Below are 144,179 nucleotides of genomic sequence, written 5' to 3' on the forward strand. Positions count from 1 at the left end.
TTTCTCTTTGCTTCATGCAAAAAATATTAAAAATTCTACGAAATTTTTCTGTGAAAATAACAATGTATTACGTATTTGGGTAGTAGGAATGGGCGATGGGAAGTGAAGGAGACTTGAATGACTTGAAATTGGTTTGATTTGCAGTTGGGGATTTTAATTTGGAAAGTTTGGCATTTTGGAAAGAGTTTTTTGATTAAGAAATTATGATTTCTGCGAATAGGACTGTAAAGTTTGTTGTAAAATTATAAATAGTCGGAGCCAAGAAAGCATACGGAGTAGAAATAGCCAAATATCAAGCTAAATGTCTGACTTCACTCAGCTTTTGGCCGAATTTCATCTAATTTGGTCTGGGGCAATAGTCAAGCTGGTCTGGTGCCTGATTTTCGCCGTGTGCTTTCTGGGTGAGTCATTAAAGCCAAACGGATAAACTAGCTTAGACCTTGACCATAACGATATGTTTAACAGTCTCTTCTAGTTCCTCAGTCAGATATTAGATTGTTACTTCCTTTTTTCGGTGGCTGTGCAGCTCAATTTTGATCCAATGCTTCCCTTAGTTGGAGTCAGAAGCAGTGGCAAAACAGATAGTTTGACAATAAAGCTTATAGGATCTTCTGATAACCCCAAATGGATAAATGCTCGAATTGACACATTTGACTGTTTTATTTGCATCTATAACTGCTTTGATAGATTCTAAAAATAGTCACTTTAAATCCACATTTAAAAATATAACAAAAAAATTACAAGCAGTCTCAAGGCTGATAAGAAAAGTAAACAAAAATTCATTCCCTTTAATTTATTTCCTACTTAATAATAAAAAGTAGCGATAATGCCAGAACTCATGCCTCCAATAAACAGACTGAATTTAATCTTATCAAAATTTTTCTTTTTGCAACTTTGTCAGCAGATAATTCAAAAGATTTTTCGAGTGACTTCAAGGCGAGATGACTAATGAAATATGAGAATGCTCGCTTGAATCATGCAATTGATTAAAAGAAATGTGTAAAATTTCATCATATGACTATGGAATTGAGTAATGAATGTTGAAGATAAGAAGTTTGAAATTTAATATCAATTAGCTGTCTTTTTTGCAAAATAATTAAGTTTAAAGGAGATTAAATGGAGGTTGAAAAGAGTTTTGTGTTGGAAATTTAAGTTTGAAATTTGAGTTTTTTAAAAAATTTAAATTTTGAAAATTGGAAATTTGGATATTTGGAAGTTAAAAATTAAAGTTTAAAATAATTAAATTCAAGCCTTAATTTCAAATTTAAATTCAAAATATTTCATTTTTTAAACATTTGAATATCTTTTAGTATTTAATAAAGTTTTTGAAAGCTTAAAATTTGGTTTTTTAAAATGTTTGAAACATTAAAATTCAAAAAAATTCGAAATTTATAATTCTTTAAAATTTGAAATTCTTTAAACTTTAAATCTTTTGAATTAAAAATGTTGAAGTTTTTTATTTTTTTAAAATTCAATATTTTTAAATTTTAAAATTTGTAAAATTTCAAACTTTTTAAATCCAGCATTTAAATTCATTCCTTGCCCATCCTCAAAAAAGCTTCTTATTTTATTGTTTTCTTCTGGCTTCAGGTCCATAACAATATTTTTTTGTGCTTATTTCTCTTTCTCTCTTTTTTCCAGTTCTTCCACCAGAACGATTCTATATTATTTAGTGGCCTGATTCTACTGTTATTGCTTTTATTCTCGTTCTTATTATTAAAATTCTGTTTTTTTTTTGTTGTTGCTGCTATTATTTAATCATATCATGTGAATAATTTTTCTCTTCCTATGAGGTGCTGAAGATTGTATTTTGAAGGCTCTTACTAATGTGTATATTTAGTTACTTGGATGAATTTAATTCCACATTAAGAACTTTAGATATATCTCGCTATTTTTGGCGGAATAATTAATTCTGAAAAGATTTTTTTTATTATTTTTATTGTTGGAGATTCCCGTGTGCTGATTTGCAGGTGTAGAATATTTTTTTGTTTAGGTCAAGATTGAAAGAGATTAGAATTGAATGCTATGGTTGAATTAAAGGGGGTAGTGGACATGGTAGAATGAGAATTATGATAAGTGATGACCTGTTGTGGTCTTCAATATTTCCAAATATTTAGAATAATTCGTCATTTCTGGTCACAAAAGCTAACTAATGCTCTATGATGGTACCTATAATAAGCCCTGTTCAACGACCTGCCAGATATCCAGCACCATGCCATAGTCTCAGATGCGACTGATGATCATATTAGTTACAATATCAGCAACAATGTTTGATTAATTAAACTTTATCGACTAACAGGATCGCAATACCTCCAATATGATCGCATCACATTACAGCTTACATTGTATCTAGACCTTATTTAAACACTATCATCAATAATAAACTCACTAATCTACTAAACTAATGACTAAACCATCCAATAAGCCAGATATTTATCTAAACCTACAAAAAAATCAGTCAAATTAATTTATTATCCAATTTATAATCCACAAAACAGTCTCATTTGATGCTCATAACTTCAATTAATTATTAAATCGATTTATCAGTCACTAATCTACTTCACTAATTACAAACCTAATTCATCATTCATCAACAATCATCTAAAGCTTCAAAATTCTGACAAAATATCCGCAATACCTGCACGATAGATGAACAATAACAAAGAAGCACCAAAGAAGAATCCATAAGAACTATTTGAGAATTTTGCGTGACTGTGTCTGTATTTATTTCTTTCAAGAATCAAAATTTTGCGTTAATTATGAATAGCTTAAAAATATCTATGAATTATTGCGGCTTCAATTCATGCCCTACATTTGATATTCCATGGTTTATTTAATGGATGCGTAGCAGGAATGGATACTTAGTTTTCTGTTAATGATGAATTATTAATTTATGATTATGATATTTTGGTCTGTAAATGAACAGTAAATGGCATATGTGTGTTATGTGTCGCATGTGTAGTATCGTTCATAATTTGAATGGCTAATGATTGTGGTCTGTGTCGTTAGTTTTCCTTTTCTGCAGATGAATTTGAGGGTCTGTTGAATGTTATTGGAAAATGTGCCATCATGCGCTGTTTTTTGGTCGTTTCATCACCTGCCATGGTTTGATGGGATGTTTGGATATTGCGGGACTTGACAAATTGGCAATTTCTACATCATTATGTGGTTTAATTTGGACAGAACACGACACACATTTTGTCAAATTTTTGATTTTGGACCCCCTCATCAGGTACCATCACAAAACATCCAAATGACCACAAAATTGATTAAATATGCCGTTCTTAACAGTGTTGAAGCGAAAACATTCAAAATTATAATTCTTATCCATAGTTCCTCCTCATCAACTTACAATCTGTCTGTTTATTATCCAAACAACATTTCAGCTGATCCATCAGCACATTAAATTTACATATTTTCTTCAGTGCCCAAGCCTATAAGCTATAATATCATTTGTTGTTCTCATTATTTTTGTCTCTATCTATCCGCACACATTCAGCTAGACATCTCATTTTTTATGGCCCGCGACAGTGATGAAAAGCTATAAGACTGTTCAAACATATAAAAAAAAAATTAAAGTTTTTTCTTCCACTAATTTTTGATGATGGACTTACCTCATTTTTGGAGTGAAGATTTGGAACTGGAATTGAGAATTAGACTGTTTTTGGAATGTCTGATTAGTCCAAATTTGGAGGGGATTTTTAAATTGAATTCTTGAGGAAGACTAGGGTATGATTGGAGATGAATAAGAATATGACCCTATCAAGCAAGTATTATGCACTCTTAAGCAGAGTAAGCTAAAAATGATCTTATTGAGCTTGTCAAACTAACATATTCTAGCAGACCAAGCTCTTGAGGAAGAACTGAGGTTCTGCTCAATTAAAAAAAATCTTTAAATCTGATTTTGTAGATCGTAAAAGAGCTTGTAGACTACCAAAGATGGAAGCTCTAGATAGAGAAAGTATTAAGGGACCATCTAGCGTAGCCAGGGATCACAATTGATCCGTAGGGTTAGTGAAGTAAGCATGCTCATTGTCAGTTAGACAATCCTAAAAGCCACAATGTCTAGAACACAAAACTTTTAAATTTGCAACATTAAAGCCTATCAAGCCTAACAAAAAATCCAAATAACAACATTCATCGATAAAAAATGCGCCATCGAGTCTCACCCACCAGAGACTCTAGTCAAACTATTTTTTGTTATTCATAATAGACAACAGAAAGACATAAGAATAATAAAAATAATAAAAAAGTCAAGAAGAAGAACTAAAAACAAATTTTCAATTTCATTTTAGAAGACACACAGAAAAGGCACAAAAACTAAAAAGATGAGAATCATTTTCGTTGTTTATGATGGACACAAATGAATAGACTTGTATAGAAGAAACTCTATAAAAATAAAAATAATTTATAAATTAAGGCAGCAGAACGAAAATCAAAAAATCTGTTTTTATTTCTATTTGTGAGTGTGTGTAGATGTGCAGAGTTCCCAAAAACCCATATAGCGAAAAAAAAGTATATATGCTAAATTTTAACATAAATCCTCCATTAAATTACCATAATAATGTTCAAGTCAATATGCTGGCTATAAGCGAGACAGAGAAGAAACAAAACAAAATCGACATAATACACACATCCATGTCTATAGAATAGTAGAAACAGCATAGAGACCTTGAAACTTTGAATATACAAAAAAATACTTTTGTTTTCTATGCTGCTCAACTCTTTCTGCCGTGGTCGCACAAATACAGACATAGGTTAAGCCACACGGCTTTTTTTACAATATTTTGTAATCTGCTCTGCGAATTGCGAAGAAGTAAGAATAGAATGAACAACAAAAAAAAATATCTTCTTTATGCTTCAATTAAACTTCAAACTGCCAGTTGCTAGTTGCTGGTGGATTTTTATTATTCACATTTACCTGCTTCTCATGTTTTTCACGTTTTTATTTCTTTTTGTTTTAAATTTTTTTTTTGTATTTTTTGCTTGATGTTGGTGGTGTTGACAAGGTGTGGAGGGTTCCTGGAAATTATTTTGCATACTTTAAATTCAGTGACTGATAAAGTTTGACGAGAGTCCCCAAAAAACCCTTAATTTGCTTACTTACTTTGCTGAGATGCCACCTGAATCTGATCCTATCGCTGGCTACCGCTTTTCAATTTCCAATACCAAATGCAACACTAAGTCTGCCAACAGCTTCCTTCCATTTATTCATTGCCCGTCCTCGTGATCTTTTGTCATTTAAAAACCTTTAAAAACCCCAAAAATTCCCATCACTGCTAAAGGTTTGAGTTCAATAATAAATTCACAATTTTCATCAATTTCGTGACGGTCAGAGAGGGAGGCACAACTTCATCGTCATCATCGGATGCTCTCTTTTGATGCTTTCATTCTATCGCTATTCTTTTTTTGAATATGAAAAAATTTATTGTGGCAGAATGAAATTTAAATAAATTTAAATTGAAATAAAAACAGTTTTTATAGTTTGAATGGAGATTTTGAGGCGCATTTTGATGGGGCAATTGAGAGATAAGAATCTAATGTTGAATTGGGCAAGGTTTTAGTAAATTAGATCAGATTAGTTTGGAATTAATTTACACTTAGAGATTCGTTGGGGATTTTTTACAATTTTTAGTTCTTTTTAAATGTTTTCAAAATTTTAAAAAATTAAATTCTTTAAATTTTTACAATTTGAAATTTTGAAAAATTTAAAATAAAATTTAAAAGAATTTTAAAAAATGTTAAAACAATTCAAAAAACTGTAAAAAAATTTCAAAAATTTTTAAAATTTTAATAAATTTAAAGAAATTTAAAAAAAAAGAGTTGAAAATAATTTTATAAATTGAAGAAAAATCAAAAAATAAAGAAAATTTTAAAAACAAATTTTTCAGATTTTATCAAATTTTAACAGACAAAACAAAGATTATCAACTCATAAATTTTAATCTACAATTTCAAAATCATTCACTTTTGATTGCTAGAACAGAAAAATTTCTTTTCAACTGCTGTTCTTTTTTTTTGTCGTCATTCAAAACTCTTCATCTTATTCTTTATCTCATATTTCTTCAACAAAAAAAAAAATGTACACAAATTTATTCAAGATGCGCTGCTTTTGAAATTATGCCAAGTTTAATTTTTGCTAAAGTATGAGCGCACATATGAAATAAAATTAAAGAAGAAAAATATGAAAGGAGATTAAAATTTGTCATGACTAATAATTTCTTTTGAAAAAAAAAAGAATTTTTTTCGCTCATTTGAATTAAAAAAATGAAATTAAAGTGAAGAATAAGAACTGAAAAATTATTAAAAATGAGCAAGTTTTATTACCGGAAATTTTGTAAATAAACAGTGGATTTGATTGAGAATTTAAAAGAGATTTAAGAATTATGACAGATTTTGAAAACTAAAAATAAAAGTTAGAAATTTTAAATAAAAAACTCAATTTAAATTTGAAAAAATTTATTTTGAAATTTAAAATTTTAAAAAAATAATTTTTGAATTGAATTGAATTTTATTAAATTTTAAAACTGTGAAAAAATTCAAATTGAATTTTAAAAACTTAAAAAAAAATAATTTTAAATTTTTTTAAAAAAAGCACCATTTTCAATTTTCACAACTTCCGACTCCATAATTCCACACTACCCATTAATCACCGACCAACTCGTAACCCCCAACCAAGAGTCCCATCAATATTAATTCATTCCCAAAATAAACTCTTACTCAAACCTCATCATCAGCATTATTTCTTTCCTCCCAACTTCACCATGACTCACATTTTCCTTTAAAAACTAATTTTAATGAACAAATAAAAAAAAATTTCAATTTCACTTTTCATACAATATCTATATAAACTGCAGAAAGAAAGAAAATATTCCGACTACACATGCACTTAGATATATGCACGAGCATGCACATAAAGTAATGAATAGAAAAGTTCTAAAAGAGTGAAGAAAAAAGAATTCTAGCATTGAAATTTTTTCATGTCTTCTTTATGTTTTTGCTCTTTCCGTTTTACAATAAATGAACATATTTTTATAGCAATTATAATTTATGATGATGGGAAGAATTTGTGAGGAATTATTTGCGGGAATATTGCATGAAATTATTAAATGTTAGAGGAAATTTGACAAAATTTGAAGGTTAATATTTCAAAATTAATGAATTTAAAAATAAGAATAATTCAAAATTAACTTGAGCAAATTCAAAATTTTCAAATTTTTTATTTTCTAAAAATAAACCGAAACTTAAAAATTTTGAATTTTAAGAAAATTTATTTCAATCTTTATGTCCTTTTTCATGTTTACACCAAATTTTCATTTTAATTCGTGTTTAATTTAATTATGAATTTTTCACAATTTGTCAATTTATTTCATTTAATCTTTTAATTTCATAAAATCAATTTTTTAAAATTTTAACAATTTTTTTTCATTTTTCAATTTTTTTTTCAGTAAATTTTGTACTTTTTAAACTTTTCTTTTAATTTTTTAAAATGTTTTTTTAAATTTTTTGATTCTTTAAAAATTCTAAAATTTTTAATTTCTTAACATTTTAAAATTTTTTCCTGAATTTATCAAACTCTTTTTCAAACTTCCAAATTTGAGTATTTCAAATTTTTTTTTCTATTTCTCGTATTTTTTGATTTTTATAAACTCCTTCAATTCCTATTTTTAAACTTTTTTTAAAATCCTTTTTTTTAAATTTTTGCTTTTTAAAAATTTATTAATTTGCTTAAAATTAAATTAAGTTTTTCAAGACCTAAATAATTAAAGACTAAATTATCAATTAATTTAAGATTTTCAAATCTGATTTTAAAAATCGTCAAAAAAAAATTTTCCTAATAAAAAATTCTTGGAAAATACAATTTAAAAATATCAAAAAATGTTCATTAATAAATCAGAATATTTCCAGAAAATCTGGCAAATCCACAGCACTAAACTAGCTTCAATAGCAAAAATAAAATAAAAAAAACTACCATAAATTCCACACCAAAACACACACTTACTGCAGCAACATCACTCATCAGTAGCATGAGAATCGAGCAGAAAGTGTAAAAAAAAACCATGCGAAATAAAAAGAAAGAAAAAAAAAAAAGAATTTCGATCAATAAAATGAAGACATAATAAAAATTCTACGCTAAAATACGGAAAGAAATGAAAAAAATTCTGAGTATGAAATGAAAGCAGCAATAGCAGCGGCAGTGCAGAACAAGAAGAATTCTCATTCTTACAAGGAAGGAAGAGACAGAAAAAGGCAGCAGGCAAAGCTTTACGAGAATGGATGAGGAGGAATTGTAAGGAGGTGGCAGAGTAAGAAGAAGATGGAAGCAAAGGGCGGAAAAACAAGAAGAAAAAGGAAAATTTTCAAGGAAGAACATTCATTGACCAGGAAAAAGGAATCGAAAACTTCGCGTACGTTCGGTACTTTTTTTTCATTGTCGCGAGACGATAGTAGACAACTCGAACGCATGTGCTTTAAAAAGCATCATACAGGAAAAATCCATGAAAAAAGGAAAAGTCTGGGGAGAAGTTCGCCTCCATCTGAATCTGTATTGCAATTTTCCTTTCATTGTTGCGATTGCATCTGTGATTGTAGAAAACAATTGTGTCAATGTATTAGTAACCGGCATCTATGACTGTATACAGACGTACGACACAAGTAGTTCGTAGTAGGGAAACTCATGAAAGTGAAAATGTTTCGCTTTAACATTGAAACTGAAGGGGAAATCCAAAAACATTCTCGTTTTCAATTTCAAGGTAGTTGTGACTGTATGTGTGATTGTTCATCTCCCTCTTATACACAACATGCTAGTAGCTTCGTAGTTTGAAATAGGAAAGAAAAAGGTAAATAGCAGAAACATTTTCATGCGGATTTCCATGTACGATAGATTTTTCCTCAATAAATTTTCACACATACATCCATACAAAAAAAGTTGTTCTGCACAGACAAGCCACCCGAGATGAGAAATTGAATGTCATTGTAGTTGCACTTTCTATGTACACGATTTGTGAAGGAATAGTCAATGGGAAAATATTTTTCTGGAGACGAGAAAGCCTTTCGATTTCTAAATAGAAAAAAAAGGGAAAATTTTTTCAGGGACACACTTGGTCGTGTTGAAGGTGAGGGTCTTTGATGAATAATTAGGAAAATTAATGGAAATTCTATGTGCTTCTGTGATGTCTGAGAGTGATTGAGAAAATTTTTTTTATTGAACATTGAATTGACATTGAAGGAAAATTTTGTGATGTGGATGGAAATGTTCCGGAAGTGCTGTATGGAATAGATGGTATTTTTTGAGGATGTATAAGTGGGTTTGGGTATTTTTAGGTTCTAAAAATAATTGAAATATTTTGAAATATTTCATAGTTTGGTCTTAATTTTTAATGTGCTCTGTAGTGTCCAATCCAAGCCCATTTGACCAATTTAGGAGATTGATGACTTCAAATCTTGGTGAATTTTAGTAACTAAGCTAAAATATAAATCATATAGATTCAATTCTAATAGAAGAATAGCACAAATAGGTTTGTCGATCAAAAGTCCAGCTAATGGCTGACATGACTCCGACTTGAAGTCGGATTCGGTTTAAATCGGAAATATGAGCTAGAAAGTTCAATCTGATTAAAGCCTATTATTGAATCTTTCTCTATGGGTATTCTAGACTTAAACCACGATCATTTCTACCAAAAACTTGAGATTTACAAAATGACTCTATACTTAGAGAAGACTTCGTAAGTTAAGAATATTATTGACTCTAAGGCTCTGTTTCTTCATTCAATCAAGGAACTTTTAGATCTTTCTTGGCATTTCTTGATCGAAAACCCTTAAGATTAAAGTCATATTGAACTGACGTTTTCTAAAGCCGACTGATATCTAAAATATGTTTATGGCTAATTTAATGACAAATTAGACTTCTGACTCTAATCTTCAAATTTTAAATTGTAATTTAAAATCGTAACTTTATTAAATTTAAAAAACTTTTAAAGCTCTTTCTAGGTTGAATTTGCTCTTCTATGACAGTTATACATAAATGATAATCTTGCAAAACTAAGTCAAGTGAAACACAAAGGAAATTTTTCAATTTATTAACTATTTCTAAAAATATTTTGAAATCAATTTTCAATAAAATTTAAAAATTCATTTTTTGAATATTTTAAAACTTAATTTGCATTTTAAAATCATTTTAAATTTTTTTTAAATTTGTTTCAAAATGATTTTTAAAATTTGCTTGTGAAAACTTTTCAAAATTCAATTAAAAATTAATTATGAAATTTAAATTTTGAAAAATTAAAAAATTCTTGAAAAGAAATTAAGAATTTGTAATAAATCAACATCAACCAAAATTCCCATCTAGTTCCTTCAACAACACATTTCGTAATGCACAAAATTCCCTCAAAACAAAAACAAAACAGAGCACAAAAAAAAATTAAATTTTTTTGCAAAGCTTACGAGCAAAAAAAAGAAGAATTCTTGAAACCCAAGAACGAAACCCAATACATATCCCATTACGTAATATCCACATATAGTGAAATTATATAATAATCCATCCATTCCAACATAATCAAATTAAAGTGTTTCCATTTATTTCATATAGTATATAAAGGCCAGAAAATCCAGAAGAATAAACAGGCACAGAATAAATAAAAAAAAAAAGTTGCAGCATTCGCGGTTGTTTTTGCACTGCACACACCAAGACATAGTACGCATCTGTGTGTGCGCGCGCGATACACAAACACAACTACAGATGCAGAATAATTCTGAAGCAGCAAGCAAAAAGGGAAAAGAAGAAAAAAAAATATTTTTTACTCTTCTCTTTTATTCTGTGTTACTATTATGTGTAGCAGTTAGTCAAAAAACAATCGTCAACGAGTGAATACACGAAAATTTACAACACAAACCGGTCTTATAGCCGTGAATAAAATAAAATATTACAAAAAAAGTATGTAAAAGTTGGATTTTTTTTATCACGATAAATTTGAAAGAAAATAATTTAAATGGAAGAAATTGCTGCAAATTTCATCACGTAAATTTAATTAAAATAGTAAAAAAAAAATATTAAGTCAAGACAGTCGAGTCAGCAATAATAATAATAGTCGTGTGTGCAGATGAAAGAAGAGGAAAAAAAATCTGCCGGAGAATTGAAAGTGAAAACACAGCCGATGAAAAGTGAAGTTCTGCCGACTTTTTTCGCATTGGCAGGAATTTTTTTACTTTCCTGAAACTGAAAAAAAACTTTTTTTTTTATTTTCAATTTGTTGTTGCAAATTTTTTTTTAAAAAAAAACTCTATTTTTAAAAAAAGCAAAAAAGATAATTTTTTGTGAAATTTAAAAAAAATTGTGACGATTTTGCAAAGTTATAAAAAAACAATAAAAGTGAAAAATAATTTCAGTGAATGTGTGTGAATGAATGTGAAAAAATATATAAATTTAAAGTAAATAAATAAACTCAACTGTTTGTGGCTCGTTATCAATGCAGATAAATGAAAAACACAACAAATTGTGAAGAATTTTATTAAAAGTAAACTTTTTTTTGTTTTGAATTTTGATGTGAATTTTTTAAGTTTTGTGGGATTTATTTTTAGTTTTTTTTTTTTGGAAATTTTTTGTGTGATTTTCTTAATTTAAATTTTTTTAAAGTTGGAAAACGATTTAAAATTTGAAACAGAATTTGAAATTTGAAAAAGAATTTCAATTCTTAAAACTAAGTTTTTCTGTTCTAAATTTGAATTTTACATTGAAAAGTGTTTTTATGAGTTCAAAAATTTTAAGAAAATTCAATTTTGAAAATTTTCAAATTCTTTGAATTTTCAAGCATTTTCAAAAATATTTCAAATATCATTTAAATTTCAAATTTAATAAATTCTCAAATTTGCATAAATAACAATTTAATTCTTCAAATATTCAGCCTAATAAACTCAAATCAAAACAAATTTTCAAAATAAATTCAATTTTTTTATTCAAAAAATTTCGTGAATGAAAAAAGATTAATTTTTCCAGATTTATTTTTGGTGAATATCAAGAGTAGAAAATAGTCTGAAGAATTTTATTATGAATAAATACTTAAATGAAGATATCATGAATTATTAACTGTCTTAGTCTGAGCTGTTAAGAGAAATATTTCCTCTCAATTTCCATGAAGTTGTTTACTTTTCAGAATTGAGTTTAGTGAGAGGAAATTTTTTGAGATATTGGAATGTGAATTTTTGAATTTTTTTTTGGTGAATTTGAGTTGCTTAATGGATTTTTAAAATTTGAAATTTAAGAACTTGAAATTTGTTTTTTTCATAAATTAAAAGCAAAAGAATTTAAGCAAAACAAATTTCGAAAAACATTCACGAAAAATATACAAAAAATTATTCTCAAGGTTGTAAACACAAAAATTGTATTAGATTGTGCAGCACGAACGTGACATTCTGATGAATTATATCAAAATATTTCCTTATCTTTGACTTGTTATTTAAATAATAATGTAGGTTCTTTCATTGAATTTTTTTAAGAATTTTTAAAAATTATTTTCTTGATTTTCGATCAATTTTGACACAAATAATTCAAAAATTTAATTTTTAATCCAAAAAATTCAATTTTTTTAATTCAAATTTTCAATTTCAATTCGAAAATTCCATAAAAATATTAAATCTCAACGGAAATATCTCCAGAAAGTGGCAATCGACATAAAAATTAAAATATAATTCCTTGAATGTGCCGCAGTGAGAAACTATAACGAAAAAACTTGAAATTTCTCCCCAAATAAATCTTAAAATACTCTTTAAATACAATAAATTATAATCATAATAGCTCTACATACATAAATGAATGAATGCACGTATGTAACGGAGGGAAGCACATCGCGAAGTTGAGAATGAATAGTTTTTTTTGTGAATGTTATAACATTGTTCGATTTCAATAGTTAATGAAATTAGATTCTTATAAGTGATGGGAATTGTTCTGATAGGAAATGGGAAGTTTTGGAAGGGATTGAAGGAATTTTTGTGTGAATTTTAGTTTTTTAGTTATGAAATTCCATGATTTTAGAATTTTACAATTTTTAAAATATTTTTAAAAAAATTTAAATTTCAAAATAAAGTTGAAGAAGTTTTAATTTATCAGAAAAAGTTAAAAAATTGAATTTAAAAAATTAAATTTTGACCATAAATTTGAAAACTTAAATTCAAAACATTTTAAGAATTTCAAGTTTTAAAAAAACTAACAAATTTACGAATTTAATTTTATAATTGTTTAGTAAAATTCAAATTTAAAAATTTTCATTCATACAAAAAACAAATTTGTATTTTTAATTTGTTTTAAATTTTCCTTGTTGAAAAGTTTACAACAAATTTACGACAAATTTACGAATTTAATTTTATAATTGTTTAGTAAAATTCAAATTTAAAAATTTTCATTCATTCAAAGAACAAATTTGTATTTTTAATTTGTTTTAAATTTTCCTTGTTGAAAAGTAAAACAAACTCGAAATATGTCAAGTAATTCTGCAATAAATCTTCAGTGCACAGCATGCTTTGAAAATTAAGTCGACAAAGAATTTTTCAAAAATATTTCATTCAAAATCCCACAAAAGAAAATAAATTACTTTAAATTTAAAATTCAATCAAAATTCAAAAAAAATTAAACTTTCAATTTTTTTTGCAGATCTAAAAAAGTTTATCTAAAATTGAAAGAAAGTCATCAATATTTAAAAACTAATTTAAAAACAATAATTAATCAAATTTGACAAAAATTTAAATCAAAGTAATCTACGAAAAAGAACTAATCACCTCAAAATAAAAATTTTAATAGTCTGAAAAATAAACCCAAAAATAAGTGAAAAATACAAATTTTGAAATAACCTCAAAAAGTGCGACAAAAATACAAATTTTAATAACAATTCATCGAATAATTTGAAAAAAGAATTTCAAATTCCGCAAAAATATATTTCTACAAATCATCAATATATAAAAAGTTCAAATAATAATTTCAAATGTATCAACATCCATTATTGCTAATGGCACCTCGTCGTGATAGCACCGATACAATAATGTCAGCAACAATGCAGCCATCATTTCAATGCTGTTTACCAGCTGGTGAATGCTTAAAGAGCAATTCATTAGATTTTGGTCTCATCTCGATGGATAATCTACATGATTCAGTCAAAATAATCTGTACAAATGAGAACTGTGCAGCTGGACAGTATATGCATGCAGAATGTTTCGAGCAGTGGGAACAGAGTGTTCTTAACTATCTCAAGTCAATTGGACGTGCACGATCATGGTCAGATAAGCAACGACAACAGAACTTGTGGACAAAGAAGGGTTACGATTTGGTCTATAAAGTATGCGGTTGCAGATGTGGTCGTGGACATATTAAGAAGGATCTCGATTGGTCACCACCAATAACAGCTACACTATTTGGTGTCAGTAAAATGGAAGATGAATGTAACAAGAAAAAGAAGAAGAAGAACCGAAATAATCAGAAGCCATCATTGGCCATAACATCAACACCAAATGCTGCTCCACAATCAAAATTCGGTTCCAGTATTGTCGATAAAGTATGTAGCATATTGGATCAACAATTGTCGGTCACAACACCACCACAATCAACAATTCGTGGACGCGCTGGAAGTCTCACATCAAGCAATGGCTCATCCTCGCCAGCTTCATCCGGAAATGATGATTTGAGTGCCATTTCAGTTTCACCAATTCAGAATCATCGAGCTATTATCAAGCGCAGATATGTCGAGAATGCTGAACTATACTCTGAACGTATCCGGTGAGTGACTTGCTATTTTTATTTACGTACATTGAATTAGGCATCCGTCAAATAAGGATGCTGTGGAATTATGCTTTTATTGAATATTTTTGGGATGGGAAAATTGAGGAAATTTTATGTCCGGTGAATATATTGAGGGATATAGACAGGATAAAGGTCATGAGTTCATGTATAACTTCCAATCCACAAGCAACGACACTCCAACCTTGAATGTCAACTAAACATCCAAAAGTCTCACTGAACTACTTACTTAATTCCCCCGAATTGCATTCAATTACGTAAGTAAATATTTCTTCAAACTCATTTCTTGTTGCTAATCCTCAATATTCCTTCCTTCACTCTTATTTTTACCTACTTTTAATTATGAATTCTTTTATTTACACTACCTGTTAGTGACTTAATACTTTGCTATGGCAACCTAAAGAAGAAAACTTTCGGAATGAATAAGAAACATTCTTTTTTTTTGCAAGCTTCATGGCACAACCGTCTTTTGCAGATCTTCTTTTTTTGGAGAAACTTTTTATCACCTTTACGAGATTTTTTTGCTTTTTTGTGCTTTTCTCAAGAGAAATGGCTGAAATTGTAGAACTATTTTTAGTAATGTCGCTGGGTGAGGAGATACATAGGCATTCTTGGATGGGGTCTGAGCCTAGGAGGTGCTTGTCAATTGTCTGGCGTATGCCAAGCGCCATTCTGGGTAAAATTGCTTAAATTTGTACCTTTTTAGAGTCCGGACCCCAAAAGTCCTGCCAACTCTGCCAAACATCTTCTTGTACATACTTCAACTCTTCAATATTAAAGCATTCTCCTCTCATTCAGCAAAATCCCCAAAAGGCTCATCCTTCCCCCAAAAAAAAGTGAACATCACGAATCAAAAAAGATTCTTCTTCACTTGACTTCTTTTATTCACTTCCATTTTCGGCTTGTGGAGAATTCTTTTCCTCTACCATTCAATTTCGTCAATATTTGCTACGATCAAATATAAGTCTCAAACGAAAGAAAATATATTTACGTGGTGAGAAAGATGGAATATTTTTGCATAATATTGAGTATTGACTGGCTCAATTGGATGTGCTTGTGAATGGGAATATAAAGAAAATTAGAAAGAGATTTGATTTGTGCAGTGTTTTGGTGGGTATACAGGGGGTTTGTGGATGGGTTCTTGTAGATCTAGATAGCAACGGGTCTAGTAGTGGCTACATGTAGCTGCACATCGCATTGCTGAAGCTCCTTTCTCATTTTTCCAAGTCTTATCCTCGAAAATCTTTAGTATTGAAAGATATTTCGACTTGATGATCATATTCAAGTTCCAGCAAGTCTATAGAAGTGGATGCACTGCCATAAATTATAAGAATATCCCCAAGTCATTCAAAATTGCCATAACTATCTCAAAACCCTCTTCAATCCCTAAAATATTTCTGAAAAATTCTTAACAAAACAGCAATAAAAACTACGTCAATAAACTTCAATTGTCTCCACAATTTATTTCCATCCGATGACGTTATTCATCAACCGAATACAAAATTTTTCAATTCATCGCTAACGAATGCAAATAAAATTCAGCACTAACATCCCATCCGACTAAGTTTAATTAGCGTATTTGAGAGTTAAACACAACTTTGAGTATATTTTTTTTTATATTTTCTCGATACTCAAGACATGATGAAAGTTGAATATCTAATGAAAGCAGGAATTTCCTCTTGAAATTCAAGTACACAGCATATCCACCCTCATAAAGTTTTTCTCTCTTTTTGGTGCGTGTATTTGTGAGTCGGCAGCACAAAAAAAAAGTTTCATTCTCGCAACGATGAATTTTTCCTTATCACTTGCTTCTTTTTTTGTGTGTCTTGTCTTCATCTTATTCTGTACATTTTTATATCCCCCTTAAAAAAATATGTATATGTTCATAAAAAAAAAGGAAAGAAACAAGAGAACTTAGAAAGCCGGCTGTGCTAGAGTGAAAGAAATGTTCTTTTCAAGGATAAAAGATTGTTGAATATCCAAGAAGGAAAAACACGCGCAATTTTTAACTTTTTTTACTACTACTTCTCATTCTTTTCGGCTTTTTGTCTGTCAACGGCATGAAAATTTTCGTAGCAATAAGAATGAAATATCAAGTCGTGTGAGACTTTTCCATACGATATTATTTTTTCTTTTCTTGATAGTTGAATGAAGATTGAAAAAATGTTAGGAAAGTAGACGAGAGATGAAAAATCAATGAAGAAATAAGAGACTGAGGAGGATGTGATGTGATGATATTTTTGGTATGAATGAATTGGCGATGATAAATTAATTATGTGATGTATGAGGTTTTTGGGGGTCATTTGTGGATAGGGTGAGTGACTTAATGCGGTGAGCTGTCTTTTCTTGGCTTTAGTATTGACAGTAGTGCTTTAAAGGCTTTAGTATGGTTGCCGTCAGAAAAAATATGAAATATTTCCGTTAATATGGCAATTTTGTAGTGCTCTGACGGATATTGTGTACTGTTCTGATAAAGTATGACCTGATCAGGACAGTAGAGTCACTAGGGTACCGCTAAGTAGTCGCGTTGACGGCAAGACTTGAAAATGCCTCAATACCACCTTTATTGCTGATTTGGACTGAAAACAATTAAATATTCTGATAGGATTTCTATGAATTTTCAAGATATCCTTGGATTGTCTCATAAACTCACAATACAGAAGTAGACCTGGCAATAATCTAGAATTGCCACGAACAATATTAAATTTAATCCTCTAAAAGTACATCCCATCAAATGCACATCACAAAACTTGCATAAAACTTAAATTCCACACACAAAAAAAAAGCCTTAAATTTCTTACAATTTTAATAATCTACCACCATTAATCTACAACCCAAGACAGCCTTAAAAATATATTTCATATCTTTCGAAAAAAAGCAAACCGACTTCATAACATTAAAGGCACAAAAGACCTTAAATCTCATAAAAGAGAATTTTTCTTCATCAATCTTCCTTTTCCATCATCATTTATGAATGCCTCACGCTTCTTATTCCTTCATCATATCTCGCGAGCAAAACATAAAAGCCAAAAAAACAGGCAGCTGATCTTCTTTACACCTTACCGTGAGTTGTAAACTTTTGCTTACTTACTTACTTACACAGAAATGCGCGTTAGGAATAAGAAAAAAAAATAATGTTATTTTCTGTATCAAAGCGTGGAAATCTTATATCCATATACATACATAGGACAGAAAGGAACAGAAAGAAAGGCGCAAATGAAAATTGTAGCATATAAAGTAAATGATGCGATGAGATAAGAGCTAGTCTTGAAATGAACAACAAGTTGAAAGACTATTTTTATAATTTTATATGCATGGCAAATTTTAACTATGCCAATCAGGGGGCAATCAGGGGGGTTGTACATTAGTGATGTCCATTATGACTGATGCAATTCCTATAATAATCAGAAATTGTTATAGCAACTCTACATCGTCATATTAACTGACAGACCCAAAAATTGTTCCGACAGCGACTTAACGGCGGAATTCAGCCACATTGTGCTACTCGGGGGCATTCTCATCCCTTAACCATAACCATCATTTATGAACAAACCCGCAATTCTTCTCTAAATATCAAGCACTATCACCATTCCAACCCCCTCAAAAAACAAGCAAATATGAACAAAAGAAAAAAAAAATAATAATTTCTTCTAGAAGGCAAAAGCAAGTAAGCAGCAGTGACATGAGAAAAAAAGGCAATAATAAGAAGAAAATTTTTTTTTTCGTTCATAATAAATTTCACCTTGACCTACCCGCAAAGAGAAAGAAAAATATAAACATTCATACGCACAGAGAAAATGAAAATGCGAGAGTGAGAGAGGATGGCAGTAAGAAGGAAATAGATGTGCGGCACACGAGTTAGAAGGCATATTTTGGGGAATTAAAAAGAAGAAAAATTATTTTTCTCGGAAGTAAATTTTTCTTGGCTTTTGTGGGAAGCAATAAGAGAGTGGATATTTCAGTTAGTCCAAATTGATTCAGATTCTGATAAAATTTCCATATGCAACAACTTCTTTTGATCCACTCACTCTTGGAATGGACGAAGAATGTATTTTTATTAGCACAGAAAATTTTCGTTTTGCGTGCTCATGGCCATCATTTCCATTTTCATTAAAGATTTAGGGTTCCTTTTTAGATATCAGAATGAGAGAAGTTTTGGGGGTCGTGAGGCAGTTATGTCTGTTGATTCTTGGATTTTCTGATTGGGGGTCATTAGACAGACATGTCAATTGGTTCCAAAACACCCAGACTAGTGCTGATTCGTCAATAATGTCAATTTATCCTTAGATTCCCATACTAATTAGCAAAAAAATCAGGTTAAGACTTCATTGAGCCTCAAGACCACTCCAACCCAGAAGACAAGCATACCTAATAGGGGTTTCAATCCCGGGATCCCGCATCCCGGGATCCCGGGATCCCGGACGTTTTTCCGGTCCCGAAATCCCGGGATTGATTCCCGGGATTACGGGATTGAGAATTCATTTGATGTTGATACAAAAACTTCAAGTTTAAAGTCTAAAATTTTAAAAAAATTAAGAACCACACGTTTGAAAATCATGTCTAATAATATAATATAGTAATTTCATCCACAATTTTTGAACTTAAAGTTAAAAATGAGGCTTTACAGTATCAAATAACAAAAATTGATTGAAACTTTTTTTAAAAATTCATATTAAATTTTTAATATTTTGAAAGGCCAGAAATTAAATTTATTTGTTTGTAATTTCTTAAAATTCTGTTAAGGCGTACCAAAGATCTCAAAAATTTAGGCAAATTCTGAGTTAATTATGCTTTCTTGATATCTGGATTTCCCGGAGAATCCCGAAAAATCCCGAGATCCCGAAATTTCTATTCCCGATCCCAAAAATCTATCGAAATTGGGATTTTGAGAAAGCATGAAATTGACATCTTGATTTCGGCTTTGAAATCTCAAATCTTGGCAATTTTTTGTCATTAATTTGTTTTGTTAACTATTTAGTACACATTTTTGTGTACTGGAAATGATTTTTTTCATCCTCAAAATTTCTAATAAAACTATTAGTATTACATTTGCACTTGAATTCGACTAAAAACTTGATATTTTTTTAATCATCCAATCCCGGGATTAATCCCGGGATCCCGGGAATGAGATTTCAAATCCCGTAATCCCGGGATTGAGATTTTGTCCCGGGATTGAAACCCCTAATACCTAATGATCAACCCCAGTCAGAAAAAAGACAGAACAAGTAAACTCAATACAAATAACTGAACAAAAAGATAAGGGGAGAAATTGTTCTCTTTTCTTATTCCAATTTCGAGGAAAAAAGAGACGCAAAAATTTCACTGTTTCATCGCACACGGGACATGGCTAGAGATGATAATATATTTGATGACGGTATGCCACACAATCTTTGCCATTGCTCGTCCTTGAACTTTTCTTTTCTTGTGCTGTGCTGTGCCTCTCTCTCATCTCATTCTCATCATTATGGTCGACTAGATTTGACTTTACATTGTATGTGCCTTTCAACTTCCTTTGTTATAATCATCATTATCATTGTCATCATCATGTTAGCTCAATATTGAATGGATATGATTGAGACATCAAGTGGTCAATTATCTTTACATTTTTTTCTTTTTTTGAGGATGAAAAATTTTGTCTCATTTTTTTCATCTCCGAGAAAAATGGTCAGCAATAATACACAAAAAAAAGGAAAATGATAAGACATGCAATATAAGAGAGAAAGAGACATTTAATGAGATTTTAAGGAGATTTCCTTCTTATTTTCATCTTTTGGTTGTATGACAAGATATTCATTTAAGATTTGTGTCGAGCTTGTTTGTAGGATGAGGATGAGGATGACAAAGTTTTGTTGATGTAAAATGGGCACTTGTGGAAATTTGAATGGAATTATTGAGGATGAAAAATTATGTAATTTTTGTTGTATTAAAGATTAAAGATGTAATGTTGGACATCAGCATCAAATTGATGGCAATTTTTGGGGGTTTGAGGACAAATTTGATTGGAATTTGACATTTATGTGGCCAAAATGTTTTGAGGATTTATTCAAATGAATTTGCTGGGCTGGGTTTTGATTGACTTATTGTATGTTTAGTTCTAAGAATGACAAGTCACATCTAGAAGACATTAGTTGTCCTTAGAAACAGACAAGCAAAGAATCAAATGAACTTCGACGAATTTAGATAATCATGACTGTCAGTTGATGATTTTGAGCTCAATTCTGACTAAAATCTGAGCAGACAAAGAACATGATTGAGTATACTCAGTAACAAGCTCATTTAAGTGACTATACTCATTGTATGTCAGAGACCTTCACCCTCATCATTCATAAAACTTTACATTAACATGCACATTAAATCAGACTACAAGTTATACAATTTACCTTTAAAATATTGATCTTTCCCACGCTTGTTTCTACATAATTTTGCACATCCTTTACTTGCTATGCTCTGTTCCAAATGGTCCCTTTTTTGATATTCTTAATTACCAAATATTTAATTTCACTATCCGTCTCTTGACTCCTTTTCTAGTGGAATTAGACAGGGTTGGTGGTTTGCGGGTTTTTTAGTTTTGAGTGTTTTTGATGTGTAAGTCAATTTTTGACTATGTTTTGTGCATGCTGAGGTCCTCTAAAGCAATATTGATACGTATGCGAGTTTAACTTAGCTTCAGTTCAATTTAGACCCAACACAACCTATCAGAGGCAATCAAGTTTCTAAAACTCTCCCAAAACATCACCTCTGCATTTCCAACATCCACCTTTACTCGAATTTCAACTCATTCAGAATCTTTTTTCTATTTTTTCTACCCATAAAATTGTCTTAAAGGTGTAATTAGATGTAATTAATTGTAAAGGTAAATGAGAGAAGTTTTTTCATGCAATGCGTTTAGTTGAGAATTGCTAAAAATTATGAAAAAAAGGTAAATTAAAGAAGTTTTTTTAAGAGAAAACTTAACAAGCTTAATGAATGATTATGGAGTGAAAAATTTCCATAAATCTTATCATGCAATTTAAGATTTTGATTGTTGAATTGGGGAGTTTTTGAGTAAGAAATGGAATTGTGGGGTTTGGGAGTCGTTCATTTGTTAAGTAAGGCTCTTATAGAAGGTAGTGGGGGAAGGAGGGGGATGGTGATGAGGTTCGAGATTAAAATAGTCGATTTTTGACGTTACTAAGTGAGCAAATCCTCAGAAAAAATCTTATTTAAAGCTGTAAAGTTTGAAATTCCTGAAGTTATGCTCAATAGCAATCATAAACTATGTTCTAGTTGCATTCCATCCATATCTACATCTCACAGATTCCAAAACATTCATAATAATAAAAATGCATCAAATTTCCATAACACACCAAAAACATTCCAAACTAACATAATAAATTTCTGATGGAATCAACTCGAGAGAGAGTCAAAAAAATATGAAGGAAAAGTGTTTTTGAAAGAAAATATTTCAAATTTTTCGTGTAAAAAAATTTTCTTTTTTCTTCTTTCAAGTTTGAAAAAATATTTTTATTCCTGAGTGCTTCACGCGTTCCATGAAAATTGGCTCCAACTTTTTATTTATTTCATAATATTAATTTTTTATTTTCTTCATCATCATCATCATCGGGGTTATTTAAGCTATTTGCATTAACATATTGAATTTCATAAAGTGTTATGTGCTCTCCACAAAATGTGTGTTTTCATTTTCTTTTTTTGCTCTTTGTTTAATGAAATAAATCTATATTTAAGAACATGTGAAAATGTTTGTAAGTCGTATGGTAATTGTTGTGTGACGAAAGGAACTTTTGACTTAAATTTTTTAATTTTAGACAGAAGGAAATTTGAAAAATGCTCGTCATTTTCAATTAATTACTCAACTCGACACGTTTTGCTGAGTTTATTAATCTTTTTTGAAGAAAATAATTGTTTATCTTGTTTGCGGCGAGAGGTTTTCTTGATTTTCGGATGGATTAAAGAAGAGTTTTGTATATAAGGAACATTTTAGTTGATATGAGTGGATTTAGTGGACTTTTAGGCCTGTGATAAATTGCACGAAAGTATGGACATGCTTAGCAGCACGTGTGGTTGATAAGATTTAGGGAATTTACAGTTTTGATCGATAAAAAATTATTCAATTTGATGAAAAATTAATAAATTCCAAAAAATCTCGGAATCTTCCATTATTCCAAAAATAATCCATCTACAACTTCCATCCAGTCATCATCTCATCTCTCCAGATCTTCAAAAATTCATGTGGATTTGATAATTTATGTCGTTTCATTTTTTCTCATCTTAATTTCTCAATTATGGCATAGCCGTAAACATAGAGAAATGCTTCTTTTTATTAATTATGTTATATTATAAGCTGCCCTCTGATGTCGCTCTAATAACATGCTTTAATGGATGGCAATTATGTAACGTTTACATTTTAAAAATGTTTGGTTAAAATTAACAGAAAAAAGAAGTAAAATGTAAACATTTGACCGCATTTTACGACATGGCATTGAATTGGGTCCTTGAAGCACAAATTGAGAGAGAGAGAGAGCAATGCTGTCCTGAACAAACAGAACAGAGGACGGAAAATAACTAAATTTTCACCTGTAAATTTTCCTCATTATCTCGTCTCACTCCACATCCACTTAGACTTCCCATTCATAGCTGTAAAAAAATGTCATAAAAATTTTCTTTTATCACTTTATCTAATTTTCAGTAAATTTACTAGAAACATGAGCATGAATGGTCAGTAGCTATGAGGATAGGAGGAAAAAATATGTTTATCGCAATAGCTAATAATCATAAAAAAAATATTAATAAATTCCATTGCATATTCACTTACTATAGCATATTCACTCACTATAGCATATTCATGTACCAACGTGTGTCTAGAAATAGCATCGTCATGGCTAGTCGTCATGATAGCACAAAGAAATTTTCTCATCTCTGTCGTCTCCCTTTTTTCATGGGTGAATGGTTATTATTGCTTTAAAGTTGTTCCTTATATCTTTGTAGCTATTAACGTTATCTTTGTGAAAATTTATGGAGTTTAAATGGATGTATAGGAGGTGCAATGGAAGCAAAAATCTTATTTAGTGTGAATTATTTGGGTATAGTCATGAGTTTGAGGGGAATTTAAGCTTGTCTGGGTATATTCTGGTTCTGGGAGGTTGTTTTGTTAATGATTAGAGTTTTGGGTACATGCATAAACAGCACAACTTGTTTTTTAAGTCGTCATATTAACGACAAACCTCGAAATAGCCCTGTCGGTACCCTGACAGATGATTCCGGGTTGAGAAGCCATCAAACCCTTTTTTAGGACTGAAATAGTCAAATTCATCCCCAGACTGACCTCATATTCCCTAAAAATAGTTGTCTCGCCCCACCAAAAAATCCATCCCATTCCATTCCTTCTATCTGCAACCAACAAAAGTCTGACGACGATGACGATACTCAACAAAGAAAAGTTTGCGCTGTGCTTATAATTTATAACATTTCATTAAATTATGCTCTCACTTTTTCCTTCATATTCTTTTTAGTTCTTACATCAGGGTAAATTTATCATGCAATATCCAGTTGTGAGGACGCTTTTAAGTTTTTTTTTCTCGTCTTTTATTATCGTAGAAAGTGAAAAATTAATTTTGCCATTTAATGACGCTAATTTTTAATGTCTTTGATGGAAGTTCTCTCGTATTTTTTGTTTAAAAAATGCATTTTAATGGAAAAAAATAGGAAAAAAAAGATGTTGCGCTGAGATTTATAATGTAAATTCAACTAGACAGTGCGAGGGTCATTTAAGGTTGTTATGCTGACTTTGTAGCTAAGATTTTGATTATTTTGTGGAAATTGGAATAGATTTAATGTTGCTATCCTCAAAAACCTAATTTATTAATCTAAAAACCTCTCCAAAAGAAGTCATCAAATGTCACAGTCACTTGAAACATTTTCAAAATAAATACATAATATCATTCCGTGTTTAGAACAATCCAGTGTCTTTGTCAGTGGCATTAATGTCACCAAAAGTTCTCATTTTGATTTAAACAGATTAGTTCATTTTGTTCATCTTCTTGAAAATTGAGTAACTTGAAAATGAACGAAATGTGATTGTTTGTGTATTACGTTGTATATTTATATTAAAGTATGAAGGAAGCATTAGTAAAATTGGAGTAAGAAATTTACATAGTAGATAATCAGGAGGTTGTGATAATGTCAAAAATTAAATTGTAATACATTATTGTACTCAAGTCAGTTAAAATATCAATAATCCGTCTACTGGCTAGAGTCAGGCCAGCTTATCTACCTCCCTGACTCTCAGCAGTCACCTCTGCCTTAAGCATATCAAAAGACTCCAAAATCTTCATCCAATCAGAATATTATGACAGTAAATCAACACTTTTAATGATCATCTAACATATTAACTCAAAATAAACTTCCATTTCCACAAAACATGCTCATTCTCTAATCCACATTCACTTTCTACATCACAGATTATTAAAAGACATAAAAGAGCAAGATCCGGTGCTCATGAATTGATTTATTTAAATTCCATTTGAGAATGAAAATAAATCATTTAGTTGGAATTAAGATTGTCAAAACAAACTATTTTGGATGTACACGTGCAGTGTCATTTTAAAGCAGCTAGTTCTCCTCTGGCAATTGACAAATAAGTTGAATAAATATTTTTTTGAGAAATTGCATGGAAAATGTTGTGAAATACGCAATTAGAAAATAGATAAGAATTGCGTTGGTAGAAAGTAAATAAATAAAAATAAAATGTTATCAAATTCTAGCACGATAATGTCAGCGTGACTTTGTTGCCTTGTTTATATTTTGTGAAATTGAAGAGAATTACTTGAAATTTTACTGTATTACGTTTTGTGAATTTTATTAAAATTAGGTTAAGTTAATTTGTTGATTTGAAAATTGAAATTGACTTAATTTTTAGGCAGAGATTAGCCATTTGAGAAAATGTGAGTCAGTTTGACTCAAGACACTTGTTCAAGGAAGTCAGAACAAGCATCAGAAATAATAATAAGTCTCGGACAAAATCAAATTAGTTCTAGCATATAACTCAAAAAATATCAGAATCGAAATAAATTAATTTAAAAATTATAGTCATGAATCTCATTTCATTTCATATTCAATGAACATTTAGTCTTTTATTTGAAAAGCTAGAATTAAAAGAATCGAGAATTATTGTTCGAGTAGATTTTGGAGCCGTTGTTGCTGGCTAATGGGATTGAAAGAGAATAGAATTGAGTGAATATATACAATGGAAGTGTATCAGCTTGAAGCGTGAGTTAGGAACACGGCAATTATAATTTGAATGGATTTTGAAATGGTTTTTTGGGGGTTTACTGTTGTTAGGCATTGTATCCCTAGCAGACAATGAGTATACTCACTTATATGAGTGCCATCATGAGTATACTCAATCAATATAACTGAAAATGCCCAAAATTCTAGTCAAGCTGGGTTTCTGTCTAATAATTGCTCTACAATCTTTCATAAATGTTGTATATTGTCAATACCAGCTGAAATCATATCATCTCTCCCTAATTTGTCCCTTACATTCTTAGAGTCACAATCTAATACACTAAACTACATTTCTCAATCTCCAGTCCATGACTAGTGTTTCATATAGCACCATAATACTCCATAATAGCCCCCAATACTCATATTTCATCACATTTGACACTAATTTCATGTCACTAAACTACAACTTTACTAAAAACGTCTCTATTATTTACAAAAAAAAGAATCGAGAATGCATGAAAGCAAAACTTCAAACAATATTTATGATTTTCTAAATGAAAATATGAAAAATTTCTAATAATAAGGTCAGAAAACAATATTATTTCAAAATCATAAACAGAGTCCGAATTTGAACATTAAGCACACAAAAGCAATTTAATTGTTATGGAATACACACGACGCATAATTAATGCTTAATGTGCTGTTACGTATTAAACTCCCTGTGCGTTTACATATATTGTATGTGACTTCCACATCATCTCGTCTCATTTCGACAGAAAATTTCAAATAAAAATGTGTATATTGAAATGTGAGCTCTTCTCTTAATAATAATAATAATTTTCCATTTTATGAGTTCTCATTTTCCTTCTTCTTTTCATGCAAAATAAACATATTATTTAATAGCTTCCAGAACTAGAAAGAAAATATATTTAAATGAATTATATTTCGACTATAACAAAATTATATATGTGTGTGAATGTCTAATAGATGAAAATATGGTTTATGCATCATAAAGCGCCTGTTCATCCAAATGTTTTTTTTTTTTTCTCTCTTTTTTAGCGTCGATTCTGTGATTTTTAGAACTTATTTGACTTGATAGTTTGACTGGGAAATTGAGTTTCTGACTATTTTGGTTAATAATCTTGATAATTTGATGATTCAGTAATGGATTAAATTGCTAGGTTGGTGATTTATAGCAATTATTGCAATTAATGATGATTTGTTCTGTTTTTATGGATTCTGGGAATTTTTAATGGGTTGTGACTTAATAGAATGAATGAAATTGAATTCTACGAATTTTTTGGGATAGTTCTCATGAGTTGGTTGCTTCCGTGAAGCTTAGTAGCTACCTTTATGCTCAATCTAACTCAAAATTACATTTTAAGCTGTAAAAATGCGTCATATGCATTCTACAACACACCAAACTCATCCACAATCTCCCTCAACTCACAAACTAACGAAAATCTCTCCATCCATACCCGGAGTCCCTCAATCATTAATTTTTTTTAATAGCATTAATTGGTTGTCGAATAAATTCACTCTCCATTTGAGAAAATGAAATGAGTTGAAAACAAAAAATCTATTTTTAGTAATTTAAATTACTTTTTCAGTAAAAAAAAAGCGAACTTAATTGCCTTATTGTTGAATTAAATGAGTTAGCCAGGCTGAACGAGGAGAGAATTTGTGTTGCGGCAAGCCAGCAATTTATTGTCACTTCACCCACTAGACTTAATAATCGTATTTTTTATAAATACTACAATGAAATAGTTTTTAATTGTTGTTGGAGATTCGATTGAGAGAACTGCAATTGAGGGAAAATTTGTGGTGGATATGCAAGGTCTGGAAATTGAATTTTGAGATTTTTGAGTTTTTTGAGCATTTTTAATTCTGATTTTTTTATTTAAAACTCCTTCAACTTTGAATAATCTATTAGAGATGAGACTCTACATCATTAGCCTCACGTGCCATACTCTATAGGTTCAGATCCAACTCAAACCTCCCGTATCCAATCCCCAGAATCAACCGCAACTCGACAGCAACAAAATCAAATCAAATTAACATAAAAACTAACTTAATTTTGTATTATGACTCAAAAATATATTGAAAAATTCTGAGATCAGCGATCAGGTTTAATGCGATTTATTAGCCTGACATGTATCACGTCTCAAAAATAGACCTTAATGTCGTTGTCTAGATTAACAGCTAGATAATTGGATTTATATTGTATTAATTTTTATACTGCACGATGCAATTCATTTTAGTATGAAGTTGTATGCAAATTAAATTGAGTTGGGTATGGAGCTAATGGTGTGATGTTGTTGGGGAGTTGGAAAGTTGTAATGTGTATCAAGTGGGGGGAATTCGAAAATGATGTAAATTGTGGCTAGTTAGTGTTGCCTGAGCTCATAATATAAGCAATAAACTCAACTCCGTCCCAATTTGAGTTGCTTTAGTCCCCTTTAGACAATTGACAGCATAACTCAACAAACCCAAACGACTAAAATAATGAAAACGCGATTTTATCAAGGAAATACCATTAATCAAAAGAGCCAATCTAAATAATCTCGAAAATTTTTCATTCTGAAGGGTCATATATACACAAAAAATAATATTAAGCACGAATCTCAGATTTCTAATACATTTTAAGTTACAAATTACAACTTTTTTAAAGAACAATCGATTACAAAATTCTTGAAAAATAAACAATATGAAAAATGTTGCACGATTAATTTTGAAATTACGAGCTTTTTTGTATAATTTGTAGTGTGTTTAGTAGTTTAATACATTGTAAGGTATGTGATAGAGTCTTACTAAGTATCTAAATTTTGATCTCAAAATATCACATGATTTTCAATTTTTAACGAACAATCTGAGTCATAACGACTGATTATGCCCCAAAAAATCACAATTTCGCGCCTCATTATGCTTATCACAAATGAATACATATAAAAAGAACAAAATTTACGATCATGGCAATTAAAAATACATAATATTAAGTATGAGACCGATAAACTATAACGTCTGTTGTTTACCATAAATTTCATTTACTGTAATGTCCATGTCTATCTCCATCACTTTTGTTTTCAACCAAAAAAAAATTCTACTTTGTAATTCAAATGAAATTCTCTCTTTTTTTTGTTGGAATTCGTCAATTCCGTTTGGAATCAAAACAACTTTGCTGTCTTGTGTGGCATGTGAAAATGTAAATTTTTTTTTATTTTCAAATCTGAGAATTGATTGCAAATGGAATTGTATGTACTTAAATGTGTGGATTTTTTAAGTGCTCTTTGGAATTAAAATAACATTGGCACTTATCTCATTACGGCAATCGAGGAAATCATGCATGCAAAGAAATCGATCACGATTAAGTACTTTTTGTGTTGTCTCGGTAGATTACAATCCAGAATTGATCGCGGTGTTAATATTTTGAAATCGGAATGTAATGCAGTAGAAATGATCATGTTGCTGCGGATTTGCATTGATTTGATGTATTCAATGCAATTGACTGCTTAGGATTTTAATAATATTCAAAAGATTTGAATTTTTTGAGGCGCAGTTGTCAATTTGATTTGATTTTTAGCTGGAGAATGGATGATGTAATGCTGCAGAGGTCAACTGGTTGACTTGTAGTGGAATTTGAGTTGGTAGTGTTGGATTCTTGGGTACATTCTTTAACAGAGCTCTCGTATGGAGTCGGGTTCATTTGAGTTGACTTTTAAATACGAAATTCGAGTCAACTGCGAGCTCTGAATTTAAGGAAGACTTAAAAAAGTAATTTACAGCCATTTAAATGACGAGACAAGATGAAATTCAATATTTCTACCCCAGAATCGACCCCTAGCAACTCCATCAATTTTACGACCCCATAACTCATTTCATCTTACAAATTAATCACCATCCACTCTCAATTCCCCTCAAAAATATCAATCATAAATCATTTTTCAAGCGAAAATCGCGCTATAAATCAAAAAAATGATCAACAACTTCTTATTTCCATCAGAAAATTTGCATCATTCAATCCAAGAGAATATTCAAAAAAAACGAGATTCAAGTGTATGTTATTCTCATTCCCAAAATTTATTTTTAGCAATCGATGTTTTTCTTCCGTTTTCGCACAAAAATAACAGCAACAAAAAAATAGCCAGTGACCTTGAACTTCAATATAAAGATAATTAAGTCTTTTTTTTTAAATTCGGCACACAAAAAAAGGAAAGAAAAATGAGTCGGCGGAAATCTTTGAAATTGACATTATGTGACTCACAATACAGAATTTTGTGGTCATCAATGTACAGACATCACGTCACCGGACCTACAGATTACATTTAATCGTGCAACGTATTGCATTCCGTCACGAAAATAAAAAAATTAAATAATATCGTGTAATGTGTGACTAAAAATAAACATTTTTGCGCAAAATGTGCAGAGGCAGAATGAAAAGAAGAAGAGAGAGAAAAAAAAAAAGCCGGTTGATACATTCATACACATACAGAATATTATTATCTTTATATACAAACAATAATGCCTTTATGTATAAATATGTAATAAATGACGCTTAAGTGTGCAAACAGTCAATTTTCAACGCATTTATTGGAAAAACGTTTGGAATAATTGATTGAGTTTTGGGTGTGCTGGGTGCTGAGTCTCGTCATTTAGAGGGTCTGAAGGCTCCCTATTTAAATAAGCAGAGGTTCTCCTGCCTCCAAGCAAGTTTAAAATTCAATTCCAACATTCAAATGCTGCAATATTTAATGTCCATCATTCCACGCGACTCCATCACAGCTAGACCATTCAAAACACATTCAGCCTCGGCCATTGACCCCACATTTTGCCATAACAATCAAAACTTAATGTCGCCATAAAATGCGCTTTAATCACCAATTCCCTCAATTAACATCAATAATATTTCTTCTTTTAAATGTGTTTATAATTCACATTTGTTGAATATATATATACGATGGATGAGTGATGAAGAAGAAGAACGAAAAACACACGACATGAAAAAAAAAAACTTCAAAACAATCTGACAGCATTTATCAAAATTGTTTACATTTTTCTTTACTTTATTTTAAGTACTCGAAGAAGAAAAAAATTTCATTATTTACACATATTGAGTTTAAATTTACATTTGTGGATGAATATTTGCATTATGTGAGTGAGGAACTGAGGGAAAGGTTTGTAAGAATAAATATTGATTGAGTCAATTTGGATAGTGACATAATGCAAGCATTTTGCATGCAAGTTTGTTGCTGTGATGAGTTATTGATGGAGGCTTGAAGGCTGTGACTGTAAAGGCTATTTTAATCATTTTTATTGCTTTTTCTGAGAATCTATAAGAATAAATTGGATGGGATGGATTTGCATTTAGAGCACTTAAGCAATTGATGGCGAAATTCAGTTCCATAAATGTGTCAATTTTGAGTTATTCAAATTCAGCATTGATCTTTAAATTTCCCCATTTCCTCCACATTCCACCTAAAATCATTAATTTGCATACCTAGAATCATTTGCCATAAAATACCCAAAACAAACCTTGACATTGCCTCATATTCAACCTCTATAATTTCATACCGGCAGCCACAAAATGTGCAGCCTAAAATTAACTCACAACAAAATGTCTGTCCATAATAATTTTATCGCCATCCCCTCCTAATTGCGGGTATAAATAATTCATAAAATTGACCTTCAAAAAAAATCAAATACAGCAAAAAAATTCAAATTTTTATTCAACTCTAAAAGAAGTTCTGAATGGAAATTTATACTTTTTTTATTCTTAATTAAAATTCTTATGTTTCATGATAATTTCATAATTATTTTTGCCACGCTCATTTTACTTCTATAATATAGAAGCACAGAGAGAAGAAGGAATAAGAAATTGAAAGGAAGAAGAGAATTCTTGTGAATGGAATTTGGTTTTATGAGGGTATAGAGGGGGCTAGGGAGGGTATAAAGCGCATTTTTTGAAGATGCAACTTAAGGACATTACATAAAGCTAAGTAGCATTTTAAAAAGCCGTCCTCAACCCCTCTCCATCCAATTTATTACTTTATAACATCAATTGTGATCCAAGACCCCCTTATACAGCACCTGAAGCTGTTAGCTTTCACCTACCATCGCCAATACCCCACCAACACTTAATAAGCTTGAAAATATTACAAAATTCATGTCCAACCAATCCTTACCCATAAGCTCATTTAAATATGTTTAAAATTCCTTACTGACAACCTTTCAACTACTCTCCGTGACAGTATGACAATTTACAGACCCAATCACCTTATTTCACAACATAAGCATTAAACATACAAGCTGAAAAAATGTGACTCTACGCAATCCGTAAGTGGCGGAGGAGTAAATGAACACGAACATTGCCTAGAAATTAACTCATTACTTAACAAGCACACACTATTTTTTTTTGTGATGTTTTCATTCCTCTTCTTTACCCTTTTTTCTCTTAATTGAAGTATAAAAAGAAATATTTTCATTGTAAATGGTTTTCAACACATAGAGCGAAGCAACAGCAGAAGGCTTCAAGTGTGCTACATGCGAACAAGTAAATGTCTAAAAAGCGACAATCACAACAGTAAGAAAGAGAGGAAAAAATGGTTACATTTATAATGTCACATCAAGTGTTCCAGTCACGTCTGTATAATGTGTATGTTGGTTACATTTCGAGTCAAATCGTAAAGCCTTGTTCGTATCGCTCCCAGTAGATATTTGACTGAGTCAAAAGACATTCGAAGGGCGAAATGAAATGAAAGTTTTGAGGGGGTGGGAATTTGCATGGATGGGAGGGAGTTGGATAGATTTTGAGGATATTGAGGTTATGTCTACCTTGAGAACAGCCAAAATTCCATCGAATAGTCCAAAATGTCCAACTGCTCATAAACCGCGCTAACCCCAAAAGAACCTCACTCAATACCATCGAAATCGAAAGAAATTTATAAAGTTCAAAGGATAGATAAGAACATGAACAAGTCATGACTTGTAAAACATTGTTTACCCAAGCCTAGACATGTCTTAATTCTCCATGCACATACATTCTTCTCATCTTCACTAGACAGAGTATTTTCTCAGAGTATATATATTCAGCCACAGCTACAGATGAGAGAATATTAGAGAAATATAAGCAATAAAAAAAAAAATATTTAAATTAAAACAAATGTTGATTGGTGTTTGTTTTCAAATGTGCGCTCCGTTCTGTGCCTCTGAAGGTCACCAAAATGACAAATTCTTTTTTATATTCGTATTTTTCGCGCTGCTAATATTTACAAAACAAGCTAGCGGTGAGTGAGTGAGAGAATGAGAGAAAAGAAGAAGGCAGATAGTGAGAAATAAATACACAAAATATTATTGGGTTTGCGTGTGTGACTAATGGATGCATATGAGGCTTGTCACAAACTTTTGTTTTGATAAGAAACATTTCTTTTTTGATTGTGGATTGTGGATGGGGTGGATGCAGGGGGAGTGACGAGATTGGGAGCTTTTTGAGGTAGAATTGAAATTGAGGAAGCTTAGGATCATGTAAATCTTGAATATTAGTCAAATTTGAGACATAAGGTGCATCAAATTGAGATCTTCAAGATTTGAAAGCTAGTTTACTGACTAGATCATCCTAATCAACTAATAATCACGTCCAATCCCTCAATCTCATCCACTACAGAACCACAAACTCCAATATAGACTCAGTTCCGTTCAATTTCGATCAAATCCCATAATTCACTTCGCTTCTAAATACAAAGAAAATGAAAACATTAAAAAATGCTCAAGTCGTCACGATATTTTTCTTACTTTGTGCTCTATAACGTGCCTGTATGTATAATATTGATGTAATTTGCCGGCTCTAACAACAAACATTGTTTATTGTTAATTTTTACACGCTGAGAAAATTTTAAAGTTTGTTTTTTTGGATTATTGTGGCATTGAAGATGACTGCAGAAGGTGGTCTGAGATGTTTTGGACTTTTTGTCGTGCAAGAATTTTTTTTTTTTTTTTTTTGGAATTTTCAAGTTTGAGTCAAGGTGGATTTTTGGATTGTTGAGATATTGTTGTGGGTGATCTTGAGTGGTTTTTGTGTATGGGAATTGGAATTTTAAAATTTTTGAATAAATTTAAAAATTTCAATTTTTTTGAAAATTGTCAAATTTTTTAAATTTTAATTTTTTTAAATTTTAATTTTTTTTCAAATCTTAATTATTTTAAATTTTATTTATTTTTTTTGATTTTCAATTGTTTTTTAATTTTTTTTTAAATTTAAATTTTTAAAAATTAAACTTTTAAATTCCAAATCTTCAACCTTGTCCCTTCAGTGCCTCAAATAAAATTATTTTAAATCACAAAGTCATCTAACCATCAAAATAGTCTATTAAAATTTAATTTTCGCATATAATTCGCGACTCACTGTGAACTTGAAGCTCAGTGCGTATCATTTATGTAGATCAGATTTCATCAAGCGACACAGCTTCATCTTTCTTGACAGAATCAACGATCTGTCCATGAGCTGCGACTGACAAATGGCTTAACATTAAGCAGCTTGCCACCACTAACCCATTTATTATTTTAACATTGCACGCATACTTGACAAAAAAACATTCTTATGCTGGTCGAGTACAAAATTTATTCTTTTGTCTTGTGTGCTACTGTGTGAGCTTCAAATGTCTGCTTCGTTGTTGTGCGTCTTCAAAGTTAAATTTTTTGGTTTCCAAGTTTGTGACTGTAATAGATAATTAACGGAAATATTTCTTTATTTATTTCAAGGTTCCTCTTGTCACACTGTTGCTCAAAATGCTAATTTTTATTCAGAAAGGTTAATGTTGTTTTAGATCTGAAATATACACAAGAATTTATAGCTCATTAACGAGGGGTTATTAATTGGGTTGAATATTTTTTTTATTATTGCTGATTTTCGGTGAGAAAATTCAATTAACACATTTCTTATTGATAATTTCGTATCCGTTTTGAAGGTCAAAATTGTTTAGAATTTTTTTATTAATACTTTTTTTTTCATGTTTATTGAGAGTTTTTTACTTCGCTATAAATAGATGAAGTATTACTGGATGGGATTGAGATTTTTGTTTATTTATAATTTTTTTTAAGAGAGATTTTTATTTATTTGATTGTTGAGATTTGAACGCTGATTTTTAATTTATTTAAAATTTTTCGATTTTTAAAACAATTTAAAATTTTGAAATTTTGAAATTTTAAAAGAATTTGAAATGTTAAAAGAATTTGGAATTTTAAAAGAATTTGAAATTTTGAAAGAATTTGAAATTTTAAAAGAATTCTTCGATTAATAAAATCCCTAAAAATTCTAATTTCCTGATCCACAATACTTAGTATCCCAACCTGTGACCTCACTAGAAATCAATCAAAATCTCATGCCTCTATCCACTCAAGCAATTCATTTAAAAATGCTTATTTCATTCAACAAAAAAAAAGAAATATTCACAAAAAAATAACATTCACTAAATCATCATCAAGAAGACACTTGAATGAATACGAAATACAGCAAAATGTGTTTACTATATCAGTCATAGACATTTCTGTTTGTGATAAAAAAGAAATAATATTTAAACATTTTTATCAGTGAAGTCATTGCTGTGACTTTGAAAAAAAAAAATACTCTTTAAGTTGCTATGAATTTAAATGGAATTGCTTTGATCCATTTTTCTAGGAAGATCTTTTCTGTTTTACATGAAAGTCTCATTATTGAGTCAACCTTCGTGCTGTGCAAATATTGTGGGGTTAGAAATAATTGAAATAAAGGGATGGACATTTGGGTTTGGAGAGGAAATTGTCAAAAATTCAACTATTTTTCAAGTTTTAATTTTTAAAAATTTTACCTTTTTTTATAAATTTCACATTTTTTTAAAATTTAAAATTGATTTTTTTTGAACATTTGTTTAACTTAAGCATCTTTAAACCACAATCTAATCCTCAAAATGCTCACCTTTATACTCAAATAAAAATCTAATAAAACCCACAAACCGAGACGCATAAAAAACAAAAGAAAGAATTTTCCAATTAGGATTAAGTTCGATGAGCACAATTCGTCTTTTCGACAACAGAAAATCTCGCTCCTTTTTGTCTATTTCACCAATTTCACCTTGTGAATTTCACTGACAATCGAAAGGAATTGAAAAAAATGAGAATATAAAAAAAGCTCATACTGAATTCATTATCAAAACGCAATAGACTTTTATTAATGCTTTGTTGGAGGATCCTTGGAAGATGTGAATGGAATGGGAGATATTTGTGAGTTTTGGGATGGTTTTGTGGACTTTTGGGGCTCAGTTTAAATTCTTGATGCATTTTATAGCAACTTTTTTGACACTTCATGCATATTTTGACTTAAGAATCTAAAAATCATCAATCCAGACGTCACCAAACCCCAAAACTAACCCAAAGTGTGAGCTTTTGAGCAACTCGAATGGAAATGAAACGAATTTGTTTCATAAATTTTGAGGGAAATGCGATAGAGGAAGGAAAAAAGACAATTGAATGAGTTTGGATAAAAGGATTGTTATCGATTTTGCTTATCTTTTATTCTCGCTTTAGAAGGGATTAGTCAAATATTTTGTGGGATTCCTTAAAGTTTTTTGAATTAGGAATTTTAAGCGAAAATTGTGAATGAACAGATTCAAAAAATTCAAATGAAAACCTTCAGAATTTTGAACGAAAAATCTCCAAAATTATGAATGAAAATTATCAGAAAATTTGTAATCTGATTAAAATTCATTTAAATTTCATTCAATAATTCTGACAAAATTTATTAAAATTAATTCACAAATTGTAGTGAATTTTACATCAATATAATTCTATATACATTTAAAATATGAATGGATTGTTTTAAATCGTTGATTAATTTATGAAATTCTGTTTAAATGTTTGTTCAGATTGAAGCTTTTTCGAAACAATTCGAAGAATTTTGAGGTTTAATTCTTGGTAAATCCGCTCATTTCTGAATATTGTATATAAAGAAGTTGTTTGGTTGGACATTTCATGTTCTGTAGTTGAAATGAGGGCTGATATTAGGCTCAAATAAGTTTTCATCAATATTACCTATTAATAGACAAATATAGACCCATATAGATATCAATTTAGGTTTTCAAATGACCAATAATTCCTACAAACCATTCATTCCAAAATAAAATATTCCATAGCCATTCAATTCATTCAATAAATACTTCTTTTATGATAACTTTGTCAATGTAAATCACCAGAACCAAACAGAATCTTTAGTAAGCTTTATGCAAGTCAATTGATGAGTCCAAAGAAGAATTGAATGAAAAATTGAATCAAAATGAAAATGAAGGTTGAATCATACAATGTATGTGAGGTTATAGGCTTGTGTGATGCATATTTGCATGTAAAGTTTGAGAATTTTTTTTATTGAAGGTCGATTGAGAATTTTAAACTTTGATTTTGCTGAATATTTTATACGATGAGAAGATTGAGGTTATAAAAAAACTCACAGTTTGATTTCCTTTCCAACCTCATACCTTCGTCTGCCACCTACAACCAATCTTTTTCATCTTTCAAATTTTATTCAACCATAAAAAAATCCTTTATTCCCCTAATTCATTCAATTTCAATTCACGCTCAATGCAATCCATTCTGATATCAGCATAAAAATTGCTTCATTTCCTTTTTACTCTATCCTTCGATTTTTTATTGTTTAAAGCTCCTCCGCTGTCTCGAGCAGATTGGCAAGATTGAAGAATTGAAAAGGTGATGGTTTGGTTTAAACTTTTTTTTTTTCATTTCTTTCTTTTTTCTCGTCTCCATCGATATAAAAAGTTGTTTTCTTTTCAATTTCCATATCAGCTCTCGTTCTTGTCATTAATTTTCAAAATATAAAGAAACTTTTTTTTTTGGTGCGTCTGAAGATCAATTCTTTATTATATACATTGATTGTCAATGTAATTTTTTTTAAATGATCAATTTTGTCCCATCTCAAAAGATGCTTATTGGTGTCTCAAAGTGAGAATGGTGGGTGGAAATAGGGTAGGCACCTCAATTTGGTGTTTAAGATCGACTGTTTGTTCTTCAGCATGTCTTTAACTGACAATGAGCATTGCTCAACTCCACCATGTACCAAACTCACATTCTTGCGTTGGTCTACTAAGCTACCATCCTTAAACACTTGCTACTTGCTGATATGGGTTCTTAAGGCGTCAATTCCGTCTAGAACGAGACTAGTCCCATTTCAACCTTATCTCAATTCACTATTGACTGGCTGCCGAATATTATATGGAGTAAAGTTGACCTTACCAATCCAAAACCCAAGTCAACTCCAACCTCTGCTAGCCACACCTCTGTCAAAACCACTTCTTATGCTTCATACTAGTTTTAAATGGTCAATAAACTTTGTGTCTCTTTTTTCCATGCTTTCAAATTGCATCAACTTTTCCTACTCTATATAAAGTTATCTTCTTGTCAGTCCGGAACAAGAAGAATAGGAGAGAATGGGAAGGAAATGAAGAACAAAAAAAAATTTTGTTTGAAACAAAGAGAAAGTTGGAAATTGATATGAAAGCTTGATCCTCGTTTGAACATGGATACTCTTAGTTCTATGTGAATAGTTTGGGAATTGCTAGTTGTAAATGCTTTTTTCGGGTAACTTCCCAAAATGCACTTTATTCCCATCAAGTCAACGAAATTAAAAAGCTCTTCTCTTTTGTTCCATCTCCATCCACAACAAAAGCCATTTTAAAAATGATAATTGCTTTGTAAAAAAAAACTGAGAATCGCTTTCAAAGGAAGACCATCACGGGTCAAGAGAATCCATTCAATCGAGAGGAAAAGCAAAGCAAAAAAAAAAAGAATTTCCACAAGCAGCATGTCGTGTTGCCGGGGCTTCTTTTTATATCCTTTTTCCCTTTTGACTCACTACGTCCAACAATATCACATCACCAACTCTTGTGTGTGCATCGACGAAATGAAATGAGAAAGAATTAAATTGTGTATATAAATCAGACAATTGTTGGGAAACGAAATCGTTTATGGTTGAATTCCTTACTCTTTATGCTGCTACCTCTTCTTATTTAACTTCTTTTTCATAGGAATAAGAAGTGAAAAACACAAAAAAAGTTATAGAAATAGAAATTTTTTTCTTATTCGGTGACATGACGTAGATTGCAATGGAATTGATACTTAGATACTTATATCTCTTGGCGAATGGTCTCTCCCCTTTTGTTGAAGCTTGTAAAAATGTCTTTTATTGCTAGTTCAGCAAATGGATTTGTTGAATTGTAGCAGATGCTACACTGTCTCCCACCTTATATTCAATTCTGTCTTGTTTCTCAATCAATTCTTATCAGATTGAAGCTTCTTTTTTTTCATCAACAGTTCGCATTTTTACCATTACAGACTATTATCAATCAGTTGATGATGAATTCAGCTTTGATATTAAAGTTGATTATGGTGCTGATTTTTATGGAGCTTTACAGGGGTCATTAACTTGTGAGGTTGAAGATTATGTTGAGGTTTATTGTAGAATGACTAGGTTTATGCATGACTAGTTGTGAGGATGCCTATGTCGCTATTCGGAACTGTTTGTCATTACCACGACATCACCAAGCCACCCTTAATTTTTGCCCTAAAATTTAAATTTAGAAAAATTCTTGTTTTGTCTTCTACACATCCAAAATTGTTTGTCGTGAACTTCTGAGCTGTTTTAATAAGGCATGTAAATATTCAATTTTGTATACGGCTGTTTTTATTAATTTTTGGATAATTTAATTTTCATGTGCTCATGTCGAATTAAAATTTGCACAAAAACAAGAGTTAAAGCAACAAATTTTTGTTGCATACTTTTTAAAGTAATCTGCTTCAAGGCAGGTGGGAATTTGTATAAATTTCATAAAAATTTAATGAATTTTTTGAAGGATAATGCATTAAATTGAGGTTAAATTGTGGATTGAGGGATTGAATGGCTTTAATATTGGGTAGTATGGAGAGTTGCTAGTACTTAGTCTGTATAAGCCATATTGTTGAGTTATAGGGCTAATTGTAATTACACCGTATCGACTCCATATCACATCTACACCCCCCAAATTCATCAAAAAATCTCAGTAGAAATCCAAACCTTAAACAAACTTCCCCAAAAAAACAAAAAAAATCTTAAAGCTACTAATTCAACCTTCAATACTTATCTCTTTCACATTCAAATGCCAGCAACAGTCTTCGAACATTTAAAAAATGTCCTTTTTATCTCTCCAATTTAGTGTCGACTCTCGTAGACGACACACACAAGAAAAATAGACTGCCGGCTGTCGGAATAGATACAAAGGAAATGAAAATTGAATAAAAAATAAATAACGTTTACGTTTTTTTTTTCCTTTTCCTTTCCTCATCATCCCTTCTTTTTTTGTGTGTGTAAAAGCTCTCTCGAATATTTTTTTGTGTAAGCAAAGATAGAAAAAAATAAATTTTCTCATTTAAAGAACGTTTGACACTATTTGCTTTGCCCTTTTTTTCCCTACGATCTGTATTGAAATCGTCTGTACGTTTTGTATTTATACACATCACAAGAGAGACATCGAGAAATTCAAAAGAAATAGAGAATAAAAAGCTGAATTGCTTTATATCAATACCATTGAGACTTTCGAGTGCTTAATTTACTTTCCTTTTTCTTTTACTTTTACTTAAAGGATGGACTGATAAGTTGGGATGCTGGTTTGGTGTATTGTGCGATGTTGGGGGATGTGATAAGGGATCTTGACATGTATAGCCTGACTTTTGACTATATGAATAGGTCTAGAATGTTAAAATATTCAAGAATCTCGTATAAAGTGTCCACAGTCACCTCCTTAAATCACCCAAAGTCCTCATACTCTCCAAAAATCCAGCCAGACACCGAAAAATACACAGCGACAACTTTTCTTTCGCCTTACTTAAAAAATATTCTCCAACAAGAAGATAAAATGAAAGCAAATAAATCCATTAAATGAGGGAAAAAAAACTCATAGTCCTCCATTCTATTTATGCTTCATTGAGTTAAAAGCTATTTGAGTTAAAGGATATTGACATGCAAATTTTACTCAACATGCGATCCACCGCTCATAAGAAACGCACCAATGAACTTTAATGATAATGAAAAATTCAATTTAATTCATTATTAATGCGACCTCAATTGACCTTCAAACAATAGATTCATAAATGGTCTCATCCATAATCATCTTCAGTTGTAGTCAATTATTGTCAGCTGAACTCATTTCGGTCATATTGCAATAATCTTCAGTCAGTGTGATCTAATGAGCTTAATACAATTAATTATATATGCATTAGAAGTAGTGCAAAAGTTCAGTGAGACGTGCTTGCTCTTGTGGGAATTTTGAGGAAGTGAGGTGGAAAATTGGGGGGTAATGAGGGTGAGGTTCTGGACTTCCTCATGTAATACATCAAAAAATTGAAATTTTGACGAATTCTTCAAATTAGACCAGTGCTGCCCAAACTGTGTGCCATGCCACATGTAAGCAGCATCAAGAAGCTCACAACTAAGTTGTGCAGTGACTCACACCCTGGACAACACTGCATCAGACCCCCCGCATCCATAAACACCCCCAATGCATAACAATTCCATTTTATATCCTCACTGCACTTAATTGTTCTTCACTGTTGCTGCACTATGTGAAAAAAAAAAAAATTGTTTCATTGTTCTCAAAATGTCACATCTGATACTTTCCGATGTGCTTAACGAGCTTTAAAGATTCATTCTCTATCACAATGAATTTGTGTTAAAAGGGATTTTAATTAATCGTATCATTCACATTATGTGCATATCTCTCATTTTATATATTTGTGCATGTGCTGATGGATATTTATAGATAATTGAAATTTTGTCTCTGTCTATCGATTTAGATGAGTTTGGGGTTTGATGTTATGTGAATATGTGTGTGATTATTGGATTTTTGCATGGATGAGTGTTGTTTTGTCAGATGTGGGCGATTGCTGGGTGCATTAGGAAGTTATGGCTGTGAATTAATTATGCTGATAATAATGGACATGTTGGGATGGGGAATTGGTGTCCTTATCAATTAATTCCATATAAAAATCCTCAAATTTTGGAAAAAATCACCAAAAAATTCTAAAATTAGCAATAAATCTAAAACAACCCAGACTCATCCATCCAGCGCTAGACATCTGCAAATAATATTCATTACATTGTATCACACGACCAAGAACACACACAAAATGAGTTCATAGATGACTGAATATTGTGAAAAAAAGAATTCCTTGAATATTTTAATAACACTTTATGAAATGAAATCATGAACATAAAATTAATGCAAAATTACTTCAAATAAATACACAAACACACTGTACAGAATACACAGTACAGCGTATGTATTGCAAAAATGTGCAATAAATTTAATTGTGAATTAATGAAGGAATTTATTTAATAAAAAAAGTTGAATAATGGGTTGTAAATATGCACGTTGTTCCTTGTAAGGAATTTATGTAAAATTATTTATTAAATTTGAATTTTTAAGATTTAAAAATTTGAAAAATTTGAATTTTTCAAAAATTTTTAATTAGAAAATTTAGTTTTAAAAATTCAAAAATTCAAAAAATTTAAAATGTCAAAATTTGTAAAAAAGAAAATTCTTAAAAATTGATTCAAAATTTGCAATTTTTCAATTCTTTCCCAAGTGTCTCTCCCCCATAAAACACGACTATACAGCAATTTACTTTTATCATCACCATCATCACCATCTCTCTTTTTTCTATTTCTGTTTCCTTTCATGTCCATAAACAATTTTTCGCTTGCATAGAAAATTTATTCTTTGAAAGTTTACTTTTCTCTCTCTCTCAACCATGAATGATGGACGAGAAAATCAAGAGAAAGGAATAAAAATAAGAAGAAGCACAGAAAATGGCAAGCAGTGAACAGTTAAATTACCCCATGGGACAATTTTAGCGAAAGAATAAGTAGAAATAATATTCATAAGCAAGCTATAAAAATAATCGTAAATTTTCACTAACTATGAAAACAAATCATCGCAAAATTTCAACATCTTTTTTCAAGCACCGGGGATGTTTAAGTAGAAGTAATGAGCACTTGCTAGTGAAAATCTTATTGTCTGCTATTTTTCATAACAACTTTTGTGATGGGAAAATTTATGGAGTCGCTAACTATTTTTTGTAGTAAAATTTGTGAGATTTTTCGGTGATTTTTTTCGGGGTGGTGATGGTTTATGGGAACTGATGTCGAGCAGTGCAATTTAGTCTCATGTGCAATGGTGTAAAGGCATCTTGGCAGGTGATTTCGGTCTATTTTTATGAAATTAAATGCGCTATTAAGGACAAAGACAAAGAAATGAGAAAAAAACCCATGAAAAATTTAAAAAATTCCTAACTGCATCCTAGTGCGCTTCCTTCCTCAACAACCCATTTCAACCATACCCAGATCCTCCCAAAAAATCCCCTTTCCAACTACTTTCTAATTCTCATTTGCATTTTCCATAATTAAAAATAAATTCTTAATTCCACCGACTCGAGTACATGATGCACCTCATTCTACATGCTTTGCATATTGTGAGGAAATAAATTTAAAGTAATGAAATACAAAAAAAGGTAAACATTCTTATAAAAAAGTTTCTATTACAAGGTGAAATATTTTACGTACTCAAGTGGATCACAACAACGGAAAATAAAGTTTACTTTTTAAATAAAGTGAGATGAAGGGGAGGGGATTGCTGCAGGGTTTGGGAAGCTCATTTGGTATAGTTTATTAAGGTACGAATTGGATTTAAAGCTTCATTCTCAACTTCCTAAATTCAACCAAGCCAGAATCTGATTGTTTCAAAAATTTACATCTTTTCCTTTAAATATGCAGCATATCCGACTGTTCTCCATTCCAACTTCCTCAAAAGCACAAAACTCTCATCAAATCCTACCCGTCAGGCACTTCTCATCCTCTTACAACCATTAAAAACTTCCAAAAAGTTGACAAAAGTCAAAAACACACGACAAAAAAGACATTCTCAAACCCTGCCTGCAGTATTAGCAACAGCAATAAGCAGGAACACATAATAACTCGAGGAGTAATAAAATTGTGCACATAAAAAACTTTGTGTATATCTCTTACAATGCTGAAAAATAAGTATAGAAAATCCAACAACATTGTACGATGCACTAAAATTGGATTAAAAGTCAATGTGATGTGAATTGCATGCTTTGTTTACCATTTTCATAATGTATGCATATGTGAGAGTTTTCTCGAGCTGATACTACCTTCCTATTTTTTTCTAGCACATCACATTTTAATGATAATTCAGGAAATTGTATGCAGAGTAAATATGCTCAAAAAAAAACTTATTTTTTTAGTGCATGCATGAAAAATTTTATATAGTTTTGATTAATATCGAGGGAATATGCATTGACAATGTCTATATGAGTTGGGGGATTATGGGAGATTTGTGAATCGTTTGGAAGTTTGGAAATTATGACAGGAAAATGTGAAAATAGAGGAAATGTATGAAAAATCGGATGTTGAGGACGATACATGAATTAATGAAAAGTTTACTGATAGTTTTAGATGAGATAATAGTTTTGGGAGTTTAATGATGATTTTTGATGGTTGTTTGGATTTTTTGGGATGGATATCAACGATTTTCTGTCGTCTAAGCATGATTTGGCTCCCAGGATGGCTCATTGGTTCAAATACAGATATTTTGAATTTATGCTGATTTTTGATGATTATTTGGGTGCTTTTTATGCTAGAAATGGCACAGGCAGCCTTCAAAGTAGGAATGTCCCTCCTTCTGGCTAAGTCTCTGCTTCATAGTACTGCTGAAGACCTTCAGGACTTCTAAGATGTAATACCAATTTTTGAGGATTCTGAATTCATCATTCTGATCACCTTGACCTTCTTAATGCATTTCATGCACCCTTACCTCATATGCAGACCCCCTTCTAGCTATCAATCCCCAAAAAACAATCCATCATATCTTACTTCAATTCAATAAAACCACACACATAAGAAAAATAGACACAGCAGCAATGATTGTTCGAATTGGAAATGACAAACACACGATATCCATTATCATAAACATGCACAAATAATACACACAATGTGAGCTCTTTTATTGATATTATTTTGCCGTTTTTTTCTTCTTCTTATTCCTTATCACATTCACTTTCATATCAATGTCATTAAGATTTAGGTCATTCACATAAATATGCCTAAAATATTGGCTTATTTTTTCCGGTTTCTTATTCCTCAATTCCTCCCCCCAATCTCTTTTTCATATTTTTTCAAGAAACTTCTTGTCATGTATGTATCATATTAGACATGGCCCAATGGCAATAAAAATACGAATGTAAATAAGTGAATAAATAATATAAAGTCTCTATGTTGTTATTATCATCCCACAATAACTACTTCAATGTATCGCTATTTTGGATGTCGACAGAGATGAAAATAGTTGAATTAATGGAGTTAATGGAGACAGCATAAGAAAATAGGCAGCAGCAACAGAGTGAAATGTAAATATTTATTTTGTTGGATGGGAATTTTTTTGGCTTGAAATGAAAAAATAATAATAATTTTTTTGTTAAATGCTTAATGAAAAGTTTTCGACAGGATGTCGCTGCCTATGAGAAGTATTTTTGTGATGGGATGATAAATTCTTGTTTTGTTGATAATTTTGGAAAGTTTTTTGGTCCTGGGGATGGGATGGGGAGGTGTAGGAGGAGAGTATACAGGGTTGTTGATTAATTTGGAAATTTGTAGCTGATAACAGCTTTTATTGGACTTTTAGAAGTTATTCTGGGTAATTGTGATGAAATTGTTCATCCTTGGGGTCATTCATAAGTGATGTCAACTGGAAATCACTCATTTAATTGCATTAGCAACTGTTTGCTAATTTCAACAAAAACATCGACTCAAGACATTCAATAAGACCCCCCAATACCCCCTGATTCACTCAAGCATTATCCATCTTCCTTAATGCAAACCTAAATGAAACCAATTCAATGATTATGATAATAATGTTGATGATTATATTCGCATCAGATGATGAGATAAATAAGATTTCTCATCATTTATGAATTTAGCTGATGGCTCAGTGAATGTTAATCAAAAAGCTGAAGCATAAATAACACTGAATACGGAATTGAAAATGATTTTTTTTTTGAAGTGACTTGCTAGAGCTTCTGAAAAGTTCTTTTTTTGTTCTTTGTATTGTGTTCAGTTTGAATGGTAAACAACAAAAGATTGGAGAGGATGAAATGATTTTATGCAGTATATGGGAAGCATTTTAAGAGATTGGGATGAATGGAAGCTTTGAAGAAGGATTTTGGGACTTTAGACTGTTCCTGAATATTTTGAAATTTCCTCAATTTTAAAAACATTAATTCCACAACTTTTTGAACATTTTTTACACTTTTTTACTTAACAAACTCTAACTAACCCCCATAAATTTCCATTTTCTCTCATTACAGCACAACATGTGGCTCAAATGGTATTTTCTCTCGCCGATTGGACTTTTCATTGTACAATATTTTGCCGAAAGCACGAATAAATTCAATTGAAGTTAAGGTGAGTAATTATGAAAAATTTTTTAACACCCTCGGTTCTTCTATGCGACTACAAATTGCAATTATTGTCGAAAAAAAATAAGCAATTTAAGTTTTTCGAGCGCAAAACTTTTTTTAAGTTCTTCTTATTTTTGTGAGAATTTTTCACATTTAGACAACAAAAAAAAGAAATTTTTCCTTAAATAAAATTCGCCAGAAACGATATTTACAGATGGTCTGATGAACTGTCTGTTTCGTCTGTCTAACCAGTGCTGAATAATAAAATTTAATCAGCTCCATTTTTGAGCCATGCGGAAAAAAGCTTTTCAAGCTTTTTTGTCACGCCAATTTGACCGATGAAACCGTCATTAATTAATTTAACATTTTTTCTCTCCCATGTTGTTGATGATGTCTGCGGATGTTTGGGTGTCATTGAGATGAAATAAATTTAATGTTAAATTGTTGGAAATTTCATTTTCGATTCGGGTCATGCATGTAAATGGTGAATTAAGATTTTGACTTCTTGAGTGGGTGTTTGAGATTTATTGAGTTAAGCACAGAATTGGAGGAATTAGATTAGGATTTTGGGTTGTTTTTGGTGGAACAGCTGTGATTTTTGGAGGTTGTTTATCTATTATTCTAGTGTTCTGTGAGTCTAGACAGCTGTAGAGGTATACCAATCATATCGAGCCTTTATCATCAATTCTAACTTGGTATATTAATAGATTCTGAATATATCCAGCAATATTGAGTCATATCCTACAATTATCACGACCCAATACCCTTCCAACACTCAGCAACTTCCACATCGTCGCCATAAAAATAAACAGCCAGCACAGTTTCTGTCAAATCAGATATTTTCGAGACAGTAACCAGACACCCACCCATATAATACTGAATATCGATAACAAGCAAAAAGTGTTCTGAATATATAGACATATAATTTAAAATTCATTTGACCATTAACGACTGAAACAAAGAAAATAAAAATGTTGAGAGACATGAGAGATATTGTCTCAATAAATATAAACACTTTAATTTCATGCTTCGTTAAATTTCCTCCATCATGTTCCTTCTTCAAATTTTCATTTTTTTTTTCTGTGCAAGCGATATTAAAAGAAGAAGATAGGAAGGAAAAAAAGGCGATATTAACGATTTCCAATGGCAAAATAAATTGTTCAATGCTTTCGCATTATTCTGCTGTATCTATTCTTATATTTTTTGCTTGCTTGAACGCGGTGGGTTATGGTGTGCGAGTCAGGGTTGTAGATTATGTGGGAAATTGAGGTTGTTTGTGAGTTAATGGAGATTATTTGGGTTTGACTTACTTATATGAACTTAATATCACATAATAGACAGTTAAGGCCTTCAAATGGGTCGATATAGACACTATAAAGGAGTTTACAGCTCCTGACTCATAGTCCATCCCTCAACCAGCCCCGAAACTCTTACACACACGATAAAAGAATCATTTCTGATAAACTAAGCATTTTTCTATAAACCGTCTACAACAGATAACATTTATAAATCCAGGAAAAAAGAAACAATAATAAAATATCGAGCAGATTGAGATCATCAGCAGAAACAGAAATAATAATATTTTATATACTTTTTTTTGTGTATTGTGTATTCTCTGTCAATTGTGAAAAATGTGGAAAAGCTGAAGTGGAAAATTATTAATGAAAAAGGTTCCGACCAAGAAAAAAAGAAAGTGTAAGTGGAGCTTTCTTTTGGCTATGCTGATGAAAAATTATGTACATAAAAATAAGCGCTTGTTTCCACAAAAAGGTGTAAATTTTTACCCGCAGCGCTTTTTTCTCCAGCAACAGAACAAGCACCAAATTTTCCATCATCACCTTCATTACTGATGTATAATATTTCGAATTCACTAGCAATTGAGATGTGGGAAGAAGAAAGATGAAAATTTAATTTTTGTAAACTCGCGAATTGAACATTTGATACTGTGAGGTGTGAAAAGCGGATTGAGTTTCGTGGGTGTATCAAAGGATGCAGCTTTATGAATGGAAAATTACTTTATGATGCTGGGAAAATTTATTAAATGGGTTGAAGAGTTCGAAATTGATATTTTGTTGAGTATGGCTTGTTTGTGATGATTTAAAATTACTAAATTGTGTCCTAGATGATCAAATTTAAACCTAGATGACTAAATCTAGTCCTAGAAGATGAAATCTTAGCCTAGATGCTCAAATATTATCCATGACAATCTAATCTCAACCTAGATGCCCAAATCTTGTCTTAAAAGGTCACATGTTAACCTAGAGGACTAAATCTTGTCTCAAATGACTAAATCTTAACCAAAATAACTAAATTGTATTCAAAACTACCAAAATCCATCCACATCATCCCGAATCCCACCCTCAGGGTGGTTGACGTTGAACATTCACGAAAATAACGACCCACCCACCCAATTACCTCCAATAAAATAAGACATTTTGTGCATTATGCATCCATAACTAACAGAACTAATAACATAAAGCACCAAGCAAGGATGTAAAATCATTTCGTGTAAACGAGAGAGAAAGTTTAATTTATTAGATTTGCACTTTATAATGTAAATTCTGTCGCCTTTTTCTTCCCCTTCACGTAAAGTGAGACTTTTATGTTTTTTTTCATTCTGCTTCTTTTAAACAGCGAAGAGGAAAAAAACTCCTCAGTTCACTTTACCATGAATGTTTGAGTAAAATTTATAGCTTTAAATTGCTTCTTTATGTGTATCTTTACTATAATCGTTCATCGGACGTTGAGCTCCGTTTTGTTTGTGCAATAAAAGTTTTTTTTTACGGAAAGATGCACAAAAACAGTTGCAAAGTTGATTCATTTTTATGATAGATAACCGTCTGTGTGGGTGTTGCTGGAGAGAATGGTAACAAAAAAAAATTGCACATTGAGTGATTTATTTATGTGAAAATAAATTCTTAAGGAAGCAAATTATGGATTAATTATGGTACTTATGATGAACTTTGTGAACGAGTGTTTTGTTTATTGAAATATCAATTTTGAGAGTTTAGTGAACGGAGGTAGATGTGGGAAGTTTTGTGAGGGTTTTTTGATGATGCTGTTGATCTGAAGTCGGCTTCTCTGGTGTTGTTAAGGGATCATCTAGGTTAACCACTAGTATGGCTTAAGTAAAGCACTTTATGAGGTGTGGCATCATCCTAAACCAGGATTGAAGGCATTTCTCGCTTTATTATGAGGCAGAGACTCTGAAACGCTTGATTAAGCCCTAAAACTACAACTTTACATCCTTAAAAGCATTTTAGATTATGGAAACAGATAGCAAGGCCTTGCATCTAGCTAATATGGCCTAGTAATGCCTTACATCAAGCCATCCAAGATTCAGTCCTTAATCAGTATCTCTTCAGCCATTCTTCAGACGTCTCTACCTCAAATGATCCCCAAATACCCATTAAACTCGACTTTAAGCACCTTAAACTCATCTCATAAAATAAAAAAACAAATTAAATTTCCCTTAAATCAAGCGAAAAACAAACTCAAAATGCAGAAAATGAGCAACGTTTCATGTTTTAATATCTTTTTTAAAAAAAATTCTAAAGCTCACCAGACCCACACAAATATATAGCTAAAAAAAATCAAGCAATGAAGACGTCAAACTTTTAAATTAAAAGAAAACATTTCAAGTCACAACATGATAAAATTTTTTAATGTTTTTAAAATGATAAACTTTCAATAAATTATTTTATATTTTTTCTTCCTTGCTATCATTGCATCTTAAAAGTCACAATCATGAAAGTTTATTTTGAGAGTGACTTGGGGTTGGTGGGAGATGGCAAAAGAAAAGAAATTATTTGAAAGGAAGTGAGCAGAAGTGAAGAAGAAAATCCAATCAAAATATTAAAAAGGAAGAAATTTTATTGAACTTTTTTTTGAATTAAAAAATCCGTCGAGTGTGATGCGATGGAAGCAACAACAAGCTACAGCGTCAAGTGAACTTCTCTATTTTTATTATATATACTTTTTTTTTTTGAGGACGTTTACCTTTTATTCAGTGAAATGAGAAGATGTTATGATGTTGTGGAATATTAGAAAATGTAATGATAAGGAGGACTTGAATATACAATTGGCTGGCAAAGTCTTTTCCTGTTATTTGATTCGGAGGAGGAGTGGCTGTCTGAGAACAATTGGAATTTAAATGCTTTTTGGTGCCAATTTCTGCATTTTCACATTTTCAGGTTAAGTGCTAAGATCAGATGATATCAAAATTCTCTCAAACAGTCACAATGTCTTAAAGCTCATCCAAATCACTTGTACATCCATAAAATTTCAATTTTCATCTTGGGGATCGTCCCCTTATTACGTCTTAATCGACCAGCATCCCTCCATCGTCCTTAATTGCTTGAGATACAACGAAATTTATTCCTCGGTAGTCTCCGTCCTTCTATCCCTTAAGAACATCACGTAACATGTGAACGACCCCTTTAACATCGCGACTAAACTCATAGAGACGACTTTAACGTCAGAGGAAGCGACAATTGAGTCTATTTTGAGGGAAATGATGACGAAAATTTCCTCATTTACAAAACTTTTCTTCCTCATTCTCTCTCTCGTTTTTTCTCATGACGGAAGCGTCAAATGGATTTCTTTTTTCGTTAATGCTTGAGAGTAGCTTGAACCTTTTTGGCTGATAAGGAAATGAGTTTGTGAGGATGATGGAAGTAGATTTAAATTTTTGTGGGTTTTTAAGACAATTTTTATTGATTTTTATTCTAAAAATATTTCAAGCCATAGAACTGGCTGTATTGCAGTCATGGGAAAAACCCACTCGACTGTTGCCTCATTTGACCTTTAAAAAATTATCAAATTCAGTTCCTTCTTATCAGATAAATGAAAAATTCTGTCTGGCAAGAAATCTTTTGATCCAAAATAAGTCAGCATGTATCAATAAATTTCAATATCACCAAACACAACATGATACCATTTGAGAAAAAAAAATCAATCCAGCATGAATATTCACATCTCAATTTCCTATTCTAAAACCTTAATATCAAGAAAAAATCATTGAATCCCTGTAGACACCTTTTCTACATAAATCACTTCCCATATCCGATTTTTTTCTTTTTTATACAAAAATCTTCTATAGACTGATTTGATCCTCTATACACAATAGACACCTGTCATCGACTTTGACTGCTTAATATTGAAATTCAATGTATTGAAAAATTATTCAACTAAAGCTTCTTGTCCGAATACCTTTTTTTGACTACGGATACATATTTGGATTTCCGTTTTATGTAAATGTGTGAAGTTGCAGGAATGGTTTGGGTTTGACTTTGTTGGGATAGGCAGAGCGGGGATATGGTTGATTTCTAATGTCTAAAGAGTCTCTTGAGAGTGTTTATAGGTCTAGATGCATCATTGAGTATCTTGGGTGGGGAATTTATTGAATGACAATTCGTGAATCTGTTCAGAGTAGCTTATAGCTTTAATGACTGATTCCTATTGATCCACAGTGCTTAATAGGCTATAATTAAGCAATTTATCAGGTTTCTGTCCCTAAATCCTTCTACTAATCACTGTTTTTGCTCTAATCATCAACAATTTTCACCAGACAACTGTCCGATCCAAACCCTTTCCAACCCTGTCCAAATTTTCCATTCACGACTTCCTTTTACACACAAAATAAAAATAAAAATTCATATATTCAAAACTCTTTTTATCGCAATTCAAATTTTTTATTTTAAGTTTGTTAGCTGAAGTCAAAAAGAAAAACGAATCGAAAAATGGAATAAAAAGAAAAGTCAAGAAGCAGCAAAGCCAAATTGCTTTTTAAAAGCTTTTGACTGCACGAGAGGAACGAGGAGGGGAGCGAGGAACGAAATGGAGATGAAAAAAATTATTTATAATCAAATATCCTCACAAATATACATTAAATTGCTTTTTAGCGTTCCAATTGAAGTTTGTTGGTGATGTGAGGATGGGGTGGGGTGGAAGATGGGGGTATGAAGCTGCTAGAGTCTATACATGATGTGTAATGAAGGATTAAGTCTTAGAATTTGATTTTTTGATGGAAAATCTATGAGAATGCCTAAAAATAAAGGAATTTAATTCATGCCTGAAGATTTCATAAATTTTTAAATATTTCCTTAATTTTCCCACACAATTCTTAAGCCTTCCTTCTAGTTCGATAGAATTTAGTCCATTGAACCTTCTCAGAAGCTTCTCACCGTATAAATTGTAACAAAAAATTTCCAATTAAGACTTTCACCCTAAAATTTTCATTAAATTCTCTCTAATTTCCTCATTCAGCCTACCGCAATCTTTAATTATTCATCCAAAAATCACCTTTCATTGCCACACGATCCTTGCATAAAATTTAATTAATTTCTTAATTTAACGAACGGCCAAAAATTGCCTCCGATATCATAACTCAAGAAAGTAAAAAAAAAAATTCTCAAATTAATTTTAATTAACATCCATAACAAGCCCCGTAAAGTTTAAAGTAAGAAAATCCACTTGACTACCTTTCGGCTTCATCAAAAAAAAATGTCGAAATTTCCCTTTTTCCATCTTCATTGAGAAACTTTTTTTTTTTTATTCTTTATTACAAAAAATTTCAACTTTTTTTTGGTTCTCCCTCGCAAGGCTGCATGAAAAAAGCGTGGGAAAAATAATCGGAGGTAGAAGAAGAATGATAGCGGAATTTATGAAGGAAGGAAAAATTTCGGACGATAAAAAATGCTTCAAGATTATGCTAATTTCTCCTTCATTCTCTGTGTCTCTTCATTCTCTTATTGAGCAGGAATTATTCAAGTTTTGAGACTTTTGCGCTTAGCAGATTTGAATAATTGAATGCTATTATGTATTGTCGCGGATGTAGAGGGGTTTAGGAAAGGGATGGGAAGATTGAGAATTTGTTTTTGAGGGGTTGATGTGGATAAGGGTAGTCAGGATCAGTGAGAGTTCCCATATATGGTTTATATTGTCGCTGGGTCCAATCCAAGGTATAATTTAGCCTTGGACGGAAAATTTCCACCTTCCAATCCTACCTTATGTTGAGCTCCATCCCCCAATTCCAGCTACACATCCCATAACATTCGGAATTCAAAACATTTCCTTCCTTTCAATTTCATCAAAAATTCTCGCAATTTCTCATTTCTTTTATTTCCATTTCCTCCAAAAGTCAAGCCCAAAATGGTGTGTCATGCTTTAAGAAAAAAAAAATAAATACGTACACTGACGTATCATTGATAAAATAATTTCGCTAGATGGCAATTCCAAATTTCAATTTTCATCCGAAAAAAAATAATCAGAAGCTGCTTATCATTTTTTTTATGCTGGGGGGGTTGATTTGTGCCTTATTTTTGGTGAGGCTTTAATATTTATTTAGGGACGACTTTTAAAGCTTTAAATCAGATTTGACGTAGCTGAGACATGAACGAAGCTATCATTGTAGACATGCACGATAGAAATTGAAAAATCTCCAAGGTCACAAGGGGATGAAAATTTTTTTTTAAGGCTTAACAGATTTTGATTGAAAATTACTTTTTTTTCGTGCGTGCGAAACATCAGAAAATGAGAAAAATTTATTAAGTAGAAGAAGATTGAATGAGATTGATGGGGTTGAAGAAGACTGACTGACTTGAAAGTTCTATTTTTTAAAGTGAAAATGTAAATATTTTATTATTTAAAAAAAATGCTATAAATGTTCAAGCTCGATAGACCCAACTCAGGGAAAGAAAGAAATCTAATTAAAAGTCCTCCACGTGTATCATAAAATCTCACCTAAGTTTTCAGAATTCCTCATTAATGCCTCAACGATATTTTCATCACGAATAATTTTTCAGCTATAGCTTAGAAGAAGTTTTTTTTTTTTTTAAGTAAAGACAAACATTTTGTTAATTTGTGATTTAATTTAAGGCAATAATTGTGTAGATTTTATGGATGGAGGGTTTTTTCGGCATAGATTTATTTTTGGATACCAATTTGGGGTGGATTTGAATTGAATATTTTGAGGGTATGAGGTCATAAGAATTGAGGAAATTCCTTTAAAATCACTTTATTTGGTTGTATGTCATGCATAGCTGTGAATATGTGAGGATATGAATTTTAGGAGATGGTATAGCGACTATAGAAGACTTCCTTGTCGTTGGGAAAGATATTTTATCCTTCCAGATCAAAAAACACCTCAAACAGCCGAGAAATTTAAGAAAAAAGACTTCCTTGTCATTTAAAAATGCATTACAAGCTTCTTAACCTCAAAACACACCTAAAGACCGCCTAACCCACTACACATCTCCTCAGCACACACATCACTACCTCAATCACCTAATAAAATAACAAATTTACTAAATTACACACCAAAAATTCAATAATCGACCACCCAACTATCCAATTTATCCCTTCATACATCGTCACTTCCGCAGTTTAAATAACATTTTTCCATCAAATATTTTCGTTTATTCAATTTTCATCTCATCCAACCCCATTTTTTCTCATTTATATTTCAATAGGTTTTTGAAATGTTGGGCAATTTATTGATTTTTATTAAAGGCAGTGGCATGTATGTCTCTGCTTATCTTTATGATGTTGATGAAGAAGATGACGAGAAATCGAGAAAATTTATACTTTTATGTCTACGTGTGCTGACATGATTTTTTTTTGTGACTTTTGTTATCAAATGCTCAATATTTTGAGGTATGCGCCCTCAATTGTCAATTTTACTAGAAATTGCAAATCAATTAATGTGAAAAATGAGAAAATTGACATTTTTATGCCTTATTAAGTCTCAAGTACCTCTTTGAATCAACAATTTTCTAGCCGACTAAATTAAAGTTGAAAAATTCCTCAACAAACTGCCTAAATTTGCCAATTAAACTCAAAAATAGACCAAAAATTGTTTAATGACGTAAAAAATTAACACTTGACAGTTGGCGTGCGAAAGGTTACTAAATAGATTACTCATGCCGTTCTTCCAACAGTGGATGACTCATCGGTATTTTCTTGATGATAACGAATAAAATATTTTTGTGTGTAGGCCTGTTGTGAAGAGGAACAAAAATAGTAGCTAAGGAATGTCCTTGTTTATGAGTATTTTGAGTATATTTTTATATTTTGTCAGCATATTTTGTGCTGGGTTTATTAATAGACTTGTTTGTTTGATTAAAATTAAATGCAGGCGTTGATAATTTAATGAATTTTTTTACGTCGCTTTCTGACAAAACCTTGAATCAGCCATGAACGATGGCTTTGAATTAGGAATATAGCCATCCAACACACTGCAAGCTTCATTGAGCATTTGCCATTCTGAACTCCCACAAGTCACTTCTTTATTCTTATCATAGATATAAATATTGCATGCATATCAATTTCCAATTTCCAATTGACAACAAAAGAGAATCGGAACTGTATTTTCCCATGGATAAAATCCATTTCCATCTATAACTTACAAAAAAAAGAAGCATGCATTCATGTTCCATATAAAATCCATTCAAATTTATTGTATATGCAATGTATTATTATTATATAAATGTAAATGTCTACATCTCTCCACTCCGTTCGATACATTCATTGATTTTATTGCTATTTTATTAAATGTAAATACACATGGAAGGCAAAAAAGGATGAGATAGTATGGTGAATTGGGTTTGTGGAGACAGAAAGGATCGCTTTTGTGTTGAAAACTTCAAAAAATATATTTTTATATTCACAAAATTCTTCTTCCTGCTCCTCCTCATCCACCGACACTCAATTCATTTCATTCATGCTATTCTGAAGGATTTTAATGTTGTTATCAATTTTTTGATGGTATTTAGAGCTTTTCTGGTCTGAGTTTATGGATGTTTGAGAGATTTTTGGGTGGCATGAACTCAGGGGTGTATTTAGGGGGTCTATGCTCCCTTGAGATGATCAGATTGCGTCTCTAGCCGTAATAGACATGAATTGAAAGTTTAAGCTTCAAAAAATTTTAACGACACAACTTTTTATGACAAAAGTCAAACTTTTCCTATACTAAGCACATTTTCATCCCCCAAAAATCACAAAGTATGTCCGACAGCACATTATGACGTTAAAAAAATCCCCTTCTTTGCCTTCTTATTTGTTAAGGTATTTAACTCAAAAAAAGTATAGACAAGATGATGGTGCCGAAAAGAGTAGGAGGTCACGCTTATCTGATGAACTTTTTTTTTTTTGATGAACAAAAACTTTTCACCATCAATTTTCCTATAGCTGCTGCTGTTGCTGCTTTTCGATGATGAATTAATCTCACTTGCTTTGTTTTTCTGGCTGTTTATCATGCGATCCATCTTTGTATGTACATAAACTATGGAAAAAGTTCTTTACAGTATTAAATATAAAGAAAAATTTCCTTATCGACTTAATTCTTTTTCAAGCGAATAATTAAAAGAAGCAGCAACAAACAGCTTCTTTTTAGCATCTCCGACATAAGTAAATAAATGAGCAGTTTGTAAATCATAATATTAAAATATAAAATTCTTTGTCGAATTTTTTATGCAATAAGAAGGAAAAATTTCTTAATGAAAATCAATGACTGTAAGACATTGCTTTTTAATAATTAGAATAGATGAATATCGTAACAGCTTGTGAATTCTGCAGATGCTCAATAATGATAATGGAAGTTTCTTATTTTGCAGAATTTGTTCAACACTCTTTTTTTTGCTTGTGCTGAACGAAACTTTGTTGAATGAGATTAAAAATTTAGATTGGGATGGGAGTTTTTTTGGAAGGGCTGGATGTGATGTATCTTGTGGATGGTCTTTAAATCTGACAATTCTGAATCATATTATGCCTCAAAAATAAAGATTTCTACTTTTGCCAGTTCAGAAATTGAGATATGTAGCTTTGCGTTCCGTCCCCATCAGAGTTGAGGACAGTTGATTGATTGAGGGTCCACTAGACCTTCTACTCGAGCTGAGGCCTCAGATATCTTCATACTCAGTCAAAATGATGCAAAATTCTTGAAGCTTGCATCCAACCCCTCAACCTTCTTCCCTAAGTCTAGTAAACCCCAACTATAGCTTCAAAATTCAAGCCAGTCCTAACTTCCCACCCCCAAATCATCCAACCCCGACAACTGATACGATTAAATCAGATTTCCATCAAAAACACCCAGCAACAAACAAAAATTCTTCCACACTATAAGAACAAGCGAAAAAAAAAGTATAAAATGAGTATATCCACCCATCCCACGCTCCATTTAACATCCAAAAAAAGCAAAATATGCGAGCAGTAAAATACAACATTGTTGTCGTTTTCTACGAAAAGAATGAACAAAAAAAAAATAACATCCAAAATAACATCATTTCCACATTTCAACTCGAAGAAATCGAAATAGAATTTATATCCGCGTGAAAAAATCCACATGCTATATACATTTTGACATGCCATATGTGTTGTGTAAATGCTCTTCTATCGTCGCGTCTTATTTTTTTGTTCTGTTCTGTTAAAAACAGCGAGGCTAAGAATGGAAATAAATTTTTTTATTCTTTTCTCTCTGCTTCCTTCCTATTTTTTTTTTCGCTGATACTGTTGCTGACATACTCTTAACATTGTTGTTGCAACTAATAGAATAGCGAGAAAATAGTATAAAACTGTTGTAGATGGAAGATGACATGGGGGTTGGTAGGAAGTAATGTTAATCATTTTTTGAGATTTTTTGGGGCTATTTCAGTCTTAAAGACTTGAGGATGCAGTATAGTATGCCAAATCAAGCTTATATGTCTTATACTTCCTCACCTACTTCACTGGATGTAAGGATCTACTGTGATCTAGATAACACCTGAAACTAGCTCTATAGCTGGCTTATGCTTGTCAATTAACCTAATTAAGACAATCCCTAGTAATGCCTTAATACCTAGTTAATCGCAAGTTGATGTACATCCAGCTAAGTATGACATCACATCCAAACATCCCCCCAAACAAGAAGAATGAATTTTATGAGATGAAATGAAAACTTTATGATTATTATTCTGTAGATGAAAAAATTTACATGAATCAGTTGAATGACTTACCTGATGCTGATGCTGATTCTCATTTCAAAACTTATTAAATTTAGATTCTGTTGGATAGATAAGATTTATTGGATTAATCGTGATGAATATGATTGAAATTTATTTATCTCCATCGTCTCTTCTTTAGCACTTCTTATAAAGTTTGAGTTGATAGATTTAAATGAAGAAATTTGTAAGTTGATGATGATTTTTTTTTGTATGTTTTGGTGCTGAAGGGGTTGAAATTTTAATGGAATTTTGAGTTTGATTGGAATATAAAGAGACGAATTTTATTGAATTTTGTCTGGATGGTCGAATGAGATGAGCTGTGCTTGTTGTCATGTAAATTTGAGTTTTTGGAAGTAACAGACTTCATTTTAAGTGGATAATTAAGTAAGCAAGCCTAAAGGTCACTTGATGGAGTTCATGAATCGCAAATGATCTATAGAGTAGCCTGAAAGGGTGCTGATGACCCCTTTGAATACCCACGCAACCAAAATCAAGCTCTTCTTGAATAATTCATTCAATTCTTATCTGCAAAATCTTCACAATAACAACCACTTCGTGAATAAGAGAAGCATCAAGTTCATGCACACATACACACACATAATACAATAATTTCAAATAACATATGAAACCCAGATGCAAAATCAAAGGTATTTTATTCATCTCCCTCCAATTTTTTCCAATTTCAAAATCTCATATCATCTGCCATTCAGCTTGTTTCTTCTCATACGACGTTTAGAATCATCATCATCGTCATCATACATGCTTAGTATTGTGAATGAAAATTTCTTATTTTTTTGACGAAAAAGAGACTTCTGTTTTGTTATTTTAGTCGAAAATGGAAATAACGTGTATCATGTATTTATTTCATTTCACTTCACATACATGCGATAATCTTCCTTAAAAATATATATGCGAACATACATTACATTACTTACAATTTTTTTTCTTGATTTTCTATTTCTTTTCTTATTCGTGGGAAGGAATTTTGGTAAGGAAAAATTGAGTTGAATTTATAGATTACAGTTTGGAGTGGTTTGGAGGGATTGGCGGTTGATGAAGTGGATTCTAGTTTATGAGGAAGGTGTCTAGGGGTTATTGAGTGCTTCGACTAATTTAAGCTGAAATATCAGTGTATATTGAGAATTCTCAAGCATTTAACAAGCTCATAATCAAGCTGAGTTCACATAGACCACCTTGGAGCTTGTTTATGACTATTTTCTGATTACTAGGGACTGCCTTGTGATTGTTTAGTCATCATTGTCTTCATAAGTACCGAATACTACTCTAAAACTCAATATTGACCTCAAAATTCAAGTATTCCCACCAAAATAAGGAATTTTTCTCCCAAAATCCAACAACTCTAGTCAAGTCCCACCTATCCATCCCCAACTCTACTCTAACTCCACACAAGAAGCACCCAAAAAGTACACAATAAATAGAAATATCAATTGATATGAAAGCAAATTCTTCCCCCGAAAAAAATACGAAACTTCAGCTGTTCCTTATGCAGCAAGATAAACAGATGAAAAAAGGATGTTCAAGTCAAAAATGCAAAAGAAGCTACGCTCGATAATCCCATTTATTTCTTCCAAAAAAAAAAAAGTTTTTTGCTCCCTTTACATGAGATTGGAAAATAAAATAAATTTAATGGTTGTGCAAACAAAATGCTATAAATTTTATTGCGACTCAAACTCTCATCTGCAGCTGTTTGAGTCATGCATGATAGTTCTGGTTTTGTGACTGGGTGTCAACGCCCTTCCACCCGGTAGTTTAATGTTGCATTAAACTTTTACTTTTTTTAATGGATTTTAAAGCTTTTTTAATGGGTTGAGAGATACTTTCTGTTCTGTTGGGGACCAGACATTCACAATTGCCACATTGAGCCATAATTCATGCAATTTATGATTATTTTTAATTACATTTTCATCTCTTACATTGTGTTATTTACTCTTTTAATTAAAAATACTTTTTTTTGTGGTCTCGGTCGTATCCACCCGAAAAAAAAAGCTTCTCTAGATTCTTTATTAATTAATTTATGACAATTTCTTCCCTATCAAAGTTAATACGATATTATGGTGAAAGTACAATTCACTCGATTCCAATAAATTCCATACGTGTACTTCAGACTATATTGAAATTGTATGGAGACGCTTACAATTAGCATCGACGATAATTCTCATTTTCATTAGTTTGCTTCTTGATGTTGAGAATGTATTGGGGGTTGGTCAGAGAGTTTTGTAGCTTGAGCAGTCACTAGGGAAGAGCTGGGTCAAACAAAACTGTTTTCAGTAGAATTTGGACCTCAAACACCTCTTTGGTGACCTTCTTAGCCCAAAACGACCTTCAGCATCAATGTATCTCACAAATTCTCAAACTTAGTCTCCCCAACCCTCACAAATCTCCCTTCCAATACCCATAAAAAGAAAAACCATTAATGTGTCATGTAATTTTCCTTTTCCTTCTTTTCTCTCTGAAAATTCAGAGCTTTTCGTTCCCTCACAGCAGGTGAGAAAAGCACAGCAAGTGGAGTTAATGAAAGGTAGAAGAAGTGTAATTAATATGAAACTGAGGGGCTATTGGAAGTGCATTTTACGAGCATTAATTAATGAATTTTAATTCTTAATGGACAGTTAAAATCGTTAATTTGACGTTAGATTATGGATTGTTGTTTGGTAGTTAATGTTGTTGGAGCTGGAGGAATTTAATGAATATTTTTGGGACATTTCAAGTTTCCAGGACAGAATATGCTTCTATTTCAACTAAAATCAATCTTATCGACCCCCAAAAAGGTTCATTGAACCCCATTGACCTTCCAAACAGTAAAAAATCATCCATTAAATTTTTATATCCATTAAATCTCTCATATAAATTACAAATAATTAAATTCCTTAATTTTTTCCTCGACAACAAAAAAAAAGTCTTCCCCAATCCACCAAAAAAACAGCATGAACAGCATCATCATCATTTTCATCCCTTTCACACCCCACAAAATTATAATCTTTAAGCTTAATTTTATGGCACATTGCATTTTCATCTTATGTTGCTCTTTTCATTCATTTTCATCGCCATCATATTGATGTGTAGTGATGATCTTTTATGAAACTATAAAAGCACTAAAATATCCATTTTGGGGGTTGTGCTGAAATTGCATATCAAATTGGATCGTTTACTTAAACTACACAGTTTTTTTATGCTGTTTAAAAACTTTTCTTATGCTTATCTTCATTGTTGCTGCCAATTTTGTTTCTCTTCTCCTATAAAGCACACAGTTGGGTGATGCACATTTAGCTGATGACTAAAGGGCAATGGAAAATGACTGAGGTTGGATATGAAAGTTTCTCTTGTGCTTCATGCACTAAAAACTAAAAATGAAGAAATAATTTCAATTAATTTATGGGAAAAGTTGATGAGACTTGATAAGATCTCTATGATCGTTCCATCCTTTTCTGTGTTAGTTTAGTCAATATTTAATGGGAAATTTTACTTATTTTTTCCGCCTTTCAAGTTTTTTTTTTTTTTGTGCTGCAAGAAGAACAGAAGTTTATGGCTGTTGCTGCTGGTTTTATGTTAGCGGATATATTTCCTTTTTTTCTGCACTGACCATGGGTGTTTTATTATATTAGTGGATGGATACATTTTATGATGGGATAAGAATAGATTTTTAGTGCTTTTATGAGCAGATATGGGGGATGTTATCGCATATTCCGGGTGAACAGGTTTCATTTGACTAGGTGAAGTTTAAGCTCTAAGGCAAGAATCACGGATTGGTTGTCCTTAGTCGTTTTTAGTACTTAGTCATCACTAGTTGCAGTAGACCTAGCTAAACCTACTCATAGTTCTCTACTACCTCTCTTACCCAACCAAATCCACCCGGAAAATCACACAAAATATCCTAAGCCATGAAAATTTCTCCAGTCTACCTAAAATGAAAGTCTTCTTCATCTCCACAAATAAAACAAGAAAGTCTACCCGAGTAAAAAAAAGACTAAGAAGGAAAAATCAATTTCATGCCATGAACTCTTCTCCATTGTGCTTCCACAACGCTCAAAACTTTCATTCTATGCTGATTAAATATTTACAATTGAGAGAGCTTTCTTCCGCGTCTTTTTATGTCCTGTTTACTCCGTTCGTGGAAAAATTTATTTATTTTTCGATATATGTGATGTTAATTGAGGGAATTGTGAGATGTATTGTGGATAAATGGAGTGGAAATGGATGGAGCTGGTAGGTTGAGGCTTTACAGAAGGAAGTATTTGATTTTTGATGATTAGGAGCTCATTTTCAATTGATTGAGCTACATTAATTACCCCAAAAATCCAAAATTGCTTCTGTATCCTCAATGTCAAAAGCCTCCTTCATTTAAAGACCCAAAGACACTCATTAATCCCCAAATTCCCCTCCAAAACAATTCAACCTTCAACCCCCGCAATTCCATACATTTTTCTTATCAATTCCCTTCCCCAACAAAAGAAAGAAAAAATTCTTTCAACCCCGTTCAAAGTCTGACTTGTAGCTTCCGGATTAATGTACGTCTTGAAGGTCAACCATAGCAACAAATAAGAGAAGCACTTCGCACAAAAGAAAAAGAAGAAAATTTTACGAGAGAAACACTTTTTTCCCCAAAAAACAAGAGGCCCCCTTATTGTAATAGAGAACACGCAAAGAGCCTACATCACACACATTTACATAGAGACGCGCAAGACAAGAGAATGAGAGTCAGGATGTGAGGTAAGAAGAAGAAAGTACGAAAAAAACATTGACCTTGCCCTTGAGTCGAATACGATTCTATGCCTATGAGAAAGGAAAAAAAAAGATTGTGTGTACGGTAGACGTTCCTCTCATCGAGAAAAAGCATGCTTAAAATTGGGGGTGAGAAGAGAGGAAAAAATGCCTTTTTTTCGAGAATGAGAGAAGATTTAATTGTGTTGGTTGTGTACGGCGCAGACATCTTTTTTTATATGCCGCTCTCTCACCCAAAAGCAACAACAACACACAAAAAAGGAGCAACATTATTATTATCATCATGTGAGAAAAATGTGCCTCATTGTCGAATGTTTTATGGCATTCAAGGCTGGAATTCTTTGAGTGGGAGGAAGAAGGAAAAGGTTCAATGCGACAATGAAAAGAATAAAAATCAGCGTTCGAGATACTTTTTTAATGAATTTCCTTCTCAGACATGTTAATGGGAGCAGTAAAGAAGTTTTTTTGAGTTGCGATGATTTTGTGAGGGAATTTTGAGGATTTTTGGGGTTTTGAGGTGTGTATTGACATAGCTGAGTAATCTTACAGGTCAATTGTGATCCTTAGGCTCTGTTAGGTGTTGTCTGAAGTTGACTTTATCACCATGAATCACATAAGAATACTAAAGGCAAATCTGACTCAATGCCAGACGTGACTCTGTCTGTCTGGGGGCTGATATGGTCTGTTTCTAGGCACTTAAACCCTCAAAACACCCATAATACCAAGCCATAAAGGTAACCAACCTAAAAGTATCAAACAAGGAACCAAAGTTTCTCACAAAATATTCCCCAAAAAATCCTCAACTGCATTCAATACTTCATATCCACAAGGGTGTAATCATCGTAATTTAGAAACGAGAAAATTTCCAAAAAAAAAACGTGAAATTAATGGCTATAAGCTATGAGCTTTATTACCCCGTTAGGAAGCAGAAAAGGATTTCCCATTAACATAAAACACAAGAGCAACTTAGTCAAAGGCAGCAGCAACAAAAAAAATTTCGTCGAAAGTGCATAAAAAGTAATAAAGTAAAGCTTTATGTTCAAAGTCATTTAATGGTAATTGAATTTGAAGAAATGATGCTTCGTCGTTTTTTTTCGGCTGCAACTTCTTCTTCCTCGCACTTCTGTTTTTTTGCCATTCACCTCACCCACACTCGTCCTTCCTTCCATATATATTTTTATGGCAAACAATAGGAAAAATTATTCATAAAAAAAAATAATGTTTGCTTACTGATGGCATGATAGAGATGAGCTTATGAGCTAATTTAATAAGCAATTTTTGCTACTAAAATAAATGGCTTTTGGTGAGACGTTATGGCAATCACATTTATGGCAAATTTCTTTTTTCTTATGGTTATTATATTACTACATTTGAATATAGTTGCAAGGAATTATAAATGATGAAGATATCATCGATGGCATAGCTTTTTTTGGGTGTCGGTAAATCATTTACAGACACGCAAGGTCTTTTTTTAAAGATATAGTAACTAGCGAGGTCACATGAATTTTTCCAACCCAAAAAATATTCTCAGAATAAGCTTTTCAGGCTTATAATCCTTATAATCTTTAAGCAAGCCATCCAAATAACAAGAATCAAACAATCATGTTAAATAAAGAAAAGATGAAGCCATAAATTCAGCAATTTTACATTCATAGGCATTTGTTAGAACATTTAAAGCAACACAAAAAGGATACAATGTCCAAATATGCTCGCTTCATAACCTTTTTTGTGTGTCCCTTTTTTGGACATTGGACAATAAAGTTATTTGATATTGGACTCTGGGCTTTAATATTAAGTTTCTTTTGAAAATGTCTTTTTTTCAATAAAGAAAAAGGGAAAGGTCATAGTAAACTGAGAGGAGGATATAAAGTATCGATTTGAATATATTAGAAGAATTCTTCTAGTCGTGTGATCTTGAATGGATTAAGGATGTTGATTTGGAAGGTGGATTGATGTTGTGAAAGGGAAGATGATCATTTTTGGGGTTGGGTTTTGAGCTGAGGTCGAAGTTGATGAGAATTTTGTGTCGAGTTGGGTCCCCTAGAGTCGGTTTTCCATACAAAATCGGAATCAACTTCGAGGTCTGGTTTTGAGGGTGGTTTGAAATATTTTGGCATTTTAAGCAGTCATTGACCTAATTCCTCACAAATTCAAAAATATTCCACAACTTCCCATAAAACATATTCCAACATCATACATAAATTAATATCCTCATTCTTCCTGCACTTAACTCTAAATTAAATTTACCTCTCAATATAATTTCCCCAAAAACAAAGAACAAAATAAATTGAAATTTAATTAAATGCAAAAGCTATTCCTTCATCAGACTTAATTTAAAATTCCAGTAGAACATACTGTTCATCTATTGCACAAAAAAATCTCTATTTTTCTTCAACATCTGTCTCTATATTTTGACTATCATACTGTATGTGCTGTATCTAGTTAGTTGCTTGATTGCACAGAATTTTATTTGCAATGATGCTGCATTGTCTGGGTCCTGGGGTGGGTTTTTAGGTTTGTTTCTACAAAAATTAAAAATTGTTGAACGATCCCTTATAAAGTCCTTGAGTATACTCACCCCAACTACCCCCAAAACTCCATCAATTCACAAGACAACTTCCAATACCACATCCAGAATGAAGCAAAAAAAAATTAAGAAACTCAAAATAAATTAAATAAATTATTCATTAAACTTCTGTGCTTCTTATAAAATTTTCATTATTTCCCATCTTTTTTTTCCCGTCTCATGACATCAATGAATCGAGAATCTTATTAGAAAAACATAGAGCAATCGACTAGATATGATGACAAAATATTTTATAGTTGAACATAAATTTTTGAGATGCTTGAGTAGGAGTTTCATGTCTTCTTGATTGTTGCCTTTGCTCATTTCCTCGTCATCATCATCTATCTAGTAATTCATAGATTTAATTCCATCTACAGCCACCCCAGAACTATCGAAAAAGATAAATAAGCAACTGAAAGTGCAGTCACGTATTTTAATGACAATTTTGTCTTTTCTTTAAAGTTTCTTATTTTATCGAATAATAAACATTCGATTCATTGGAGAGTCATTTCGGTAGTCGTATACAGTCATTGTTGTTATTGATGAAAAGGAAAATATTGTGTATTTAGAAAAATTTATTGCAATTTTATTGAACATACTTTTTATAAGGAAGTGGGATGAGGAAAATTATTTTGAAATTTTTATGATTATTTTCTTCATTTTCATTGCTTGATTTTATGCTTAAATGGTGGAATTAAATTAAAAGCGCTTGTTTAAATATTGATGAGATTTTATTGAAGCAAATGAGAGAGTTTTTGGTGGATTTTTATGAGAAAAGCAACGAGTAGCACAATGTAATGATAGGGCAGTGGTGTATTAAGTGATCGGGCATGTTTAGGGGTCAAAACCCCGTTTTTGGAACTCTTACCTCTCCTCAAAAGCACCGCTACGTCTCAGTGTTAACAAAAATATTTGAAAGAGCCCTAAAAGCAGCTTAAGGGCTGTTTTCAAAATTTTTATAGTGAAAAATGAAGCTTACCACCTTTAGCCACTTGAAGTTAAAGCTATGACGCTTCACATCCTTTAACTATCCTCCGATCAACACCCCCTCAACCGCTAGATTGACCTTCAATACATTACATCATCTTTTTCCAATATCATCACCGATTCCCATGCCAAATCTCTAATTTACTTTCATACATTACACAAATTGCTTCGTACTTTGTTCACTTATTCAGAATTCATTACATAAAGATGCTCCAAAAAAAGAAGAAATTCTGATTATCTTCCAACTTGTCTTTAGGCTTGTAGGTAGAGTAAGAGTAACATTTTCTGACGAGGAAAATTGAACAGAAAAAGACAAAGTTTGTAGACCTTCTAAGAAAATTGGATACAAGTCATGGAAATGCAGTCCTTTTTTAGGTTCAATGATCCTTTTAATTGAGTTTTTAGGTGGAATTTTCGAGATTTTTTCAAGAATTATTAAAATTAGCTCTTCTAATTGCATTAGGAACTTTGTAAATGGAACTTGGTCCTTCCTAGAAATGGCAATGATTGTGTCATGTGATAGCAACACCTGTGCAGCTTCTAGTCCGACTAACAGCGGCCTTTGTGCAGAAACTTATGATTCTCATATGAAATTAACTTCTATTTGCTGTAAAACAGCCTTGATAGTCTGTTACGAAGCTTTACTCATGTGTGAAGCACTTACAAGTCATTACAAGCCTTTCTTACAACCAAATCCTCAAATTCACTCCAAAAAAAGTACTTTTAATTAAAATAATTGATCAAATTCAACCCCATTGAACTCCTTCAAATTCCTCATCATTCTCATCAGATCAGATATAATAATAAGAATATCAGCATGACATCAAAATGACATTGCAATAATTCTCACATTTAATCACATAGAAATGTCGTCCAATACCCAGATGACCTATCAATTTCATTTACTTTCTCTCAACTTACATCGTTCAATTTTTAATCATCATCATGTGACATTTTAAGTATTTTTATTCATCTAGCACAGTCCAGTCGAGTGATATGTGTTATTGAATATGATAAAAGTATGAAGAAGGTTAAATTGATTGTCATTTATGGACATGATGTCATGACTGACGTTTTGGACGATGATGATGAAAGTGCATTGTGTATCCCATGATACAGTCATAAAAGAACTAATAAATTTATTTTTTTGGAACTGTTTTACTCATCAACGTGCTGTGAATTTATTATCACTATTTTTTCCGATAAAACTCAAACTGATTTTTGTGCATCCGCTTGCTTAGTATTCATTATGTGTTGAGTTTGGCATCTCCTCAACAGAAATGGCATGTGATTAGCAGAAAGCGCTAAATTGATTGTTTCATTCCATCCCTCCTTCATGCTCATAAAATGCAAGTCAGCCAGTCGTAAAATCAATGAACTTTATACACATCTTATGTTGGAATCTCCGTTTCTTCTTCCAATGTCGAAACTCATTTCGAGCTTGTTAAATAACAAATAGAACAATATATGTTCTCATTTTCTTGGTATATATTATTATTATAACAAGATATTTACGGGGTATCATGTTAAAGGAAATTCTGTTGAGAAATTGAAAGGATTTCTTACCTCAAAAATGCTTTTTACCTTGATTGAGCTTGATGAGATAGAGAGAATTTTTTTTTTTTTTTGTGGGTTGGGAAGTAGAAGAAACATTTTCTTGGAAAATTGAACGCAAAATTTTTGTAGAATTAGATATGATCAAAAATTTATTTAATATTATGATGAGTTTGTTGAGGATGTTCTTGGATGTTGAATTTAAAATTGTTTTATTAAGAATTTTTGGAGAATTTCCAATAATTGATGTCTATAAGAATTTTGTATTCTGGGACTCTGTAACTTATAAGAGACCCAGTTCAAGTCAACTCGACTCAAACTAAGTCGATTCTACTCAAAACAAGTCGACAAGACTAAAATCACGTCGGCAAGACTCCAATCAAGTCGACTCGACTGAAATCAAGTCGACAAGACTCAAATCAAGTCGACTAGACTCAAATCAAGTCGATTCTACTCAAATCAAGTCGACAAGACTCAAATCAAGTCGACAAGACTCAAATCAAGAATTTGAATTTAAAATTGTTTTATTAAGAATTTTTGGAGAATTTCCAATAATTGATGTCTATAAGAATTTTGTATTCTGGGACTCTGTAACTTATAAGAGACCCAGTTCAAGTCAACTCGACTCAAACTAAGTCGATTCTACTCAAAACAAGTCGACAAGACTAAAATCACGTCGGCAAGACTCCAATCAAGTCGACTCGACTGAAATCAAGTCGACAAGACTCAAATCAAGTCGACTAGACTCAAATCAAGTCGATTCTACTCAAATCAAGTCGACAAGACTCAAATCAAGTCGACAAGACTCAAATCAAGTCGACAAGACTCAAATGAAGTCGACTAGATTCAATCCATGTCAATTCGACTCAAACTATGTCTATTCTACTAGACTATGAGCTCTAGTACTAAATGATTGCACCAAATACTCATTACAACATACTATGGTCATTTAAATGACGTACAAATACTGTTTGACTTAGAAAGCCATAAAATGACCCCCATCCTCCAGTACATACTCCCCAACATCCCAAAATATCCAACATTAAATTCATATCATCCCAAAAAAATTCTCAAAAAGTTCAACAAAATATCTTTAATGACTCATTTGCATGCACATGTGTTCATACAAATTTTTATAAATATTCACTCTGTGGCTTCAGCAATTAATCCAATAAACTTTAGTTAAAAAACTTTCCTTTATTCTCAAACAAGCACATACTGTTTAATAGTTTTTTATTTCTGTTATCTCCATTTCCTTTTTCTAAAATGAAAAACTTTTCTATATATATTTTTATAATGTGTGTGTTTGGATACAAAATAATATAAAAAATGGAGAGAGATTCCACCCATCTCATCTTACGTTCAGCTTTAATCTAGGAGCTGTAACCACAACTATGAGTATGAATTCTATATGTTGGAAAATAATTTGCATACTTTCCATTAAAAACTTATGTTTCACTCTCTGTTTAATGCTGTTTCATGTTGAGAAGTATGAAACTAGAAAAACCCCATCTATGGTGAGCATTAGCACAATGTTATTGTTATTACTGCTTTTTTTGTGAATTCAATGGTTGTGGAAAATTTATTTTGTTGGGGACTGTTTGGTTGTGATGTCTAGGAGCTGATTATTGGGGTATCAAGGATGTTAAATGATGCAGAACTGATCAATCACAATTTGGTCATTTTTGCCAGTTTTATGCACTTCAGATGGGTATTCAAGGGTAAATAGGAATGTTTACCCGTTATTCTTTAAGGATGTCTAATATCCGACCATAGAAACTGATTACCGAAGGCTCAGCCATAGATTTGGACTCACTGATAACGAAACCCGTATCTAAGCTAAAAACTTCAATAGACTTCAATATAGTCTCAATCATGACAAATCCCAGCAAGAATTCAACAATATTCCTTAAAATTGACATCGTTCACAGTCAACCCCATGTGTCTTACCCAAAAAAAATTATTCATTCATTCAGGATAGCAAAGAGTCAATGAAACAGAAAAGAGATGATAAAAAGTTGTAGACGAAAAAAAAAATCCCATTTTTATGATGAGTCAGGAACTTTAAAATTTATAGCATTTTTTTAATTGACTGGACAAAATTCAATATGGAAGTGCTTCAAAATAAAATGTCAATAATATTACCAAACGGCGTCACAATTCCATAAAAGGCAATTCAATTAACAGCCTCGTCCCAAACATCTTGTTATTTCCTTTCCATTATTCAATTTAAAACCTGTCACAAAAACTCGTTCTTATGCGCCTCTCTGAGCACACATAAAGCATGAACTGAAGAAAAAAAAATCTTATGTCATTTATGGCACAAGAGAAAAATGAAAGGAACAGAAACAAAAATTCATAAAAAAAATATTTTCTTGATTTATGAGTCATTCATTAAATCCCATTTTTGCGCGTCTTTTTTTTCAATCCATATCTGCACAGCATAAATGAAAATACAACACAGAAAAAAATTTACGCATTAAATTTACAAAAAGAAAAAATGTTCCTTTCATTAAATTCCATTCAGGTGCGTTGCGTCTTTGTTGCCATGAGGCATTTTTTTTGTGAATGGTAAGGATGGGTGACTAGGGGGATTTGATGATTTGTAGGATTGAGACTGAGATTAAGATTGAGACCGAGAATTACCTAGTACGACGGATTGTCTCTGTCTTGAGTCTAGGAAGTTCTAATCTCAATCTTGAGACCCAGTCGGTTAAGTCTTCGTCTCGATCTTTAGACTGTCAATGGAAGTCTTAATCTCAGTCTCGACACCAAGTCTGGGAAGTCTTTGTCTCATTTTCAAGACCAAATATGGGTAGTCTTCGTTAAGATCTCAAGAATCCTTATAAAACCAACAAATTTCATCTAAATCGTCCAATCCTGACATCCTTACCATCTCTAAAATTAAAAATCCTATAATGCCTTAAAATATCCTCATTTTCCATCTCATTCTATCCTATTCCATCAATATCTCTCACTCCCTTCTAGTATATCCATGCCAAATAAACATATAAACCCAAAATTCGATTAAATAATACACAGAATGGCTTAAATGTTGAAAATTCGTAATGGAATACAAAAAATCCAGCATGGAATGAGTAAAAATCCTAAAAATACATCCAAAAATCTGTACAAAAAGAAACTCAAATACAAAGATACAGGATAGAAAGGGAAGACATCCATTGCCATCGAAAAATAAATAAAAAATGATATAATTCTGGCCTATTGAATAGAACAAGGAGGAAATAAATACAGCACAAAAGGGGACAACTCACAAAAGAACTCTACAGAACAGAAAAGGAACAAAACTAGATTTCTGGAACAGTCAAAAAAAAAGAATTGCTTATTTCAGGATATTTCGTTATACAAATATGTGTGTACGAGTGGCAGGCGTGGTTAACGAAAGAGAAAAGAGGCATAAATCCCGAACAATAGAAAGAGGGAAAGTAAAATAAAAGCAGGGATACGTAAATACACTCACACAGACATAAAGTCATCCCATTTGTCCCTGAAACATAAATTTCACTGTGGCAGTAGAAAAAAAATTTCGGGAAGAAATGAATTTTTTTACGCACAAGCAAAACGAAAAAGTCGAGCAACAAAAAAAAGTAGAGGAATTGAAGTATCTACGCACACAGAGAGCAATTCCTTGTTATCCTCCCTTATTTTTATACTGTGTATCCCGAAGGGTGGAGTTGTTGTTGTTGGCATTTCTATTCCCGTTCACGCATCTTCATCAGCGTCATTATCCCTGATTTTCTCTTCATCTACTCTTCGGCAACGCGCACAAAATGGGAAAGATGACGCTTCTACTGCTGCTGCCATTGAAAGTGAAAGTGAAAAAAAAATTATTTATTTCATTTTCTTTTTTTTATCCTCGTAAATTTAACTCGCCTGGCGTCGCTTCACATTTCAATTTATGCGTCCGGTAGTTTAAATTGTTTCTAGCAAAAATGTGTTTTATGGGATTGCTGTAATGCTGATGTTCTGGGCTTATGGTGTGGAAATGAAGGTATAGGAGTTGTTTTATAATTTTTCTGGGTAGTCAAGTTTGGACTGTATTTTGGATTTTCGCTCATGTTGATCATGTTGGGCCTGGGATTGCCTGAAATTCTAATTATAGGTTAGGATTTCAATCATTTTTGACGATTTCTTAATATTTGTACTTTTTGGCTTTTAGCATCTCAATTGGCTGGTTTTTAAGTCAAATCTTGTATGTATAGTTCTAAGAACGCTTAGTCAAGTTGTGATGCCTGAGACTAGCTTTCAATAGCATGTTCTTGACTATACTCATTAAATTCAGTATGCTCAACTTAAATGGCCAACTGTACCCAAAAACACGCTCATTTAGCTGATCATTATCATTGTCTATGAATGACTCAACGATAAAATCCAAAACAGTCATACCTGACCGAGCTCAGCTCCTAGTATTCATTACACATCAGTGTCAAGTTTTAAAAATTATTACTTTAGAAAATGAAAATGTAAAATAACGACCAGAAATTCTAGAGCAAAACTTTGCACAGCCAAGAGAAGCCAAAAAAAAAAAGGGAAAAAAATGAAATATTTCTGCAGTTTATGAATTATAAAGGAACTGAAAAGTATTTTTTTAAAAAAATTTAACAGAACGAGAATGGAATATAAAAGTTTCAGGTTACAATTTTTTTGTTAAAGGGGTTGGTTGTCAGTATTGTTACTGAAATAATTTGCATATTTTTTTTTTGCTAGTTTTAAGAGTTTAAAATTCTTTGTGAGAGGGATGGGTTAATGATGGGATGTGAATGTGATTTACTGTTTTGATGGACGCATGTTTGTGAATTTTGCAGCTGAAAATTTTGCAATTTTTGAATAAATTTCTTCAATTTTTCGCATTTTTTTCTACTTTTTAGTGAAAACTTTTCAATTTTTCTTAAAATTTCTTCAATTTTTCATAAATTTCAAGTTTTAAATTAATTAAAATTTTGAAATTCCACACAAAATTCGCATTTATTTCAATTTAAAATTGAGTCAATTTACAAAAATTCCAATTATCAAAAATAAATTCCATTGGGATGCAAAATTGCTTCAATTTTAAAATCCACAATTATTGAAATTAAATATTTCTGCTGCATTCATCACAATTATTCTCAATCTTCAAAAGTTAAATTTTATATTTCACCCCGTGCATCGCAAAATACATAAAAATTTTAATTCGTCCCGCAAAATAAAATAAATTAAAAAAATTCGCAATATGCACAAATTTAAAGTACAATCTTCTGATTATACACACATGTCACATTAAATATTCTCAGCATTAATAATATTAATGTAAACCATCCCAACACAAAATAAGCGAAAATTAACAATAAGTTCAGAAAAAATGTAATTAAATGTCATTGGATGTGACATTGTTGTTGTTGTCTCACAATTTCTCTCCCTGTTATCTAAAGTCATACATATTAAAAATGATTGTGGATAGGGAATGGAAGCTGCCATTTCTGTCGAAAAAGTTTTTTTTTTCATCTGCTATTGTTCAACTGCCATTCAATTACTGCTGAAAAATAAAAATTCTATATATATACATCACTCGATATGTTGTTGTCATGACAATCAGAAAAATGCCAGTTTTTAGAGAAGCTTAACTGGGGTTTCAATGAGGGAAAAAAAGAGACGCGATGGAATCATCCAGCCATTTTGTTTGTTCATCATTGTGTGAATTTATCATCCCTTCTTTTGCGTATAGAAAACTAGAAAATATTGTGCATAAACAGCATTGCGGATACAAAATTCTCATATCCTCTCGAACAGCACAGCAACACAAAAAAACTTTATTTATACACAACAAGTCCGATAATCAAACTTAATTGCAAGCAATCTACAATCACGAAATTTCGCCATTCATTTCATTTATGCTCGATATGGATGTTGTCGAGTATTTCACATCTCGCATGATGTTGTGGAACATATTAATGAATTTTCAACTTTGCCTCATGTATTATAAATATTAAGCATGAATGTGAGTGAGTGCGAGAGTTAATGGCTGTAGTAAATGCGAATAACCATCATTAATTTTAGTTGGTTGATTACGGGAGAAGGAAATGTGAGATTTTTTGTTGGAATGGTGGCTTGGCATGGGTGCTAATAGAGTGTGGGGTTGATGGGTTAGTTCTGAATTGGAAAATTTGCGAATAATGCTGAATTTTTCAGAATTTTCTAAGTTTTTTCTCCTTAATCTGCTCAAACTCGGAGTCAAACCCTCGTTCTCCAAATTCGACTAATCCGAGGCTGTTCCACTTGAGATAAGGCAGATGACTTGTATCCTAAATCTGAGGTTAAGCTTCAAGTTGACATCATTGCTGAAATGAACGTGATGTTGGTGAAATTTGAAGAATTTCGAATGATAAAATTTGAGGTTAGGCTTGAAACTTTTTCAACATTTTTTGACAGAAGCACTCATCATTCTATTTTAAAATCCATCCATCCTCCCCATATCAAATCATGAATATTCAAATAAAAATCAAAAGAAAAACTTTTTCATGCACGACACAAATAAAAAAAAGACAAACAGAATCAGCACGTAGGAAAAATCGTAAAAAAAGCTAAAATGAGAACTGATTTAACCTCTTCAAGCACCCCATTCAGCATAAAAAGTCATTCCTTAATTTTTGTGCTGCTTCATGCAAATAAAACAGAAAAAAAAAACTTCCATGACAATTTTCACCATCCTGATGTGTACCTTAATGTTTATTTTTGCTGTCTGCTGACAGTTTTTGGCTACAAAAACCAAAATTCACATACCGCAGGAAGTCACAAAAAAAATGCTAATAAAGCACACGAGAAAGTTTATTTCAATATATGAAGCTGGTGACAAAGTTTGCAGTGACTCGACGTGCAGTTGATTTAAAGTTCTGCATTCCTTGTCTGTTGAGTTTTTTGGGATGGATTGTCGATGATTCGGGAAAGTTTTGAGCTAGCTCTGCAACATTTCTGACGTCAGGATTCAGCAAAAATTGCTATTGACTTAGAAAAGTTTCAATTCATCCTTAAAGCTATTAAATTTTCCAATATTCTTCATAAAATACCAATAAATCCCCTCACCATCGCAATCTCAAATTCACACCCACTCAATTTGCAATTTCTTTCGTTCTCGACTCATAAAAATAAAAATTATTTCGCATAAAAATCCGTCAATAATTGAATTAATGGGAATTTAATTGTAAAAATGTGGAAACAATCGAATGTTCATTAATATTGATTGCTGATGTAATGAACACACAGAATGAGAAATTTACTGTTGACATTAAATTAAAAAAGAATGTTTCTGTGAAATGTAAAATTTATGCGATCAAAACCAGAAATTGTTAATTTTTATGTAATTAAATGTGGGGGTTGGTTGTGGTCTTTTCTCATTGTATGGCACTGTATGGCTCACTGCGGAAAATGTAGTTTTAGGCATCAAATGTGTCGAAAACAGCATTTTGCGAGCTGCACAATGGATTTGCCATTTTGCCTTGTTAACGGCCGTGATGACCAATATTTACTCATTTTTAAGGGAAGAAGTGCGATTTACTGTATCATGTCACTCAAAAATTCGAGCCTAGACCTACCAAACTCTAGCATGCTGTCGGATTTAAATCCAATTGAGCATTAGGTCTTCCAACCGTGACTGTGTCGACTATGGATTTAAATACAACACCATAACAGAGTCAGGCGACCTAGGAGCTGAAATTTGGATTGTATAACCAATTTGAGCTATCCAGGGTGTCCTACCGACTATATTGCATCATTCAAGCTTGTAACTCTTTAAGCTGACATAAGCTTGAACCAATTGCCGTGCATAATATTCTAAGTTAGCTCTTCCTTTTGAAACCTCCTGTCAATTCAGAATACTTTAGTGACTACTCAATTACGTATGAGATTCTACATTGAATGACTGTTGAAATCAGCTCAATTCGATATTCATAAATCCATAAAACATATTCTCGTAATAAAATTCATAAGAATAGTGACAAAACAAGCAACATCAGCGACGACAGCAAAAAAAAAGAATTCCTTTTCATTTCACGATGAATAAAAGATTTTTTTGACTTTTAAATTTTTTTGTTTCTTCATTTTCTTTCCATTCCGGTGCCACTTGATGAGACACATATGTGAATTTATTTTTTTATTCATCGCACTTTTCACTGCCATTTATTTCATCTTTTATATTGTGCTGATGAGCTTCTTGTTTCTGCACACTGCAATGTCATATTTAAATTTACTCATTTCTTTCCTCTCTCATGTCGCGCTTTATTTTATTTTACAGACGTCTAGAAATTCACATATTTCATTTTTTTCTGTATGTATAATTTGCTAATAATAATAATTGTTGTATAATTTAATAACTTTATATTTTGTTGATAAGAGTCAGTGTTTGGGAAAGGAAAGGAACTCTCTAAAAAGTCACCATAAAGTGTCATAACTACTTGAATCTTCTGTATGTTTTTTAACAACCCGCGTGAGAATTTCTTTCAAGCTGTTTTAGAATCCATAAAAAGAAGAAAAACTAACATTTTATTAATAAAGTAATAAATGGATTGAGCTCATGAATCATGAAAAATTTATAGGATGAGATTGAATGAGGATGAGAGGTGCCTTGAGATGGATTTGAGTTGAATTTGAGATTCTAGTTGAATCATTAGATTGAATGGATTATTCAGGATATAGATCCAATTTTCATTTGTAGTCATTTATCTGATACATGGACATATTGTCAGTACAGTCTTGCCTAGCTATGTCTTAACTAATTTTCAATATTCCGATGATTAATCACACTTATAAGCTTACAATCCTTAATTTGCAAAATTGTTGACATGCAGGCATATCTTATACAATCAGACAAATCTTAAACATCATAAATTCAGTACAAAATCCCCACAAAGGACTCAAAAGGAGTGCATAACAGCCACACATGAATAGAGAAAAATAAATAATAAAACATATGTATGTAACCCAGAAACAGAGCATTGAATTGATTCCATAAAAGAGTTGTGAACTTTAAATGTTGAATGAAAGAAATGAAAAGTAGATGGGAAATAAGTTGCAGTTTTGAAATGAGTAGATGAATATGGAAATGGAAAGAAAATATTTTTACTAGTCCAAGAAGAGGAATGAGGATGAAATGAGGTTTTTGCAGTTGATAAGGAGGGATTTGAGGAGTTTTGCAGCATTGGATTGTCTTAGGTTCATAGCTTAGGCTATATGCTGTTCATCAACTTCTTAAATACCCCTCATGTCCTCTATTAATTCAACAATTCACCTCAAAAACCACAATTTAAATAAAATTTGATCTAAAATTAAATATGCTCATAAAAACTACTCAACCATCTCCAAGTGGACGCTCATTTAGTCCAGCATGTACTTTGTATGCTAAAGCAATCATTAATACACAGTCCTCATCTTGAAAAATCGAACAAATCTTTCTGCATCAATCATAAAACCTCATATTATGACTTAAACTTATTTATTATCCATCACATAATCCTTTATATTCACCATCAAATAAGTAAAACTGCAAACAGCACAAAAGAAACTTCACAAATAAAATCAGTAAAAATTCATCTCCATCCACCATTCAACTGATGATTTTTCATTTACATTATGTTTAAAAAAATTAAATTTTGTTTATGTGCATAATCAATAGTCATCAACAAAAGAGAGCAGCAGCAATTGTAATCATAAAAAATTCACATACAATACTCGAAACCTGAAATGTGTCTGCTGATAATTTTGTTTTTTTTTCTTTCATTTCTGTTAGCTTGACAAGCTCATGTGTCAGAATCCATAAAAATCATCGTTTATGTGAAATATGTGAATTGTGATATCGCTGCACACCTGATATATGCGATTGTGTGTATATACATACATGAATGCAATTCATAACAGAATGACATTGTTGATAATAGAAAAAGAATGTGAATAATTTATAAAAAAATATTGAGCATTGTTGTCGCGATTGGTGATGAATGTTGAATGATGGCGGGAAGTTAGGTTGAATAGGGGGTATTGAGGAGGGTTTTGGGGGGTTCGATGACAAAATTCTAAATTTTGAGAGATATTGTCAATTTATGATTGAATTTAGTTATTTTAGTGTCAATTGTAATCATCAATAGTATTGGCTAAATGGCATTTAAAGCTACCTTACTAACTACTGTACCCTATCCGACACCTTACTATACCCTATCCTATCCTGACACCTTAGCAAAAATTCTTCTGATGTTCATGACAAAACATCTTGACTGACTCAAATTTCAATTTTTCTTCGTGTCTTCTTCTCAGCTTTCATTTATTCATGTGTACAGTTGTTTGCACATTGCGAAAAAAAAAATATTGTACATGAAAAATAAGTGTCAAAAATAGAAGAAAAATTTCAGCGTTTTTTTTTTTTCGGTGTAAATAAAAAATTTCCTGTCGAGTTCGTTCAACTTTCATTGCAGTGCTAGTGTTTTTTTACGTTCACATGACAGATTTCGTGAAAAGCACGCGAAAATAGTTTTTTTGAGGAATGTGCAGGTTTTATGAATTGATGGGGATGGGGAGGGGGTCAGAATGTCAATAATCCTTTAAAATTGTTGAATTTTAATTGAAAAAATCAAAAAAAAATTCCCAAAATACCTTAAAAATGCGCCATCAACCCTCCTCAATCTCAATTTCTCATTTGTAAATTTTCATTGCATTTTTTTTCCTGCACAAAAACTGCATAAAAATTTTCTTTCCAATTCTTCTTTACGTTCACAATCCGAACGGATGTTTGTGAGATGTTAAAGCATGCAATTTGCAGTTTGTTGTGACATTTTTGACAATTTTTGTAAAATTAATTTATTTCTTTTACTTTCACGATCATGCGAAGTTCTTCTTGTTATTGGCTTGCATGAGGTCTTGGCTATGACTGTAGCTTTGTGTGAGCCAAAAGAGTTTATGTGGGAAAATAATGTGGAAATGGAAAGGAACTTTTGAAGAATGTTGAAAAAATTTTAAAATTTCGCATTTTTGCATAGAAATTTCCCAACCTCTTACCCTCAAATCCCATCCATTCCCCAAAACCAAAAGCACAATCAACCAGAAATTCCCCAAATGATCACAAAACCTAACCAAATGCACAATCCGAAACAAAAGCTTCAGTAATTACCCAAAACACAATTAAATCAATTGAAAACAATAAATTTAATTTGAAAATTGTGCATAATTTCCCTCAAAAAAATTATATGAATATTCAAAATGGAAATTAATTTTCCCAAAAAATGTTCACCCAAAATTGAATTAAAAATTTTTCAAATTGTTCATCTCAAAAATGGCTGAAAATAATCAAATTTATATCTATTCTATTAGATATGCTTGTATGCACATATATGACTTTATTCTAGGAATATAAGGATGTGGAATGAATGCATTTGTATTTGTATCCATGCTAATCAATTTATGACAGTATAAAGGACATGAATGGATGCATATATGCCATATGAAGCATAAAATCATAACTTGAATCGATCAATTTACAAAAAATCTGACATAAATCAATTAAAAATCCATTCAAAGTCATGATTATTACTCTATTCAGCCTATCCTTCATGTTGTTTAATTTACACAACATAAAGCATCAGCCATATTTAAAAATATATTCCACATGGACGTCAGATCTACATACCCTAAAATAACAACAACAATAAACACTTATTCCTATAAATGAATGAGTATTCATTCACATTGTAGGCAATTCATGAGGGAAATGATGCTGCTACGGCCATGAATTTTCATTTCATACGTAAATTTCATTCCTCCTCACATGTACATGTGCCTTCAATAATCTCATACACACACATATATACTCATATATCCTCATAATGCAATTCCATGCTCAATTTCATATCAATATTTAATGTACTGGGAAATGGAAAAGAAGCTTTTATGACAATGAAAGTTTCTTTTGCGGATGCCCCGACGGAAAATTTTGAATATTTTAAGGGATTCTGATTTTGTTGCTGATTCTTGTGAGAATTTACTTCCTTTAAAGTTTCTCTTTGTTTGATGTTGAAGTGAGTTTGGGTTTGGAGTTGTCGAAGGATGTGTAGGTGCAGTTGTTGGGGTCTGAATATAGGTTCTGTCGCCTAGGAGGTACACAAGAGACTATAAACCTAGAAAGCTTCTAAAGCAAGCCTAATCCTTCAAAACCTTCTGTCAGTTTAGGATATTAGGAACTGTTTGCTCAGTCTCTAATGAATATTATATCTGGTACGACACTAATAAGCAGATTATAGTCAATAGAATGACTATTCTAGCTGAATATGCAGATTAACAGAATTAATGACTTTCCAGCTGAATTCATAGATTTAACTACCTAAAAATCATCAAAAAACTCTTAACATCCACAATAGTCCTAAAATTCCAATTAAAATTCACATCCAGTCTTCACAATCCTCATCAAAAAAATCTCCAAAAGCTTTTCAATTTCGCACATCAAAAAAAAAATCCTTTTTCCTCATGCAAGAACAAGAAAACATCTCTCATTTCGTGCAATCCCGGTAGCGCTGCATTAAATGCGGAATCGATAAAAAGCCATTGACTCTTTTCTTTATGTTCTCAAGGAAAAAGCAGTACTTCCGTCGGTATTTTCATCGTTCTACGAGTACTACTTGTGTATGTACGGATACGAGAAGCCGAATGAAAAGCGAGAGAGTGAAAGTGATGGGGATGCTCGAGTACGCAACTCCACTTTCCCCACTTTTTGCCTCGTCGTTGCTGTTTCCCTCTCGTCCAAAAAACATTGAAACTTTCTAATGTGAATGTATAAATGTTGGAGACAATCTGTGTCTGTATTTGTACAGGAACTTATGCACATAAATATATTTTTTTTTGTATGTTGGGGAATGAGTCAGACAGTCGCCCAATTCCACCCGCCTCAGAATTGTGTGTATATTTTTAGAGTAGGCCTTCAACATGCCAACAATTTTTTTTTTTTGTCTTCCTGTTTTATATGCCTCTCAATTTTACTCTCTCTATCTCTCTCTCACTCTCGCATACACAAGGATGTAATAATTTTCTACACCCTTGGCATAGGCCTCGACACTGAAACTACTTAACATATACTCAGGCTGTATGTTTGGAGGTTGATGTCGTTTCTCTTCTTCTTTTCTCGTTACGTCGTTCTCATCTCGTCCCGATCGATAATTTTTTTTTTGCTCCTTTCCTTTCTGCTGTTTTTTCATTGCCGCGTTAGCTTAAAGAGGAAGTTGTGAGAACTTTTTGTTATCATTACTGTCATTTAATGAGAAGATTTTGCTGCATTTTTAATTTGAATTTTTGCTCGTTCGATGAATGGCGGAAATTAATTCACAGGAAATTAAATTTTTGTTGCTTCTTTTTAGCTTTTTATAAGGTTGCAAGGATGGATGATGGGGAAAATGTTATTCTTTTTGGGTTAAGATGGAAGTTGAATGTGGAATTGAAATGAGATGAGTTTTCTGTCATAATTTTGCATTTAGTTTGCATATTTAGGAAGATTTATGGTGAGGATTCCAGATGTCTTGACTTTGATGAGTTCTGGGAATGGAGACAGGATTAAAAGTTGACATTTCTAGGATGTTTTGGGCTCAATTTCGTTTGTAGAGTCATTAATTAGTTCTGGAAATGCAAAATAGTGTAAAAATTAATTAACTTGATGATTTCGTGCTTATCTTGTAAATATAAGGATAACAAGCTCTCAAGAACATCTTCTAGGCTTGTTAGGACGTAGATAGTTCATGCAGTTGCCATAACATAGTGTCATTTGGTATCATAACGATTTAAACTGACCTTAATGACATCTTGATCCGCAAATACACCTAATATTGAAAACCAAGTCATAATATCATCATTAACAGTTACCCGACCTTCAAATCTCAGCCTATTCTAAACAATCACCAATCTAGCCTCAATTCATTGACCCCAAAATCCAAAAATAGCATCACTAGAACAATAAGCATCAACAAATTCCTACAAAAATTTGGGTTCCAAAAACGAATAAGCCAAAAAGTGAGAATTTCTTCGCCTTCCTAGAAATCTACGTCAATATTCTAACATCCCACATACGCTTCAATAAAACTAGCAGAAACCAAGAAATGAGAAGCAAAAAACATCAGAAATGAATAAAAAAAATATACAGCAAATGCCACGAAAAAATAAAATATTTTTTAAGATGAAGAAAAAAAATCCGTAATGAAAATCATTTTGAGGGTTTAAATGAACCTTCAGCTGGTTCACCACAATGAGCACAGAGAAATTTCTTCTTTCATTCTTTTCCGCTTTTTTATTTCAGCATGTGCTTGTTGTTGTCATTTCTCCTTTTTTTGGCTACAAATTCTGTAAAGTCTTGTTCTTTCCTCATTTTCATTACTGATTTTTGTGTTTTAAGAAAAGCGGAATTAAAGAGCAGATTTGGTGGTTATTTGAAAAGAAAAAAAGGTTCAGAATTAAATGTGGAAGAAGATTTTCGAAAAAAAAGGAAGTAAAGAATGAATGAGGAAAAAATTTAATTAAAGGAAATGAATCTGAGATTAAATTGACAGAGATGTGGTTTTGGTTGTGTTGATTGTGAGATTCCCAAATGTTTTTTAATCCAGTCGATAGACTTTCCCGAGTAGCACAAATGGAGAAAGCTCAGTCACACTCTAGACCTCTTGTATTGATATCAAAGGTAGAATGCTTGAGTTTGACTGTCACATGAACGTCAAAAATAGGCTTCTTCCATTTATTCCTAATAAAAGAGGTCTTTTGGTCCATGCCAGAGCATCCTCAAGTTGCATCGCTCGGGTTTGGTTGAAATCATTCGACAGTTTAGATTACAATCGTCAATAGACTCAAAAATCATAGACAATAGCCAGAATAATAATGAAAAGCAAACATAATCGTCTACCAAATTCAGCAAAAAAATCCATAAAAATCCCATGAAATTTCCTCAATAATTGTACAATAAACAATAACTGCAACCGGTCGATATGGCATATGAGTCATGAAATTGCATTGTCTATACGCGTGGATAACAAAAAAAAAAGTAAAAATAAAATTGGTAGAGGAAGCACGGGATAGGAAATAATTATGACATTCGATGATATCTACAATAAATCAATTAAGTTTCCTGTGTACGCTTGTCAAAAATATCATAGAGAATCAAACCGGAAAACGGATTATTTTCTTAACGTCAATCATGTTTCAATTGTTGTCATGTCTTGTGGTTGCTGTATGTCCCTTTCAATGAAGCTAATCGAACCAAATGACTTTGCCTTTGTCATCTTCATCTCCTCTATTTTTTGTTGCTGCTAAAAAAAAAGTCTCATGTTGTCCGGATTTTTTGATGCGCACGAGAGAACATCAAGAATTGGCATAGAAAAAAATCATCTCAAGTGGAATGTCACGCACAAGCGTTTTTTGCACATTTGACCGATAATCAATTCCGTTCAATTCACAATCTAATAATCATATCACTTAATTAAATCTAATGTATAAATTTCCATGTGATGTAAATGCCCTCGCTTGTCAATAATTCAGATAAAGAAGTTCCCTATTGGAATTGGAATTGGAATTGAATATCATATGTGATATAAATCACCCTCATCAATAACATTTATTTTTTTGTACACATTCATCTGTGAACGGTTCTGATGTGAATTTTTTTGGCAATGAGAAATAATAATCCGAATGGGGTAGGAAGAATTGTTGTTGTTGTATACTTAATCTGTACTTTTAGTTGATTAAAATTTGTCTGGGATGATGAAATGTGAGATGGTTTGATTGATGCAACAAAGGATGATTTTTTGGTGCTGGAAATGCTGTAAAAATTCAGGATTCCTAAAAAATTGAGATTCTTGGAAGTCATAATCAATTCCATGGATATCTGTGCGTCAGATCCCTAAAATTCACTTAATTCTACTCCATTCTCTCAAATCCAGTTCATTAACATCCACAAACATCTCATTACCCATCATCAACATCCACTCAGTCTCTCATCTTCCTACCAAACTAATGCAAACCGCGACGATAATTAATTTAGAATGATCCATTAAGATTGATCGTTTAATAGCAAGTAGAAAATAAGAAAACATATCGTACATGAACCGAGCACAAAATTACATTCATTTTAATGCACCGTCTGTGCCTCACCTTATAGAATCAACTCACATAATGTTGAAGCGGATGTGTGTATACATTGGAGAGAATCGCACATATGTTCGGGTAGATAGATGGATTAATGTGTGTAGATTCAATGCATTTAAGGTTGATGAATGGATTATTGTTGGAGGTGATTAGAAGAGGAAGAAGGCTGGCAGATGAGGGTAGATTATGGTGGATTTGGGTTTAAAATTGAAGATTTTAAAATTTTAACTTGAAAGTTCAGACTCGTAGACACAAAAAAGTCTGCAATTTATAAATTTTCATGTCTTTAACCCCAGACACAGCCATATTAACCTCCAAAAAAAATCAATTAACCTCACCGACCATTCGCAGACTTCATTAAAAATCCAAATCACACAATTTCCTCACCGCTGATATTGATAATCAATTTGTGTCGTTTTTTGCTTCTTTCTCAACCTTGTTAATGAAAATATAAATCGTTGACTTTAGAACCGTTAAAAAAAATTACACGCACCCATTAACAGGTGAAACATAAACAGCACAAAGTGTATAAAAATGTTTCTGTGAGTCTCAAACCCACGTGTAATTGGGAGTGACTATAACTCATCATATTTCTATATGTTTTGTGCAAACAATGTCGTCTGGCTGTTTAGGAGTGTCGGAGCAAATAATTTTCTTTTTTTGCATTGCATCAATCACGAAGAAATTGAGAGAATTTTTTGCACAAAAATAATTTTAATTAAAAATTTGTCACGGCAAGGTAGGGGGACGGAGAAATTAATGGGAAAGGTATTAAATGAGATTAAAAGGACAACTTGTAAGTTATGATTGTTATTCATGGGATTTGGGGTGACTAGGGTGTATTTTGAGAGAGTTTATTGTGGGATATTGGACGAGATCTTGTTGAGGATTCATAAATTCACAATTGTGGAAGCTATGAACCTGAAATTTCAAAACTTGACTAATTTTGCCTCAAAATGTTCAAACTCAGGGTCATTTAAAGATCTAAGGGGTACCAGCAATAACGAGCAACTCCTCAAATGCCCTTCTTTAAGATCATTCTCTCAATAGCCTCAGCAACACCACTTCAACCCAATTTCCACTCATTACCCCACCCACTCATCCCATCTACACTTTCATTCAGAAGTATCCAATTAAATAGCAAATAAATAAACTAAGAGTCATAAATTCCATAATGTCACTTTCCATTACACCTAATTAAAGTTCTCTCGTTTCGACTTCGACTCTAAATGTGCTTGCTGTACATTCTGATCGCCGTACATGCGAAGGGAATGAAAATCTTTTTTAATAATAATAACAGCATACAAAAAATGTCCGGTAATTGATATCATAAATATTTGAAATGTTCTCGGGTAGAGAGGAGATGACATGAAAGATATTTAATAACATCCTGTGATAGTTTCATCTATTTTTATGTATGTTCATGCCACACATATTCTTTTTCCTTTTTTTGTCCGACCATAATAATTATTTTATGTTCTTCCCCACACCCACTCTAACTTGTTATATTAAAATGCCAAGAAAATGTGCAGGAATATTTTCCTCAATAATAAAAATATGAAATTTAGTTTTTTGGCTCTGAATCGATGGAATCTCGTCACATTCTATTGAATGATATGTGGCACATGTAGAATGAATTTAATTAAAATTGAGAGAATCATATTGCAGATGGATATTTTGCTGCTTATTCTATGTTTGGCTAGGCATGTGAGAGTAAATGGATGTCTATAAATTGTAAGGTAGAATCAAGGTAGAATGAAAACAATGAAAGTGTCTTGATAGCTCGTTTGGCAAAGTGGGAGTCAAGAAAGTAGATTCGCCGGTATTTTGATGCTTTGGTTTTTTAAGAGAAGCAGTTAAATGACTCGAATTTAGAGTAAGGCAACATTAGATGTAACAATGGGTCATGAATGGTGTAGACAGGAATATGCATGATTCTAGAGCTTTAGATTAATTATGAACGGCTTTAGATGACTAATTCTTATACATCAACTCCCTCCCTTACACCTCACCTTCCTGAATATGCCCTGGAGCGATAGCTTGCATGAATTCTGGTATATAGTAGATTTGAGGCTCGTCCAGGAATTATGCTTCAAAATCTTAAACTTCCAGGTATTTTTCAAACATTTCTCAATTCTATATAACTCAAAATTAGTAGACAGACCCTCTCAATCTCATCAACCCCTTCTTCATATAATACATTCTATTTACCAATCTTCTGTCTTCTCATTACACAGTATAGGAAGAAAATCATCAACAAGAAGAAGTCATTCATAAATAAAGCAAAGTAAAAGAACCAAAAAACATTCACATTTTTCTATATTCTTTGTTGCTAATCTATTGTGATATTTGCCATCATGAAAATCTCTTTTCTTTCCTCTCATTAAATAATGAGAAAAATGTTGCATGTCTATGAGACAAAAGGGAAAAGTAAATTGTGTTTATTGATGCTGGTATTGTGTTCTTGGGGAATATTAAAGCTAGAGAAAATCTTAAAGAGTTTGAATGAAGCATCAAAAATGCAAATCAGCAAAAAGATTGCAAAAATAAACACAAACAAAGAAACTTCCCCGAAAAAAAAAAAAAAAAAAAAAAACAGCAAGCACAACAATCAAAGTTGAAATAAAAACAAAAATTCAATTCGCTTTAAAATCAAAAAAGCACAAAAAATCAGCAAAGAACTTTTCAATTTCTTGTCTCTAAATAATGCAAAATACATGCACTGAATTGGATGGGGGAAGAAACTTTATATTTCATTTGAACAGAGAGACTACACCCCATCAGCCACCATCAATATTTAATTTACATTTTACAATAAAGTGCTTCGCTGTTTGCTTTTACGCTTAAAAGCGTCACAAAGTATTGAAAAATGTTGGAGAAAAATAAAATAAAATTGAAAAGTGCAACGAAACCAAATTCAATTTTGATAAAAAATATAAGAACAATAAGTGAGTGGAAGTGGGGGAGATCCTTGAGGGAAATTTTTTGTGGTGCTTTTGGGAAATGTCTGTTAGGGTGTATAAGGTAAGAGTTAGGAGTCCAGAGGGGTTTGGGGATGCGTTGGTGTATTTTACGTTGTTTAGAATAGCCTGGAAGCAATACCAAGTATTAAATGGTGACTCAGGGAGCTGCAAAGCATCAAAGTTACTCAAGAGGTGTCTAAGAGTATCAACAAGACCCTAGACGCCTCAAGGAGTAATAATTAGTATTTTAAAGTGCTAAAATGTGTCAAAATGAGTCTGACATCCTTGGTATTGTCTCATTGATGACTAGATACTGTTGGTACATCCACATATTCCAATAAATCTGACAAAATCTCTTCAACCCACCAGACTACCTTATTTTAATCTCAAAATTCAATTCAGCATCACCACAATCTTAACTGACATCCAAATCTCACCAGCACCACCAACAATCACAGATTCAGATTCAGTAGAAAGTTCAAAATCAAATATAATTATAATTCAGTGTCAATTTAATAACAGTAATACCAGCGACTACAAAGAAAAAAACGAAATTGCATCATAAAAGCATCCTCAACTATCAGTAAACCATAAAACTTAATGTTATTACTCTTTCATTACGATTTTGTATGCGAGCGAATTGAAATGAAATGAAATGATTTCTGGGTGGAAAAAGTCCTTGGAATGAGGAAAGAAAAATTCAATTGTAGAAGCTAAAAGAAGCTTAAAAAGCCATCTCCGTACTTACCGACTCTAAGATGTGCGGGGATTATTTTTCGATTTTCACAGAGCTACGCTGTTGTTGCTGCAAAGAGAAAATCTGTTTCACATTTATAAAGGAGATTGCACATTGTGTGCAATTGTTGCCATTGGGAAATTATAGTATTTAGAGGGTGGTGTGGGATGCTGACTGGGTGAGTTCCGTGAGTAAATGCGATTCCTGGTTGTTGCTACTCGATATCATGATTGTACAGCAAAATAATGAGGAATTTTAATAGACGAATATTTTCGTACTTAAGAATAAAATCCCAGACACCTCAAATTACCTCAATCCTACTTGAATCTTCAACACTAACTGCAAAAACACCATTCAGAAGAGAAGAAAAAAAATTAATAACAGAAACATTTTTCCCTCCACGAAAAAAAAATCAGAAATCTTACAAAATCGCATTAAAAGCTTCTTCTTTCCCTTCGTCATAAAAGCTGAAAGAAGGAAAGGAAATTAGCAGAATAAAGCTGTTCTGTATAGCTTTTTAATTCCCATCCAACAAAACACCGTCCGATGATTTTCAGATCAATGACATTTAAAGACTACTCACAAAAAAAATACAAATCCTTATTAGTTGCACGTTAATGATCGTCCTGATAATAATATGCGGTAGACGGGGAAGTGGACGATGACTTGAATTAATTTTCTCACAATAAAAAATGAAAATAATTTCGATTAAAATTCTACATTTAAACTTTTCTATGTGCTTGCAAGTGTCGTTCCTTCTTCATGTTTCACTGCCATAACCCATTCACCTTTTTCCTTCTTATGTCTCAACATTTAAGCTTGTACAATTATTATTATTGTTATTGCAGTCATTCTAATTGAATTATTTCACTGTTTATCGTTAAACATTCAACTATTAAGTTCTGTTTTGTTTTTGGAACAAAGGAAATGCTTTTGTGGATGTGAGAATGGAATGTTGAATGGATTTTGGGACGCTTTTTTGAGGCTGGATACTGATTGGTGTGGATGGTACCCTCAAGTGTCTAATAAATTTGAGTAGGATTCGAACTTCATCATTTCTTAAGACTCAGGAGTAGGATTAAGAGTTCTGGTCCATCATAGATTCGAAATAGGGATAAATGACATGTATAGCAAATGCCACCAACCTATTTCACTTGATTACTATGGCTTAGGCTCATTTACTTATTTTAAATCATTGAAGATCATAATAGTCAATAGTATGCTCATCTGATCACCTACTGAGTGAGCTACTCTACTCATTAACCTACTCAACCATCAAAATACCCAAATCGTCCTTCCCAATACCCCCCAAAAGAAGTATACACAAAAACATTATCGAAGAAGAAGTAAAATTTCTCACAGTCGCGTCACTTGTAACGCGAGACCTGTATATAAGTATTCACACCATAATATTCAGCATAAAAAGTAGTTAAAAATACTTTGAATGAGATTGGGAAATGGCATGAATAGAGTGCTAAAATTGTAATACATAAAAATTCCTTTTGTTGAGCTTTTTTAATTAAAAAATAAGAAAAAAAAATATTTTGTTGTATATACGAAGTGCTGAATTTAATAGCTGTGGATTTTTATGGCGAGCTTCTTCTCTGTTCTGAGAAAATAAAAAAAAGGCGAGAAAAATGTCATTTTACAATGAGAAAGGAATCCCTTTTCTGTTCCTTCTTCTTTCCTTAATTTTTTTACTATTTTTAAATGCTTTTTATTGCTCGTATTTACTTTGAAGAAAAATAAACATTTTTGATATGGGGAAATAAAAGGATAAAGCACAAGTCTAGGAATGTGAATGGATTATAAACCTATCAGATGACGTCTTAGATCAAGGATAAAAATGAGTTTAATGCACATTTAAAAGTTCATTGTGAGATCAGATATGGAATTTGTATTTTATGAAGTTCCTGGTGTGGAACAAAAAGATCTAAAGCTGCAATTCTCTTCACACTAAGATTCTCACCACATTGTAAGGAACTAAGAGAGATGAAGAAGATTAGGACACTAAAGCAGTAAATCTTTTTCATTTGAGAGATGTAAAAATGAGTAGGAGATTAAGGCAGAGAGAAGAAGTGTAAAGGAACTTTAATTAAACGCCACACTGATGATTTTCCACATTTTTCATGATTTCCTCTTTCTTTTTTGGTTAAAATTTGTGATGGTTGGGAAGAATCTAGTCATAACTTTACTCTAAAGTACTTTCTAAGTTTGCAATTTTAGGCCTCAAAATTGTACAAAGTGGATGGGCTGGGTAGAGCATCTTTATGACTCGGAATTCATAAAAGTGTCAGATCAGCACTTATTCTAAGTATAGCACTCCCAAAAAAGTATCTCAAAACCAACAGTAAATCTAGAATCCACCGAAAAATTATCGCAAGGCTTCTTAATAAATTACCACACGAAAGAAGAAAGTCTCATAAACTACAATCACACATATTCATTTCTCATGAGTCAAGGATCTCATTGGCCTTATTTTCGTTTTCATTTCTTATTTCACATGGAAGTAAAAATTTTCTCATGTTAGATGGATCCTTAGGATGATTTTGTGTGCATATGAATGAAAATTGGAGATTTTTTGAAATTTGTTACAAAAATTTCTCACCTCGAAAGTTTTATGGTTCATATATTTTCAATAGTTAACCAATAAACTAAGAATCAACTAATTTTATAATCTTTAGATCGGAGCAAATAAGATTTTGTACTGAATTTTGACCATCCTTGAAATTTCCAAAACTTAACCTCAAAATTTTAGTATTTTAGTCAAGATAAAATTCACTCATGAATCCTTAAAACCACTAATCAAGCCCTCCAAGCCTTAAAAAATCTCACACAAAATCCTCAAGGACAAAAAACTAAATCCTCAGCCATATGGAATAACTTCCTCCCATTAAGAACGTATGGAGAAGAAAATAAGGAAAAAAATTTCCAGACACATAAACTTGCCTCATAGAGCTCTCGTCGATGCTCACAATCCCACTTTATTTCTCTATTTCTGTTCGTTCAAAAAAACAAACTTTTCATTCTGTTCCTGAAGATTTTCTCCCTCGCCCCCTCTTAAATCGAAAGTTTTTCATTCAATTCTGTTGAAAAAAGTTTTTCACTTTTCTTCGTAAAGTAGAAAATCTCTGAAAATCTACAAAAAAAATTTTTCAATCTGCAACGAGCATAAAAGCTCAAAAATATGTTTTCGATTGTCATCAGCAAATGGATTTAATGTATCGTTTACTATTGATGGAAAAAATTGTGTATCTTGTGCTGTTTCTCGCAAAAAATGAAAAACTTTATGGACTTTTGTGTTATTCAGTTAACATTATTGGCATTGTTGTGTGTTGTGATTTTTGGATGAATGAAATTGAAGATTAGGGGTGGTGTATGGATAATATTTTGTAGATGGAATGGTTGTTTATGGATTTTAAGGTAGGATAATGTGCTCATATGCTTTGTAAATAGATGCAGATTATGTACATATGTGTGGACTCTTGATGCGAGAATATTCAAGTTGCTTATTATTGTTCCGAATTATTGAAGATGAGAACGTGCTTTAGAATGACAAGTGGATGACAATGCGAAGCTGCTTGCGAAGATTTGAAGCTGAATTTTGAATTGTCAATTGTCTGGAAAGTTTGAGGAAGACGATTGGAATTTTTTTGGGGGATTTTTAAAGTTTTTCAAACAATTTATTCAATTTTTGAAGTTTTTTGATAGGAATTTAAAAGAGATTTGAGGATCAATCAATTCCAACTTGAAGGTATTCCAATTCAACTCAGTTTCATTCAACTGCCACTATCATTACACTTTCTTATTCTCATCCTACAGTAAATACTCTCACTAAAGTTCAATCTTAATTAAATTACATAAAAGTATGATAATGAGGAAGTTCAACGAGAAAAAACTTCTTTGTTGACGAAGCTCATTATAAAAAATCTCCTCTTTTTACCAACCCGGAGAAGTACAAGAATGAACAAAAATAAAATTGGAAACAGAATATAAAAAAAAAAGTTTTGCGACTCGCTAAACAACAATGAAAATTACAAAGAACAAAAATAAAAGTTTCAATTTCAATAATCTCATTTTTTTGCTCTTTTTGTTACAGATTGAAGATGAAGGCAAGCATGGAAATGACGACACACGAATGTTTGTACTCTCATCCTTGGCAGCACACAAGAAGACTCACATGGCATGTATTTTGTGTAAGGAAATGATGATGGTATACGATCGATATCCTTTAATCGATGGAACATTCTTCCTAAGTCCGATTCAACACTCAAAGGATTGTATTGAGGTAAGTCTTATTATTAATTGAGAAAAACAAAAAAAAATATTTTGAGGTTATAAATTTTTTCTAACCTAAAACTGATAAAATCTTGCGTGCTCCGACTTTTACAACAACAATTGACAAGTTTCATCAAAATTGAGGATATCCATGAAGAAATATCGCATCTCAAAAACACGAGGTGGAAGATCCATGAAAAAACCACTATTTGACCTCAAAATTCGTCCATAATTTCCTTTTTGTTCTCAAAATATGAGATGTTTAAATGAGCCAAAAGAATCGCCATAAATTACATTGTACATCCATAGATTACGAGTTTTTATTAAATCCAACTTGATGCCAACAACAAAGACCCATATAACATGATATTATTTGTAGTCTGCGAAATCAATGACTAGACTAAAAAAGCATTTCATTTTCTCCGTCCCATTCTCTTGTTGCTTGTACGTATTTAAAGACCATAAGCGATTATTGAATGTACGAGCTATAAAAATTAGCTTCAAGAACATGAAAATGTCATAAGGACGATGACTTAGAGACAGTGGAAAGAGGGGTGCTGTGATTAATATTTAATTCATTTTTATTATTATAAGCTCGGAAATGTAGGTCACTGCGACATCGACAATAACATGAATAGATGTCGAGATATAAAAATTGGATTTCGTGTTTTTAAAACTTTGAACTTTTTTCACACGGAATTGCTTGACATTGTGGTGGGTTGATTGAATGGTTGTTTTGGATTATAAAGGGATTTTGGGTGGGTGTGCTTATCCTAATTTATGCTACAAAAGTTGTCAGGACAATTAAAACTAAGTTCAAGTCATATCCTGTCAAATTATAACCACCAGTCCACCAACCTCTAAAAACACCTTGTAGTCTGCCAGAGGGATTAAATGGATTAAGACTTACAACATACTTACATCAAGCTTGAAGAAATTAAAGTCATGTTGAGGTAGTACAAAGAAGAAAAATCAATAATCAATAAATGTATCGTGTCATACACCTACAAATTGTCACTAAATATCATTTTGCAATTTTTCTATAGTCGTTAACTTGTATCCTCAAGGGGAAAATTTTCTTATGAACGAAAAAAATTACAAGAAGAATGAATGAATTGAGTGTAGAGTCGTGAATAAGGAATGAAATGGAAAATTGAGCATGAAAGATGGTCGGATAGTCAGGGGAATCAGTTGAGGTTAAATAGAGTTCAGATGGGAATTTCGAGGTTATGTCTTCAAATTCAAAGCTAGACTAGATACAAGAATGGCCTGTATTGAACCCTTAATACATTAAGATTCCCGCCAAAAAACCACACAATCCCGACCATCACGAAAATCTCTTCTTGTGTCTACTTAACATCATACCAAACACCAGCTGATGCCCATAAATGCTGTGTATAAAATTATCATTATACCACCATTCCATTTACTGTAATAATCCAAATTGAGCATTTGTTGTTTCTGCTTTAGCAATTCCTTTCGTATTAATCACATTCGCCCCAGACACTTTTTTTTCCTCGTCGTATATGCATGTGGCTGACTCGTTAGTTGAACTCAGTTTTGTGCATTCTTTGTTTAGTTAAGCCACAAACATGATTATGTCCAAAAAAACGTAATAGTTCATTAATCAAATAAGACGAAGAATCTATCAAATGACTGTTGGGGTGGATGAGAGGGGTTGCCCAAAGGGTTTTAACGACAAATTAAATGAATTATAGCTCAAGTTCTTGTCTGTCGTTGATAAAAAGTCGGAAAGCTTTAATTTTTTTTTTTAGAATATTTTGCTAGCCAAAACTTGATACTTTATCAGATTATATGTCTCATTTCATTATCCTTTTCAAACTAAACTTTACTTTTTTTTTTCTAGACAAAATTCGAAGGACGAACCTGCTACTTGACATCCGTCTGCATTGAATGTCTCGATGGTACCATTCCAGAAAAGATTTTCCGTTGCCGGTAAGTATTTTATTGTCTCATTCATCCTCTTGATGCTCGTTAACTGATGCAATTTACATTTTTTCCTCTCTTTTCTCCTTTTTATAATCATCATATCTTGTTATATTCTCATCTTTAAATCACTTACAACATGTATCGTACAGATTCTGTGTTGAGAAGTGGGACGGATCGGCACTCGTTATGGGAACGATGTATTCATTTGACATCTTTGCAGCAATGCCCTGCTGTACGGAACGATTGAAGGTAAGAGAACAGATAAACAATCAGTATATAAATAATAGTTAGATTGTGACATCCAAGATTGGATTAGAAGTGGAACTAAATTGAATTGAGTGCATTATTGATGACTTTTTTGGGGATCTTATCAGATTTCTACTCAAATGACTGAGGGATTTGATGTATTGAGTCTGAACTCTTAAGGATTGCTCAATTATAGTCTAAAATGAAGTCAGACTTGCCTATTGCAGCTCTCCAAATTCCAATTGACTACCAAAGCTACCCCTGTATCACCAGATTCAACCCTTCCATATCCCAACACAATCTACACTCCATCCATCTCCACCCTAACTCAGTCTTATTCAATGTTCATCAAGCTCTTCTCTAAACTAACTCGACATCGCCCTTCCATGACTTACTGCTTGACGTTGAAATCTAGTTTAAAAATTGAGTTGCTTCGTTTAGATTTTTCACGTTTTTTTCCATCTTCTACAAGTTTCTTGTTATCATCACTTGACACCATTACTGACGTTGACTGTCTTGAATATAATCATTGAGTGATGTGCTCTAGAAAGCTTAGTTTATGTGAATTTTTAAGAGGTGTTCGAGTGATCTTTGAATGTGACTTTGGTGAATTGAGTTGGAGATGATTTTTAGTATGGAATTGGGATTTTTTAGTGGATGTGTTTTGAGTAAGCAGCTGACTAAAAGCCAGAACTCGACGTCGACTCGAATTTTGACATCCAAAATCGACCAGAATTGAATTCAGACCAACTTCATCTCAATTTCATCTAAATACCCAGACAACAATACCTCATAAAACTTTCTAGACTAAAAATCTCACTGAACTTTCCCGTAAACTTCTAACCATTCTGTTTCGAGGCCATTTGAATATTTTATTGACTAGAACATCAAAACTTTTGTGTACAATTTCACCTGTCATTCAAATTTCATTCAATACATTCATTTATAATAGCTATCATTTTCATATCACATGTTGCAGACTAGACTGTATTATTAAAATTGACAAAGGACAAATTAAATTGTTATGGCTGTTATTTAGGTCAGAGAACTTCAAAAAGTTGTATCCAAAAATGTCAATGATGTGGGAATGAACTTGATGTTTTAAGATTTAGGGACTGCAAGCCTTACAGAATAGTTTAGGACTGAATTATTACCTCGTCTCTATGTTTGCTGTCATCTAGAGTGTATTCAGGAGTAGGCAGGTTATGTGCCGACCCCCCTGCTCTGTGCAAGTCGGGATCTCCTCAAAATTCTCCCAAAAACTCAAAAAGAACCTCAAAAATCCTTTTAAAAATTCCCAAACAAGCCATGACGTACACAAGCAAATATCCAGCACCTAATACGACATTATGAGAGTACAAAATATGAATAATGCGTTCAACATCCAACCAAGCCAATTTATCTCATCTGTGATATCTCTCCGCGAGCAATTCAGACAATAATTCTTGCTTATTGCAAATTCTCTTTTTCTTTTGGTGCTTTTTTTTATCATGAATAATTTGCTCATAAAGACTGAAAAATGGAAAATTGTTTTTGAATATCAAAAGTTCACAGTTGTTAAGCTTCTGCACATGAATTTTTTATTTTTCGCATATATACACACAGTTGTGCGCTGTGTTCCTTCAAGTATCATTTCATGAGAAAATATGCGCGCGATAAGAAGTAAAGTACAGCACAAAAAAAGGAAAGAGGAAAAAGAATTGGCAATGAAACATAAAAAAAAGCTCCTAAAGCGGTCAATTGTTTCTTCACTCCTTCTCACTCAAATGTCTGCGTACATATCCGACGATAAGAGATGAATTCACAGATGGATAATAAAGTTGATGTCGGAATTGTTCAAATATTCATGTCGAAAGTACAATTGGGGAAATGGAAGTGAAATGTCTTATTTAATGGTCGGGCTGCGATCATAAAATGTACTTTACAGTCATAAATGAAGTAAAGCTTTTAATTTTTTGTTATATTGTGGATCACAGGGATATAAAATGCACTCAATTGCAATTTTATTAAGGTTTTTTTTTTTTTTGATGAGGGTTAAATTCCAACTTTTATTAATTCCTTTATTTTCATTTTACAGTGCAACAATTGCTTCAAACTCCTATTACATCCCCATCAACGATTAAACTTCTTCAGTGACTATACCCACTCCGTCTCATGCCCATACTGTCAATCACAAGATACACACTTTGTGAAGCCATTAAACTACTGCTACACCAACAAACCTCTCCAGCAATTCCAGCAGTGGCCATGACATGAGGCCACGTTGGACTCACCAAAGTCCTCGACATTGGCATCGCCGAAAATCGGAAGCAATGAATCCGGTTATATGTCGTTGACAAATGGTGAATCTAACGTGATGAGCAGCAGCAGCAAAGCTAGTTCGATTTGGGGTGATAAGTCATTGTGGAATCTATCAAATAGTCCAAATTCAACATCATCAATGCAGACAGCAAATAGTAGCATGTGCAGCAGTGATGGTAAAGATTCATTCTGGCATTCATCAACATCATCGCCGATCTCATCAGCATCACAATACAATCATTTAAATTCCCTATGGGGATGTTCATCAATTAAGAGTGATCCACATGAGGAATCACTCGGTTCCATTTGGAATATACCGCCAGCAACATCATCACCAAAAATGCATGATTCAAATTTTGAAGCTCCACTTCCACCGCCGATAAGTTACAATCAGAAAACACAACCGCAATTATTGAGACCTCAGGACATCGGCGGTATGTCATGGAGTGGATTGTCTAGTGCAAATAATGGCAACAATCATAACAATCAGCACAACAACAGCAACAACAATAACAACAATAATAATAATAATCATTGCAATAAAATGAAGGATCCAGTTGGAGCATTATGGGCACATCCAACACCACCAAACTTACCTCTTACACTTCAGGCACAGAACTACAATTTGTTATCGACAAACAGTAAGTTCCAATCGCCAATAAAGCCAATGGGAGTTTCAAATAATTTTATGTCACAAACTCCCATGCCATCGACCATAAATACACAGAGCTCTACCTCATGTAATATGCAACTCCTTTCTGATGATTTTCTCAGTTACTTCAGCATGATCAATTAGTTTAATTATCATTTTTAAAAATAAGTCGTGTCCAACAAATTTTTGTTTGTGACTTGTGACACGACAAATCATTTAAAATAATTAATTTAACATTTTATTTTGAATTAATTCAACTAAGCGAAATTTATTGAATTGTTGATTAGTTTTATTTTTTATTTCAATTATTATTTTTTGAGTTTCTCGTTTTATTTTGTGTTTTATATTTTTTTGTGTCTCTAAAGCAGTGGTGCTCAACCTTTTATTTGCGGCACATTACAGTGGTACATTTGGACCAATACATATTGTTCATAGCATTTCCAAGCATATTTGGGGTGCACACTAGTGTACCGCAGCACACAGGTTGCCCACCACTGCTCTAAAGTATCCCTGCTTTTATCAATGATTGTGATTTAATTCTTTGGAAGCAAAACATAATTAATTGTCGAAAAAAATTTAATTAATTTTTGAAAAAAAGAGTAAATTGTAAATAAGAAAAAATTAATTGATGATTTTGTGTATAAAAAAAAATTGATGAAATTCCTGTCATTAATTAATTAATTCATAAGACGATATACAATATCAATTTATAGAGAATATGAATAATTCAAGAGTTATAGTGTGTTATTATGGTCATAATTTTATTATTCATATATATTATATATTATTGTATTTTTTGGGGGGGTCACACCCGCTTGGTCAACACCCCCCTAAAATAATTTAAACAAAAATCATGAATTTTTCTTATAAGTAGTGAAAAAAAGTAAATTATTTCATAATCATTATTAATCCACAAATTTATTTCCAATAATATTTTTTTTTTGTTAAATTAAAAGAGTTTATTAAGCGAAATTTATTATTTTGAAAACGTAATTTAAAATATTGATAATATTAAAAAATTTAAAGAATAAATGTAAAAAGAAGTGTATAATTAGAGCAATAATTGAATTATGAAATTTATTACCTCTTACATGCAAAAAAAATAAGAAAAGAACAGAAATTAGTTTCCTTATAAATGTATACAAAAAAAGTTTTTAGTTTCAATTTTTTATTTGATTAATCGTCTCATTTCTTACTTATTGTGAATTTGTGTATATCAAATAATTTTAAGAAAATTAATGAAAGTTTTTCTACAAAAAATGAAAATTAGAAATTAGGAAATTTTCTACGATAACTCGCAAAAAAATTAAACAGAATTAAGGAGCTCAAAATTTTTTTATATGAAAAGCTCTTTTGTAGATTTATGTGCGAATAATCACAAGAATTTTTCAATATCAAAATGTAAAGCAGTGTGGATAATTTCGGATTTAAGGTATTTGGTTGTTGCTGGGGGTCAATCGGGGGTGCTAAAGGATTTTTTTGAGTATTTTTCAATTTTTTAACATTTTGTGATTTTCACTTAATATTGAGAAATTTGAAATATAATAAAATATCCATGATACTTACCCTAGACCCCCCCACAACCGCCCTCAAATAAAATTTTGATAATCAAAATCGTCGTTTTAAATTTTAAGGCGATTATTTCCATGTAAAATTACCAAAAGAGTCAAAGAATTGATGATAAAAAAAATTATTACGGAAAAGTATTCGATAATAATATAATTAAAAATATAGAATCGGTTTGAAATGAAAAGAAACATTTTTAAATAGAAATTAAGGCATTAAAAAAGAAAATGAAAAGGAAAACAAATTTTCATTTTTCAAAAATTCTCAATGAAGTGTGATAATTTTTTATACGCGATTGTAGATGTTATGATGATAAGTATTTGTTCTATTTGAATTGGGAGGACCTGGGTGGGGGATGTGTGGAAAATTTTAGAATTTTTTGAATTTTTAAATTATTTAATTTTGGATGTTTTGAAGAAATTTTCTTTAAATTAGTGCAAATAAAAGCAAAATTTACTTAAAAAAATTTCAAAATAGCCAAAAAAGAAGAAATTTTAAAATTTCAAAATTCTCAAAATATTCAAAGCATGGACCCCCTCCAGACACCCCCAACATAGAACTTTTTGTCTCTCCTGTTTGATAAACTTAGTATGTTGCTTCGTTCTATTACCAAAAATTTTCGGTTTTCAAATTTTTTGTTTGGATTTTAAATTTTATACTAAAAATATTTAAGCATTTTTTGGACCATTCCCATACGTTTTGGAATTTTGATGGATTTTTCTTCACTTTTTATTTCTTGTCAATCAAAATGAAATTGAAGTTTTTTGGATTTTATAAGGATTAAGGTTATATGGTGTGAGGGGAGGGAATGGAGGGGTTTCGGGGGTTGTTAAGTGAGTCTAAAAATCATAAATTAAATTAATTTTCAATATTTTAGTTGAATTTATTCATTCAATATTTAGCATCAATTTTAATGATAATTTTCGATAAATTCAAAAGTATTATTTAGCAAAATTATCCATATAATTAGCAGAAATATCATAATCAGCTCATATCATGACATTTTCTATGATTTTTGACATTTTTTGAACAATTTTCAATTTTTATAATTTCAATCATCTTATTCATCCCCATTTCATATCTCATTAAACCCATCGACTCACATAATCACCCCCAAAACCCCCAACTCTCCTCACATCTCAATTCTTCTGCACAGAAGTGATAACAATGCCAATCAGCATTTAAAAATTTATTTATTTTTGCATATGCTCACATGTGATTGTGCTTTAAGCATATTTGTTCTATTTTTGGTCATTTTTAATGCAGAACTCTAAAAGCATCAAAAAAAATTGTATTATAGACAAGTTCTGCTTGATATTTTTCTACGAAAAGTGAAGAATTCCATCTCTCAAAAATAAAATTGTAAATTACTAATTAAGCTACAAAAATACTATCGATAATGATGTTGAAGGACATGAATTTATGGACCTTCTATAAATATTAAAGACACTGGATAATGTAGATTCTGGAGGGGCTTGTTTCTTGGTATACAGTTAGAAGGCACTCTGCTTGAGGTATCCTCACATACTGGGGTGTGCTCAGAAGCTTGTCTATTCTGAATGAGTAGATAGAAGCTGGTGTAGGAATGAAAATAAGTTTATACCAAGAAACTAGCTTCAGAAGTTGAACAATGATGAATAAGAGCTGATTTTGGGTTTTGGTATGGAATTTAGATTGAATTAAGGTGTAATACCTGAAATTGAGTAATTTGAATCCCTAAAAATCAATCTAAAATCCATACCAAAACCAACAATCAGCTTCTCAAATTTACTGACAGTTTGGAGTAAAATTAGGCATCTTCTGATGAACCTACAGCTGCCGAACTCTAGAAGATCCTAATTTTACCCCAAATCTAGCCAACAAGCACTAAAAATGCAACTTTCTACAAGCAAATTATGCCAAAAAAATTAAAAACTTATACAAAATTTCACCGATGAGACTAAAATAAATTTTTCTACTAAATACTTCATCTTATTCTAAAAACTGCCAGTGAGCAGCTAGTAATGAAAAATTCTTAAGAATCAAATCCCAAAAATCAATTTTTGAGGATCTATCATTCACCATTTTATAATGAACTTTATATGCGGATTGATGAATTAAACTTAATTAATTAAACACGCGATAATGAAGCTTTCAAGGTGATTAAGCTTCAATATTAATCCTCACAATTAAGTGGGGTGCAAAAAAAAATAATTTCTTATCGTGAAACATTAAAGATTGAGTAATAAGAAGCCACGTAACTAACACTAATTATTGCCATTAATTAATCAGAAAATGAAGATAACAAGAACAACTCATTGATAACAGAATTAAATGAAATTAATTCTAATTATTGTGTGAATGAAAATGCGAATGAATGCGAATGAATATAAATCTTTTTTTATAGTTTAATGACAAACACAAATTAGCTGAAATGAGCCAAAAGAGAGCAGAAATTTAAAAAATCATGAAAAAAAATGAAACTTTTTTGGCAAATACACAAAAAAAATAATAATGGAAAATTTTCCTCATTATTATTGATAATATATATTATTAATATATAAATATAGCAAAGCGTTATCATAACAAAAATAAAATTTTCTTCATTACGAGGAAATCATGCAACAACAACAACAACAATGGAGTTTTTCCATCATGGAAAACTCATTTGATTGAACAATTTTCACTTTATTTAATTAAACTTTTTTATTCTTTTTTTGCTTACCTCAGAGTTTAAGGGAAAATATGAAATTTATGAAAGAATAAATGGTAGGAAGTGAGGGGTTAAGGGGGTATTTTTGGAGGATGTGTGTAATGGGGATGTTGTAGATTAATTGTGGAGTACAAAAATCATTTTAAATTTGTATATTAAATTTTAATTTCTTCAATTATTCAATTTTAAATTTGAAAGACAAAAAAAAAAATACTTAATTAATTTTTAAAATTTTTTGATTATTAAAAATAAAAGTTAAATTTTTTAAATTTGAATTTCAATAAATTTAGTTCAAATTCTTGTAAATTTGAATATTTCAAACCTTTTTGCAATTTTAAAGCAAATTTCAATTTTTTTGTTACATTTTTTAAAACAATTTTAATTTTATTTTTACAATTTTCAAAATAAATTTCAAATTTTATTTCAATTTACAATGAATTTTACATCAGACATCTTCTCAATAAATTCAAAATATTCCACAATTTATCTATAACACCCCCTCCGACAACCTCTCATGACCCCCATCACCCCTCAACAATTATAAAAGAAAGAAAGAAGAAAATGAATTTAAAAGTTTAGTCCAGTTGGTGTTGAAAAATGGTAAAAAAAAAATAATAATAAAGGAGGAAGGCAGTAAAAATTATGGAAAGAAATAATTTATATATTTAATATATATAATGAAAATGAAATGAATTATTATTAAAAAAGTATATATACATTAAAAAATATAGAATTATCGTCTCTCTCGTAGGACGCAATGGAAGCAACTTTGAATTTGTAAAATGAAATGAAATGAAAGAAAAAAAAGTTTAAAGAATTTTTTTATATTTTTTAATTTTTCTGAGGGGAGAAAATGAAAAAAAAAAATTTTTTGTTTCTTTTTTATTTAAAATTATTACAAATTTTACTCCCTAATAAGAATAAATATTAAAAGATGTGCTGGATGTGGGGGACAGTGGGAATTTTTACGATGTGGAAATGGAAGTGAAAACATTAAAAATTCAGCAATATTTGCCGACAATCTGCACAATTTTAACAGCTCAGGATTTTTTTTGTTGTGTAGAAAAATTGTAAAAAAATTTTCATAAATTTAGAAATTTCATCAAAATTTGACACTGCCGAAAAAATTCATTAAAAATACTTCCAAAAGTCCACAAAATTCCTAAACTTTCCCCACTCAGAATCAACACAGAACTCAATTCTAGCTAAATTTAATTGCAAAATTCAGCTACAAAATAACAGTCAAAAATCACAAGTTCTCGAATCTGGTAATAACCCTTAATTTAATTCTTATATGGGGTCATAAATAAATAAAATTGTGAAAAAAACTACAACAAAAACCTCCAAGAAAGAAAAAACTTTTTTTACACTCAAAAAAAAAATATTTTAAAAAGTTATTCAATATTTTTTTTTTTAATTTTTATTATTTGTTGACATGAATTAGTTTAAACGACGGAAGGATGAGGAAATATTACAACACAAAACATGAGTACCTCCCAATAATCCAATAATAATAAATGAGTTTTTGTTATTGCACATATACTCTTAATGGATTTAGAGTTGGTATGGCATGGGATGCTTCAAATTGATGCTCCTTAGTCTTCATACCACTCAAATTCTAATTGAGGATTAAAATAGTGAAAATTTTTTTAAACAATTTATTTTTATGTTTTGTTGTAATGAATTTTATTTTAATGGTTTAGAAAATGATAAATATTTCTGGTTGGCGATGGAGTTTGATGGACATATTGATGATTTTTTGAAGGATTGTCTTTTAATTCTTGGGTTGGAAGCTTAAGAACAGATGATTATTGTCTTATAATGACATTAGCAATTATATTACGGTTCCTCATATTAGGGAATGAATCTTAATCTACAATCCCAACAATCCAAACCTAACTAAAGACCATAGCATCTAATTCCATAAATCAAACGACAATCTTCACTAGTTGGACAGAATTTGAATCAAATAACGACATAAACCCCTCAGAAAACATGAAAATTGACAAAAATGAGCTGTTACTAGAGTTAAATCAGTTCCATTCTTGTCATCTCTAGTTAAACTAAATCATAGAAGTTTTTCTTCAGAATCGGCAACAATCTGACTCCAACTAGTGCAACATCAAGTCCACAATCATCCAAAAAACCAGAAATCCTTATTTCTATTATGTTGAATGTTCTTCATACATAGTAAAAATGAACACGATACGTACATCGTGTGACAAACAAACAAACAAAAAAAAAAAAAGTTCTTCAATTTTTTGTTGGGAGGTTCCTAAAAAAAACCATACAAAACAAAGCAAAATCTAAGAAAAAAATGAAGAAAAACTTCTCAGATCATCTGATGAAAACACGTACAAATCAAAGTTATTTTTTTCTATCGTAATTATTACTAATTAAATCTATATTAATATTAATAACACAATATCTTTATCACAAGAAGAATGAAATGAGAAAACTCTATAAAATTAACTTAAATAAGAACCTAGATGTGTGTGTAAATAGGATATAAATGAAAAAAAAAAAGTTTTTTTTTATACATAACTATAACTATTAATTGACTACAATAATTGATGATGCATAATTATATATAATGATGATGATTATAATACAGATTTAATATTTGATATAGTAGAAAAAACAGCAAAGACTTTTTTTTTTTGTTTTTCAAAAAATATTGTCAAAATTTTTTTCAGTTCTTGATTCGGATTTTAGAGATCTTTTTTAGGGATTGTGACTAGATATTTTGATGGTTAGGATGTGATTAGAGTCTTATTAGATTTTATGAATTGATAAAATTTCTCAAACTTTACAAAATATTCATATTAATGAATTATAGATCCATAATTGTCATTTTTTGGGGATGTAGAGGAACTGGAGTCAGTATGTTGACTCAATTTTAAGATAAACTAGAGTTTACTACCTAACACTGCTAGTATATGATGTCAAACAAGACTGTTGTGGACTATCTCATACTAATAGTACAAACTGTCTAATTACTGTTAATAAGGCAATACAGCGTTGTCCTAATGAATACGTTGTCTATTGTCTGTTAGGGTAAATCAAGATAAACCCCCAAAAAACCTCAAAATACAACAACAATCCCCTAAATCAAAGACCAAGACCTCTCAAAATATCTAGTCAACTCCGCTGACAAAACAATATAAACATAAGCATATATGCAATGAAAACAATATGTCGGTAGTGTTATTCAGCAAAATCAAAAATGATGAAAATTTTGTTCCGAAAATATTTTAGATAAAATTTAAAAAAAAATTGTAAAAATTATCTATCAGTCAAAAAGTTTTCAAGTAGAAATGGAATTTGATTAAAAAAGGAGCAAAATGTTTAAAAAGATGGACAGGTGAAGTTAGACGATGGATTTCAGGTTGAAGAAAAGATTTTCAGGACCTTTTGTTTCAGGTTCAGATACTCAAAAGTTATTTTAGGTTAGGATTAGGATGGTTCCTTCTTTCATAAATGTTCATTTATTCTGTAACAGTTTGAAAACTGGTGTAGTTTAGGATTTAGGTTCCCAAAAAAGACGGTAAGGTCTAAAAATTAAAATACTTTCAGTGAAATTTTCAAAAAATTCTAATTTTTCTTCTTTTTTTGCTTCATTATTGCCAAATTATTGCTTTTTTAGATTCTAAAAATATTTTCAAAATTTCAAGGTATTCTTTATAGGTTTTAAATGTCTCTAAGGCAGACCATATTATGTATTTAGTTTAAAAAATTCCAATGAATTTCAATCTAAATATAAATGAAATTATCTCTACAAACGGAATTAATAGTCCATAACACTTAAATCCAAAGGTCAGACTCTGTCGTTAAAATTGTAAAAATTTAATTTTCAAGTTTTTTGAACAGAAAATTCAAAAAAATTAAAATTTCAATTCAAATTTAAAATTTATTGAAATTAAAAATCGTCAAAAAATGATTTTTAAGATTGAATTTTAATATCAAAATAATTTTAAAAATCATAAAATATTGCAATTAATACGAAGATATTCGACCTTTTAAAAACACAACTTGCTCCTTTTAACCATCAAATCAAAAAACCTGCATCAACATCAAATAAATAAAGAAATTTAATTTCCATTAGGCTAAATTAAAAGTATAATCGATGATATATATTTTCAATAAAAGAACAAGACAAAAAGAACTCATCAACAATAGCTCCCTTCCAAAATACAAACAAATGCAGTTAAATACAAAGAAATAACACGAGCAAACGGTACAAAAACAAAATTCAAATGAAATAGCAAAAAAACAAAGCGATGCCAGTTACTTTTATTTCTACTTCCGGAAGCCTTTTTCATATTTAAAAAAAACCACAAAAAAATAAGATATAGTATAATAACATAATGTGTAGGTACAAAAAAAATGAGAATCCACAACAGAAACAAAGAATTTTTTTTTTTGAAATATGAATAAAAAAAATTTAAAGGAACAAATAATAAATTCTATTGATTTTTATCGCATTTATTTCGTTGAGTGAAGTTTTTTAGATGTTTAGTAGTTGAGTGAGAAATAGAATAGGCTTCATAATGAGGAGATTTTTTGGAGGAAATTGAGATAAAATTTGGATTTTTTGAGGGTTTTTGAGGAACAAAATTTGAGGGCACATGGTGTGGAAATGGCAAATAAATCTGGATTTAGGTGTTTGTGGCTCTGGCTTGGGACCAAATTCGATGAAATCTGACCTAAAGCCAGACTCATGTTAGCAACTGTGGCCAGATTTGTTGCCCGTTCTACGCAATGTACCTTCTGAAAAAATCTAAAAAGCAGATCAAAACTGCAAAAAAGTCGAAGATACGAGCATATCTGATATAATTTTAGTCAAAAAAAAATTACTGGACAGGAAGGAAATTTTACCAAATTTCTTAATTTTTTTTCGGACCTTCTTGTCTTCAAATGCATAATTTCAATTAAATGAGGCATTGTACCCTAACAGACAATTGCTATATTCACCTAAATGAGCGCTCATGCTCATGAGCATGTTCCTTGTCTGTTCAGGATATTGTAAAAGATCATAAATTAATTAATGCATAATGACAATTTAAAGCTTTATAAAAAAACGAGACGACAACGCTAAAATTCCACAGATGTACATCCTAGTCATAATTTAACGACTCCTTAATCAACAGCTCTAAACAAATGCCAATCAAATCCTCAAAAATTCCATAAAATTACTCTCAATTAATTCCAAAAAATCATCTCACAAACCCCAAAAATATGCCAGCATAGATCCCCTAATTATCATAACCAAATAACCTACCGATACTTAAACAAACAAAAGAAATCTTTTAGACAATTTATTTTCCATTTTCTTTGTGTCCTATGTCAGAGATTTTATAGCAAGAAAATGAAAAGATTTTACGTTTTTTGACTTTTTATTGTATTTAAGCAGAGTGGAAAATTGTTTTGAAAATTCTTGGTTTTTTGAAGGAAATTCTTCAAAAATTCTTACGATGACTTGAAATGATTTTCTTTACAAGTCAAAGATTTTCAAAGAATTTTATTATTGCTGGTTTGAATTCATTGTGCAAGTTTAAATACAGAAATATTTATTGAATGATAGCTCTATGGGTAAAATTGATGGATATTAAGGATGGGTGGTGTGAAAATTTGTTTATGAATTTGAATTTTTAGAAAATGAAGAACTTTAAAATTTGAATTTTTAAAAATTTAAAATTTGAATTTTAAGAAAACTTAAAAATTTTGAATTTTCAAAGAATCTGAAATTTAAATTTTTAAAAAACTTTTAAATTTGAATTTTTAAAAGAATTTGAAATTTAAATTTTTAAAAGAATTTGAAATTAGAATTTTTAGTAAATTTAAAATTTGAGTTTTAAGAAAATTTAACATTTGAATTTTTAAAGAAAATTTGAATTTGAATTTTAAAAAAATTTGAAATTTGAATTTTTAAAAAAATTTGATATTTTAAATTTTAAAAAAATTGAAATTTGAATTTTTAATTTTTTTCAATTTTGCACCACCCAAAAAAAAATTTAATTTAATTATGGAATGAAAAAGTCAGTAGAATTTACCTCAATAAGTATAAAATAATAAAACTCAAAATATGTTTGTTTTTTTCCTCATATCACTCTAAATAAATATAACAATATATGACGATTACACTATAATAAATAATCTAATAAATTAAATAATTAGCGAGACACAAGAAGAATGAATTTATATGACATAATATAATATATCTATATGAATTATCTATACTACATTTAACTGCTTCGTTAGTGAGAATTTTTATCGTTTATTCGTGCATCATTATATAAAAAAAATATTAAAACTTTTTGCACATGCAAGTGAGAAATCTTTTAAAACATAATTTTTTTGAACCTCCCTCGTACGATTTTTCCTACACAAAATACATAAAGTTTATCTTGCAAATGAATGCAGAATAAAAAAGAAAATTTATATGAAAAATTTTTTTATTAAACTTACAAATTGTAAAAATTTCAGACAAACACAAAAAGTTTTCTCAGGAAGAAAATGATGAAAAAAAAAATGAAGATAATGGAAATTAAAGTGGATCATTTGGTGGATGCTGTTGGAGTTAATTTTGATTTGAATTTTGAAATTTAAAAAAATTAAAAAAATTTCTTAAAACTTTAAAAAAATAAAAAAAATATTAAAAAACTTTAAATTTTGAATTTTTAAATTTTTTATTTTTTTTTTTTAAATTTTTAAAAAATATTATAATTCAATTCAAATTAAAAAATCCCCAAAAGCATCCCCAACATGACCCCCAATAAATCTGCAAAGATGAAAATAAAATCAAAGTTTATTGAAAAAATAAATAAAAAAAAATTACAAAAGTAACTACAAAGAAAGTAGAAAATAACTTCAGGAAGCAAAATAACAAAAAAAAATAAAAACTACCAGAAATAAAGCAAAAATCATTTTTTTGTTTCTGATTTTTTTGCATACAAAAGAAAAACCGGAAATCACATTATTTTTTAATTACCGCAAAATACCTCAAAAATCACAAAAAAAATATGTTTTTTTTTTCTTTAAAAAAATAACGAAACAAATGATTTATGCAGATGTAATAGCTGGATTTAAGAAGATATAAGAATACCCATCCGAGCTTATGCTAAGGATGATAAATAATAAGAGTAAAAATAATAATGATATATTGTAGAGACTTGAGAGAAATTCTGGCATTTTTGCAACACAAAGTACAAGCAAATTGCAAACAAGAATTTCCTTCAAGTGTCTGCTTAACTTGTCTACATGTACTGAGCATCACAACTAACTTTTTTTTATTTCATACTCGAAAAGAGAGATTCTTATTTTACAACAGACGACACACAAAATATGCTAGAAGAGTTTTCTACCTAATCACATCTAATGATTGTATTTCTTATAAGATAAAAGTAGTGAAAAAATGAAAGTAATTGCGGCAATTCAATTTTTTGTATTTAGAGCATCAATAGATTTAGAGCTGAATTTTTTATATATGATGAATTTAAAATTTATATTGTACTTTGGGGGTTTATTGGGCATATGAGGTGTCTTGTGAGTCAGGACTTATGAATACATGGATACATAATAATTTAATTAAATTAAAAATGTTGAAGAAACTTTACAAATTTTCAAATTTGTTAGAGTTTCTTATCAATTGAAAGGAAATTTTGAAATTTAAAACTTTGAATTTTTTGAATTTTTTTAGGTTTTAAAATTTTTTAAAATTTCATTTTAAAAGTTTTAAAATTTGAAATTTTTTTGAATTTTTTCTTTACTTGTAATAATTGCCTTAAATTTGAAATTTTGAGAAATCATTTTTCAAATTTAAAATTTTAAATAAAAAATTATTTTAAATTTGAAATTTAAAAAAATCCAAATTATGAAATTTGATGATAATTTTTAAAAATTTAAATTTTTATAACTATTTAATTAAATTAAGATTTGAAATTATAAATTCAAGTTTTTTGTCTAAAATTCTCAAAAATTGCCTAAATAAGTTTAAAAACAAACTTAATTTAAATCTGACATCTTAGCTCTTATCTTGACCCCCTTATATGCCCCATTAACCCCCAATAAAAAACTTCTTAAACTACCCATTTTTCTAGACATAAATCTTTGTATAAATAGCTTCAAATTTTTAAAACAAAAAAAAATCATCCATTTAAATTCATTTTATAACAAAATGCTAAAGTTTATATTAGAAACTATTACGAATGTACCAGAAATTACTGCATAATTATTGTTCAAATCGTTTTCGTTCCTCACAATCATCAAGGCATAGATCAATACTGACAGTCTAAATCTAATTAAATCGAAACAAGTCTAATTGAAGTTGAAATTATTAAAAAAAATTGAATTTCAACATTTATCGACTGTCAAAACAGCAGTCATCGAAGAGAAACTGCAAGGCCTTGAACTTACTGATTTTTTTCGTTATTTCATGAAATTCTAAAGATTTGTTTTTAATAAATATAATTTGTTTTAAAACTCAGGAACATATGATTTCAAGGTAAATCAATAAGATATAAAAAAAGAATACAAATTTTTTTCTCCGTACACGTGTATACACATACATAGATACAAAGACCGTAATATGCGTGCATGTGTGAATTGCTATAATATTAAACTCTGTAGTTCTTCACAATGCAATATATATATATATTTACTGTATTTTAAAATAATAATCACAATTACGATGAAAATTACGATTCGATCGAGAGAGACTAATAGATTCATTGCTGAACACACAAAAAAAAAGTAACAAATTTTTATATATGAGATAAAATAATTGCTTTATGACTTAATAAATTTATAGTAATAAGAATAAGATTATAATGAATTTTTGTGTTGTTTGAACTTTGAAAGATTCTTTTTCGTACCTCACACTGCTTAAAATTAAAATGTAAACATTTCATGAAGATTTGGTAAATTGATGACGTTAAACTGAGTGTGACGTGAGATGTGTGGTTGATGGGATTAATATGAGGTAGATTGCAAGTATATTGAGGTTATGGCATGGCCAAGAACATGCCTGGATACTTAGTGGATTGCAATTTACATCTATAAAGTGCTAAATTATTGAATTATTAGCCTCATGGCAGTTTAATGTAGTGAATTGCTACTTATGAAAGGATGCTGTTGATATAGACAGTATTGCACTTGCTTTTGGTAATTGGCAAGCAAGGAAGAGCAATATAAGCAAATGTAGATGGCTCTGAAAAGGCTAGAAGAGATAATGATCCACAATTGATCTGTATAACCAGAAAATTGAGGTTATAAGTATTCATACTCTGCTAATCTGAGGACTAAAGCCTAAAAATTGCATTTGCAAGCTCAATACCCATTATATCAGCTAGGTGGCTTAAGAGTTGCTGCATATGACTTGAAATCCAATTCTTTTGAAAGCTAAATTTACAATTTTCTTAAAAACAGTAGCTGAAGTCCAGCTTTAACCTTCAAAATTTGAGTTTTCATGACAAATCTCAGCTTCCTTGATTATCCAACTGACAAATAGCAATTCAAACCTAAAAAGGCAATAAAACTTGAAAATTAACAACCTCTTAATTGATTCAAATCAATCAACTCATCATCCACATCATCTACATGTCCCATTCATTCAAGAATTCTTAAATATTCCTCTTAATAAATCTTAAAACCAACTCAACAATGAAGAAATCATTTGAAAAGAAGTAGAATTCTGATTTATAGAATAGCTAAACGACCTTCAAGTATTTCAACAACCTTTTGACGTCTTCATTGTGCAGTCTTTGAAGACCATAAAATATTTTTTATTCCTCGCGCATACTTAAGTTAATTTATATTTTTCGAATTGTCATTCATGTACAATTGTCTCTGTGTTGTGCATACTGTTCTTTCCTATTTCACATACTCTGTATACCTTAGTTCTTTGCAAGTACAAATGTATAATCATAATTATTATAAATGAAATTTTTTTCTTTTTTGTTCATTGATTTACGCGCGCTGCTTTAAGTTTAGTCAAGTGTGAACTATTCTTCCTTATAAAATACCTTAATGATAAATAATTAATTATTTTAATTCAATTTTATTCGAATATTATTGTTTTTTTGGGAATAAGGGGTCATCATTTGGGGTATGGATCATTAAGTCCTACAAATATAGCACCTAAATACCCTAGATGACCTCAAATAAATACGTAAAAATCACCATTACTTAAATCACAATTTAGAAAATTTTATTTCTGTTTAGTTCTTTGCTTAATATTTAACGTTTTTCATTTTACAGTAAATTGTAAAAGAATCAATGATAAAGAAATGTGTTATTTAGATTGAAAATGTTTTTTGTGTACCTCCAATAACTTAATTTAATTAAATTTTTAATAATATATTATTTAAATGTTAGTGAAATAGAGAAAATAATTTTTTTGTAAGACCTTGACACTTCAAGTTATAAAAATAATAGATATTTAAGGAAAATAATGAAAAAATATATAGGACAGACTCAGGGGTGGATTGCTTGGTGTAGCTTGGTATTGGTGGATGGGGTACTAATGGGTATATAGTTGGGTAGATTTTCATTGTCAGATGGACTAGTTTAGGCATTTAGTGGGTTGATGAGTGACAAAATTGAAAGTATGGGTTCAAATCCTATCAAATCCGATCAACACAAGTCTATGACTGCACTCTAATCTGCAAAGATGATCAAGACACCCTGACTATCAATTTGAGACTTGTGATCTAGAAACTCATATCCTTTACATGATATCATGCATATACTGTACTGTAAAGCAATTCAAGACCCAACAATCCTACCTTACCATACCATAGTACAGCCTCCAACAACATCAAGCAATACCAAGTCAAAATAATCCACAGCGAACAATTCGTTTCGCAAAGTTTATTCTTTATCACTATAAAAATCATGACTCAAGTCATTAGCCGAAGTGTCATGGCCCACTGCTTCATATAAACTACAAAATAATCTAAAACTTAATCTTCTGCTTCTAGTTTCCTTCCTTAATCAGCAATGAATTAAAATTTTTAAGTTGAAATGCGCTTTTTTTGAAATATTTAAGTAAGTTAAGGTACTGTAGTGTTAATATTAAGGCGAAAAAATTGATAATAATCGTATCGAAGCATTTATTAAACAAATCCTCTGTGTAGTTTGTGACTAACCAGAAATTTTTCACATTTGAGCATTTTCGGATGACAAAAATTCCCGAAAATCTCAAAAAGAATTTTTTATTTGCACATTTGTGTAGTTTTATAAGCATAAGCATCACATATTGTAGACCTTAAACATTTTATAGTTTTATATCTTATTGCTTAACATCCATAAATTTGTGGATAAATTCATTTTCAAATATATAAAATTTTAATTAAAAACATGTGTGAATGGAACAATTTGTGTAAGATTCGACAAAAATAAGAATTGCTTGAATGATTTTTTTTACTTACTTGTTCTACATAAATACGAATTTGAAATTAATTGGCAATAAATAATAAGAGAAATATAAAGAATGGCTATATTTAAATGTTGATAATTGGCATGGAAATAATGTGAAAATTGGCTTTTTGATTCACGATTTGAAATTTAAATTAATAAAGAAAAATAAATTTTAAATTTGAAAATTTTAAGAACTTTTGAATTTTGAATATTTTTGAAATTTTAAAACATTCGAAAATTTGAAAAAAATTTTGGAATTCAAGAATTTTTAAAATTTTTAAAATTAAAAATATCCTAAAAATCTCAAAAATTGGACATAAAATTCGAAAGTATTCCTGAAGCTTAAATGTAGCCATTTACAAGTAAAACACTTGAAAAATTCCACTTTTTAACCCACTGAATTTTCCCGTTGATTTTTCATTGAATTTTAAATTCATTTTCAAAACAAAAAAAAAATTTAAAAAATTCAAAAGAAAAGTGAAATCTTAAAAAATAAAGCACATGTGATGAACTTATTGATGTTTGATCTTTTTAACATTTAAGTCACACGATATGGTCCGTGGAATGGGTAACAAAAAAAAGCAAGATGATGTAAAAAAAAAATTCTTAAAACAAAACAAAAAAATACCAAAAAATGTGACCCGAGTTTGCGATGAAAAAAAAAAGTAATTAAGAGAAGCGAAAAAATTCGGAATGGCAAGCCAAAATATGAAAAACTGCTGGTTTGTGGACCAATCGAAAATTTTTCTGTAAATGAATTGTGTTGAATGCGAATTAATTAATCTAAAAAAAATATGAAATTCTTTTGTATGAAAAATTACTTTCCATACACACACACAGAAATTTATTATTAAAAAATAAGACATTAAGACACATAGACACGCGAAAAATGAAATCATTTGTGGATGAATTTGTAAATTTAAGTGATAAATGAGAAAATATTTTTGAGCAATAATTGAAATATTTGTAAAAATTCGGAAAAAATTATCAATTTTCAATCAAAAAATTTATTAAATTTTTTTGAAAACTTGTTTTTTTTGACAAATTAAATTGTAAATTCTTTTAAAATTGTTTGAAAATTTTTCAAATTTTTTAAAGAATTTTAAAAACTATTTTTTGAAAATTTAAAAACTTCAAAAAATTAATTTTAAAATTTTTAAAAAGAATTTAAAAATTTTTCAATAAACTCTTTCAGAATTGCAGAAATTCTGACAAAAAAACTAAAAATATTCACAAAAGTTGACGAAAAATTAAAAAATCTTGACGAAATTGACTAAAAATTGATTTTAAAAATTCAAAATTAAAACTATAAAAAAGCCATGAATTTTTAACTGTAATTAGGCTTAAAATTTGTGAAAATTAAATGAAATTTACACCCCAAAATTTTTTATTTGTAATTTATGATAGTTAATTAAGTAGTTTGTTAAGTAAAACTCATTCAAGAATTTTAATATTAATCAATATAAGAAAATTTCATACATTTCACTATCTAGTGAATGTAAAGTACTTGTAATTGTAATTTTTATGAACAAAATGAGAAGAAAAGAATGCGAAACAAAATTTAAAACAAAAATATGAGAAGAAATTTCATAGAATTCGATGACGATTTTTTGTATGATGAGAAAATTAGAAATTTTAAATAAAATTAAGAAAATTACTCGTAAAATATGTCATAAATTGAGAGAAAAATAAATAAATTAACAAGTTTACATCAAATAAATCGATTGTACATCAATCATTGACTAAACATAAGAATCAATTAAAATCATCAAAAAAGGACCTTCCGTGCACCGCGCGGAAGTTAAAAATTGCAAAAATTAAAACAAATTCACACAAAAAAGAGACGATAAAATTGAAATTGTATTCACTCTTAGATGAGACCTATCAAGCTTCATTACAGCTTGATTGTAGCCAAAATGTCTATTTTTAGACTGTTTTGAAGCTTCTTAAAACTGAGAAAAATATGAACAAAATTAAACAAAAGCTGAAAAGATCAAAAATCAGACAAATTCTTAAAGATTGTTATTTTTGAAGAAAGAAATTCAAATTTTTAAATTTTGAAATTTGGACCTTTATAAATTAAAATTTCAAAATTTTGAATTTTTAAAATTGAAATTTAACAATTTTGAATTTTTAAAATTGAAATTTCAAAATTTTTATCTTTTCAATTGAATTTTTGAAATTTTGACATTTTAATTGAAATTTAAAAATTATAAAATTTCAATTTTCAATTTAAAATATTAGAGCAATAGCAATTTTCAAGAATCTATCTGACATTTTGAGAGATTTCAAGCAAATAATTAGAACTACTAATTGGATGTTTACAACTAAGAAAAAAATCATAATCCATATTTAAATTCTAATATAAATTAAAAATTACAACATCTTTAAAGAAAAAAAAATCTTAGCAAATTGCAAAAATCAAGTATTTAAAAAATAGTTCCAAATAGCAAACATTTCTAACATCTAAATGGTTAAATCAAATACTAAATGTATGTAGAATTATGAATTATGAACATTAAACCCCAACAAACAAATCCTCGTCTCAAGTATTCAGCTCAAGGTTGATGAGAATTTCATGAAAATCTGAAATTGTAAGATAAAGTCATACCTTGGCTGCTGTATCAACAATATTCATATTAACTAGATTCATAGATTGATCAATCTATGAGTTCAAATCCCATCAGACGAACAAGCTAAGGATGTCCAAATCCTAGCAAATCGTCACTAACTTCTCTAGCAAAAAATAACGCAAAAGTCTAAAATTAAACAACATTGTATTGAACGTGACTGAATATGGAAATTAAAGTGCATCAAAAAAAGTGAGTGAAAACTTAATTAAATTAACAAGAATCGAAGACTGGTTTGGCTAAAAAAAATACTTCAAATAATTTTTTTCTTCACGTTTTTTGTGCTTGCATGAATTTAAAAATTGAATAAATTGAATTTATAATCCTTAAATATATTTAGCAAAATAAAATATGAAATAAATTGTGCGATGAGGTGATATTTATATCTAATAGGAAACAATTGAGAAAATTTTTGTGATTTTTATTATTTTAAATTTAATTTTTAAAGTCTCCAAAAAAGTTAAATTTTCCGAAAAATATTGCAAATTTCATTAAATTTTCCAAAAACAAAAATTTTGAAAAAAATTGCAAAATTCTCAAAAAAATCATGTAAAAATTTGACAGTTAAAGTCGTGTAAAATCAAAACAATGCCATCAATCAATAATGTTCAGTAAAGAAAATTTAAAAAAAAATGTAAAAATAAATTTTGCTGAATAATTTTTGTTCACTTAATTTTTATGGATTCTAAAAAAGAAAAACATCAGCATAGTTTTCTGCTTATACATTAAAGAAAATTTAATAAATATTGAATAATAGCAAATTAGTCAATTTCATTTGTTCAATGTCATTGTTGTCAAAATCTCTCCCGTTTATTATTGTTCACAATGAAAGTGTTGAGTGTGATTTTTGATTTATTTTTTGAGTATTTCTTATGAGTTTGAGGATATCCAGAAACCTTTTTGTGTTCGATGTTTGAATTGTCCTTAAAAGTGTCATTTTAAAATTCTTTTAACCTCAAAATCATCATTATGGGCCGTTATACCCTCTAATTATTCATTTCTGAATGGTACGTGTACCCTTGTCCCCTTCTTAACCTCATTCTTACAATATTAGATGTCAAAACACTCATTAAGTCATCATTATGATTTGTTCATATCATGTACCTCATCTACTCCCTCTTAACCCCATTCTTTCAATGTTATATGTCAAAATACTTCATAAACTGTCATTTTGACCCTTAATACCAATACATTGTCCTGTTTTATTCATTTATGGATGCAAATTCTGTCTTTACTTGTCCGGCACTATCCCATCCAAACCCTCAACTCTATGTTTTCAATATTAGATGTCAAAATACTTGATAAACCTTCATTATGACCCCCAAAACCCATAAATTGTCATACCTTACTCATTTAGGAATGCAAATTTAATTCTTGCATGTACCCATCCCTCATATCCCCTCTTAATTCCAATATTTCAGTATTAAATGTCACAATATCCCCTAAATGTCTTAATCAAAGTTTAAAATCCCACCCAAATGTCTTCAAAAATTGTCTCAAAAACATGTTATAAGTAGTAGAAAATTCAATCACTGCCGATAGACACAAAATCAGCTAAATATTAACATCACTCTTCAATGTGACCAATAGTAATCGATGTGGTCAAAAAAATAATTGATATTAAATTTTTAGCAAGAATTTTAAATGTTTTTAAGCTATTGAAAAAAAAAATTAATAAATGTGAAATTAAATTGATTAAAAAAAATTAGACACTGCCGCTGATATATGAAAAATTTAATGAAATAAATTCTGTATTATTTTTTAAAAAAATTAATTCGATGTCGATTTAATAAAATTGGATAAAAAATTAGTAAATAAATTGAACACAATAACTAAAGTAATAAATTAAAAATGCAGAAAAATAGGATATAAATTCAGAAAGACCGTTTTTTAAACGCACATAATAAAATTGAACATGAAATGATTAATTAATGCCATTAAAGTTGACGCGACTGGATGCGGTGAGTGAGATGCGAAAGTTTTTGGGGGAAAGTTGTGGTTTTTGGGAATTTTTGGGTGATTTTTTGGTAATTTTTGAATAAATTTTGACAATTTTGAGTGAAATTTTGAAAATTTTGAGAGAAATTTTGGCAATTCTTGTCACAAAATGACTCGTCCTGGCTGATTTGCTTGATTCCGTAATTAAATCATGGATATTGAGTCATATTCAAGCAACTGCATAAGAAAATGTCAGGTAAATTTCAAAATTTCTCATCAAAATTATCAAAAATGTCAAAAAAGCTTAAAATCAGCCTCCAAATTCCCATTCAACCCATTTCCCTTCACTCGAATCTGAAGTAAAATGTCACAAAAAGTTGTCATCACAATCCACAATCAAAGCTGATCAAAGGCACATCCTACGCAAAATTAAAACTCACAATCTACAACAAATCAACATCAAATAACATTAAAATTACAAATTTTCATTCCATTTCCACGAAAATTCATTCAGTTTGTGCCAAAAGAAATTAATTTTCATTGAGTTGAAAATTCAAAAATGTTGAAAAGCGTACGGAAAAGTTTAATTAAATAAAAGCTAAGATTGTGTAGGCAATTAGTCATTTTGCCTTCATTTTCATCGTGGATTAAGAAAATTTTCCATCTCATTCAGAACAAAAAAACACAAAATTTTCATTTAAATTTCAATATAAAAAGTTATAAATTGAAGATAATAGGCTGAGAATGTAACAAGAATGCACACAATTTTTAATTTTGGAATATTTTTCGATGACGAAATTAGAGACTGAAATTGAGGAGACTTACTATACACGAAAAAAAAAATCATACTAATTAACTAACAATTTGTGAAAATGTGTTAGAAATATTTGATCGCAAGACACAATAAGGAATTAACAGAAAATTTTTAGTGATAAGTGTGAATTTCTATGGCAATGTATGGATTATGAATGATGATGATGACTTTTTTTTACGATAAATGAATAAAAAATTTAATAAAAATTTGATGGAAATTAGAAATTAAATTAAAATTAGGAATTAAAGGAAATTTTTTTAGTTGTTCTGTAGAATTTTAAGTGGATTTTTAAGGATTTTCTAAGAAATTTGGTTTAATTTTGACAAAAAATTTTGAAACAATTCTTCAAATTATTAAAATTTTCTAAAATTTTCATACAATCTCAAATTTTAACAATTTAAAGAATTTATTTAACAATTTTAAAATTCTCGTCAAATTAAAATTGAATCAAATTTCATAAGAAATCCTTAAAGATCCTCCATCTAACCCCCCATCCCACTAAATACATTGACATCTTACTCATCTAACTAATTTATAAATTAATTCAAAGTTTCTAATAACTAAAATTTACACAACTTTTCAAAAAAATTAAAAATTAAGAGATCAAATTTAAAAGTTTTATAGTAAAAAATTAATAAGTTAGGCAAAATTAAAAATTCAAAAAACAGTTCATTTAAGATAAGAATTTAAAATATTTATAAAAAAAAAGATCATTCAAAATTTAGAAATTGAAATTAGGATTTAAATCATGAAAAATTGCAAAAAAAAACTATTTTAAAAGCTTCAAATTTAAATCTATGTTTAGAAAAAAATTCAAATCTGTAAATTCTTAAAAACTTGAAAATCTGTAAGGCAAAATTCCAAATAACTTATTTCAAACTTTAAAAAATAGAAATTATGGAACCCAATAAGCCAAATCACAGAAATTTACATCCAAAAAATATTCAAAAAAGTTTATTAATTTCAATTTTTAATTTACAAAACAAAACTAAATTCAGGATGTTAATGAAAAAAAATCTCTAAAAATTCAAAAACTCAAAAAACTATAAAAATCCAACAAAAAAGTCACAATCCAACATCATTCTCACATCATATCATACCATATCAGCCATTCAATACTCAAATCACCTTTCTCACAATTATTATTTCTTCCTTTATATTCATCCACATTGATCCTTTTGCACGCAAATAATTAATTTTTAATATGTCATCTCATATCTCATTACATCATCAAGAACTCATAATACACACGAATTAAATTTTAATGAAATTTAATCTTCATCGTTTTTATTGTAAATCACATATTAATTCATTCATATCATGCACATCACGCACAATTTTATGATTTTCTTCATCATCACTTTTCATTCATGAAATTTTTTGTTTAATTTAAAGCCATTGAGTTATCATCATAATCACCAGTCATTCATTAATAATCACAAGTTATTCACTCATAATTAGGCTGTCCTGAGGAAACTTCTCTTGATGGACAGTCATGATCATATTTATTACATCACCTTGTCACTCACGATTGTCATGATTTTTGTGTTATTTTTCGAATATTATCTGTTAATTAATCTGGATAGTCAACAAGTCGATTAATTGATTTTAAATCCCGGTATCAGGCTGTCTTGACTCTAGAATGCCAACTCTGGACTGGACAAAAATACGTTTTGACTAGTAAAAGGTAAGTTAATGTCTATTTGATGACTAGTTCTATCGATTTTTTGTCCAATCGGGATGGTGCCAGATTCAAACTGATTCAGGGACTAAGTCAAAGTCTAGTCAGTTTGAGGTCGGATTTTTGATCTATTAACCAATTTGTGCTATTCAGAACGACATCATCAAATTAAGAATTGATTTAAAAAATTTAAATTAAATGGATTTTTATTCAAAATAGTTCCGTTCAGCTTGATATATTTTATGACAACTTACAAGAAGAAATGTGATGCGATTAAGAATTTTGGTTACTTTAAGGATAAAGTTTGTTGAGAAAATTTGGAATTTATATCGAATTAAGTTATTTTTTGGGTTTATTTTATCAATTCGTTGGTTGTTGTGGTATATCAGCAAGTTAAAGACTGTATACGACTAGATAAATGCAATCTAAGTCTAGGGACTACTCTAGAGTCAAAATAAAGCTACAAGGGTATATTCAGACAGTAATAGTCCCTATTTACCACAACTATTTACGACTAACCGTGCCAAATGACATAACAGCAGTTAAATCAACCATCAATCAGTTCAATAAATCTCAACCAAAACTTTCCAGCCATAATAAAATTTCTTCTTAATTTCATCAATCTCTAAAATCCAAAAAAACATCATCCAAACTCAATAGCCCCTAGAAAATTTCCAAATTAGCATAAACTATCAAAGCAAAATAATTTAAATATCATGTTCTCCTCATTGATCTTAGAAAAGCAATCAATCCATCCTAATAGACATAACAAAAACATTTAAAATACCAACAATAAGAACATAAGGCTCATAAAAGTATCAAATTACAATTTCACATTGCAATTTCTTTTTTTTAACCCCTTCCGACAATAGATTTAGAGTTTATTAACTTCAAATAAGAAGCAGGCACCGCTGAAAAGACCTTTTGTATTGACATACAATTTTTTATGATCGATTTACTTTATCCCTGTAATTAGATGTATTGAATTGCATTTAAAATTTCAATTGACTCACTCGGTGATGCATTCAAAAATATGGGCTGACTATAGCTTATTAGCGGGGTCCTTTATTGTGTTTCCAAATTAAATTTCAATCAGAAAAAAAAATCAATTGTAAACGAAAATTCATCATGCGATGAGGAAAGTTTTTTAATATTTGATAGTATTTACCCAGTAACATTACAGATCGGAGAATTCAAATGAGGTGGAAGGGAATGGAGATGGCAAACAAAGACATCAAAAAAAGTTTCTTTAAATTAGTTTTTTTTTCTACTTTGTATGTTGAGGAATTGGAAAATTAGTTGAGGATAAGGGGACATAAGGCGCATTTTTAGGGGATTTAATTTGAACCAAAACTAGAAGTCGATTTGAACTTTGTATTGAGTATAGTGGACTCTTCCATACCAATTCCGAGTCGAATTCGACTAAGAAATCCGGCCTCTGTTGGGAATCGAACCCATGGATGTGGGTTCATCCACATACTATAACAATAGAGTGAAAATGACTTCTGGTCAGTTGCCTAACCACTAGGTCACAGAGACATTACTCTTGCACATGCAAATTCGCCTTTATATAGCTCAATACCCCAGATTGCACTGTGCTTAGTTAAGACCACCTTCTAAGGCACATCTTTGGGTTCAAATGAGAGTTTTAAGGTTGTCTGAACCACTATAAATCAGGTTGTAGGACGCTATGTATGAAATTTACGGACCCTCTGTATAGGACGGTTTAATATGGAGTGTTAGGCATTGGTTGATGCAGAATGGCTAAGAAAGTAAAGCAGATGCTACAATACATAACCCTTGATCCTCATAATCTGCTAAATACCAACATCATCCTCAACATTTCAGACACCAAGCCATTCAAAACCCCTTTCAAAAACATCTCAATTTCATCACCCAAAAAAAAATTCAGTTCCAACGATAATTTCTTTTCTTTTCATTTCTTTTGTTGCTTTTTTTTCAATTCTTTTTATATTCCTCAAACGCAGCTCAGGTTGTGAGATGGAAATATTTAAATAGCCTGCGAGCAATTTCTCATCTTTTGTACTCCTTTAGCTCGCTTGTTTACGTAATCTTAAATTCCTTATTCCTTGTTATGTAAAGAATGAGCAAATTTTATGTTCTTTAAACCCCACGCTACTTTCTTTTCATCTATTCAATGCTTTATGTTTGTACAAAAAAAAGAGAAAATTTCAATAACAGCGATACGCTGACGGTACATTGAACTATATCGAGAAATAAAATAACAATTAAATACTTTTTTTTTCTCTCCTGTGCTGTTCTGCTCGTTATTAGATTTTGCTCTATTGCGGTAATAAAATATTCTTGAGGGGTTTACTTTAGCTCACTCTTTTGTGTCTTGCATAAACTGATTATTTTTTACTGTTATTTTATTATTTTTATACTCAATTGCAGTTGTGGATTTACTGCGGGTATTGTCTATGAGATTGATTGGGTTTCGAATTGAAATATCAAAAGTAGAAATTGAAATTGAATAGAGTCAATAATTGCTTTTCTGGGAGATGTTTGAGGAGGAGTCTGAACTGGAAGATGCAGCTAGGGGCTGAGGGTTGAACTGGATAAGCATTTGAAAATTTTAAAAAAAAAAATTTGAATTTTTATAAAAATTTCAAAAATTCAAAATTTAAAAATTCTTTAAAATTTAAAAAATTGAAAGTTTGAAAATTTTAAATTTTGAAAATTTTGAGATTTTGAAAAATTTTAATTTTTTGCAAAAATTTGAAATTTTAAAAATTTGAAAATGAAGAAAATGAAAAATTTCAATAATTTTTAACAAAAATATCAATTTTTTTTAATTTTTCCAATCAAATTAACCCAAAAATAATTAATTCCGATAAAAATTCCAACTTTAAATCAACAAATTGAATACAAAACTGCTGAAAATGTGAGACGATTCAATAAGAATCAAATGCTTTAAGCATTTAAAAATATTTTATTATAAATCTCATTTAAATTTTTATTTCTTCGCAATTTTCTCGAAGAAACAAATTTTTTGGTTTAAATTTTTAAAAAATATTTCTTCAAAATTGATTTAAGAAGGAAGGACAAAGACTCGGATCTGTGAAATTTAGATGGTAAGGCAAAAAAAAAGAAAAGAATTTAAAAAATTTTCGTAATTTTTAGGATTTGTAAAAAATTAAATTTGGTATAGATTTTGATAACTTTTCGGTGTTTTAGGAATTTAAAGTTAATTTTAAAAATTTGTATAAAATTCAAAATTATTTTCAAAAATTTAGGTGTAGATTCTTAAAATTTTCATTTCAAATATGAATTTTGAAAAAATTAAAAGTTTTAAAAAATTGAAAAAAAAAGTTTCAAAAATTTGGAAATTTAAATTTTCAAAAAAATTAAAAATTAAAAATTTCAAAAAATTCAACAAAATTAAAGCAAGCTCATATCTGTGACAGTAGGATGTAAGGATCGGAAAGATACAAAAAAAAGTAACTTTTGTGTATAGCTTGGCAACTAAAGATTAGAATACGTACTCGATTATGGATATATTTGGATAAGAATAAGGATTATTTTTGGTAAGGTCAAGAACCCACGTGTGAATTACGATAAGTGTCATTCGAGTTGCACTCGCTAATCGCATGGGTGATAAGAATGTAAATTGTCATAAAATATCAAGCTGAATTTGGAATTTTTGTATTATTTTGCATTGAATAATCATGCTGACTTCATAAAGTGGGGTGCAGTTATGAAGGAACAAGTTCCCTTCATAAGTTGAACCTCCCCATCAAAATCACTTCTCATACAAAAGCCGAGCTGATGATTTTGCCAAAAATCCTTAAAGATAATATTAATATCTTGAAGATATTTTGGCATAGCAACAGCTTATCCTCACTAAATTACATTAAACAATTCTGTTGAATTTATTTCTATGGAACATTAATGAATATCATCATCATGACATAAGTAAGAGTAATTAAAGAGTAATATTAATAATTAGTGGTAATAATAATAATGATAAGATATATCTAGTAATAGTAATTAAGGACGCATATGGCAAATATGCAATTTGTAGAAATAAAAAAAGAAAAGAGAAAAATCAGTCGCATTTAACGCACTTTAATCGTCCCTTTTTTTATAAGTTTAACTTTAATTTTTTTTTCACAAACTTTTTAACCAAATAATCATGCTTAAAGTAGAAATTTTAGGAATTAGTTTTAGAAAATCGAAAAAAAAAAAAAAAAACACGAAAACCTCATCACGATAAAAATTATTTAAAACTAAGCATAAATATAGCTTACATACTTATAATTAGCTTCAATACAAAAAAAAGTAAAAAATCACATACAAAAAATTTAATATTTTATCTATAATCTATATTATTAGTTTGACGACATAACGACATAACCTCAACACAGTAATAAGTTTTTGTTTAAGCAACTAAATAAATGTTTCTCACTAAATAAATCACTATTAGTTAATAATTACAAATTTTTATCTTTTTTCATTGAGAGTACAAATCTTTATTAATTTTTAATTTTTTTTTTATGTATTTAAAGATATTTAATAAAAATTTAAATGAGATGAAAAAATGTGGTGGGAAAATTGATTTAAAAAATTAAAAGTTACAACTAAAATCATAAAAATTCAATTTAAATTTAAATTTAAATTCAAATAAAATTTTAAAAATTTCAAAATTAAATTTTTTAATTGAAAAGAAATTTTTAAAAAATAAAATTTTGGTTTTTCAAATTAATTTAAAGTTTTAATTCTTATTAAATTCATATTTTATTTTATTTTGGCCAAAGAAACATTTTAAATTTAAAGCCAAATTTTAATTTTTGTGCACTTTAGCTTTATTTTAACATCACAAAAATCATAAAAATTCACAAATTTTTAGTTAAAAAATTCACCTCATAATTTCCTTCATCTTTTTTTCTCTCATTTACACGCAAACATATAGTTTAAATTTTATTTAGTAAATTTTTTCGTTTGTTATTAAAGAAATCGAGTTTATTTGGTTTTTTTTTTTTATATTTTTAAAACAAATATCTAAATATATTTTATTTTAGTCTAAATATATATATTTAAAATGCAAACTTCGGGATAATATGCGAAGCTATTATTATGGAAATACTACAAAAAAATAAAAAAGAGAAATGTTTATTATTAAAAAAATTAAAAAAAGTACATTAAATAATCCAGTTTGAAAATAATTATGGGATGATTCTAGCAGAATAGAAGTAAATTGAAATTGAATTGATTTAAATTTAATTCATTTTTTATATTTTTGAAGCGTAAAATTTTTAAAACTAATAAAAATGGAATTTTAAATTTTTTAAATAAAAAAATTGGAATTTCAATATTTAAAGTTAAAAATTGAAATTTTAAATTTTTAAAATTTAAAAAAGTTAAAATTTTAAATTTTTAAAATTTAAAAAATTGAATTTAAAAATTTAAAATTTTAAAATTGAAAAATTTAATTCAAAAATTTAGATTATCAAAACTATGACAACCCCTGCTAGAGTCACCCCAAAAATCATACAAAAAACCAACTTTTTAGATAAAATTTTATTGCATAAAATGAAAAAAAGAAACCATTACAAATCTTTACCTCGTTTATAACATAAATCACAATATTCATTATAAATATTTTATCTACTTATGTTGAGACATCACATAGACACATACACACATACAAAAAAAAGTGAAAAATCCTGATTATGATAGAAATGCAAAGTCTACCTTAGAATTTTTTTCATTACTACTTTTTAATAATATTTAATACATTATATGTGAAAAAAGAATACTTTGTACCTTCTTATATAAATATACACAATTAAATAATGTTTTTAATTTTTTGTGCTCCTATTTTATCGTGTGTACTTGACATGGAAATTAATTTATATATAAAAATAATTGTTTCGTGCATGAACACGATAAGGAATGCGTTATTAAAAAGTTTTTTTATTTTTCATTATTGTCAGCTTTTAATTAATTAATTAACAATTAATTTTGTAATATTAATCTATGAAATAATTAAAAAAATTTAAAACATGAAAATTCTTGTGTTGTCATGCAATTTTCACCATAATCTATGAATTTACAACGTAAAAAAATTGTGCGTAAAATGCGAAAAAACAAAAAAATTAAAAAAAAATTCATTCAAAAATTTGCCAAAAATTGGCAAAAGAGAAAATATAAAAAATTGATGATTTAGCACTTTTTGAGGGGTCATTTGGAAGTGATGTCACTTGAAGCTCTTTTTCGAGTCAAATACAGAGAATTGAAGCTTAATCATTCTCAATGACCCCCCCATACCCCCCATCAAAGCATCCAAATTGAAGATGTTCCAATTATCATCATTACATTGTCTAATTTACGACTAATTGAATAAGTAATTGATTGGCAAGTCTCACCTCATTAATTATCATGAGATTCAATGCCAATATCAACCACTAACAACTTACAACTCATAAAAAAAATCAACCACAAATCATGAAATTTCTCTCAGACAAAGAAAAAAATTAGAAAAAAAGAAACTAATAATTAAAAATATTGAACATAAAATTTTTCTTATACATAAATTCAATTCCATTAACTTTTAAAATCATTTTTTTGTAGCAAAAAATCAGAGATTGCATTTTTCACATACAAAAATCAATAAATACAAAAAAGAGATTCTTAAATTAAGACAAATTTTACTGTAAATCAGAATCAACCCAAGATGCACATTGTGGCTATGATGGTCATGTGGATGTAGAGTAGTTGTGCTTTCATGGTTATGATGTGTTTTGAGATTTGAATGTTAAAGGAAGTGTCAATGATATTTGGGGAATTGTGATTATGTTATGTATCTATGGAAGCTCTATTGTTTAGAATGAGGACAGTTAAAGCACCCGAGTAGCACATGTCATTCAATAGATCCAAAACCTGGTACTTGGTCGACCTGACTCTGACTTGGCAATTGATCCGAATGTAAATCGAATCCGGCATCATTCCAAAGTCACATCGACCTGGTACCGGATTTTGGATCTATTAACTGACTAACGTTATTCGTGACTTTTCCTAACTTGGTCCTAACCTCAAATTTAATAGCTCAGCTTCAACAACTCCAAATTATGCATCACCTAATCACAATCCTTCCAAAAAACTCGACTCCCTCCTCCCTCATTCACTTCTCACATCCCCCAATCCCCCTAAAATTGACTTTATAGAAGAAAAATAAAAAAAAATTATAACTCATATTAACTATAAACATTTAACCCAAAAAAATAAGATGAAGAAACTTATCTACTTTATAAATAAAAGAAATTCATAACTGAAATAGCCATCAATACTATTTTGATAAATGCTCTATAAATAATTCATAAGATGCTGTACACAATTTATGATGAAAATAAATACAGAAGATGTAAGAAAATATTTTTGGGATGAAGTTGTTGTTGGGTCTGAGTTTTGGGGATGGTAGGTGTCTAGTGGGTGATCAGATGGGTGCATTTAGGGGTCGTTCACAGCAATGCAAAAGTCAAAATTCAATATTTAAGCATCTAAACATACAAATTCCTTATCTGAGTGACACAAATGAAGGAAGTGTAGTCACAGAGCTTCTAAGGCAACGCTTAAGCTCTTTTATTGAACTCAAATGGAAGCTGGCTCCATATGACATTCATATAGCTTCCATTTGGCATTCTCAAGGAGTTAGCTTCAATTTGGAGTCAGCAGAGCCATAAAAGCTTCGTAATTGTGTCGCTCGGGTTCAAAAATCCTCCCAACTTTACACCAGACACTCCAAAAACCCAAACAAAAATTCCCCAATAAAAAGAACAATGCAAAGTTCCTCAAAAAAAAACTTTTTCCTTCAGTCATTCATGACACCTCAGAAAAAAAAACTAAAAAATCATTCAACTCAAGCAGCAACAGCAGCAGCAGAAAAAAGTATAAATTTTCATGTCAAAATGCTCTCCAATTCAAAGTGTGAGGTACAAAGAAAAAGTTGTTTGTTGACAAACAATCGAGTGCAGTACAAAGAATAAAGAAAAAAAAAGTTTTTCTTTTCCTTTTTTTTTTTTGTTTTTGAAATGTTTTGCTTTATGAAGCATTTTTGACATGAAAAGTTGTAACTTTATTGACTTGCTCGATTGACTTGAGAGCTTTGCTGGAAGGAGAAAATATGCTTTTTTGATGAATTTTGAAGGTTGTGTATTTTTGGAGGTGGGGGGATGAGGTGAGGTGGATTGTGGATTTGATGGATAAAATTTTGAATTTTTTGAAACTTAACTTTAGGTTTTGTGAGGAAGTTCAAGAGTCATGTCTATTAAAATTCCTGAACAGCACAACATAGGACGCTAGGGCACTGCTATGTCGTCGTATAATTTGCAAGACGCGGTTTTCCGCATTGTGCTACTCAAGATTGATATTCTGATCTTATCGATGGTTTTTATCAAGTACAGTTGACCTTTAGAACACCATATGGTAGTCATTAAGATATTTTCATGTCTTGCCGTTGAAGTAGCGACAAATCAATGCCGTAGCGGCTAGATTGTGCTGCTTAAAGACACTAATCCACAAAATTCTGAATTTAAGTCCTGATAATATGAGTAGTTGCTCTTAATTCAGACCCAGATCAGATCTACAAAGCATATTTGAGTGAACAAATCCCACCTTCCGACAATATCATCACTAAGACACCCAACCATCCCCAAACCTCCCCCAACAACTCAATACAACAATTCAAATATCTTTAATATGTTCAAATAATTCAAAAAAGAGAACCTCATCAAAACTTTTTTCAAGAAACTTAACTACAATAAATAATAACAAGTAATAATATATAATGATGATAGTAAACTAACTAACTACAAAGCAGACAGTATAAAATGTAACAAGTCCCATGAGTGAAATAATAAAAAAAGCAGCAAGAAAGCTTTTTTCATTTTTTTTTTGTGTTTCTTTATCGCCAAAAAAAAAAGAAGTTAAACTGAATGGAAACTTGAGAGTTATTTATATCGTAACATGTTGGCAGTGGATTAATTGTAATGATTGTGGTAGCTTAAGACAACATGAATAAGATTTTCTTTTTTTTCACATACATACAAGACAGTTAAAAGCATAAAGCATATTTTTATTGCAGAGATATAGTTGGAAAATGAAAATAAAAATAGATATGGATGACTCGAGAGGGTGGGAGGGTTGGGAAGGGGTTTGGTGTGGATTTTATGGGTTATGGATGTGTGTAGAGGATTATTTGGTAGCTTTTGCTTTTGAAAAGTTGGAAAATTAGACTTAAATTATGAATAACTAGATCAGTGCTTGATATTTGAGTTAGAAACGATTATGGAGCTAGATCTTGATGGATGCTAGTAATGATCATGCTTAGAAGCTATAATTGAAGCCTATGGACGTCCTTAATTTGAGAATCTATCAAATTTTGAAGAATCAACTTGAATTTTTGAAGATTTTTCAATTAAGACACAATACAGCAGTAAATATCAAGCACAGAGCTCTAATTTAAGGAAACAACTTAAAGTTCTACATCCGATCCATATCTACATCAACTTACACCACACCATCCCCTCCCAATTCTCCCACAATCCCCCAATTTTCACACAAAAACCCACACACTTACAAAACATAAAAATACCTATGACATGAACACTATATTGTATCTAGTATGTAATGATAAAGCTAAGAAAGAGAAAAAAAAATATGAAATATGACAAGATATAAAAAAAGAAAGTATAAAGGAACCGTAAACTGTACAAGAAATGAGACAAAGAGAAAATAAATGTGTTTTTCATGTTTTTTTTATACCGCGTGGTAAAAAAAGGAAAAAAATTCAAATTAAATAAAAATAGCTACTTTTTTATTATATTTATGGACAAACTAAACTGAACCGAAAGATGAAAAAATGGAAATAAAAGTGGAAAAAAATATTTAAGAAATAATAATTAAATTAATAAGATGAAAAAAAATATTATTAATTAATGATTGAAAATATATATAAATATGACAAAAAAAAACTATAAAATGAAGGTATATTATATGTATTAGTGAAACATAATTTTTAGAAATTTAGAAATGTTGGATGAAAATTCAAAGATTTAAAAAATGATGAAATAAAAAAATTTTCTTTCAACTTACTTCTTTTAAAATGAAGACTTAAGTGGTGTTTTATTTGAAATTTTTGTGATTTTTTCAGGTTATTTCTTGAATTTCAGGGATTTTTTTATTAATCCTCATAGTTTCATGTGTGTCCAGATGTATGCAACTGAATCTAGTCCCGGACTAACGTGATACAGGTTTCAGAGCAAATTTTATTGAACTCGACAGCATTTTAGAAACAAATCAGCGTAGTACCGGATTTTGTATCGGTTGATGACTTTTGATACTTGATGCTATGTTCAGATGTTTAGATTTGACATTTAAGAAGGCACGAGACCTAAAAATGATCCAAAATCTAACCCCAGGTCAGCATGACTCTAGCATTATTCCAGTTATGATAAAATCCAACCTCATGCCAGAGTCAAGTCGTCTTAGGACCTAATTTTCAGCCATTTCTACGCTTTGTATTTTCCAGGCTATGCATCTACATGAATTATTCAACATTTTAGTGTCAGGACTTCCCAATTAGACAAATACAGCTTCAGCTCAATTTGTCCTCTTAGGTTTTGCAATTTTTGAGAATTTCTATGCTTTTTTGTCCATTTTGATGCCTTATACTATCCATGAACATCACAAACCCAATCCCAATCACCTCACAACTGTTACAGCCATCCCCAAAAAAATTTCTATCTCCCAAAAAAATTGCTCTTCCACATAATTTCCTGAATTAAATTTTCATAAATTCACATCCACCCATCCTTTCCCCATTTCCCATTGAATTTCAGCAATTACGATGCATTTAATTTTATTTCACAATCTCACTTTTTTTTGCTTGTTCTCAGAAATTGAATGTACAAAATGTTTAGTCTTCCTCTTATTCAGCAAATATATATTTTTTTCGAAACGAAATAACACGAAATAAATGAAACAAAAAAATATAAAAAAACATAAAGTTTCGAGGAAGAAAACTTTTTCCTTGATACATGAAAAAAGTTCATTGCAGTCATTGTCTCGTCTTGTGAATGCTCGCTTTTGGAGTTGTCTCTACTAATTTTGATAAATTTTTTGAGCATTATGTGATTAATAAAAATTTAGCCTTAGGGGATGCAAAAAAGAGTAATTTTTGGAAGCTGTTGTAGAATTTGTTTGAGTATGGATGTTTATAGACTTGCTGAGGACTTTGTTGATTGAATAAAGTTTAATGGTTTATGGATGTGACTATGATCGTTTGGATTTGGGTATAGGATTCTTAATTGAAGTGGAGGTAACCGCGATATAGAGCATTCTTTCGAATCCGAAATACAGAAATTCCATACAAATTACAAATCGACTCTGAGCTCTGTTAAGGGTAGTTGGTCTACTAGGGGAGTCTACTTGGGACCTGCTAGGACTAGTGCATATACAATTAATAAGCAGTAGCCAGCTATAGATCTAATTTCAGGCAGAATCGTTCAAAAGGACTTAAACTTTAAACCAGAAATTTAACACAAAATTCTTTAAATTTTTCATCCTCATTCCGACATAAATTGAAATAAATTTAAATCTCTGGCATGTCTGCACAACAATTCTGCCTTCTTATTTAATAAATAAATTATTAATCAATTTACTCTTAAATATATTTTTCTCGGAATATTGTCTTATTGTACGCGGGCGGGTTTGAAATTTCTCATTATTGTTTAAATATTTTTCACTATTTTGACAACGACTGTGAATTTAATTTAATAATTCATGTTTAAATTGAAAAATTAAGAGCGAAAAGCTGTCTTTTGATGATTATGGAAATAGCCATGAGGATCTTCATATTTCACATAATTAGTATTCGGTAGATGCTGTAACATGTCAGCTTTGTCTAGGACTAAAATATTTTAAATGAATATTTTTGTCAACATGGGGATATAAAAGGGATGATTATGAAGGATTAAGTTGAAAATTAGGAAATATGGTTATGGATTTATGGACTAATAGATGAGACAATTTTTGGGTATCAAGGGGATATGGACTAAATTTAAATTAATGATTAAATTCTCACAAAATTTTTCTAGTCTGGCTTTATAATTGGAATAAAAGCTTTTGTCTGACATTCTCATGAATATTCTCTCATCGCAGTCGCGATCTTATCCGTATATTGACTCTATAAATCTTCAACAAGTTCATTTCTATTGTTTTATTTTTTTTCAGCATTTTGAGAGATAATTCACATTTTTAATTCATAAGTTTAATATTAATTTTTTTTTTTTCTATGTCTGGAGAAGTTGATGACTTCTTGAACAGTTTCATTGGAAAGTTTTATTGTTTAAAATTATTTTCTAGATATTTTGGGAATCTTGCGTAGGTGGACGATCATACTGACGTGATTTTGAAAGCACATGACTGGAAAAGAAGCCTCAGACTGACTTAACTCTTGTATAAGACCGGATTTCATCGAATCTGGCTTGAAACCGGGGTTATACTATCCTTGAGCCGGATTTTCATCGTCATGTGCCTTCTGGGTGAGCAACCCACTTGGATTCGTTGCAATCGTCAATAAGGACTCCAAGATTGAGTCTCCTGATCTAGTATTAACCCCTAATAACCCCTTACACAATTGATTCATTTGTTCATCAACCTCTATTCAAATTAAATTACAAATTCATACAAATATTCAACATTATCTAGCTTATTTGCAATCTTAAACCATAAAGTACACAACGACTACGACAAAAACCGTGCAACATACTAGTATAAATTACAAATGAACTAACAAAATCTAACAAAAGAAATAAACAACCAAGTTAATTTGCAAAAAGAAACAATCGTGATTGCAATTTTGAATTTTAAAATTTGCATTATTTATGGTGAAAAAAAAAGGAATTTGCGACTAGCATAGAATTGACATTAAAAATTCTATGCAGCATCAAATAAATTCTTTAAATAAATAAAATAATTTTTTGCATTTTATAATCGCACAATTGCTAATGTTTGTCCACAAATGGTACCAAACATTGGCAATCCCCTAACAGGACATTATTATCGAGATACGAAATTGATTTATCGAATTGATTGCATTAAAAATTGTCAAATTCAAATAAATTTTACTACAACCCTACCTTAAATGTGAGCTACTTTCATTCCTTTCCCCCTTTTGCTCAATCGGTATGTACATGTGATGTTAACCATAAATGTTAATGCTAATAATGTGCTACATTGCATATAAAACATACATGTGGACATAATTTGCCAATTTTATTTCCCTCAAACTCATCTGCAATCCTTTTTTTGCCATTTCGTCTTCGTTTTTTGTGCGTTTAGCTGAAATTGATGTGAGAAATGAGGATTTGGTGGTAGTTTGTCTTGGATACGAGACTCTTGGCTATTGTCGGAGGTCTCAAACAAGGTTCTTATAGAAATTTTGCTTAACTCATTCCAGGAAATGAAAATCAAATGATTAAAAATTTGAAAAAATCGAAGTTCGAATCTTAAAAATTTACTTATCAAATTTTACTGATCCCTGCGGTATTCCTTTTTTTGGCACGTTTTGCTTTTTGCTGGTTCAAATGATATTTATCAACCCTCTCTGTCTCCTCGGACGTAATAAATGAACAACCTCTAACAAAAATGCGTCACTGATACTTCACCATCCATCTCCAATGAACCAACATCATCCACACAACTTTCATTCATGTTAAATTGCAATCGCGTACGACACAATGATGACGATGAGATGTAAAAAGAAAGTCGGATGTGATAAGGCAAAGAAAAGAAAAAAGGAAAAGGAATTGGATAATTTCAAGACACGTTTTTATTACTTTTACTTGGTAAGATTTGCATACATGCCACTACTCTTATTCATACCCTTTCTATACACATTCTATGTATGGATGAGGAGATAGAAAACATTGTTCTAGATTGATGGGGTTTTTCCACCGTAGTGATCACGGAAAAATTTTTTAACTCTCTTCTTTTCAGTTATAACAAGCAGCTCACATGGAAACATCCTCATTTAAATTTTTATCTTGTTTCTTTTCTTCTTTGCATTTGGAATTTCTTTTCAGCTTTTAGCGGAATTATTGCGAATTTTGGTGGATGGCAGACTGATTGGGTGACAGACTGTCTTGGATTTTCTGAGATACAGGTACAGAGTATGCTCTCAAGGGCGTTGTTCTCAGCTTTCTTTACGATTTAGGGCACGTTGACAAACTGTTAGAGTTACTGAGGTTGCTGACTACTATCTGGAAGTATTCTGGACTATCTGAGACAATTTGTGACTATTTGATACTGCCTGCAGCTAGCTGAGCTTATTTTATACTGCACGAGATAATTTCAGACTGTCTAAGCCAGTTTGAGTCTGTCTGAGACTGCGTATATTATCCAAAACTAGTTTATACTAGTTGACTATGCCTGAGATTGATTTAGGTTATTTTAGATTGCTTATACCTACATAAGACTGTCTGACAAAGCTAATGACTGCTCTAGACAGTCGAAGTCTACCCAAAACTGTCAATAACTGACTGATTCTGTTTAAGATTGTCTAAACCTGACTTGAGACTGTCTGAAACTGCTTTCGACTGTCTCAGTCTGTCTTAAAGTGTATAAGACTCTCTGATGATGCGTGTGTCAGCCTTAAACTATCTAAACTTACCTCATATAGTCAAACCCTGCCTGATAACTCCTGTCATTACTTTAGATTGCCTGAAAACACCTGAAGCTGACTCTAATTACCCAACATTCCTTTGATCTCGTCTACAGTCTACCCAAAACTGTGCAAGATGCCATGACCAACAAATGCGCTTAGTTACCCCAATCCCAAGCACTACTTTTTCAATATTTTTTCACATTATGAATATTTGATTTAGAAAGATGCATGCATGTGAATGAATATTTTTTATGAGCAAAAAAGGATTTCTACTCTACTGATGCTGCTTTCATCTAAAACTTCATAAATAATTAAAAGGAAAAAAAATAGTTAGAGATTGTTAAACCGTGAGAATATTTTTTGCTACTCTCTCATAACCTCAATTTGCATTTATTATTATCGCTCAAGGATGTAGGTTTAATCACCTTTCTTTTGTTGCTAAATTGATTTTTTTTCTGTGTTGCATCTTTATATTCTCAATGATTATTAAATCTCTGTGGGTAGTTGATGGTTAAATAAAATTTTCCATTTTTTTGTGCTGTGCTGCGTTGAGTTTTCAAAGAGATTTTAATTAATAATAAATTGAATATTTTTGCATCTAAAGTTGTGCAAATTTTGTGTGATCTACTTTCGATTATGAAATTTATTTTGCATTTGAATTTTAAATTAGGGTTAAGTTTGATGATTGATTTAATAACCTAGATTGAGGATGGAATGGTATTGAATGGGAGGACGGCAAGGTGAAGACTTGATTGTCATTGGTAGCGTTCTTTTATTCTGTAACGTAAAATACCGTCCCTATCCTCTCGATAATAAGATCTTAAACCCACGAACCCATCTTTAGAGCGTTATTTACGTGAATGGCTACAATACTGACACTTAGTAGATACTAAAGATACTCTAGAGAAAACAAAGCTTCATTGAAACAGTATTTAGAAGCTGACCCGAGAAGCACAGTTCAACAATCCTCAGTTTTTACCTTAAACTGGATCAAAATCATGCATCACGGTGAAATCAGAGAAACTTCGCATTTTACAGTCAATACAAGAATGTTCCGTTGGCCGTTCAGACTATTGATGCCAGACAGAGTTCATGAGAATTCTCTTTGGATGCACCATGATAAACTTTACACATATTCTACTGCTATAGCCAAAAATCAGAGTATATAGTCCACTATAGTCCCTAAGAAGCACTCAATAGTATCAAGTAGGTTTAATCTTAATTTCACCAAAAGAACCTCCTTTGTTCTTACAATTTCATCAGTTCATTGACTATGAAGCACGCTGCAAACGACAACCAAACATTTTCAATCCAAAAACTCACTTTACCCCTTAAAAATCATTCAAATTTCAATCCAACAATTCAGCAATTCTACCAACAAATCCAAAAAGATTCTATTCCCACAATCAAATGATTCCACAAAAAAGGATTCTAAACATTCACCAGTAAAACTGCATTGATCACACAAATGTGTAGATAGATAAACGATAACGATACACATCAATCGAGATTCTTTCCTATTTTCCTTACATTCAGCAAGATACTTGAAATTTCTCTCTCTAAAAATCAAATCAATCAATCACATTTTCGGAATTGTAGCAATAAACAAAGCCATCAATCGCAAAGCAAAACACGTTCGATGGCTCTCATCCCTTACTCTTTTTTATATTGAGAAGAGAATGTAAGCAATTTTATAGATTTGTGTGCGTAGAATTTACAGGGTTGGGTATGGTGGGGATTGTGGGGGTTTTGTATGAATTTTGGGTATGTTTGATCCTTCAATGAGTTGAGCAGTCTCTAGGTGGTAGATATAGGTGAATTTAATCAAGTCCGCAGCCAGAGCCTCCTTTATTCAGCCCCTTCCCTCAATGGTGCATCAATTGTACTTTTCTGTACCATCGCATTACTATACACTGATGGTCCAGGTCAGCTAACGCGTTTGCCATACCAGATGTACCATTGTCCATTACCAGTGGTGAATCAATTCCTTATCACATCTTACCGTACCATACCATACCGTACAGTATACCAACCAATCCCCACCCCTGTCCTACCAGAAATCCTTATCCACACAAGCATGATTGTGAATCCTTTTACATATTCTTCAGCATTGATTGAAAGTGGCTTGTTTAAAAATTTAAATCGTACATCAAGCACAGCACCGAAAGAGTACCATGGGCATGAGAATCCTTTCAAATCATTAGTAATGATAGACGCGTTGTATGCATGATGATAGACAGGACGAGGCAAGAGCAAGAAAAAAAAAGACGTGAGTTCATTTTGATATTTAAATGTCGCTGTCCTTTCCCCTTTTTTTCCTGCGTCTAGAAGAATATTTTTTTTTAGTTCTATGCCATTATAAATAAATAATAAAGTTGTGTACATCTCATATCGAAGATGTCTATAATTTTCATCCTCCACATACCTTTCCTTTTTCCTTTTGACTGTCGACATTCTCATCTCAGATGGCATGCACGTATCTAATTTTTACAATTTTCATCGATTCCGACAAAAAAAAAAACTTCGTCCACCCATGCAATCTTCTTCGTTCTAGATAAATTGATGATGTCTTTGAAAAAGTTTCAACCTGGTATTTTAGGTGAATTTTGTCTGAAATTGGGAAAGTTTTGAAGCAGTGCTTTGATCGAATTTTACTGAAATCAAGTATTGACTTTTTTGTTCCAATTTGAGGTTTTGATTTAAAATTTGACTAAATTTTGAGTCGTTGCTTTGGAAATTGTCACAATTTTGAGTCGTTGCTTTTAAAACTGTCTTAATGTTGAATCGTTGCTTTAAAAATTGTCTCAATTTTGAGTCGTTGCTTTAAAAATTGTCTCAAACATAAGTCGTTGCTTTAAAAGTTATCTCAATATTGAGTCGTTGCTTTGAAAATTGCCTCAATTTTGAGTCGTTGCTTTAAAAATTGTCTCAATTTTGAGTCGTTGCTTTAAAATTCGCTCAATTTTGAGTTATTGCCTTAAAAATTGGCTCAATTTTGAGTTATTGCCTTAAAAATTGGCTCAATTTTGAAACGCTGCTTCAATGTCAACTCAAAAAATTCACCAAAAATTCCTTCCCAAAACACAAGACACAAATGAAGCAAGTACCATCCAAAATAGAAACTACATAAAGGGTTAAGACATTACTCCAAAAAAGGAAGACAAAATAAGATAGACACGATTCGACAATCAGACAGATGCTTTTTGCAATTACTTACATACAAACCTGTATGTTGAGCTCATGTATACTTCAAGATGGCTTTGAATAATTTATTTGACCATTTCTTATTCTGCTATTTTATTTTTTTTCTTCCACTTCCCCGTTCACTCACTTTATTCGGATGTGAAGCCAAAAAAAAATAAAATACACACACGAGCATTTTATTTAATCAGTAATGCTGGGATTATTGGGATGACAATAAACTTTTCTCTTTTATTTTCATCGAGCAATTTTGGATTTGAATTTATTTCGGATTTTTTTTTCTTCTCTCTTCTGGTAAGGGATGAAGAAGAATGATGTGCAGAAGGTGAATGGCTGCATTGATTAGGGATGTGAATGGATATTAAGTGAAATGTTTATGAGCTGAACGTTTCAAGGAAATGAAATTTGGATGTACTTAAAACCATGAGTTTTGGGTACATTGATGTGATTTGAACCAGTGATAAGCAACCAGCGTGTCGTGGCACATTAGTGATGAATCCAAAAATTCTGAATATGGCATGAACTGCAAACCGTGTGCTGTTTCGATTGAGGCTTACCACCAAGGTGTGCCGCGAAAAAAAATGTTATTCACCGCTGATTTCTAAAAAAAATTTTTAAAAAAAAAAGTTTTCAAAAGTAAAGTGAAAATTCGTTTCAAATTTTTATCATAATTTTGAGAATCGAACCTCCTTTTCTATGCGTTTACCGCAAATTTTCAAATTATACGTTTATCAATATTACTTAAATTATTATTTATATACTTCTGAAACAGCTTAAAAGTTCTCAACTGCTAAAATAATTTTGAGAGTGCGATGATTCCTTTCATTACTTTTAAAGAAAACTTTATCCTTAGTTTAATAACAGTCAGAGGTGTATTAATGGTTTGAGACGGAACTAATCATGGAAAATGAGTAAATATGGAGCAAAATGCTGTTTAATGTGCATTTTATGATTGACATAAGGCTATCAATGACTAATTAAGGGGTAGTTCCCTTAAAGGGAAGGAAATCTGCTATTTTGTCTGTATGTCAGTTAACATAGAAATTACAACAATCGTGTCCAAGTGACAATCTCCCATTTAGCGTCCAATTGGCAGCGAACTTCAAGTGCCATCTATTGAAAGCCATGAGTCACAAATGATTAAAAAGCCAATGGAACAAGTAAGCAAGTTAAACCTTCAAGAATACACCCCTGACAACACCAACAACTTCATGTCCAGAAACACAACGAGCAACTTTAATGTTCATCATGACGATGATGGTGCGGTGATTGAGTGCTTTTCATAATTTTTCATGTTACTTAAATTTTCATCAAAAAAATTCTTTATTAATTTTTATCGCTTGAGTTGAAACTAAGTGCATCTTTCCTTTGGGTAATTGACTCATTATGGCAGTAACGATTCAGTAACAGTGCTGTAGTCAAATCGACTTGAGTTGATTATTCCACGCGTGGAAAACGAATAATTTGAGGTAAAATTGATAGAATATGAGAAAATAATTTTAAAGCAGTTCCGAGAAAATCCTCAAAGGTCAGTTCTCACATTTAACTAGCCATTTCCATTTCAATCTCCTTTTTCTTCCTCACATAAATTATAAATAAAATAGAACAACTTAAAAAAATGATAAAAATTTTAATGGATTTGCTAGACGAAACAGTGAAAGGTCAAAGGAAGATGGTAAATGGATGAATTTTTCTTCTATTTGCTTGAGGGAAATTCTTTTGTGAATGAATAATAGTTCATCGTTTTATAATAATGAGAATTTGTATTTAGATTGAATATTTTGGCAAAAAAGAGAAAAAACACTTATAAATCACGATGAAAATCTTTAGGATTCGAACTCAAATGACTTTCAGAATTTTAATAATCGTTAGTTTTTTACTTTAGAATATTTGGTTAAAAGATAAAATTTAAATAAAATTCAATTCCAATTTCATCAAAAGAAATCCTTTTTCATTCCAATTTTCATTGAAATCCTCAAAAAAGAGATCAAAAAAAGAGGAAAATTGCATCTTCAATCTTCAATCAAACCAAAAGAAAAAACCTTAAAAGAATTCCAATCCAAATAAAATTTCATCATTTGACTTTAACATATTCTCAATAAGACATTCATGAAATGTCAGACATTGGGGAAAAGCAAAGAGTACCAGAAGACTTAATAAATTACATCGCAAGCATAAATGTAAATAATAATAATGATAACAGCATTTTTCATCGCAACTAATAAAGTCAAGTAAAAATGTCTTTTATGGCTTTCTGTAAACGATGACTGAAAACATTTCTTTTTGGTTCAGTTTTATCTATGCATCATAGCTACATCGTGTAATAACCGCAAACATATAGATGAATAAAGGAAAAATACACACAAAAAAAGATGATTAATTTGTCCATGAGAAAAAAAAATAATCATTTTTATCAGACAAGAAAGAGGATGAAAGAGAAAATATTGGTGGAAAGTTAGGAAGGCAGTGGTAGATGGGGTTCTGGGTTTTGGGATAGATAATACACAATCTCATCTATAGGGCTTTATCAAAATTAGGGTCTGGAAAATTCAAGAAATCCTAGCAAATTGAAGAGTTTGGTCCAATTGGAGGAAGTTTGACCACAACCAACACCCCACCCCTTGATAATGCTTGATTCTGCTCCAGCATAGTGGGTTCATCTGCCAAGATTATAGGGCAGTATTGCAATTCGTACCAAAGTCGATCTTTCCACAAACGAGTCACTTCGACTCCAGTTAACTGACCCAAATTCAAGGATTATTAAGAGGGTTGGAACAGTTCGCTTATTATCAGAGCTCGAAGTCGAATCAAGTTAAGACTCTAAACAAAATTAGGTTCGCAATTCTTTACGGGCTAGATTTTCCATGAAGATTTATAGAGTATTAAGGGACTATATGTAGTGTTGGCTACTATTAAGTCTACATCATATACACCAATCTAAATCCACCGAATATGCTTAATCTACCCAAAATGACTCTTCAACTTCCTCAAATCTCCACAAAAAATAAACTACAAGAAAAAATAAGAATGTTCCTCAAACATTTAATGAATATTTGTCCTCATCCTCACACCCATCCCACCCACCATCGCCATCGCCATCAAAACAGCATATTTTCCACCAACCCAACAGCCATAACAGAAACTGTGCAACAGAGATTTAAACAAGCATCCATTTACCAAAAAAGAGAACTTTTTATGCTCATTAAATGCTTAATATTTGTCGCAACTGCCAAAAAAATCCAATTGTAACCATTCCTCATGTCTCAATGTACTTACTTACTGCTGATGCGATCATAAAATTAAATCAAAAAGCATAATTCTTTTATTTTTTTTTTTCCTTTCTCCGCAACAGATTTATTATGCCATTTTCTATATTTTAGTGGCTTCTAATGCGTTTTACGGCGCTATGAATGAATTTTCCCGTCATTTTCATTTTTCCGAGTCGTCTGAGTTACTTTTATATTAAGCACAACAAGACATTTTTTTATGATTTTTTTTCTCAACTTTTTTATTTGAAATTTTTCACGGAAATCCATAAATTCTAAGGTAAATGCACTTGATGAGTACTCAATTTCCTCAATCATTACACAGGAAAAAGCTCAAAAGTCATCCACAGAAAAGAAATCACATTTCATGACTGCATTTGCCATTTTCGTACACAAATGTAAAATTTTCTGTCATTTTGCTCGGTTTTTGTGGCTTTAACAAGAAACATTTTAATGCTTATGACGTTCTGCATGAGATGCTCTCTTAAATGTTTATAACTTTATGCGGTTTTATGGTGGAAAATTTATTAATTAGGTTCATGAAAATGAAAATGGCTTTTTAGCTTTTTGTGGATGAATTTGGAGGTTATGGTGTCTTTATGATGTGGCGGTGGTTGAGGATAGAGTTGGTAAAATGGATGTTTTGGTGATTATCAAATGACATTCAGATGAGGACGTCTAGTGCAGTATTCAACCTTACAATAAGGGTGTGAATCCGATCAACACATTTTAGTCAATATTTGACCAATTAAATCAGTTCCACTAAAAGCTGAAACTTTTTCTGGCGAGAAGATGACCTTTGGGTTAGGCAATCTTTGGAACGTATGGCAATTTGTGCTTAAATGTGTATTTAAAAAAAAATTAAAATTATTTATGCCAAAAAAATAGGAAAATTTCTAAAGGGATTACAATAATAGAAATCCTAAGGATTTGAACCTATGCCATTTATAAACTATTTGGATTTTTCTAAATTTTTGCTTCATTTTACCTTGCAAATTAAGATTCATATAAAAACCATTTCTAAGTTTCTCTCTCATTTCAAATTCTAATTCCTACACCCATCCATACCTCCATCCCCACATCTCCTCTATCAATCCATAAATATCACTTCTCGCACGTCATTTACATTTTTCAGTAATTTTCATTCCACCACTTTCTCATTCATTTAATCACATAATCATTATCGTCATCAATGGAAGCATTCATTCTACTTCATTAACACCAGAAGAGCCATATAATTACCAAAAAGAACAATGAATAGATGAGGGACGAAGAAGAAGCATCGCCGAAAAAAAGAAAGAAAAAAAAAAGTGTCATAAAATTACAGCTCTAATATCTCCTTTAATTTCGCCATATTCTATCCCATGGAAACCTAAACTACTTTCATGTAGAGCATTAGAGGAGAGGAGACAGGAGATGCTAATGTTCAGTTTCTAAGGGATTACAATCTAAGAATTCATAGACAAACTCATACATACATGGATGTAGATTTTAAAGAAACTTTGTATGTTGGATGTCCTTGAGATGAATTTGGACAAAATTTAAAAAATTGTGAAATTAAAAAAATTCAAAAATTTGAAAAAAATTTAAAAAATTGAAAAATTTAAAAAATTTCAAAAAATTAAAAAATTTAAAAATTTAAAAAAAAGTTTAAAATAATTTAAAAAATTCAAAAAATTAAAAATTAAAATTTTTTAAAAAATTTAAAAAGTTTCAAAAACTTAAAAAAAATTAAAAAATTAAAAAATTTGAAAAAAAAAATGCACAAATTTCCCCGCAAGGATACAACGCAAGCAAAAAATCGCACAGAACAAAAAGTATTTTGCATGAAAATGCGATTAAGATGTGATAGAAGCACTAACAACACCACCAAGAGCAGTGTCATACGAAAAAAAGTAATGTGATAACGACGAAAAGAACAAAAACTTACTCTTAAGCACAGCACAATTTATTGCATGATAAATTAAGATTTTTAATTATTATTTTGGTGTTCGTTTAACATGAGAAAAACTTGTGAAAATCACCATCGAAAATGAGAGTGCCATAAAGATTAAAATTATTGCCACACCATCGTATCGTCGTCACATCTCACATTGCTGTACTTTGGGTTTTGTTCTTTGGTCTTTTCTTGTTTGTTGACTTCTTGGAATTTAGGAATTTTTGAGGAGAATTTTGAGGAAAAGTTGGAACTTATTTGTATATTGTGAATTATGGAATCAAGACTGGGGTCATTACAAAAAGATTGACATCCTTACATGTCGATTGGCATCCCTACAGGACGGTTAACGTCCCTCTAAGTAGGTTGACATCCCTACAAGACAATTGACATCTCTTAATGACTGTTGACGTACCTTCAAGACGATTGATGTCTCTTTAAGTCAATTGACATCCCTACAATACAATTAGCATCCTTACATGACATCCCTATAAGATGGTTGACATCCTTATAAGATGGTTGACATCCCTATAAGATTTGTTGATGTCCCTGCAAGATAATTGATGTCTCTATATAAGATGGTTGATGTTCCTGCAAGACTTATGACATCTTATAGAACGATTGACAACCCTACAAGATGATAGACGTTCCTACAAGACGATTTACGTCACTGTCATAAAGTTGACATCCCTAAAAATCGATTGACACCCCCACATGA

The 144,179-nt window shown here is 30.7% G+C and overlaps 1 protein-coding gene and 1 long non-coding RNA gene across 3 annotated transcripts; one reads left to right on the forward strand and one right to left on the reverse strand.

Annotated features, from left to right (window-relative positions):
• Nucleotides 1–1,526: 1,526 nt before the first annotated feature.
• Nucleotides 1,527–5,674, reverse strand: LOC139097776 (uncharacterized). Of its 2 annotated transcripts, XR_011545094.1 has the most exons (4): nucleotides 5,108–5,674; nucleotides 3,615–5,022; nucleotides 2,576–3,549; nucleotides 1,527–2,443 (listed from the first exon to the last, which is right to left on the reverse strand). It is a non-coding gene; the product is annotated as an uncharacterized lncRNA (long non-coding RNA). The 2 variants fall into 2 exon arrangements; XR_011545095.1 differs by lacking the exon at nucleotides 1,527–2,443 and having other exon boundaries at nucleotides 2,693–3,549; nucleotides 3,615–5,041.
• A 5,185-nt stretch (nucleotides 5,675–10,859) lies between these two features.
• Nucleotides 10,860–96,931, forward strand: heca (hdc homolog, cell cycle regulator). Its single transcript, XM_070649684.1, has 7 exons — nucleotides 10,860–11,512; nucleotides 13,642–14,757; nucleotides 46,447–46,543; nucleotides 92,306–92,494; nucleotides 94,352–94,440; nucleotides 94,584–94,683; nucleotides 96,758–96,931. Exons 2-7 carry the CDS (start codon nucleotides 13,970–13,972, stop codon nucleotides 96,929–96,931), a joined length of 1,437 nt encoding a protein of 478 aa, XP_070505785.1. The 5' UTR covers nucleotides 10,860–11,512; nucleotides 13,642–13,969.
• The last annotated feature ends 47,248 nt before the right edge of the window (nucleotides 96,932–144,179 follow it).

Source organism: Chironomus tepperi, unplaced genomic scaffold (assembly GCF_022539635.2).
Source record: "Chironomus tepperi strain 1889 unplaced genomic scaffold, CSIRO-AGI_Ctep_v1 contig_430, whole genome shotgun sequence".
In the NCBI taxonomy this organism is placed as follows: Eukaryota; Metazoa; Arthropoda; class Insecta; order Diptera; family Chironomidae; genus Chironomus; species Chironomus tepperi.

What these genes read in the sequence shown, in the direction of transcription:
- heca (XM_070649684.1), top strand. Translation starts at nt 13,970, where the DNA reads ATGTATCAACATCCATTATTGCTAATGGCACCTCGTCGTGATAGCACC. An exon ending in CTATACTCTGAACGTATCCG is followed by an intron (nt 14,758 to 46,446) that starts GTGAGTGACTTG and finishes CTCTCATTACAG; the next exon opens with CACAACATGTGGCTCAAATG. An exon ending in TAAATTCAATTGAAGTTAAG is followed by an intron (nt 46,544 to 92,305) that starts GTGAGTAATTAT and finishes TTTTTGTTACAG; the next exon opens with ATTGAAGATGAAGGCAAGCA.